We start from the raw sequence: 144,179 nt of genomic DNA on the forward strand, positions 1-144,179 counted from the left end.
TTTCATCCAAAGTTTAAACTAAACAACTGTAACTGCAACAACTACATCGACCATATTACCAATGCATTGAAGTGAGATGACAAACCTGTCTTCATACGGACAAACTGAAACCCTTATATGAAGCACAGAGCGACACAACCTCTCCTTTGAGACATAACAACCTCTCCTCAGCTTAGAAATATTCACAAGATCATTGTCATGACAACAGCTTCCCCAGCCTTTCCATCTCCCTCTGCTGCCTCCAGTTCAGCAGCGTATGTTTCTGCATCCTGATTGACCTGCTAGCCGAGACATGCTGTTCCACACCTGTTCTCAGCTGACTGAAACTCTGCCCTTTGACACAGTAAAGATACATTTAACCACAACAGGTCTTTTGTTTGTCTAAAGTTTCAGGAATCCAAAGAACTTTATCATTAATTATTCTTCCTAAACAACCATTGAAAAATTATTAAATGTTGATTTATGAAGTTTACATGGAAGAGGATTCTGTTGTTAAAGCTTTAACTTTGCCACAACCTCAGAGAGGGAATAGAATTAGGATTGCTGATTACTTCCAGTTTAATTAAGTTGATACAACATATTTGCTTCAAGAGATTTGTGCTATTACTTTTCTTATTTCTACTCCTTATACTTTATGAATTATTGTACTTTATTTTAAAATGTTTACAATGGAAACAGATGAGAGAATTTACGTATCTCAGAAACTAGAAGAGCTACAGTACTCAAGTTTTATGATATGATTTAAGATCACAATTCAACGTGTTATGAAATGGAACCTATGGTGTTAAGTGTTAAAATTTGAATGCTAATAAATCAAATACCGTTACACTTACGAAAGTAACACTCGCACGTAGTGTTACTTGAACATTTGCTGCACTGCAGCTTAAAGTCAATTTAGAACTTTATCACTCTGTTTTTCAAAATATGCTAAATTAATTGACATCTGGAGCTCCAAAAAATCTTTGCTCAAATTACCTGAAAATATCCAAAGATTTTCTGTGGATATTTCTCATTATACAGTATGTTGTGATTTTTGTGAAGATGGGTCAAACCGTGAGGCCGTGCAGACAGTAAATGTTTGACAGTAACCACTAATGTACAGAAAGCATTTTCATGAACAAATGGTGGACCACCATACGGACAGATTTTCTGTATTAATGTGTGCTATACTTCAAATGAAACGCTTAAATTCTCTATCACAAGGCACACTGAGGCCTCACTTTAAAGCTGGCCTGACAAATAGAAGATAAAAAAGTGTCTGCTGTTTGATGTGCTGTCTCTGACTGAATTAATCATGACAATGAATTAGGAGGTAGACTACTTTCCTGATTGATCAGGGGTTTCATAATGGAGTCGTGATGCAGCCTGTCTGTACAGGTCATTCACTCCTCAGGGGGAGAATTAAGAGAGTGACGATCACTTCCTGTAACGGTATACGTCATCAACTACGCTAAAAATAGAGCAATCTGGAACGTGACCATGCCTTGAATGTAATTAAGGAAACAGTGCACATGCGCGTGTGTGTCCTTTTACTTTACATGGTATGGATTGTGATGTTTAACAAAGATGCATTTATCTCAACCTTGTTTCTTTTGCACAGCAGTCTTCAATTGTCTATGCCTTGTATGACATCAAAATGAGTCATAATTTTCCACATATTACTTAATAACGTACACTATCTATCTATCTATCTATCTATCTATCTATCTATCTATCTATCTATCTATCTATCTATCTATCCATCTATCCATCTGTCCATCTGTCCATCTGTCTATCTGTCTATCTGTCTATCTATCTATCTTCATTCATCCATGAATCCTAGGAATGAATGTTGTCTCTTGAATGGATATCTTTCCTCGCAGTTACCCTTCCAATCGTTTTCTCCGGTTATTTATATTCGCCATTGAATCATATATTGTCATGGAAGTGACACATGCGCAGTTGCACGAGTGGAAATCTGAATCATCAACGAGAGAGAGAGAGAGAGAGAGAGAGAGAGAGAGAGAGAGAGAGAGAGAGAGAGAGAGAGAGAGAGAGAGAGAGAGAGAGAGAGAGAGAGAGGTGACCGTAGAGTGATGGGACCCGGCTGAGGGAACAGCAGCGAGTGATCACTCTCCGAGCTGGTAATGACAGGTAAATGACGATTTTAATCATATTTAAGAATATTTCTGGCTTTCTTGAAGCTCAGATGGAGGCAGGGTTGTTTGATTTTTGCAAAACATATCGGGAAAACCATATTTCCTGCTCGTGTTCCTTCTACAGGGTCATCCTTGCACGCGATATCATCTTGCACATCTGGAGCATCGTTCATGTTTAAAATACATCGAAAGAGATGTTTGAAACTTTGAGGCGATAACTTGTACCTTATTCGTGGGTTTAATGTTAATTATGTGCGTTTTGGGGCGTTGTTATTCTACTCAGAGGAGATTAAACTTCTAACTTTAGCTCGTACCTCCAGATGTTATATTTGGAGAGAGCGTTTTTATCTGGGTTAAGACGTCAAACGGCCTGATTCAGTCTAAATGCTTCATCGTACAGTCTGCATCTCTAAGTTGAATAAAGAGCGAGCTATGTATGTCTGTGCGCGTCTCATGGGGGGTTGGGAGGACGGATGGATGAGGTCTGTTATCAGGCTGGCGTCACATATTACGTCTGTGTGTTTTCCTGCTGGGGCTGAGGGCTGCATGTAATGGCGTTCAGCACCACGGACAGCTCCCGGCTCAGAGGACGTATTAAAACCTATTATTAAAACACCTCCATGGTTTTTCATAGCTTAAATTTGATGGTGAGATTTGTGTAGTAATTTAAATAATTAGTTTAATAACAACATAGAGCCCAATCAGTCGACATGTTGTGTTATATCAACCACAGAATAGTGATTTAGGCGAGAAAAGTGTGAAAATACCAGATAATTCATCTGGACAGAAGTATAAATTACCTTACAACAATCCAGCTGTACTTCTTCTAGCTGTTAGCTCATATGACCTTTATATTTGGTCATCTTCCAGTTGATTTTGGCTGAATGTATATACATTTTAAGGTTCAAATATGAATCATATAATGTAGTCTCTGGCCTTTCTTTTGGTTTGTATCTGTTCCTGTATGTTATGATGTGTCTTTGGACCAAAATAAGGTCAAAGACAATGATAGCCTCTAAGTGCACTAAGGTACATTTGATTTGATTTGATGTCATTCTCAATTGAATTATAGTGAAAATAGGAAGACTTGTATTTGTATGAAATAAAACACATTTCCCTCTCAGGTGTATTCAGTTTAAATGCAAACAATATCTTATATTTTGCATCTTAATCACCTTTCAGGATGATGAATATTAAGGCTTACTGGAATAGATGCAGATTTGGGCACAGACTGACTTAACAGCATCTGGGAAGAGGAAGATTTTCAAGAGGCCATTTTTAAAAATGACTAATTTGATCTCCTGGACACATTTTTGAACAACTCCCCAAAACAACGCCTATAAAGACGTTCAGATGACAAACAGTTTCTGCAGCCTGGGATTGAAACACAACAGCTTCCTCCTACCAGCTAAATGTTCCCCAGAAACTTATATCAGTGTTTTGCTGTCTGACATTTTAGCAATCTAATGAGAGCGGTTGCTATATGAGCAGAAATAAACAAGACAATTGAGATATCCATTACTTAATCAAAGGCCTGAATCCTACAGCCATTTCTTCTACAGTTGTGCCAGCTATTAGAAATGCTATTCCATGCGTTGGCCTCTCAGAAACCATGCATTAGGAAATTATACTGATAATTATTGCTGTCATACGGCATTAAAGTGCATTAGTAGTTCCCTGATCGGTTTGCAAAACGAAAAGTGCTTAAACACACAACGACTTAAAAAAACAACCCTTTGCAGAGTCTTTCAAGCTGCTGTTTTTGGTTTCTTTATTGTTACAGATGTCATGACGGCATAGGATGTTGTTATTACTTCTTTTGGATACTAAAAGAAACATTACCATCTGGGGAATCTTTGTTTTTGTGATACATCTGTCCCCAGTCTGTAGTTTTTGTGGTACTACAGATGCAGCTGCTGAGATTTAAAGCTTGCTGACAGAAAGTTAAAACAAAATGATGTGTGTTTTTGTTCAGACACTGAAGCAGTGGAAAGCCTCGGGATCCGAAATGGATACATGGGGAATTGGGAGTGTGTGTAAAATATTATTTCCTGGAGCAAATGTTTTTCTTGTCCTTACACTGTATGTCACTCCTTGTTAGTATTCAGGAGTGACTTTTCATAGCAACAAAGAAAAACACATGAAATAAGTTCCCTGACTCAGTCTTATTTTAAACATTTTGAGATGCATCGCCACATAAGTTTGGGATTTTGGTAATATTACTTTCAATTACATGTCTAATTATCGTAATAAGTACTAATTCCCTTGACAGACATAGCTGCATCAATGTTTGGCAAACCATCGTCTGCTGGTGAGATTATAAGGCATTGGTAAACCCAAAACACTACCCAGCTTAAAGGACATAAAGTTTGTTACAGTGGCTATTGTACACTCTGCTGTGATTATGATTTTCTATGCAACAAAGAGTAAATATACATGTCAGCACTCTGTGAATTCAGCTGATATAATCCTAACTCCATGGAGGAGGACAGATATAATATTTCACGCCTTATTTCATCACCCCAGACAAGGAGAATGCATCATTAATCTCAATGTACCGAGGCAGCGATGCCTTCAGTGCTATGTTACATAACTCTCGGCTGGCTGTGTGTGTGTGTGTGTGTGAGGGTACGTGCTCGTATGTATGAATGTGTAAATGTACAGAAAACTGTGTGGGTGGTTTTCTCACAGCAAGTGTGTAGTCCTGCATTCATGCATTTATATATATATTTTTTATGTATGTGTGTGTGTGTGTGTGTGTGTGTGTGTGTGTGTGTGTGTGTGTGTGTCCTAACCCAGGTAGACAGATGTGAAGGATGACTTCCTGCTCAGAGATCTGTAGGTCGGACTACAATGAGCAGGCTCAAGCCAGTGGGAACTGCCAGCAGTACGGAGTCCGCTCCTACCTACACCAGGTACAACATAAACACACACTCACACACATACACACCCTCATCTTTAAATTCTGATTGCCTCAGTTTCCATATTCAAATGTCTAAAACATTGCTCTGATCTCTCAGTTTTATGAGGAATGCACCGCTTCCATCTGGGAACGTGATGAAGATTTTCAGATTCAGAGATCACCAAGCAGGTGGAGCTCTTTACTCTGGAAGGTGAGTTGATAACCTTCAAACAAAACAGCATCTCACCTGCTGCTACCTGGATAACTGTACTGTAACTCAAGTTGCAATGAGCCAACTTAATAACTCATTTTATTTGTTCTGCATCTTCCTCTCCTCCCACCTGCAGGTCTGTCTCGCGTTCGGCTCTCTGATCTTGCTAGTAGGCCTCATTGTCGTGTTGGTGGGTTACGGCACTCCAGCCAGGATTGAAGCATTTGGCGAGGATGATCTGCTTTTTGTCGACAGGTAGGAACCATCACTACTGAACCAATGTGAGCGTGTAATCAAAGCAGGAGATGGTGCCCAGGGACATTAGAAAAACAGGCAGGGGTGTCTTAATTGAGAGGCTAAAGGCAAACAAAAACACGAGGGAACAGACTGGACTAACCAGCACAGATGGAGAGGAACAGGGAGACAAAAGTACACAAGTGAGCAGAGACTGGCCTTGTATTTTGAACGGGTAGATATGCAGATTAGAATCCTGACAGGGTGAGCAAGACCCTGACACAAAGGGAAAGGGTTTTGCTTCCCCTGAAGGGATTCTAATTCATAAAGTTGAATTTTCGAGTATTACCTTGCTGCCAACCAAAGACATAAACAAGCTGGCACACAATATTGACTTAAAGATGATTTTATTAATTTATTTAATTATTTATCGTAACAGCTTAATACAATACTCCTTCCTATTCCATTAACCTGCTTATTATTTAAAATTCACATTAGACTGAACATTTCCATCAAGGTGAACGGGACTCCTGCAGGAATATTTATGTTGACATTTCTGTCCTCATTCAGCTTTTGTTAGTAGTAGAAGTTTGTACATCTTTCATCTCTAAATCTATAACTTATTGCTAATCTCTCTACTCTCTATGACCTGTGATCAGGTTGTCCTGGGCATCACTTTTTTGTTATCAGACTTTGGCCAGTCAGAGTCAAATATTTAACACATCCTGGCAAAAAGGGAGAAATCCAGAAAGCAAATAAAAATGTCACACATGTGCTCTAATAATGCTCTAAACTACTTGCCTTCTCCTTGCACAGCCATGCAGTCAGTTTCAACCGCGCACTAGATGTTTGTAAGCTGACCGGTGCTGTGCTGTTTTGTGTGGGAGGCACCTCCATGGCTGTGGGTCTCCTCCTGTCTGCCTTTGCCAAAAGCTACTCCAAAGAAGAGCTGTACCTGCAGCAGAAGTTTAAGGAGAGGTTGGCTGGTCTGCAAGCAGCAGTTGGTAAGCTCAAACTCTCTACTGACCTCAAAATCTCTGAACACATCATCAGTATACAATACAGCAAATAGATATGGCCAACTTTTAGTGCTAGCAACCAAGCTAAAGGGGCTCTGGCGAAGACACCCTCATCCATGCCTTGGCCTTTGTTTAAACTTTGATTCCCAGCTAAAAAAGTGAGATGGAGTAAATGTTGAGGAGCGACCGTAAAGTGCAGATTGCAAGCTTAACTCCCATGCGCAAATCTTTTTTAAATTAATAAATTGAAGCTAAATTATTGTTGGATGACTGCTGATGGCTTCCAGGATTGCATCATGGGGGATTGTGTTCCTCCCTTTTGCTCTCCTCAATGATTCTTTTCCTTAATACAGCAAACACCAGCTGAAACACTAATGAAATTAAAGATATTCCCTACAATTTATTATAAATGTATTATTACATTTTATTGATACTGTAGTTTTACAACTGAGTATAAGTATCCATCACAGCAGATGCTTTCATCACAGGTACTCCCATAATGAGGGCGCCGACCCCCGGAGAGGGAAAGGTTCCAGTCACACTTTCCAAAGTGCAGAACATCCAGCCGACGGCCACAAAGTCAGAGACCTGACAGAAGTCCACATGAAGTCATACAGTGTGTGTGCTTGTGTGTGTGTGTAAAAGAGTGAGAGATGATCGATTTGTGAACACACAGTGTGAGTGTGAACATGTTTGTGGATGTCGATGTGTGTGCATTTTCTCCTTTTTTCCAAAGGTCAGCTTACATGAATGATAGTTTTGGTTCTTTATCTTTATTTGCCGTGTTTGACCATATATCTGGATTATTTTAAGGTTCTAAAGGTGCAGAGTGGATATAGCTGAGCAAAGGAGCATTATACTTATTATACTTATACTTATATAAGAAACAAACCACAGAAAATGAGAATGCAACAGCTGAACAACAAAAAATTTAGTTTTGATGTTTTTCTTTTGGAAGGAATCACATTTGTAAAAGTAGACTGTGTATCTGCTGGATGGTGTAGCGCATTAGATGCAGTGTTTGAAGTGCTAATTAGTCCCCATTCACAAAAATGATCAAAAGAAGCCATGGACACAGCAACTATCATCTCTATCCAAAAGAACATCAGAGGAAGTATTTCCATGTACAAAGAACTTTTTGTGTTCCCCGTGTTCATTTTTATGCAGCGCAACTTATCACAACAACCAATGAGAGCTGTCAATCGAAACCGCACAATATCAATACATGTGCTTAGCTTATTAATACTTCTGTAAGTGCTGTTTATACCGCCAGTGAGAGGAAGAGAAGACTTAGCAGATATTAAGCTTGAAGTTTACAGATGATCAGAGCAGATTAGAAGAGACCTTAAAGGGTAGATTTCACACTGACATTTTCTCCTGCCTTATTAGGCCTCTGACCTTCAGTAAGTTTTCAGACAGGATCGATAGAACAGACAACACAGACCGATGAGAGCTACATTGAATCAGACAGAGCATGCAGAACAACATAGTCTGTCCCTGAATCAAGGGACTACCTGCAGGATAATACAAACAATGCATCCATAATGGATCCCATCTTTGATTTTTCCTGTTTTGTTTTACTAAACACTTCATTACCCTTTCTCTCTCTCTGTAACAAACACAAGCCTGTAGACACACAGCTATCCCTCCAGCCATTTTTACAACAGTTTGAATCAAATCATCTTCAGCCAGCTGTCAGAAGTGCAGGTGCTGCGGGGTAAAATTGTGCAAAGGGAGCATCAAGAGAGGCAGCAACGTGACAGAGATGTTACATAAGAGGGTGTGAGGAGAGCATGACCAACTCTCCAGTGCGATCACATCAGATACATCGGGCCTGATTTGCTGTTCTCAGTCGCTCTGGATCCACAGATGTTTTACAATGCATTAAAATATCTGCCTTCCATAAAGCATAATGTATCATAGAAAGATGGAAAACAACAAGGGTTCTATTTACTGGTTTCATTTTCACTTGTGTGCCATAGAATTAAAGAAGGTTTCTATCTACTTCAAACAAACTCTTTCACTGTAACTTAAAGCACAATAGGCTGCTAAGGTCGTTCTGCTGCTTTTAAATCGTACATGTTGTATGACTATATGTAATTTAAATCTGTTTTGATTTTTGTGACCATGACACTTTATATGATGCTTTTAGTGACTTTTTTGTATCTTTTCTTTATCTTTTGAACTCATTGTGCACAAAAACTTTAACTGTAAAACTGCAGATTTTTCTTTAAGTGCTTGGTTACAAAATGTTCTAGTAGTAGTCACTGTCTAAGTGCCATCCTGCAACATACATTGCTGTGCATTAATGCTGCAGGAACCCTTCCAAACGATGTCTCCTCCTCAGATCCATGCAGCTACGATGCATTCACTTACTGTATAAATCAATGAACTGCTATGCTGGCTAAGAACGCTCGTGTAAGTTGACCTTTTCCTTTACTTCCAGCAACCTTCACTTATTTGTCTTTTACTTTGATTTAATTTGCCACATTTGGTCTCAGATATAACTCAGAAATGTAGCTCTAACTTTAAAGAACAGCACATAAGTAATAAAACACGTTTTTAACCACTGTTTAGCTGCAAACCAACAATAAACTATAAGAAGTTAATCTGTAAACCAGCTGGGATGAACCAAACCACCAGTGTGGTAAGAGCATTTTAAAGTGATCGATTAATGTGCTGACTTGTAATTCTTCATGCTGTAATCTGTGAATTTGTTTTTATCCTTACATTGACCAAAGTTTTGCATCACAACTTCACAGAGATTATTTTTAGTTTTCAGCTGGACCGTCAAAGAGAAACGGTCCCCGGTTTAAATGTCTCCTGATGTAACAGTGGATTCAATTTAAAAGTAACTATATACTGCTGTGTTGGAGGTTGGATGGATAAGGAACAAATATATATATATATATCAGTGTCTATATATACAGTATGTCTATTTTTCAAAGAACACAATAAAATTATCTGCAGCTTACAGTTTGTGATGAATGCATTTGCCTTTTTTTAAACAAAAAACATTCACTTATCCACGGATGGATGAAAAAGAAGAGTCTGTATCACCAACCCAGTTTCATACACACACATTTGTATCAGTGAAAAGCAGAGGTGGGTAGAGTAAACCGAAACAGTACTCAAGTAAAAGTACTGTTACTTTCTAATGATGTTACTCAAGTAGAAGTAAGAGTACTCATAGAAATAAGTACTTGAGTAAGAGTAAATAAGTACCTAAAAAAAAATCTACTTAAGTAGTGAGTAACTTGTGAGTAGTATCATATATAAAATTGTACTGTATTGGAAATGCTAATACCAATGTGAAGTGCACACTGCCTTTAATAAAGTGACATAAATAGGAAAATGCCAAAATGAATGCTGTTAGGCATGGTTTACTTTGAAACATTAAAGAAAGAGAAGCTGCAATGTGCACAAACTAATGTACCCGCTTTCATTTTTTAAAACAAGCTGAAACTTCAAACTTTCTGAGATGTCATCAGAACTCCAGAACATTAATACTCCAACATTACAATAAAAAATATATCTATGCCTTCCAAACTTTCTTTTTTAACCTTTAACTTATTTTCAGTACATCTTACTTAAAAACATAACTTGAAAGTACTAAAACAACTTGGAAGCTTTTAAAAAGGCCGTGAACTCAGTCCTGAAGAATCTCTCTGAGGTGACTGTTGAGCTTCAGAAGCAGCTGTTTTAACAGCATGCTACCTTACTGCTCTTATAAGTTACTTTAGATTACTTTCCAACATTTCTAACATGCTTTTAAGATTTTATGTTAACTAGTATGATCATCAGCTTACCTAACTGATAACTCACCATGACATGCTTTTAAGATTTAATATTACCCTGTATGATCCTTAGCTTACCCAACTGATAACTCACCATGACATGCTTTTAAGATTTAATATTAACCAGTTTGACCCTTAGCTTACCTAACTGATAACTCACCATGACATGTTTTTAAGATTTAATTGTTCTATAAGCTCAAGATTTCCACCGTATAGACAAAGTAAGCAGCGCATAATGTGACTGTTTCTCCTCGTCATTTAGAAGTTATGAGAGAGTCTGGATGTTGGGTACAGGGTAAACATGTTCCTCCAAAGGGGACGCAGGTATTACGCAGCCTCTCTCCCCAGCTGTAGGTGGAGGAGGGGGCGGAGCTACTTCTCCGTTCATTCAGTGTTGAGGCTATTTATAGCTCTGGATCAGAAGGAGCTGCGTGAGAGATCGGCTGAGTATAAAACATATAAAATGTAGAAAAAAAGGAACGGTAAAAGTAGCGACTGGACAGCCCAATGTAACGAAGTAAAAGTACATATATTTTAACACAAATGTACTTGAGTAGGAGTAAAAAGTACTCTGCAAAACAAATACTCTCAGAAGTACAATTTTTTGAAAAAACTACTCAAGTACATGTAACGGAGTAAATGTAACTCGTTACTACCCACCTCTGGTGAAAAGTAGTATTGTTTCATTTCTGCACCCCTTTAAACCTTTTTTTTTTTACCGGGGATGCACATTATTCATCAGTCCGATAAATGATTGACTGACAATAGGAATTTTATGTTATTTATTATTCCTTGACAAGACATTTTTATCTGATGAGCGCAGAAGTATTTATTAACAAGCCTACACATTCGCACTGTAGTGAACCTCTAGGCAATATATTATCTGCCTTTACACACAGAGTAGAAGAAGTGCAGCGGCAGAAAGATGACAAGCCAGTAAAAATGGAGTCAACTGTGTGTGTTTTCATAGTTTCAGAGAAGCGTAACATGACTGCAACTCACAAAATATGCACTGGAAGTATTCCAAGAGGAGGGAAAAAAGTCCTTGATAAGCGAAGTCTCGAGGCAGACTCAGCTGAGTCAAAACACAGAGACTCATCACTCTCAAAAAAATGATTATATACTGCCTCAGAGTGCTTTGATTTTCAGTTTAGACCAATTCAAGCAATGACCTGTGTTTGCAAATAACCTGGACAGTCAGTTTAATTTGCTGACTGACCTCTGTCATCTGATTTTACAAAAAAACCCTGTGCATCAGCTCATTCTGTCAACTTTTATCTGTGATTTCAGTATTAAGTATAAGAATATGAATGTGCATCTTTAATCACTAGATATAAGCATTTCTTGTCTTTAGGTGTGCATCAACTACACATTTTAAATACAACAATGTAAAAAAAGTCTTGGTAATCTCATCAGTGTGAGCCATCAGGAGCAGATTAATATCCATAGCACCCAAGTTACATGTTCACACACACACACACACACACACACACACACACACACACACACACACACACACACACACACACACACACACACACACACACACACACACACACACACACACACAAACTATTATTATGTTTACTTCTCTTCTCCCTATACTATTCCTAATACTTTTAAACCTCTATTATTCCTAATCCAAACCCTAACCCTAATCCAAACCATTAACCTAACCCTGATTAAAACCCTAACCCTAATTCAAACCATAATCATAACCCTAACCCTCATCATAACCGTAACCCTAATCATGACCCTATTCATAACCCTATCCCTAACCCTAATCATAACCGTAATCATAACCCTAAACCTAATCCAAACCCTAATCATAACCAAACCCTAAACCTAGTAGTAACCCTAACGCTACTCATAACCCTAACCCAAACCGTAACCCTAATCCAAACCCTAATCATAACCCTAACCCTAATCAAAACCCTAACCCTAATCCAAACCTTAACCCTAATCATGACCCTAATCATAACCCTAACCCTAATCCAAACTCTAACCCTAATCCAAACCCTAATCATAACCCTAACCCTAATCAAAACCCTAATCCAAACTCTAACCCTAACTCGAGTCATAACCCTAAACCAAACCCTGACCCTAGTCAAAACCCTAACCCTAATCCAAACCTTAACCCTAATCATGACCCTAATCATAACCCTAACCCTAATCCAACCCCTAACCCTAATCCAAACATTAACCCCAATCAAAACCCTAACCTTAATCCAAACCCTAACCCTAATTCAAACCCTAATCCAAACCCTCATCATAACCCAGACCTTATCATAACTCTAACCCTTATCATAACCCTAACCGTAGTCCGAACCCTAATAATAATCGTAAACCTAACCCTAACCCTAATCATAACCCTAATTATAATCATAACCCTAATCATAACCCTTATCATAACCATAACCCTCATCATAACCGTAACCCTAATCCAACCCCTAACCCTAATCCAAACGTTAACCCTAATCCAAACGTTAACCTTAATCATGATCCTATTTATAACCCTAACCATAATCATGATCATAACCCTAATCCAACCCCTAACCATAATCCAAACGTTAACCTTAATCATGACCCTATTCATAACCCTAACCCTAATCCAAACCCTTATCATAACCCTTATCACAACCCTAATCCAAACCCTAACTCTAGTCTTAACCCTAATTCAAACCCTAACTCTATTTCAAACCCTAATCCAAACCGTAATCAAAACCCTAAACCTAATCCAAACCCTAATCATAACCAAACCCTAAACCTAGTAGTAACCCTAACCCTAACCCTACTCATAACCCTAACCCAAACCGTAACCCTAATCCAAAGCCTAATCATAACCCTAACCCTAATCAAAACCCTAACCCTAATCCAAACTGTAACCTTACTCGAATCATAACCCTAAACCAAACCCTAACCCTAATCAAAACCCTAACCCTAATCCAAACCTGAACCCTAATCATGACCCTAATCAAAACCCAAACCCTAATCCAAACTCTAACCCTAATCCAAACCCTAATCATAACCCTAACCCTAATCAAAACCCTAATCCAAACTCTAACCCTAACTCGAGTCATAACCCTAAACCAAACCCTGACCCTAGTCAAAACCCTAACCCTAATCCAAACCTTAACCCTAATCATGACCCTAATCATAACCCTAACCCTAATCCAACCCCTAACCCTAATCCAAACTCAACACTAACTCTAGTCATAACCCTAATCCAAACCTTAACCCTAATTCAAACCCTAATCCAAACCCTAACCCTAATTAAAACCTTAATCCAAACCCTTTTAATAACCCTAGTCCTAATCGTAACCTTAACCCTTATCATAACCCTAATCATAACCCTAACACTAATCCAAACCCTAATCCAAACCCTAACCTTAATTAAAACCCTAATCCAAACCCTCATCATAACCCTAACACTAATCCAAACCATAACCCTTATCCAAACCCTAATCAAAACCCTAACCCTAATCCAACCCCTAACCCTTATCCAAAACCTAATCATAACCCTAGTCATAACCCTAACCCTAATCATAACCCTAATTATAATCATAGCCCTAATCCGAACCATAACCCTAATTTAAACCCCAATCATTACCCTAACCCTAATCATAGTCATAACCTTTATCCAAACTCTAACCCTTACTTGAGTCATAACCCTAACCCTAATCCAAACCTTAATCCTAATCATGATCCTATTCATAACCGTAACCCTAATCATAACCCTAATCCAACCCCAAACCCTAATCCAAACCCTAACCCTAATCCAAACCCTAAACATAATCAGGAACCTATTCCAAACCCTAACCCTAATCCAACCCTAACCCTAATCCAAACCTTAACCCCAATCATGACCCTATTCATAACCCTAAACCTAATCATAACCATAACCCTAATTCAAACCCTAACCCTAATCCAAACCCTAACCTTAATCCAAACCCTAACCCTAATTCAAACCCTAATCCAAACCCTCATCATAACCCTAGACCTTATCATAACTCTAACCCTTATCATAACCCTAACCGTAGTCCAAACCCTAATCATAATCGTAAACCTAACCCTAACCCTAATCATAACCCTAATTATAATCATAACCCTAATCATAACCCTTATCATAATCATAACCCTAATCCAAACCGTAACCCTAATCCATACCCTAACCCTAATCATAACCCTAATCATAACCCTAACCCTAATCAAAACCTTAACCCTAATCATGACCCTATTCATAACCCTAACCCTAACCCTAACCATAACCCTAATCATAACCCTAACCCTAATCAAAACCTTAACCCTAATCATGACCCTATTCATAACCCTAACCTTAAGCATAACCCTAATCCAACCCCTAACCCTATTTCTAGTCATAACCCTAATCCAAACCCTTACCCTAGTCATAACCCTAATCCAAATCATAACACTAACCATAATCCAAACTCTAACCTAAAAACTTGGTCTACCAGAATTCTACAACTACTAGAATGACCATAGCAGTAATTTTGACTGCTCAGACATTCTTTGCATATCATTTGTATAATCAATAAAAAGATCTCAGAATAAATTAATGGAATAGGTAAAAAACACATCAGGACACAAAATGAAAATTATAATGAATAAGTATTTTATTTATTTAATTGACACCATCATAACTTCTCTGCAATTACACATACAAACTCAAACTGAGTCAATTTTCTTTTTGAAATAAAAACAAATGTATCCTGCCTTGAAAATATGTTGGTGTTATCATAAGACGTTAACGATGAAAAGTCAACTGTTGGTTGAACAATGTTGCCATGGCAATGCTACACATTGTTTCACCAAAAAACAGAAAATTGATTACCCATCAGCAGAACTCCACTGAATGTGTATGATGAGTGTCTTGTCGTCAGACATGGAGTTATGGATAACAGTCATTCTCCTTCTAGTTGTCATTTTTGCTTCTCTTGGGTTTTGGGTGAAGCTAAAGCTAGATTTTAGCTTCACAGAGCACAAAAAACAGAACAAACAATAGAGCAGGAGAAAGAGCGGGAAAATGTAGCAAATAGTGAAATATGACACCCCTTGTAAAAAGCATGCAGTCCATTTGACTGCTATGGCCATTCGAGGTAGTAATACTCAGATCTCTTTTGTGTTTTGAAATTTTAATGATAAAACAATGTTAGAATAAAATATACACACATTTAGGAAAAGTCAGGGTTCTATTGGTACATAGGTTTTCTTTAAACAAAGTTTAATGCAAATGTTGAAAGCAGTCAAAATGACTGCCTTGGTAGTTTGAGTGTTAACACTGATACTACTGCTACTGCTTGTGCTTTCACTGCTTTCCAATGCAGCTTTCAGCATATCCATGCATTTTCTGCTGAGGAAATGCAACTTCACTCCTTTTCATTGGTGTTGTTTTTCCATTTTTAAAGAGGCTTTAGTAGGCGTATAGTTCAACATCTGGTAAATCTGAATGGTATTTTTGTTTGTTAAAGATAAAGTGCATCCTCTTCACTTCAAGGAGGTAAACAGAGAATTATTTGGTTTTGATCTATAAAGAACTCCAAACCGCCAATAGAGCAGCCATGCAATAAACCTTCATTACTCTGCGTGGAAGCTGTAAATGTAATCAATCAGCAGAGTCATTAAGGTAGGAGAAGTGCAGACAGGTTTCAGGGCTATTCAAAACCGTATTCACACTCATACATACACACACACCCACATACACACACTTAAAGGGGACTACTGGAGGAGATAAGACAGAATTGATGGTAGCTCCAGAAATAGCACCTTAAGGATCATCACCTCAACCAGTCAGACCGTATGACTCACTTGAACAAACCCGCCCCCGCTTCCTTCGCCTGTCTCCTCTCCCTCCACTACCTCACCCTTTTTTCTCTCACCCTTTGGGGATGGTGACTCACACACACACACTGTGACTGCATGAATCCCAATTTGCTCAGCTGCAGGGGGGGCAAGCGAGGAAGTCATCAGAGACGTTGAATTAGATCACGATTTTCACTAAAGCTTCCAGTTTGAAGTGATTTTATAGTGGCTTCATGAATCCTTGTTATATTCGAGGACCATTATAACAGCTGCTTAAGACACACAATGTGTTTCCACTTTTGTGTTAGCATTTTTAGATGTTAAATCACACTGGAGGCCCAATTAATGAGGCTTAATACACATGGTTATATTCTTGGCTGTGGATATAAAACAGTAAGCACTTGTTTTTCTCCCCAAATATTTTCATGCCGCAGCTACAACTTGAGTTACTCATCATGACTTCATGGCAGTGAACCTATCCGTCTTGTCAAAGCTGACAGAGTCTACTTACGTACATGAGTGCTCCTTGAGCTTCAAAAATGAGCTCATCGACAGACAGAGACACGATTACTGTGTCTTGTTTGGAGCTAATTCAACAAACTTGACAAACTTACCTTGATGACCAGTCTATGAGTTGGAACCAAGCGGCAACCTCCGGTCTCAAAATATGGAGCCCATGCGGAAGTGTTATTAACTGCAGCTCATCGAGAATCCACTTGAGGCTGGCTGCAGAAACACTGGACACCACATACACACCCATTCAAAGAAGATGATCTTTACAGCATTAATAAACATGTTTACAGCCTGGTCCAAAAACGGCTTGGCTCTACGTAGCTAATCTCTCCATCGGCACACACTGTACGGGGGTGAATTTTTTTATAACATGACAGTTCAGAAAATATTAAGATTACGAGTTTTTGCCCAAATAAGGACATGACTGTCTTGACTGACAGGTGGAAACACATACAGTAGCTGTTGGCTTTGAGGCTCAAACCCCGCATCTTTACCTCACACTAAGTTTGGTTGAGTTCCACATTACCAATATGGCTGCCGCCGCCGACTGGCTTCAAAACAGCGCTCAGAAACAGAAGGGTGACATCACGGATGCTATGTCTATTAATTTTAGTCTAAGGTTATAGCGCATATAACGTCATGTAATCTGACGTAATGTAACTTAACGTAACGTAGAGAAGCGTAAAAAATTAACAAAACCTAATGCAAGATAACGTAATGAAATGTAACAATAAAATATTACATATCTTAAAATGTTGCAACTTCACGTGACTTTAAACCTAGTGTTACACAGGATAGCAAAGCATCACAAGGCATTGCATAGAATAATATACCATAACATATCCTAACATCCATCCATTATCTTTACCCCTCATCCCCTATGGGGTCGCAAGGGGCTGGAGCCTATCCTGGCTGTCATTGGAAGCAAGGTGGGGTACAACCTGGACAGGTCGCCGGCCTGTTACTGGGCCAACATGTAGAGTTCAGAGTGACCAATCAACCCATGGGACAAAGCATCATAATATCACAAAAATGTATTTTGAAATGGATGGCCAGATTAAATTTTTTGTGCATACCTCATATTTTTTGTCTTAGACTTACCTTAAATGAAAGCAACAGTGCACTGTAAAATATTCAAGATGTTCTGAAACCTTTTGTAAAGTTTTGGACCAAAGAAGAGGGTTTGAAAGTGTCCTCAGCAGAAGGCATTTGAGTTAAAGCTGGGGTTGGTCGTCAGATTTAGATACACTTTTTGTTAAACTGGTTAAAATGATCTTCATGTCCCGATGGCAATCAATACATAATGTGTTCTTGAAAAAGAGCGAAAAAAAGCCGCTTTCTACAGCCGCAGTAAACCTGGGAAAACACCAACCAATCCCTGCCATCAGGGCCCAAATTATGAAACCAATCAAATCCCGTCCTGCCGTTCTGCCCGCCTCCTGCAAAGCGTACATTTCATGTTTGTTTGTGTTTTTAACTCCCACTATGATAATGTTTTGGTGTTTTCCTACCGCTGAGTGAGATATGAGTTGACATAGTGCAAAACACAAACGATGTGCTGAGGACCGGTTTTCAACCAGTCACGATTATATGGTTGTAAATCAGCGGCGCTCGTGCATGTGAGCGGGGACGTCATTTTGGAGGAGCTCTGAGGGGACGGGGAGAGGGGTTAGACTGAGTCCTGAGAAATGCTAAATTCAAATTCATGCTAGTTTTCTGTGACTACCACCCCTAGCTTTAAGATAACTGACAACCCATTTAAAAACATCACTAATTTAACAAATATTCTCCATAGTGAATTATATACTGACAGATCAACTGTACAACAAATTTCCACACTTTAAAAATGATATTTCTTACATTTTTGAATAACTTTATGATGTCACAAGAATAAAGAGAGAGACAGAGCGAGCAATGTTTGTTTTGAAAGGTGTCTCTCTTTAATTTCTCGTCTGGTAAAACATAGAAATAAATAAATCTGCATAATAACAGTGGCTAATTGATAATGGGTTACAGTTTGGAAAAACTTACAGAGAGGGCTTTAAACTCTATATTCATGAACAAATATTCTTATAATTAACATTTAACACATACTGTGTGCTTACATTATAACACATGGCTCATTGTACTCGCTTTGAAAGCTCATTTGTGTCGCTTTCTCTGAGACATAAACAAAAACACCATACATACAAAAACATCTTTAACAAGAAGCAGTGTGAATAACCAAACCTGTGAAATTAATCTTTAAAATGAAAGGATTTGAGTTTATTAGAACAACATTTTATTTTTCCTGCAGACAGACTGTATCTGAAGCAGTAATGCAGGCCAAGTGCTAACAGTATTCATACCAAATATATAACTACAACTTGGACTTGATAAAGCTTGATTAATGTGTTTGAATATAAACCTGAAATGGTGTTTCTGAGCATCGGTAAGCAGTCAGGCGTTGAAAGCTTCTAAACTGTTCATTATTTTAGAACTGTAGATTCTACAAGGCGATTTGGTGAAATATCTCTATCATTCTTGCTCTGCATTCTGGGAATTTGCACTGCTATCATGACTCATCCCTTACCTTGGACATCTTCTTCTCCTTCATTAATCCTTCTCTTTCTTGCTTTTGATCTCATTTTCTTCATTATCTTTCTGCTCTTTCTCTTCATTTTCTGAGCCATCTTTGTGACCAACTGCTTCCAGCTCTGCTTCGCTTTCCACCTCATCATCCTCACCACTAACCTCTCCGTTCACCCTTGTCTCCTCTTCATCTGACTCTTTGGTCGCTCCCTCTTTGGCTGTGCTTGCATCTTCTTCCTGGTTACTGTTACCACTGCTGCTACTCCCTTTATCATCCTCTTTTGTGTCGTTATCTGTCTGGGTCTTCCCTGGGTCACTGGTGTTTTCTGTCTCCTTCTCTTCTTCCCCCGTGTCTACATCATTAACTTGGTCCTTACTGCTCCTATCCCTCTGTTCACTCTCTTTATCTTGCCCCTCTTCTTTTATATTTGTGTCATGTTCATGCTTTTCACCTTCAGAAGATGTATTGCTTCCATCCTCTTTCTCCTTGCTTTCCTGCGTCTTATCGCTGTTGCTACTTCTGGACCCCTGCTCCTCACTCTTAACCTCCTTCTTTCCCTCACCCATGACCTCCTTCTTTACTTCTTCTTCTACCTTCCTCTCCTCTGCTCCTGCAGTTGCTTCTCCTTCCTTTTCACCATCCGTCTCCTCGCTTTCCTCCTGTTCCTCTTTGCTGGTCGAAGCGTCTTCTTCTGTGGTGTCTTTGTTAGCAGCCACCTCCTCCCCTTTCTCCTCTGTGGCTTTTGTTTCATCATCTGCAGGTTTCTATAATGCAATAAAGCCACAGAGACAAATTTATAGCATCAAATATCTTAACAGGCAGAGTTATGAGATTGTTTACAATCATTGTTCACATGACCTGAATTTCCTGAAACAGAGTGAAAGTGTAATTATTTCAAAAGCACATAAAAAGTAATTAATCCAAAGATTAATGTGTTACATTTGTTAATTGATATTTAAGGCAAAAGTAGGAAAACAGCAGCTTCTTCTGCCCAAGGTGTACAAATAGAAATGAATAACCCCCCCAAAAAACAAGGTATATGTGCAAAAACAACAATGACAACAACAACTAAAATACTAGCTGATACAATAACAGCAACATCAATAACTATAATAACAATTCTACAACAGTAATAACAGCAATCACAACCTAAACAACAACAAAGCAACAATAAAAATGATCAATAATGACAACAGCTTCAAAAACAACAACTGTAACAATAACAGTCAATAAAAAAAACAATGAAAACTGTCACAAACACATAAACAGTGACAACAACGTCATTATCATCATCAACAACAACAACAACAACAACAACAACAACAACAACAACAACAACAACAACAATAAGAACATCAGTGAAAAAACAACACAGATAAAGCAGAACAATGGCAACATAAATGACAACAACAACAATACTAGCTGTTACAATAACAGCAACAATAATAACTAAAACTACAACATGACAACAATCACAACGATTGCACTAAACAACAACAAAACAACAAAAAAAATGGTTACTAACAACAACAGCTTCAAAAACAACAACTGTAACAATAACAGTCTAATGAAAATGAAAACAGTCACAAAAAATAAACAGTGACAACAACAGAAAGAACATCAGTGAAAAAACAACAACACAGTGACAGCAGAATGATGACAACATAAATGACAACAACAACTACAACAAAAACAACGATACTAGCTGTTAGAATAACAGCAACAACAATAACTACAACATGACAACAATCACAACTGTAGCACTCACAACCTAAACTACAACAAAACAACAATACAAATGATCAATAACAATAACAGCTACAGCAGTATCAACAACAACAGCTTCAAAAACAACAACTGTAACAATAACAGTTAATAAAAAATCATGAAAACTGTCACAAATACATAAACAGTGACAAAAACAACTACAACAACACAGCACATTGTCGACATGACACTAATAATGTTAACAGTGAAAACAATGACAGTACAATAACAACAACCATGATGACAACAGTAAAAAAAAAAACAATTCTAATTACAATGATGACAACAATGGAAACAGTGGCATAAAACACAATGATAATAACAACAGTGACAATAGAGACAACAACAAGGAAGGCAACAACAACAACAACAGTAAAAACAATCACAACATTAACAAAAATAACAAAAACAATGTTGATAAGAACAACTACAACAATAATGCGGACAACAAAACTGATAACATGTACTACTTTGATGACAACACACTGACAACAACAAGAACAACTACAATACCTTCAACTATCACATCAACCATGACAATAACAGTGGCAAGAGTGAAAACAGTGACAGTTAAAAATACAACAACAATAACCGCGGTTTAAACGGTAAACACAACTCAAACAGCCACTGTGAAAACAAAACAATAACGAAAACAATTGTGAAAAGAGCTATGACCACAATTGTGACGACAACAGAAAAAACTACGACAACGAAGACAATAACAGCTACAGGAACGGTCATAGTATTTTGGACAAGAATGGTAAAAACAACAGACAGCAAAGGCTACAACAACTGTGAAAACAATTACAACAGCATCTACATAAGCGACAATCACATCGGTGGCAACCACTCTGACCACAACTGTAAAAATCTGTGACGTAATGGTGACACAACAACAGAAACAGTAACAGCAAGTGCAACACTAACACAATAACAAGTAAACAACAACAACAACAACAACGGTTTTAACAAAAAGGGCAACAAAGGAGACAACAACAGTGGTTACAATAAAAAAAGTTGCATGATTAACAACTGCACTTATCATTGTAAAAACAATGGTAAAGAAAACAAAAAATGGTTACAACAATAACGGTAACAACATATTATTTGTTGCCTATTGTAGCCTGTATCAAACAAAGTCACAAAATCAGCTTCACTGATAGCTTATAGAAAGGACAAAAATGAAAGATAAATTACTATATAGAAAAAAAACCCCAATGTGTTTTTAAAAGTGGTGACAGATTTAACAAACTGGATTTCACAGGGAATGTGATTCCATAGTGTGTCTTTGAAGGGGTAAATAGTGTTTGATTTAAGTATGGTCCTGGTTGTGTAGCAGAGCAGACTTGTACACACACTCTTAGCTGCAGCATAATGTGGGGAGAGGTGCTTTTATGCTCTGGGCCCCAGTGACAGGTTTTTTTTAAAAAGATGCTATTATTTGTCTCCATTATGTAGACTTAAGCTCACACTTAGGATGTTTACCTCTTCAGCTGACTGGTCTTGGGAGGACTTGTCCTCAGCGCTTCCACCATCAGCCTTCGAGTCCAGCTCATCTGGAAATAAAAGTTTTGACAATAAAACACATTATGTAGGCAAAATAAAAAATCTTCTTCCAGCACATTTCAGTGTGAAATCATGAAAAATGAAAATCCATGGGTGTGTTTTAGTGTGCTTGTTAGGGTAGATGTTAGTGATGCTAAGCTAATAACATCATTCAAGGAAATCATAAAACCTCTTCTTTTTATAAGAGCTGCTCTATTTCCTCCTCTAGTCAGTGACTTGTTAATATTATACATCTTGAATACTGCAGCCTTGGTTTTCAGGGCTTCGACAAACACAGCACAAGAGTGACACCTGGTGGCGAAGTATTAACATCCAAAGTGCAAGTAAACAACCTCCCCAGACAATGGAGGAGAGCCAGAGAGAGCCTGAAAACATTCTATAAGCTGGAGGGAAGAGGGGAGGAGGGGACAGCAGGGGAGTCCAAGGCCAGGAAGAGCTTCAGAATACAAATGTTGAACCAATTCATCAGAGTTATTATTATCTCCACTCCTGGTAAACATCTCTGCAGCTAAGTCAGGGTGGTTGTTGTTGTAAATCCACCATTGATTTTAGCTAAAACTGTACCTTATCTCAAACACACACACAGACAGTAACCCAGTGTTAAAATGTGAACCCAAATCAACTTCAAGGAGGATTGGCCTCATGTTTTGTTTTTAGATTTTTGAATTTTAACTGGTTCAATTTGCAAAAGATCTTATTTCTCTCTTTCCTAATTTAGAATGAAGCTTGCTGTAAGCTTTTAAAATATATTTATTTTATTTATAAAGGTCTTTTATATATTCATAACAACATACATATAAAAGACATACACCCAAACAAAAAACAAACAAACAAAAAACACTGCCAGGAAAAGAGATAAGATGTGCAACCGTGTCAGTCCATATATTGATATATTGTCCACAAATAAATGGATGGCCAGAAGAAGAGTCCACAGAGTCCTTGTAATGTTACGAGGGGTCCATGGCAAGGCAAAAAGAGCAGGAATCAGAGAATATCACAACACAATCTCATTCGGGGGTGCAACCAAATTGCAATGCCATGCACATAAAGTATATTGTCATAGTTAGTTCCTAGACTGACCTCTCTCTTTCTTGATAAACTCCACAAAGGGTCTCCAAATCTTGAGAAACTTAGAATGAGTGTTTGACATTGTATCAGATTTCTTCAAGATACAAAAAGGAAATAACATAATTTAGTCACGTTTTAAAGCAGGGAGGAGAGGCTGATTTCCACTCTCTTAAAATTACTCTTTTCGCTACAACCAAATCTCAGGGCCTGCTGGGGGTTTCAACATAAAAAAGAAGGCATGATAATGGTCTGCAGGACTACAAGAACATATCTCCCACAATGCCACAGAGGAAACACTCACTCTCTGTTGCACACTGAAACTGGGGGTCTTGGGGTTTTAAATGAAGACATCACACTACAACCGAGTAACTACAACCTTCATTTCAATTGAAGCAATCAGCTCCGCAGGACACATTTGCTTGAGTGCAAAATGAATACAATTCTTTTTAAGTTTCCATGTGTCCATCAAAGGCCTTGGAGTAATTAACCCAAAACATCATAAGAGGAATACAACTCCACGCTCTGATAAACAACGTAATTACACACTTGTTTTGAAACACTGGATGAGACTGAAATTTCCAATCAAAATTAAGCGGCAAAAGAGTGTGCTCAGAAAAAAAAGAGAACAGAACAGTGTAATTAATGTCTTTAATATTAGTTTCCCTTTCCACACACACCGGTTAAAGAAGAAAAATGACTGGAGTAGAGATTAGAAGAGTTTATGGAGACATTTAATGCATTTCAAATGCAAAACTGATTGAAGTTTAGCTATGGTGGGAGATGAAACGTTATGGTAATAATAACGGACCTCTTTAAGAATATTTTATGGAAATCGCCGCATTCATTAAGAGCAGCGAAGGCCAAGCGATGGAGTGTAAGCAGTAAGCAGAGGATGAGCTGCAGTGACTCTAAACATCTTAACGTGATTTGAGGATGAGGCACCGGCTCATGAAAATGCTAAATCAAATTAAACACAATATTTAGAATCGCTCCTTCTTGCTCTTCATTAAATCCTCTAGATTCTGAAGCTGGGATTGCAAATGATCACACAGTTTTTGTGTATGTGTGAGCAAGTGTGTGTAAATATGCACCCAGACATAGACGAAACACACTCACATTTCAGGGGTATTACAACATCTCATCCATCAATGTGAGCTAAAACAAGAATGCAATAGTAAGTGTGTATAATTACTCATATAAATGGCTCTTGCTGCCATTTTTATGAAAGGTAGCATTACAAATGACTGTAGTTGCTGAGAAATGTAATAAAACTCAACTAAAGATGAAGTGATATCAGGTAGTGAACTAAAATAACCTCCCACTTCTTAACAAGCAACCTCTATCTCTCCCTTACAAACAAACACATGCATTCTGCTTTACTGCTGCAGGGATTTACTTTTAGGGGACTGCTTTAAACAACAAAGAAAAATGGTCTGTTTGTGATCTCTGCATACATCCAGTTGCACAATGATGCGCTGCATCGCTTTGATCTGTATTTCCATTTGATGTGCTCATCCAACTTCTGTAACTCGAACACGCTGGGGGAATCCAGAGTGCAGTTTACACCAGGTAACATGATGTAAATACTATTCCATGAAATATGAATGGACTGTATTCATCAACCTGATTAATAAAACAATGATGTGAATCACAGAGGAGACAACTATGCTCAGATGAACCCTGAACTGCACTGTCAACAACACAGTCCCAGCACAGTGCAAACAATCAGATGCATCTTCTTCTGCAGGATAAAGAGACTGTTGCAAATCTACTCTTAATTAATACAACCTGCTGACAACAAACTCAGCAGGGAGTTTGTGAATATAGATTATTTTCTTAAAAAGTGTCTTTTTCTTACAGAGTCAGAGTGTGCAACCATCCCTTGCAGGATCTTGGAGGATCTCTTATCACATTTAAATGCAATTCTACTCCTCCAGGAAGCATTTCTGAGTAAAACTCATCCAAGGCAATCATGGCTCCAGAGTGAATCTGTAACAGACCAGGGCAAATGAGGACTTGTGCTGCTGTTAACGACTGTAAAGGAGAGCTTAGTGCATTTTGTTTTGTGCAAATCGTTTTCTGAGGAAGTCTTTATTCATTTTTCAAGGATTAGAAGATTAGAAGATCTCAGTGTTTCAATTATGGAAAGAAAAAACTCTGCAAGAGTGCCAAAAAACTCAAACACAAACCAGCAAATAAAAAAAGAGACATACTTTTAATTACATACTTAATATTTAGCATCTGGTCATAACCATCAACATTATGCTAACCAAAGAATTTTACAGTTTTACTGTAGATGCTTTTGTCCAAAGTGAAGTACATGTGAAAGTGAGTAAAACACAAGAAAAGATCTATACAGTAGAAAGCAACATGAGTGAGGGTCATTAACTACTTCAAGTCTGATCAGAGACGAGTCCTGATATGCAGCGCTGGAGGCAAAGCAATTTTTTTTTTTACATCATCATTTACAAACAGTGACGACATTAATCGTCATACAGATTTCCAATTAACCTCAATATCATCATCATCATCATCATCATCATCATCAATGCCTCTTTCGTTGACATCATCACCAGCATAAATATCTGAAGTGCAGCGGTGAGTCACGAAAGAGCTGGTTCTACAACTTTATCAAATGTAGAATTTGACTCACTTTAGCCACTGCTGAACAAAATCCAGTCTCTAACCTCACGGCTTAATGTCAGCCCCATTCTTATTGCATCATTTTTTCTGTTTGTATACATCAAGAGACATTCTGGCGTTATGAAATCTGACAGGTCAACATTTACCTTGCAAGCGTTCTAGATAAACGTTCCCTGGAAATGCTTTGTGTGTCTCGGTCAGAATGATTGCAGCACTTTGCAGTCCTGGATCTATTTTCTTTCATCGCCAGCTGTTAAAAATCAATCTCTCAATCGGTCTGAGGCTATTGCTCCAAAAAAATATGAATGACAGTTTTTGTATATATAGTATGTATGCATCCAAATCAAAGCATGGAAAAGTCATTGCAATGCTCCTGAGAGCCAATTTTCTTTGGAGTGGATTAGCTGTGCAGTGTTTAACACTGAGATCTTGATGTAGCACTTAATGTACCTAAACACCTCCTGTATATCACTGTGTAGTACTACATTCTGCTTATTTACACCCAGCTGATTTACCCCACTCAGCACATGGCTGAGTTATAGCAGGTTGTAAAACGACCTAGGTAGTAACTGTTAATAGTAATTATGAAATATTGCCACTCAGCATGTGTGCTACAGTCACTGACCGAGGTCCTGTTAAAACATTTAATGACTGCATGACCGGCCAAGGCCTAGCTGGTATTGAGTTTATAGTAATGTGATAGCCAGGAAAACAATCCAGCCGCTTAATGTAAAATCTGATGACCGGACATCATGCTTGTTAGTGTGCTTCTCTTTGTCTCATGCATACACACAGTTTATTTTTATTAGATTCATATGAAACAAAAGGCATAAAAAATTAACTGGAGAAATATGTGATAGTGTGCAGTTCTGTGTTACAGATGAGTACAATGCACTTGTCATACTTGTAATGCGAGTGCTTGATTAGAGCTGAACTAAAGTCTGAACTTAAAGGGACAGGTCACTGAGTTTGCACCAAGCGGCAACCTCTGGTCTAAAAATACGAGTTCAATGTGGAGGTGCTAAAAACTGCAGTTCATCGAGGATCCGCTTTAGGCTGGCTCTGGAAGTACCGGAAACCACATACACGCCAATTCAAAAAAGCCGATCTTTACTGCAGAAATGAAATGTTTACAGCCTGGTACAAAAGACGAGTGTAGTCTGGATAGCTCATTTCTCGATCGGCACACACTGTACCGGGGGGGGGGGGGGGGGGGGGGGGGTGAATTTTTTCATACAACGTTAAATTTTGAAGATATTGAGATTACGAGTTTTCCAATGAGAGGCACAACTGACTTGATTGAGGCGGGAACACTGTAGCTGTTGGCTAGGAGGCTCAAAGCCCACCTATTTACGTCACAATCACTTGACAGCATTAATATGGCTCCCGCCGACGATTGGCCTCAAAACAGCGCTTCAGAGACAGATGGTTGACGTCACAGATATTACGTCCATTATTTATACAGTCTATGGTTTGCACATGACGTTCAGTACAACAGCGAGGTTTGCAAATGTCTTCTATAGCTCTAGAGGACGCTTTCACTCATAAAAAGGGCTAAAAGTCGCTCTTCCTTCATGATCTGTTGTTTTTAAATACCAGAAGTGCAATTCTCAATCCACATAGGCAGTCCCTTTAAAAGCTTTTCACCAATGAGACTAATGGAAACAGTAGCAAAGACATCATCCTCATCATCATCTTCAATGCACTACAACTGAATTTCAGATCCTATATTGTGGTCAGGACTAACACTAGTCATTTCCACTCTGACAGTTATTCCTAATCAATAACATCCTTTGCATTACCTTGTATTTCAAAGATGCATCTGCACAAATGAACCCTGCACCATATCTCTGGATGAAAACAGTCCATGCAGTGTATAAAATGCCTCTTATCTACAGTGCGTGTGACAAAGAAAGCTTTGACGTCGAATCAGAGGAAATCTCTGCTTAACAATGTTGCAGTCAGACAGGCAGAGTAACATTTATAAAGGTCATGACTTCAGTTATATAATTTAATAATATGCAGAGTATGTTCTCTCTCAATTTTCCAACAGCTGGCCTTAAATCTTATTATCCAGTGTCCTTATGAAGTGAAGGTTTTATTCCAAACAGCCTCTGTCTGTGATTGTAATGTGGCTACATATACAAATACATGTTTTTTCAAAGTTATACATCAGGATATCATGGTCAAAGATACATTTTGTACATATGCTGAAGTCTTTGGATATTTTATTTTAATATATAATTTTTTTAATTTTAATGGTAAGAACCCCATAACAACAGTGGTTATGTATCAACCGCAAAAGGGACGCCAGCACATTTCACCTCTGCCTGTTGACACTGTGGCAAAAACATTAACTTGTATTATTATTCTAAATCAGTAGGCTAAACAACATTGAGGATTTCTAAAGTGTAACTTTTAATATATTCTTTTAACGGCTGGGCTTTCAAGGAGATACTTGAGCACAGGTTTACAACTCCTTTCTAAAGCTAGTCTTGAGAGCAGTGAGATTAAAGTATTTACTGGGCACAGACGTGAGAGCAGCCGGAGGAGCCACTGGACCTTAACCATCCCTGATAGAGAAAAGTGGAGTAACATCCTGTCCTGCAATCCAACCAGTGACTGCAGAGCTGGTGAGAGCATCTCTAAGCTGCCGATCTCCACAAAATCACTCAAACCAGAAGAGGTGGTGATAAAAACTACAATTTTTAAAGTTGAGACATTTGCCTCTTTTATGTTCAAAGCTGTGTCAACGGCAAAGCTCTGAGAAGGAGAGATTTATAAGGACAGTGGAAATAATGTAAACATAAATATTCCAGCAGAAGTCCCGTTCAACTTGTCTATTGCTACCTCAAATAGAGATGTTCAATTTACAGTGAGTGATAACAAATAAGCAGGCTAACATTTTAACTTGACCAAGAATTGAAATATATAGTTTAATGTTAATTTGTCCTTCAAGAAAGGCTGAAAAGTGTTTTCTTGTCTTTAAAAAAAATTTCTAAATCAATAAATTCCTTTTTAAATCAATATTTTATATCAATTTGTTTGTCTTTAAATGCACTAATTATTTAAATAAATACAATAAACTTACAGAGACATATATTTGTTCTGAATTACATTTCTGTTAATATCTTTAATCTTTCATTTGTCCTAATCTAAATTATTTGGACTAAGACTGATAATAAATGTATATCTACTTAAACTGACAGTGATGAACACAAAGCACTGTGCCCTGTCAACACAGAACCTTTAGATGCCATCTGAAGTCCAGCTACAATGAGGTAAACTCCTGACCACCACAAATGTGAGACACTCTCATGTTTTAGGTTGAATGTCAGAGCTTTTCCTCTGTGTCAGGTTAACATAAACCCTGCAGATGCTGATGCTACTATCACAGCTGTTCCACATGTGCTTCTAGTAGTTCAAGCTCAAAAAACTACAAAAACACAGAAGACAGGCTGGATCCCGAGTGACAGAAGTGAAGAAAATTTGTGTCATTAAAGTGTCACATGCTCCCCTAACCCTATACTTTCCATGTCACAGCCAGCACTGTTGTATGTCACAGCTGAAACACTTGTTAGCAGATTAACGTGACAGATTAGCACAGCAACCCTGCTCTTTAAGCCAGTAATCCTGCATCAAAGGGTCATGAAGAACCTTTTTCTGATGCAGTGAAAAGGGGGAGATGAAAAGAGGTGAAGAATGAATGAAGGGAGGATTGGGAAAGATGGTCGTGTTTTCTGAAATGTGTCACAAAGATGCTCCTGAAAACAGGCCACACATAACCCACATGTGAATATTTTAACACCGCACCCACACTCTCTAAGAACTCAGCAAGCAAAAAAGAACTTCCTTTAAACGTTGCCGTTTCTCATCCGTCGCCGCTGAGCCTCGTTTTTGACACAGGCACACGATTTAAGACACACAGCCTCTTTGTGCACATGTCTCCTGCCTCGCAGGGCTGTTTTGAACCCTGTTTCACTCTGACAGGAATTAGAGATACATATGCTAACAAGGCTAATTCCCCAAGGCAGCATCACATTTTATGACACCAGAGGCAGAAGGTTGATCTGGCTGGATGGCTTGTGCATGTGCAAAGGCATAAACATGCAGACACACACACAGTGTTCACACACAGGCAGGAATCTGAACTTCTTTGACATTTTATTCACAAAGTATACCACTGTTTTTCTGCCATTTAGACTCTTTGAAATGTTTTTTTTTTTCTGGCCAATTCTTCAACTTAAAACTTTCTAAATTACAAATGTCCTTCACAGGAGAGAATAGGAAGGGACATAATGTGGATCGTCATTTAAAAGGCTTCAGCTGCTTTTAAAGAAAGAGTCTGGTACATGAAGAGGAGGCTGTATGGGCCACTCAGGACACACATTTTTGTCTAAATTGAATGTCCTTGGGCTTCTAATGCAAGTGCTGGAAGTTACAGGCTTAGAGAAATGAAACAAACTGAAGACAAACCTTACTAAGAAACTTAAAACGCAACAGTCTCCCATGAAACCAAAGGTTGTGGACTTTAATGTAAAAAGATAATGATTTTCTACACAAACTTTGGAAGCACCATGAGGTAGGGAGCGTAATTCAACTACCCCCATGGCAAGGTGGACAGAGAATCCATCCAGGACACAAAGTCCAGTTGGATTGTGTAGGCATGGATTACGGGACTAGGTCCGGTCAAACTGATATTACTAGCAGACCAGTCTTTTCCTTAGGTATGTATACATTGCCCAGACAGCAGCTCAATGCAAAATGGAGGGTAGTATCTCACCAGCTGTTCTTTCATGAGGAGCCACGTCTCCTTTTCTGAAAATTGCATGCTTCCAGTAATGAGGTCTGTTGTTCAGTGGCTTTGATCCGCTGCAGATTTGGCTATGTTAGCAACAGTTTTGGAGGAATGTAAGCTTGCCCTGATCGGTACTCTAGTGATCTTTCCGAGACAGCAAATGCATAAGGGTCCTGTCCTGTTGCATTTCATAGCATTCATTGTCCCTGGCTAATGAGCCCTTTGATCTACAGCACTGCATATACTGTATATGATGAAACAGGCTTCAGTCTCAATTCAGTCACAGCAATTTCCCCATTGATTTCCGTGCTATGTGATGAGAATAATATGATTTGGGTTTTTTATTTAAATTAATAAACACCTTTTTTTCCCACCTTCTGACACTGTTTTTGCTCTGACTGAGATAAAAAAGGTTTGGGCTTGTTTGAATACTCATACAAGTCAATCTGAAAATTTAAATCAACAGTCCTAGAGCCAATCAGTGGGCTCAGCCTGAAACAACAAAAACAATTATACAGGTACAACATCATCGGTTGAAGGTCGTTCCTGAAACAGCCTTGGGAATCATAGTTCAGAGTATCTGTGCCAGAGCTCAAATTGTACCTGTGTATCATAAATCAATATGTTTGTTATTGGTCTATTTCTACTACAAACTAAAGAATGGCAACTTTTCTACTTGAGACAAATAATCATTGGACTCAGAGTCGACCTTCTCAGCACTAACATGTAACATTTTGCACATAAAAAGGCCAACAACAGTGAGTCCACTCCCATTCAGAGAGGTACACGGCATGAGGGAGTCTAAAAATCATCGGTTGATCAGAAAACACCCCCCTCCTCCTTCAAATAGACCCCATCATAATTGCCCCTCTGTTGTGCTCCCCTCTCAATTTTCCTCCCCAGGTCCATCTTTTTTCTGTCCGTCCGTCCTCCTTGAAGTACAAGGCCTCTTTTGTTGTTGTCTTTTCTAGAGTTGTAATTTGGCCCCAGCACGGGGGCAGAGGGAAGTCAAATTCTGCTTTGATGACTCTAAATGGAGAGATTATCCAAATGAAAGGCAATTATGAAAACCCCATCCATCCCCCCCACCCTTCAATATCTCTGAGTCTTTTTGTCCCATCATGCTCCACCATCTAAAGCTAATTGTCATGTTCACTATTTGAATCCACCTGTACCCTTTTCGACTTTCTTGTAATGTTCCTCCCTTCATTTTTTAAATATTTAATTACCTTTTCTTTAACCCTCCATATTCTCTTTTCTTTCTCCTTATCCCTTCTCTTTCCTTTATTCTCTTCCCTTTTTTCCTGCTGCCTTGTTCTCCTCTCAAGGGAGCCTTGAATGAACAGAAGTAATCACAGAAGTCCTTTAAGAGAGAGAGAGAGAGAGAGAGAGAGAGAGAGAGAGAGAGAGAGAGAGAGAGAGAGAGAGAGAGAGAGAGAGAGAGAGAGAGAGAGAGAGAGAGAGAGAGAGAGAGAAGCCAAGAAAATCAAAACTGAAGAAGAACATTTATCAATTTCCAATATTGTAGATGAAATTTCTTAAATATTCTAAAAAATTAAAGTTACCTTGGAGCTTTATTAAATGTTGCAGCCATGCTTCTAGAGGAAGTAACTGCCAATTAACACGAAAGAGGAGTTAGAGATGAATTCAGCAGTTATTATTTTTAACTCAGGCAGAAATAAATAAAATGTGACGAGGTGATGCAATAATGAAAAAGACAAAGAAAAACAAATAAACAACACAATAATAATATAAGTATACAGCTTTATTTGGTTTGTGATCAACGGGAGGTGTTTGTGTATTAGAATCAAATTGAAACCAAAAAAGAGGAAGAAGTGTGTAATAAATAGGAGCAGAAAATGTATATGTGAATAAATATGCATGCCAAACTGGGGAAGAGATTGGAATAAAGGGGTTGCTTGTGAAGGATGGGCATAGTGTGTTTCCTTTGAGATGTGACAGCTGCCTTTTCTTTACATATATTCAAAGGATAAAATATGATTTCTGGTCACGTGTTCTAACATGCTTGAGGTGAAGAGAGATTAAATAATCTTCTGGAAGAATTGAACAGGTCATTAAATGAATAAACTTCTCTTATTGCCCAATCATGGCTTCTTTTGCTTAGATAAGACAGGGGTGTGTTTGTTTTCAGACTCAGGCATCTGAGGTGTGTGGACATTTTTGATTCAAGAGCTACGTATTTGCAACACACTGAATTGTGATGTGTAGTGCAACTCATTTGTCAATAGAGGGCAGTGTACTCCAAGAAAAAGGCAAACTTGGACACTCACATTTGAGAGAGACGTTTAGTGGTAGTCAGTGGTGGACAGTAACAAAGTAAATTTACTTGAGTGTACTTAAGTGCATTTTTTGAGTATCTGTACTTTACTTGAGTATTATTTTGGGGGGATACTTATTACTTTTACTCCACTACATTCAGAAGACAATTATTGTACTTTTTACTCCACTACATTTCTATCAGTGCTCTAGTTACTCACTACTTTTGCTTTGAAGTCAGCTCATGGATTTCCGTCTCTTTTCTGAAATCTGATCAGTAAGAAAGCACACACAGATAAACCATTTCTATTTTGGGGTTAGCAACAGTTGCTTGTTGGTAACCTGCAACCTGATTTTTAAAGCTAAAGCTGACACAGGCAAAAGTTAACTATTAATTTACCCAATTAAAATAACTTCCATAGAGTATGTAGGGGAAGCTAGGACAGGAAATGTTGTTGGATAAGTCTTTAGGCCAAATGTCTTTGTTATATTGAGTTCAAATTCATTCTGTGACCTTTGCTGCATGACTTGTCGCACTGCCTCTCCCTTGTCTCTGCTGTCACTCACCGCTGTGTTCACTCTAATGAAGCAGAAAAGTCAGAAGCTTTACAATAAACCAGACAGAAACTGCTGGAGTTACCCTCAGTCTGCTTCCCAGCAGCTGATAGACAGTGAATAATGGGGGCTAGCGTAGCAACACACACACATGGACACACACAAAAACTAGCCCTGCTGCCACAACAGGGTCCGCACAGAGCAGGGATAAAGAATCTCGAATTACGGGGTCACTCTGTCTCATTTGTGTCTTCTCTTCTCTCACTCTCTCCATCATCTGCTTGTTTGTCTCAATGCCTGTCTCAGTGTATTTGTAATAAGACGACACCTTTATAATAATCTTTTGTTCCAGCACACCAAAGATCTTCAGTGTGGGTTTCATGCCGTGTTCTTTCCACAGCCGCTGCCAGTCTGACAACTTTTTCTGGCAGCGTTCCCTATGGCACCAGTGTGAGATGCGTTTACCTCTCTGACCAGCTGGGGCTGAAGTTCCCAAAAGGCAAAATAACACCAAAAACACCTCTGCCCTGTAACTACACCACTATAACAAAGGTGATAAAAACACTGTGTTCCCACTGAGAAGCTTAAGTGGACAACATGACATCAAGGCTAAATTTGGCAGCTAACAGGTACAATGAATGTGTTTTTGTGCAGACATTGTGCCGCTCCAAATTCATTATGTTTGTGGAGCTTAATAAAAAATATTTTAGCCATAAACTGTAAATAAGAAGAGCTCAAATGCTATGCTAATCAGAACTTCCTTGAATCTGTATTCTTTCTACTGACCAGCAGGGGGCTAAACTAAGTGTCTAGAGAGCAAATATGGTCTTCATGCTTGTTTAAAACGTCTTTAAGCATGATTCACAATCTGTAAGTTACCTTAATATCGTGGCTACTTATCAGTACAAGTTGCCATCATTGGAAGCCAGTAAACCTGGATAGAGACAAAACACTTCCATAGCCACCTGTTTAATATAAAATATCTTCACTTCTGGTTACGAAAAAGACTATTATTTAAATTTTTTAAAAGATCAAATCTGTTTTTAGCAAGCAAATAGATTGCTCTGATCAAAGCTCATATTTGCGTTTTAGCATCTGAAAATGCGGAGTCAATGCAGAGATGTCTTTTTAATGGCAAGCCAGAGGAGAAGCCTTGCATTGGCTGTTTAAAACAAGGATATAGTGTCAGGAATATTAGTCATTGGTCTCTTAAATGGATGTCCCAAAATAGGATATGCTGACTCCTGCTAACTTCTGGCTAATCTAGAAACTAGCAAAGCAGTGGAGTTGAGCTTCAGCTAGCAGCTACCAGAGTATGCAGAACTTTTAGCCTTAATATAATCAAAATGACTTAGTCATAAATAATTACACCATGTTTTATACTGATGTGAAGACGGGCCTTATAATACGGCTTCTGACTTGGTTTCACTGTTGTTTTGGAGCCAGCCCCAAGTGGACACTTGAGTAAGTGCAGTTTTTTGCACTTCATCACTGGCTTCAATTTTCAACACTTAAAAGAGTTTTTTTTCCAACAAAGCATGGTGTTCATTTTATAATTAATGGTCCCTTTCAGAACAAAAATGGACAACAAAGCAAGGTATTTGTTTAGAGTGTTGCTACTTGTGATTGAGTGGTCCTTACCACAGCATCCTTAACTAAACAAAGAAGTGCTTGGTCACTCTGTAGTGAGAATATCATTACTCCTGGTTCCAAAACAATTATATGATAACCACCAGATACCAAGCTTCAAAAGAATGGTTCACAAATAGGAAGGTGATGTCACTGTTCATTTCTTTCTATCTGGGACTTTAGTTTTTTTTGCTTTTGGAGGGAAAATGAACGTAACTAGCATCATACTTGAAGCAAAAATCTACCTAACGTTCCTCCTAAAAGCCTGTTCAGCACCATGGACAGAGACAGACTCATAGTGACAGCATTAAAAAGACTAAAACAAGCATCTCAGCCAAACAAATAAGCAAAATATCTTCATGTAAACATGACAGCACTTGAAAAAGACTTATAGGTCAAACAGTGAAGGGTGCATGAGAATTTGATGTGCTCTCTAAGCCATTCAAATCATCCTGTCTGATGCCTGATCTTGTTTTCCAAGCTGTCTGTCTGTTAATTTAATCTTTGGTCAATGTCACCCAAGGGGACCAATAATGCAACATGTTTTCTTTTTTTTTCTCTGCCTGTAATGTGACATGCCACACAATCTGATGTACAGACAAGGATTCAGAGGGTGAAATTACAGATTTCAAATGTACACAGACAAAGACATCACGTGTACACAATTCCTCGTCCCTCTCTTTTGATGCAAAATGCCAGCTCCCCTGATCCAAAGACGCAATTCTCCACGCTCCTCTGGGCTTCTGCTGTCAACTCTGCTGCCAGACAAGGAAACAGGCAACATCTATCATGAGCCACAGAGTGACGTAACGTGGTAAGTACTGCAGTAGTCCTTACAAAAAGGTCAGAAGTAGTCTGAGGAAAAATCAACCTCCCCTTTACGAGAGAACTTAGAGATTAGACTGAGAAAAAAAATGCTTTCACTTATAATGTTACAACATACAGGTTCTGTTCTCCATGAATGTTTTAAAAAAATCTACATAATCCGATTGTGTTACAAGGCAATTAAAAACCTTTCTGTTCAGAGGATTGCAGGCTGCCAATGAGCACAAAAGTAGCACAAATTCAGAGTTTTTCAGGACATTATAACGTACTGATCATGAACCCAGAGGATGATGTAATGTGTTTCTTGTTATAGTAGAAAATGTCATCATACTAGACCTACTTTCAATGCTTCTCCCTCCATTTTATTGTAGAGCAACAGTGCCACTTTGTGGGCATTTATGAAAGCAGCAGGTTACATAAGATTTCAGGCGCCATGCATTACATCATATATCTTTATGCTTATAACCTTACCTTGCTTATGTCCTGTCTATGTAACATGTTATTGTAATCATTGAGGAGGTGAGACAGACATTAAAGGACCATGTAGCAGTTAAAGTAAGACAATGTGACATGAGGATGAGAGAAGGAATCTTTTTCTGCCACAGACTCTTTCCTATCATTACACAAGCTTGTGCAACCACACAAGATAACTGATCCACTTTTCAGAACGAGACTCCCAAGGTGAAAGTCTGACATTTTGTAGGTGTTCTTCAAAAGGGTAAATACAAGAATCTGAAGGATATAAATATAACTGATTTTGTTGATATCAACTGTTTTCATTTTAAGTTTACTTTAGGTATTATTTTTCTGCACTACATGATTCAAAACCCTTAAAACAATGAAAGAGGTTCAAAGCCAAACCAATCATTTCACAACTGTACTGGATTACCACGATATTCTTGTGTGTGTGTTTCTGTTTTACCGTTGTCAGTGATGCCCAGGGTCATGCTTTGTCCACTCCTCTTCTTCCTGAAAGACATGAGTCTTGCCTGAGAGATCTCTCTGACAATAGAGGACAGATGCTCCTTGTTGTTACTAGCGTTGGCTGGAGGAGAGGCCTTCGAGTCTCCTTCTCCACTATCACTGCATCGCACCGTAGACTTAGCCTGGAGGAGATGAAAGTCTAGTTCATTTGATGAAGAAGCTGTGAGACCAAGTACTTGCAATTAACTCAAACTCTCTGCTCCTGTTTACTAAAGTTGGTCCAAGCCTTTTTTTTTAAAATTCCAGATCTATTACTGTAAGGACATTGCAATAATTAACTCAACGTACTTATTGATATAGCACCTTTCATATATAAAAGCATGCAGCCCAATGTGCTTCTCAATAGAACAGAGAGGGATGGAAAACAACATAAATGGGTAAAATAATAAAATAAATAATCATACAAAATACTTTTTTTTTTTTTAAATTATTAAATTAAACAAAATCAATACAGTCAATTTATAAAACAAGTAAGGATAGAAGGCAACATTTCTAATTAGTTAAAGTTCAAAAAATATATAGATAAATATAAGACATAAATAGATAACTGAATAACTTCTACACCACATTGTTCACCACTCTACTGTCCCCTCAACTCAAAACATCTTAGTGATGGTCATAAAACTCTATTTATCCTATTGATTATTCCTCATATAGGAATGCAAAGCCATGAGAGAAGCATAGTTGGTCAACTCCATGCAGAGATTGTTGCTTTAGCAGCTTGTAAACACAAACACTGACCAGTTTTAAATGATTGTGATTTATCTGATTTTAGGAAAAAATCCCAATGAAAGACTTCAGTCACCTACAGTTAGGCATGTGGCACATCTTAATAAGAGACACTTATTCAAGTGCTCGAAAAGCAGAAACTATGCTGGTCTCAGGGAATCTCAGATTTAGAGCGTGCGGTCTAAGCTCTCCTTCCATTGTGTCCTTGAACATGCAGAACACACACTTTAATTTCTCTGTGAGCGTAACAAACCCTCGATGATCTGTTGTCATATCTGTGGGCACGATGTAAGCAGCACTCATAGTAATGTTTAAGGACTGTAATAACCACCAAGGTCTTTGTTGCATGAAATCATGTGATTGTTTTTGTTTCTGGTTGTGTTATAGTGTGCATCAGAGTGAGATAAGTATCTTGTAGTTGCACCTTACTTTCCTGTACCCATGCATTACTATTATTTGTTCAATCAAATGTCAGCAGGCCAGCTCTGAACTTCAGTAACAAGAAACTCTTACATTTCCATTTTGCTTGGAGAATCTGTAGATGGGTGGCAGAGAGTAAGCTTTCATTCTGCAAACAAAACAGACAAAGAATATTTTATTCAAATAATTACACAACATAAGGTGATTCCTCAGAACATGGACACACACACCTGGAATAAGATGATGCATCAGTAATGTTCAAACCACTAAATATCTCATACATACTTAAATAAAAGAGTTAAAAAGTGTTCCTGTAAGAGTTTAAAATCTGAAAAACACGAGAATTTCAAAGGACAAGAGTAAATAAACGTCTTCATCATTCATTATAAAACACAAAGAGGGAGAGCCAAGTGTATATTCACGTTCAGCAAATCATTCATCTTTATAATAATCTTTGGAGCTCAGGGACGAAGGCTCAGGAGATTTGGAAGAACATTTTTGTCCTGGAGGAGTTCTTACTTTCCTCTCTTGAACATAAAAACAAACTGAATCATTTCTAAGAACAACCCCTGGTAGCCATAGAGATTGATTGTGAAGTTTCCACAACTGTTGACTGAGGCTACATACTGGATCATACTAACAGCTGTTTTTCTTTCAAACAAAGACATTTAAAGCTCTTGTAAGGACCGCTGAGGACTGGTGTCTCTTTATGAACAAGAAAGTAAACCATCAGAGAAAAATGTTCACGTTTAATAGGTCACTTTTAATGCCTCAACCATCGCCTTTGTTCATATTTTTTAGGGCAAATATTCATATTGACTTGATAGTTACATTTTCAAAATAAAGCCAAATTACATATTTAGTCAGATAACTTAAATATGTACGGGACAAGATCAGCAGAGTGTACAGATGTACAGCGTCGTCCACAGGGTGTGACAAAAACAACACCGAACACAGTTCCTCACAGTAGCTTTAAGTTACGACATGGCATAACATGTACATTACCTCTGATGGTTGCATGAATGATCTACTTACTGCAGAAATTTTGGATTGATCCATCAGTTGCCAATTTCTTGGTTTTTGCGTTTATAATAAGGTAGTGATGAGTGCAAACAAGAATAGAAACCTAACTCTCGATAAAATAAAGGCAAACCCTTTAAATCCAACAGTCTCCTCATAAATCTGTTGTTTCTGAACATGTTCAAAGATGAAAATGAGTGCAAGATTTTCAGATTCTCTAAGCTAAAATGTTTGCATCTTCTTGCAAGTCATGAGTCTTAACAAATCAGTACAGTCTGCTGTCCAGTGCTTACCCGTTGATCCTCCTTGTTCCTCTGGGTTTAGTGAACAGCAAATCACTGTACGGCAGCCTCTTAAACTTTTCTCTCCCCACGGCCACATAAAGCTGCCCGCTCTCCAGCTGGATCCCCTCAGTCACCTGCTGGCCCTCATAGGTGTACAGACTACAAATAGAGTCAGAGACACAGCAGTTAAATATCCTCATCCAGTCATTATAAAGATAAGACACACTGTTTCCAATACAAATTTATGCAGCAAGTGTGATGAGATCATTTGATATAACGAAGGAACATATGGTGGAAAACTTCTGTCATGTTGTGCTCATGAGTTGTTTGGATGACTTGTCAGGACAGGAATGTAAATGTACGTTAAGTTTGAGCGTTTTCTACCTTCGAACGCCTCCAAGGACTCTCAAACCCATCTTCTCTGTGATCATCTCCAGGATTTTGTCAAACTGGCTGAGCATCCTCTGGTGGATTAACAGCCTCAAAGCAGGGTTCAAGACATCCCCGTTTGCTACCACGCTGAGTACAGAAGACACACATGATTAAAAAAAAACTCTGGGTGGACATTTCTGTTCAGACTTAAAGCTCCAGTTTAGCTCTGACTTTAGGAGTCCATGACATCATCTGCTATTTCAATATTTCAGAAAACACTTACAATATTGTGCATGGCTCTCTGATGGGTTTCAGGAAACGAGCTGACACAATGATTCGATTCGGTGGCAGTGGTTTTGCCTGAGAGAAAGGGACAAAGAAAAAAAGGAGAAGTAGACAAAAAGATACAGTGATTCATATTTAAAAGAAATAAACAAACTCTTTAAAGGAGAGTAATTGGTTATTAGGAACTGCCACTATTCCTAATCCCATTCATAAGGAGTAGTTGTAGTTTCCCAGAATAAGACTTAAAACAACAGACCGTCTTTCAGGAATGATGCTAAAACTGGAGTCCAGTTGTTAAGGACAACATTTAAGCAAGCTCCAGCTGCTAAATATACATGTCCCATGGAAGGGCAGGGAAGGTAACAGGGTTAATACTGTGGATCCTGCAGAGAAAGACTGTTCAGAGAGTCACAGCCAACACCAGAGACGACAGTGTGATATGGCTGATGGTACGTATTTGTTCGCTCACACACAGTCTACTACTTTTCCTTTTACATTCATTATTTTTAACAAAAACATGAATGTATGACGTTAAAATCTTGAACCCTGAGAGGAAAAAGAAAAAGAGCTATTGTCCACACTAGAATAATCTGTCCTTTATCGCCATGACCACCAAAGAATGACTCTTTGGTAATCCTTTGAGGTTGGGAGGTTGCATAGAGTGAGCACGACAGGCCCTGTCTTAACCCCCTGTGACTCCCAGACTAATATTTGAATCCTGTGAGGATGAGAAAGAGAGACATTGAGGAGGTATATTAGAAGTCCTCCGGGGTCTGTGACTGGTGCCTGGCAACAGATATGTGAAGGCTGGAAGACGGATTCAGAAAGTTATTTCATAAAACAGGATGCAGGACTTATTTGGAGGTTTAACCTGGGAAAAGGTCAAAGCACACAGACTGGCTGGCTTTGACGTAGACCTTTACATATTAGAATGCACTATCACTCACATATAGAAGCTAGACAAATCCTTCTAATGATGCTTGATAAAAACATGTTATTCAGACATTAACTTCTGGGTGTATCAACACAGAAAACCATGACTAAAGCTTATTTTATATAGATCTACATAACCAGGAACAAACTAAACTATCAAGGTGATGCATGGATCTCTCTCTTGTAAGCTTTGAGAGGGAAAAATCTCTCTTCTTCAACCAATGTTTTCATCAGCACGTGACATTTGACAGGAAAAAGTTCCATCAGTTTATCATCTGGTCCATGTAAACTTTGCAGCACCTTGAATTCAAATCAATCTCTCTTGGCAATGGTCTTGTTTGCATGAAGAGGAATCACTATTGCTACATCTACTACTATCTGTCTCTTCACTATCATCAATCTCTCTTCATCTCCCTCTATCCCTCTCTCCAACGCAGTCTCAGCAGATGTGTGTCTAACATGAGTCTGGTCCTGCTCCAGGTTTCTGCCTGTTAAATGTCTTTTGTTTGTCTAAAGTTTTGGGAATCTGACGTAATTCATCATTAATTATTCTGTATATTGAAAAATTATTAAAAGTTTGAACGCTAATAAATCATATACCGTTACTCTTACGAAAGTAACATTTGCACATAATGTTCCTTAGAAGATGATGCTGAACATTTGCTACACTGTGACCAATGATCAGTTCAGAAGTTCATCACTCTATAATTCTCAAAACATGCAAAGTCAATTAGCTTTTGGAGCTCAAAAAATCTTTGTACATATGTTCTTTTGATTTATTTATTTTTATTTATTGTTATTATGTTGAGATGCTGATTCAGTAGTCTCAGCAGATGTGTGTCTAACATGAGTCTGGTCCTGCTGGAGGTTTCTGCCTGTTAAAGGAAGTTTGTCCTTGCCAATGTAACTTGCTAAATGCTGCAAAGTGCTCTGCTCATGGTGGATTTGGTTTGATTTTTGATTTGATTTCTTTATTTCGAACATGTAAAAGTAAAATAGAAAAAAAAAAACATACAAGTAAAAAAGAATAAATAGTTATACAAAAAAACCCAAATCAATTAGTTCCATTAGCAAGCACTGAAACATTTTACTTTATATGTAAGATGAGATCAGACTGAGTCCTGTCTGTAAGATGGGACTGGATCTTATCCTGTCTCGGTGTTGAGTCTTTGTTAATAATAGAACATGGAGTACGGTCTAGACCGGCTCTATTTGTAAAGAGTCTTAAGGTAACATCTGTTGTTATTTGGCGCTGTATAAATAGAGACTGATTAATTGAATATTGTTCATTTCAGTCTATTTTAATAAAAATCCCCAAATAAGAAATATGACAGCACCTATGCTAAGGAAGGTTGTCTAAATACAAAACTAGCACCAAGGAAAGTACTTCTGATGGCAATTAAGTTCAAAGATTTTATTAACATGGTAATATCTGGTTCAGATTTTAGATGAAGATTTATATAAGTCGATGATTCATTGTTGTAAGTATGACATAATCACATCATCATCACTAATATGACTAGCTTTCTTCTCACCAAAACACAACAATGTTTTCACACCTACTGAAACCAGAACTTTTGTTTGAGGGAAAGAGAGCTACCAAAATAAAATAAGTGAAAGGAATATAATAAATATTTCAGATCCAGTTCAAGCTGAAAAAATATGCATGTTTCTATCAGCTGTCCTCGACACAAGCTCTAGAGATGTCCGACAGCAGCCTTCCTTAAAACCCATCCTATAATGCTTCAAAATCAATAAGAACAAGAAATAAACTCCCCACCCATTCAGCCAGCCAAGAGTTCTCATCATTAATTGACACAATCAGGCAGGTTAAGTGGGGGTACTGAGGGGAAGGCAGGGTCCTTGTAAAGTAAATTGGCTCTTTTTATGCTCACCACATAATCCCAGCAGTGAAAACAAGCCCTTAGGGTTATCAGTGATGAAAACTCCTCTCACTAGTGGGTGATAAGACTAAATCAAGAGCACAGAGAATAGTGCCTGATTCTCTTTGTGTGATTAACGTGCTGCAAAGGACAGAAGCACGGCACACACAGACAATGCTACTTATTGCTGGAGACAGAAATCAAAGGCAGGGTAATGAGCTGAACTCCACGCTGCCTTAACCAAGACCTTGTTTGACTAAATCCTGCATTTCAGGTTAATTGAACATACTCGTCTTTTGGTCCTTAACCAACATTAGTTCATACAACACTGCTTGTTGCTGTGTGCGTATACAAGAAGCCGTTCCTTACTTTGACTGTATTTTGTTACATAACATGTAAGCAACTCTTATTTTGAAAGGGGATCTGCAGGTGACTTTCAAGATTCATGAGCCTGCAGACTCCCTGACTTTAAGCTGCTCCTTTTTTGGCCATGACTTCACAGCTGGTGATTAAAGATGCATTCAAAGGCTGGGATGATTATGATCTAAAAATCAATAATGCATGGCCATAGAGACGACAACAAAGTGATTCTTCATGGAGAACAATAAAGAGCGATGCTCAACATAACACCTTGCTTAAATGATCTCTCGAAAACCTTGCCACTGTGTGTCTTCATGTATGTGTATCTGTTTCATAAATCTCTATTAGTAAATCTAGTATAAGTATAAATAACATCAATATGCTATGTTTAGATAGTCGGGCTCTGCTGCCTCTAAAACCACAACTAAGCAGAAATATCTATAAATCCAGACAAACAAAGAAACAAATATGTTCAATGTGTTTTGCCTTTGCAATGGCTAAAATGTTGTCCACAGTAAGCAACAGTTTAACAGAGTGATGGTGCATTATCAGTGCAATCAACTGAGGCAACATGCTTCTTCCTGCAAAACCAAAAGACCAGGAGGTGAAGTGGAACCTGATGATCTTTGGCAAGGTCACATGAGGTCCAGCTACACCCAAAGACTGTCTGGATGATGGACAAGACTATGTTAATTATGTAAACAAGTTTCATCTCTGCAGATTGTGTTATTATGATGTCAACAGGTGTGCAGAGTGTCCAGGGTTGGCTATTCCTCTTCTCCTTTCCTCTCTGTTATTACTACTATTATAACTACACATATAACCAGGTGACGAAGCTCATATTTGACCTGGGGTCAAATCCTAAAGCCAACACAGAGTGATCAAGCTTATATTCACCCTGCTGCATTATACTGCTACTGCTACTAGACTACTCACTTTTTTACTGCATGCAACATGCAATGACACACCTCAACAGACTTCAAACAAGAATACATTTTGAAAAACTGATATTGCTTCTCACTTAAACAGCACTTTCCACTCACCTGCAGTGGAAGAGTCTGCATCATTCTCTTCTTTCTTGAGCCAATCTGTACGTAACTGAGACAAAACATAAAATGAGAATGTAATCGTGGACTTTATTTTCATTTTAACAGAGATATTTTGTGATTTTTAAACAAAACAAAACTAATTTTTCATCATTTATAGATGTGAAGCTGCTGGAAATTTAATTTATAGATGTAGAAATCTTTGATTTTCTTGCTGTTCAGCTGTCACAGTTCTATGAAAATAAAGCTCTGATTTGAGAAGCTATGGATTATGAATGATCATCAAAAGTATACATCTAGGGTCATTGCTGTGTGTTGTTTGTCATGCCTTAAAGTAGTTTTCCACACAGTCTGTGTGGATAGTAAAGGTTCACGTTGGTATGCCATGACAAGGATGGATGGTGACAACGGATGTCTTCATAGTTCTGCAGTGGATTCTTGAAACTTAAAAAACCTACAGAAGCACTTTCCTCTTCCTAACTCAAAGTCTTTAATACCTTTCCACTGCTTCCATTCACCTGCAACTGCTCCACCACTGCTTTCTATGAATAACCAGTTGCACAAAGCTCATTATCTGCACTATAAGTCTACTTATTTTTAGGCCAGGGTAACACTTCTCCACAGAGCTGATCTTATCTGCCTCATGCTGTGACTCAGAGCGGTTTGTTTGCTGACACTGTTGGCTCTCAATAAACTGTAACATCATGACACAGCAAACAGGTATGATGTCTAGGGTCTCAAGTATATTCATATATGACTGATTGATAACGTTGACTGTAGCACCAACTCACAGTATACATATTTAAAATTACTATGGTCAGTGATTCCACCTGACTTGCTCTGCAGAATACACCTTCTCACTCAGTTCTAACATGTGTTTGTTTAACACATAAATAACTTTGTGTTCTCTGTGCAAATACATTGAAGTGGTTATCAAAATGTAATCTGAATCTTACTCCAGCCTCTTGAATCTCTCCCTCCCGGCAGCCACGTACTGCTCCCCGTTCTGCAAGCTGTCCATGCAGTCCACCTTGTGCCCTCCTCTGGGTGTGTAGATGTTCCTCACTGCTCCAAATGGGGCTTGTATCCCTCCGGTCACCTCTCGGAGCAAAGTCTCAAAGTTTGACACCCTCTTATGGTTGATGACAATACGGCGTGCCTCGAAGTAAGGATCCCCGTTGCGGTACATGAAAACGTTTTTCACGACCGGCTGTGATAAAAAGTTTGGCTTCTCCGAGCTCATAGTTGTGCGTAAAAATCAGGCTGCGCGCGACAAATAAAGATCTGTGTTACAGTAATCTTAAAACAGTTTGATTCCAATCGTGAGACAAAGGCTTATAGGCCATCATAATGACATTAAGAGCTGGTCCATCCAGGAGCAATGTTTAGGGAGGAGTGGAGCTGGACGTGGCACGCAGGTATTTGAGGAGGTCAGCAGGTTGGACACGAAAGCATCCGGAGACCAAAACCAAAACGTACAGGGGGAGGTGACTAAGTAAAACTAAAACCACATGCATGCAACTGACTTATCCCGGCGTTGAAAGTGAAAATGTGTATCTATCTGCCTACCCATTCAGAATACAATCCAAATCCGCTAGAGAAGAAACAATGCAGAGTTGTCCGCTTAGTGTTCACCGTTACGCAGCAGCAGGTGATGTTAATAGCCAAACGGGTCCCAGTAATTCCCCACGATGTCAGCCGAGTATCGTGGGAGCTCATCTGTTGGGATGTATCTATGGGAACACGCCGCTGTTCTCTCACAGATGAGCAGGGACCTCACACCGTCATCACTAACAGGTAGTCATTCATTAACTGGTTGGGGAAAATAGACTTATTTGATAAAATGCACATAGAGAGTCAGGAGCATTAAAAGTGTTCACGACGAGCTATGGGGCGTTAATATTAGTGGATTTGTAAAACCCAGAGAGTACAAAACCCTCTCCAACAGCCACGTGAGAAAGTTAATTGGGCATCAAGAGACCAATTTAAAGCTAGCGCTGCTGGTGACATCGCGAAAGTGGGACTAAAAACATGTTTGTTTTGTGTACTAACAGTGTGTTGCGCGACAACAGAGAGATCTGTACAATTTGTCCCTTTTCACATTATTGTCAAGTGGCACATGTGCTGCAGAAATTAAAAACCACAGGAGTCCATCTCATGAATGTCTGGATTCATTTGTTTTTATGGAAATGAGAGTTGATATTTTTTGAAGGCATTAAATATGAGTTATTTACTCTGCTATTTATGTGGTCGATTTCATTTTATCTGTATTTATAACACACACACACACACACACACACACACACACACACACACACACACACACACAGAGAGAGAGAGAGAGAGAGAGAGAGAGAGAGAGAGAGAGAGAGAGAGAGAGAGAGAGAGAGAGAGAGAGAGAGAGAGAGAGTCTATGTCTATACTTTCCACAGCTTGTTGTTTATGGTGCCTGTGGGCTTAATGAAAACCTCTTGTACGTGCTTTCATCCTCTTCACCTCTTCATCATCATCACCATCATCATCACAGCCTCTTTCATCAGCAGCAATCAGAGACAGGATTACAGGTCCATTGTGACGTGTTGGGTGAGGGCAGCAAACAAAAAGGTCATGAAGGGCCAAGAGCCTTGAAAGAACTTCAATCTGCAATAACATAAAACTACATACAGAGCATTTATGATGTTTTGCAAGAATAATAATTACCCCCCCGCTGACTTTTTGTAACCCACAGATTACCTGTAGGCAGCAGTACGGTGAAGCTTTAGGAATAGCACAGCTGCAAACCTACGACTGGTTCTTCCTGAGATGTGATTCTTACTTTAGCCCACTTGAGGGTGATAGAGTGTATAATGTGTGTGTGTGTGTGAGAGAGAGAGAGAGAGAGAGAGAGGGGGGAGAGAACGAGAGAGAGAGAGAGAGAGGGGAGAGAGAGAGAGAGAGATAGAGCGCGCGAGAGATAGAGAGAGAGAGAGAGAGGGGGGGAGAGATAGAGAGAGAGAGAGAGAGAGAGAGAAGCCAAGAAAATCAAAACTGAAGAAGAACATTTATCAATTTCCAATATTGTAGATGAAATTTCTTAAATATTCTAAAAAATTAAAGTTACCTTGGAGCTTTATTAAATGTTGCAGCCATGCTTCTAGAGGAAGTAACTGCCAATTAACACGAAAGAGGAGTTAGAGATGAATTCAGCAGTTATTATTTTTAACTCAGGCAGAAATAAATAAAATGTGACGAGGTGATGCAATAATGAAAAAGACAAAGAAAAACAAATAAACAACACAATAATAATATAAGTATACAGCTTTATTTGGTTTGTGATCAACGGGAGGTGTTTGTGTATTAGAATCAAATTGAAACCAAAAAAGAGGAAGAAGTGTGTAATAAATAGGAGCAGAAAATGTATATGTGAATAAATATGCATGCCAAACTGGGGAAGAGATTGGAATAAAGGGGTTGCTTGTGAAGGATGGGCATAGTGTGTTTCCTTTGAGATGTGACAGCTGCCTTTTCTTTACATATATTCAAAGGATAAAATATGATTTCTGGTCACGTGTTCTAACATGCTTGAGGTGAAGAGAGATTAAATAATCTTCTGGAAGAATTGAACAGGTCATTAAATGAATAAACTTCTCTTATTGCCCAATCATGGCTTCTTTTGCTTAGATAAGACAGGGGTGTGTTTGTTTTCAGACTCAGGCATCTGAGGTGTGTGGACATTTTTGATTCAAGAGCTACGTATTTGCAACACACTGAATTGTGATGTGTAGTGCAACTCATTTGTCAATAGAGGGCAGTGTACTCCAAGAAAAAGGCAAACTTGGACACTCACATTTGAGAGAGACGTTTAGTGGTAGTCAGTGGTGGACAGTAACAAAGTAAATTTACTTGAGTGTACTTAAGTGCATTTTTTGAGTATCTGTACTTTACTTGAGTATTATTTTGGGGGGATACTTATTACTTTTACTCCACTACATTCAGAAGACAATTATTGTACTTTTTACTCCACTACATTTCTATCAGTGCTCTAGTTACTCACTACTTTTGCTTTGAAGTCAGCTCATGGATTTCCGTCTCTTTTCTGAAATCTGATCAGTAAACTGTGTTTGTGTAGTTCTGTTCGTCTCAGTGGTTTAGCCATACCTGTATATTGTGCATCTCCATGGTTGAACGTGGAGCAAAAACAGAGCAAATTTCACTCAGATCAGGCACTTCGTTTAGAGGTGGTAATGATGAAGTGTGTTGAGCTACGTAACATTTGTTTCATTCCAGATGAACATTTCAAACTAAGTTGTCTGTGCTTGGAGTAACTTAGTTTCTGTTTTTATTCCATGGTATAGTTTTTAGAGATTTCAAGTAATGATTTCTAAATAAACATAATATAAGCGAATGTAAGTGAAAATACAAAGTTTTGAGATTTTTTTGAATCAGAATCAGAATCAGAATCAGAATCAGCTTTATTCGCCAAGTATGCTTGAACACACAAGGAATTTGACTTTAGTAAACTGTGCTCTCTTTGTACAAGGCATAAGAATAGGAATAAGAATAAGAACTACAATAAAAAACAAAATAAAAATATAATAACAATAACCTTAGCTATAAATACAAAGAAACAACAAATAGGCATGACTAATATGTACAGGCTAAAATAATATGATAAAGTGCAGTGGTGAGTTGCAGAGGTAGTTAAGAGAGCGCAGTACCAGGGCGACCGTCTGTGGCGCCATCTTGGATCACAGAAGTACTTTGAATACTTAAGTATTTTTAAAAGCAAGTACTTCAGTACTTTAACACAAGTAATAATCTGACAGAGCAACTTTCACTTGTATTGGAGTAATATTTGACCTGGAGTATCTATACAGTTGAGGTCAAAATTATTAGCCCCCCTTGTGAAATCAGATAAAACCCTTCATTTCTCCATGCAAATGACCATTAAAAACAAGTGTTTATAGTTTATGTGTTTCCAAAATAACAAAGACAAATGTTCACTATGTTTGACTTGGATATTTTATTGATGCAATGAATTAAAACAAGAAAAGGTAAAAAAAAGGCATGTCCAAAATGATTAGCCCCCTGGCCATAAGTAGTCAATAGTGCGCCCGTTCTGAGCCATACCTGACAACAACCTCTTCAAATAGTTATTTACAAGGTTGGCACATGTCTCTGGAGGGATTTTGGCCCATTTTTCCAATGGAAATTGTTCCAGCTGGTCCAAAATACATGGTTTCTGAGCATGGACATTCACTTTGAGCACCCGCCACAGATTCTCAACAGGATTGGGATCTGGGCTCTGTACGGGCCACTCCAGGACCTTGGTTTTGGTGTCCTTTAAGAACTGTTTGACCAATTTTGACGTAAGCTTTGGATCATTGTCTTGCTGGAAGACACAGCGCCGACCAAAGCCTAGACTAAGAGCAGAGTTCTTCACATTATCCCTCAAAATGTCAACATAACTTTCTTTTTTCATGATGATATGCACCAGAACAAGATTTCCGGTGCCTGAGGCTGCAAAACAGCCCCACAGTAAGCTGCTCCCTCCACCATGTTTAATTCTGAGGACCGTGTTCTAAGGGTTGAAGGACTCTCCCTTTCTTGGCCAAACATGAACAACATCCATATGCCCAAAAAGTTCCATCAGATCAAAGGATGGACTTCCAAAACTCATCTTTACCTTTCAAATGTTCTCTGGCAAACCTCAGTCTGACTCTGATGTGCCACTCTTTGAGTAAAGGGGTTCTTCTGGGACGATGGTCCTGAAGCCCACTATAACGAAGATCCCTCACAACTGTGCTCCTTCAAACATCAAGGTCAGGTCAGCATCAATCACCTTGGAAGATGTCCGGGGCTTCTTGCAGACATCTTTGACTACTTTCCTCTCCAAAGTTCATGAAATCTTGCGTTTTCTACCACGCCCAGGTTTGTTTCTAACAGAGTTTGTCTCCTTGTACTTTGCAATGATGCAACATACAGCTATTCTAGACACTGTAAAACGCCTGGAAATTACAGTAAAGCCTTCCCCCTTATTATGAGCCTCAATTATCTTCTTTCTGAGCTCAAGACTGATTTCCATTGTCTTTGGCATGGTTAGTAAGAGTAGTCTCTCTCAATAACGTGTTCAAGTGCTCTGTTTGGAGTCCCTTAAGTAAATCTCAATGCTGTTTGAATGCTCAGGTGTTGTTAGGAAGCAAATTGACCAGCAGGTGTTGTTAGGAAACAAACTGACTGCTCAGGTGTGTTTTAAAAGTAAAAATTCACAGGGGGGCTAATAATTTTGACCACCCCATTTTTCACCATTTGATATAAAGTTATCCTAAAAAAGTATTTTACATTCCAAAATGTACCAAAGCTACTAAAGAACACTGGCGAATGTTTGCTTATATCAAGTTTTATCAATGATTCAAACATTGGGCAGAATTTAAGGAAAATGTTCCAGAATTCCTGGGGGGCTAATAATTTTTTACCTCAAGTGTACTTTGACTTAAGTAATGAAGCTGTGTACTTTGTTCACCACTGGTGGTAGTGAAGTCATCAAGTGCAATCCACTGCCATGGGATTGTTGTAGAAGTACAGTATAATGCAAACACAGTGCTTCATTATAAAAACAAGACATTTATAAAAGCAACAGACAAACAGAAGTGCAAATGTTTCAAATTTCTTTCTCAAGTAATCTAGAGAAACTTATGTAAAGTAGCCAACAATGACCCTCAAATTATGCTTGATTACACTACTGAGTTCATCCAGACACTGATTTTAAAATGAATCAAGTACACAATCTTTTTCTTCATCTCAGTTTACTCGTTTCAGTTTAAAAATTATCCCAAAGAGTGAGCGCCTTTGCTAAGTAACTGGCAAACAAAGTTCTGTTTAATCAAAGATTTAAAGATAGAGTGCTCACACTGATAAAACTCTTTGTTCAAAAGTTAACACAACTCAGAAGAAACCCCTGATACCAATTGATCCTCAAGCATGCAGGATTAATAGTCTGATTAAATTTTCAATTCTAGTAATGTTAAGACCATCCCTCGGATTTTAGGAGTTTATGGTATGACTTTGAGTAACATTACAGACTTTCTGTGAAAATGACAAAGACAATAAAGTAAGTGTGCCACTCACATCAAGGTGACAGGGATTTCAGCAAGTGCTGCCATCTTGCCTCATCCACATAGGATTCACCTGTTGTTACTGCTGGGGGCCAATTGGATAACAACGTGGGTGTCGGGGATGAAGCAAGTGAGCTGGTATGTTTAAATGAACTATAATGAAACGGCACATGGTGGCTAACTCAGTCCACTGCTATTTAAGTTGACGCAAACACAAAAGTTGAAACTGTTTGCCTTCCTTTACTGTGTTCTAAACTTTTATGTAAGACCATTTCAAAAACTGGATAGATTAATGTTTGTTTACATCCACAGGTGTAGGGTTGTTGCTGGTCAAGCGTCAGAATGCCGTCAGTTCACAAGCTTGTCTCAAGTGTTCTTAAGACAATACAGAGACACCTCGACCAGGTTTGAACATTAAACTCTACCATCTGTTTCTCTTACTTTGTTTGGGTAACTCTTGGGAAATTGTTTAACAGTGAGTCTCTAACCACAAGTAGTGGATACGATTGATGAAAGAAAATTGACACATCTTTAAGAAGTCAACTGACTTGAACCTGAGTGAAAGTTGAGTCCTGTCCTTCACCTGTAGCCCCTCTGAGCCTCATGGATCCATGTAAAAATAAAAAAAAGCACGGGAAAAGGTATTTACATTTCAGTTGAGTTGACTGGGTGGCTGCTGATTGTGCAGAGCACCTTTCAACAAGAGAGGTTCCTGTCCTCTTACCTCTCCTTGTGTATATCCTTTCAGTTCAAACGTCCTTGGCAAGGCATGAAATTGTACATAATTGCTAGTGTTTATTGGATGTCTGAGTGGCCCCTTTTAAACCTTATCCTCACATGGCCAAAACTGCTTTGCAATTGTCTTATCTTGACAAGATGTGGAAACCTCACAGCCAACATCTGTCCGAGTCTTTTAACTGTCGACAAACTGAGAGAAAGGAAGCTTTGACAACACATAGAATAAAAGGCCTTCTTTCATGACATACAGCAGAGAAAAACTGATGTAAAATAGCTGTTGATATGACACCCACACATGCTTTACTGGAGTTGGAATAAGCTGTATTCTATAAGGATTCTACTGCTACAACAAAATGTATTCTCTATAAATACAGCTTGATGCTAAAATTCTATATTTGGAACCCTTTTTTAGGAGTAACACAGAAATAAACTGATAAATCATGTTGCTGCAGAAATATCTCCCCATTCCTATTACAGGTTTTTTTTTTTATGGTACTGTAAGAGTCTAAAAATACTAAGCCAAACCGGGGCAAATGGTCCAGGGATTTTACGCTCAGTCAAGGATGAAATAGGGTGACATGGTAAAGATGACACATTTTGTACACAAAGTATTATTTCTGGCTTTTCCTCTATCAAGGTTAAAATAAATACCTCCCCATTGAGTAAGATCAGAAAAAGAATACGATTATTGGATACTACACCTACATACACGCACAACAGGAGCTTAGTCTGCTCGGCCCTGGATAAAGATGACTTTGACCTGAAAATACATATCAAATTTAGAAATCACCAAACAAAAGTCAATTTATTAGAAAACCTCTTAACCAGTAATCATTCTCAAATACCATCAGCTGTGGATCAGGTCATCTATCCTGCGTCAGTGTGTTTTGACGCTCTGGTTACTGTAATGAACAATGTTGGTTCAGGGTCATGCATACCAATCTTGAAAAGCCAGCGTCAATCAAAGTTACTCTTCATGACTTAAGTGTTGTCCTTTCACTCCGTTTTGAGCTCCTTTTCTTATGGATCAATGATGCACATCACTGTCTTAGACACTGGGTGATCAATGTCTCATTTTGGAATATTGATCACAACATTACAATGGATCGTTAAAAGGTGAAAGAGGAACACTTGTTCCTTTTGCTACTGATGATGATTATACAATTTTAGGACAAACAGTATATATAAAGTCCAAAGGAAATCTAAATAAAAAAGTACACTTTGAAGTAAAAATTTGGCAATCTGAAGACATCAGTCATGCAAGTGTATGGACATAATGGGTGTTATAATGAGAAATATAAGCAAAATATATTTCTAATATAGGAGATTTATGATAATAAACATGGAAAAACATTATGATTGCTGTAAAGTTTAGTCTAAGGGGGAAAAGTAGTAATTTTAATATATATACTGTGTATATGTATGTATAAATATATAAATATATAAATAGAAATATTTCAGTTATATTTTTGGGCTTATTTTGCCTTTAATGACAGGACAGCTGAAGAGAGACAGAAAATGTGGGTAATGGAAAGTGGGGGAAGACATGCAGTAGGTGGTCGATCGGCTGGGGGTCGAGCCGGCAACCTCTAAGACTGTAGCCTCTATACGTGGGGCGCTTAGACCGCTAGGCCACCATAGCCCCAATGTTGATATATTCTAACAAGGATGCATGTCTGACCGCCACTGTCCGAGAGTTTGAGGGAGAAAATGGTAACACATTTTGTAAAATCAATCTTAAGTAGACAGATTTAAAGAGTCATAACACAGAGGGATATTTAATATGTTGTAATTTAATTAACCATACATTATTTGACGGTACAAAACAAAGTCATACAATTGGAAACACCACAAGGCACATTACAGCAGCACAGGCATACAATTTGTGACGTAATGAACCCTTTAGTTTGTTACATGTACCACAAGGTGAAAACAAGTCTTACCAGTTTGAAATGATGGATCTGATAAAACAGAAAGACTTCATGAGAACAAGGTTTATATGAAGTTTCCATTTAATTCTCATCAAGATTTTTAAGGCTAATATATGTCTACCACACATTAACAAAACAATAACCCATATATTCTCTTGTAGTTCTTGTTATTAAATATCATACAGTACAATACGATACGAGCCCCTCTACATTACATTAATTTTACAGATGAATAATTTGAATTACTTCATATATGACATTACACACAGTTCATTTGCAGTTCAATAAAAAGCAGCTTTTTAAACAGTCGTGAAACTCGGAATGGATTCTGTAAACAGTAAAATTAAAGCTTTATGCTTTCTGAAAATGTGACAGTCATAGCTTCAAAACCAACAACTGAATCTTTGTGCAGAATAAAAAACACAAATCTTTAATTAGGTATAAATATGTGCTTGCACTGACATGTTACAACTGGGAAGATACAATGACTGACCTGGCTATGGAGGACACAAGCTGCAGAAGAAAAATAACAATACTAGTAAAAACAAAAACTCTATGAATAAAGGAACACTTATTACTTGTACCGATAATAGCAGTGTTAAAAGGCATAAATCAGTTTTTTAGTTTTTACGCTGAAGGATATTTCAGTTAAATTTGCTTCTGAAATTCTTGCTTCTTTTGTATTTATTCCACTATCTATCAGTTGCTCAGACAACATAACTATTAGTGAACTTTCAACCAAAAACTGAGTAATAATTTCAATTAGTTATTTTTTTAATATGTAATTATTTTAAACTTATTTTAAATGTATGTTTATCTATTTTTTAAGCTAAAAATAATACCCTGAATTGCTTGTAATGCGTAAAAAACACCTGCCAATGTACTAAATAAATGTACTTGTTAAGTCTTACGAAATAATCAGACATTATTCTGATGACAGGAAACTTGAGCACATTTTTCCCCCTACATTGGCAGAAAGTTTCGCTTATTACAAGCAACGAAGTGTTTTTTTAAACTTGTTCTATCTTGAAATTAAATGTTTATCTGGACTCCTCATGAGAATGTGGCTTATATTTGATTTATTAACATATTTTTAACTAGAAGTATGACAAATGAACTCGCTAAGATTTGAGTTTTAGCATTACATTTCTTCCTTACTATGTGAAAGAGTGAGCTTTTATTGAAAATAATTCAGGGGTATGACTTTTAACTATTAGCTGATCAACAACAGAGTGTAAGGAACGACTATACATGCTGACATGCAGAGTTGACCCTGCATTTAGATGGCATCTAAAAAAGGAGAAAACAGCAATGTGCATTTTGCCTCTCTGGGCTGCCCTGAACCTGCCATGTGTATGTTGTTTCCAGAGTCAAAGTCCTACCTGGAACATTTGCTCAGAGGATGTTTTTGTTGCCAGCTCCTGAGCCCAGTATTTGGCTGACCACCCAATTCAAGCCCCCATTAGTGTCCCTGTGTTGTTTTCCCTGGTGTCCCAGTGTTCCAAAGCAAATATGTCAATAATGAAATCAGGGCTCGGAGCTCATGAACTTGGTAGAGTGCTTGGGACTACAAGGTCCATGTTCAGCTGAGTCAAGCTAGCGGAGGCTACAGGTAGCAACACTTAGCTAGTGGTTACTCAATCAAAGCAATCTGTCCATAATCAGGGAACTCAATTTAACACTGAAGAATGAGGCAGAGCAAGCACAAGATGAAAACCATATATTACTTCCCCCGTAAGATACGATCTAGTTTATATTGATCAGTGAATTAACGTATCTGTGTCAAAATGTATCAACCAATTAATCTCCACTCTTGTTTGGACACTTTTGTTAATACTGTTCCTCTTTTTGTTTGGCAGCTTCTGTCCTCCATACCTGGCAGGGTAAATTTAACAATCAAGTGGTCTATTGAAAGAAATTCCCTTGGCAAAGTATTTTCATATCATGAGAAAGCAATCGATGGATATCTGAGTTCATTGAAGTCTTTGGTTGAGTGGATCAGTAGTGTAGTTCATTTTGTCTCTGTGTCACTGATTACATGTTTCAGTGTTTACTCGCTTAGGCTACTTAGGAGCTGTTTCAATGTTTTTTAAATTAAGTTTGAGGATCTTTAGTTTAGAATATGGTCAACTATGTGATGGACTTATAATCTACAACAAATCAACTTTTGAAAACTCACACCAATCAATTCTCTTGACTTGTAATGGATGTACTTGTAATGGATGTGACCTCTGTGTTTATGGAAAAAAGGATCATGTTTGGTGAGGAAGCTTGGGTACTTATACAGTTTTGTGATGATGTAATAAATGATAATTCCAGTAAAGTGTTTTGATAAACTGTATTGTGTCTGTTACCCAAAGTTAGCAGGAACTGGTGCATTATAACAGTCTTTAAGAAAAGCAAGTAACTCCATAAATACTACAAACAAGACAAGGACATGGACTGGGATCCAATCGAATAACTGGCTGAGATAATATAAATAAATATAAATAAAAAAACCTGCATTTTACAAATAAACTCTTCTGTGTGACTGGATATACTCAAACCATGTATATTAACAAAATACTAAATCTCTATATTGTACACTGTGCCTCGTTAATACCATGCAGCTTTGAGTTTTACTGTTTCATTTTGAGTCACCTTGCACTTGTCACAATGTGAATATGAAAGAAATGGATCCATTCACTTGCTTTATGCTCGCTCCAAATGAAAAGTAGTATTGTAACAAATACAGGTGCAAAACCTTAAAACTTGCACAATATTCCTCAAACCAGAGTTTTATAGTAATGGAAGAAGTACTCCGAACAACACATGTGCTGCGTCACTGAATCTCACTCACCAGTGTGAACACGGCAGTGAAGAGGGTCAGTGCGCAGCGTTACACATCCACTGTTGAAATTTAAAAACACTACAATTTATGGGTTTTTGTCGGCACTTTTAAAACGGCTATCACCACCTCCGCCATCGCTGGGCTTTATTTAAATAGCTATCTCTTTTTAGCTCTTCAGACCTTTGCTTTGCACTCATCCATCCACCCAAGACCCATACTCTCATCCTCTCTCTCTTCTTACTCTCTTTTTGTGTTTCAGACTACCAACCAGTGATGCAGCTGTGGGGAAATGGATACAGCCATGAAATAAAACATACTGTAAGGGATACACAATTCAAAGGATATATCAAAACTGTTCAAGATAATTCACTACTTACTGTAAACTGCCGGACCTCACCATTGTCAACCAAGTGATGCTCTGATTCTGGAGTGATGGCATAAGCCAGTCTCTGTTTCAGGACAAAGTGAGAGGACTCGTACTTTAGAAAGTTAGAAATCGAATATCATTTACACGTTTTAAAATGTAGATTAGATCAGGTTTATTGGGAATTGCACTTACATCACAGAACTTCCCAGGCAATGTGCAGAGTTTGTAGATGGCGTAGAGAGGCACCATTGCCATCGAGGACATGGCCAGACACCATCCCACCATGTTAGCCCAAGGAGGAAACATATAGGAGCCATAGTGTGGAGGGTTAAACGTGGCAAAGCTCACCACCACCATGAACTGAAAGAAAATGACTTGGTGTTCAAAAGACTTCAAATTCAATCAGCTGGTATCAGTTACTTTGCAGCACTTTAAAAGTTAAGATACTCAACAGTTGAATGCATAGTTCTGAATCAATAATGTGAAGCGTGGTTGGTGAGAGTTTATAAAGGGGAAATACTTCCATTGAAACTAAATGCAACATTTCACCTCAGGTATTTAAAAAGATGTGAGTGTGCTGAGCCATATATAGCCTAGATCACATTTTAGCCTCCCAGGAGAATACACCAAAAAGCAAAAGAAAGCAATTCTAGCATTGAGTAACAATGGCGAGTGTCTCCAGGAACACTTGAAGACCAGCTAGGAATCAACAAGAAACTTCTGGGCTGATCAGTTTGACTTAGGATTCTTGGCAGCAGTGTTTTGTTGTACGAGTACATCATTGTGTTTATTCTAAATGATCGTTGTCAGGATTCCTATGAACATTACGTCAGCTTATGAACTCACTAGAAGGAAGCAGGGGCTGACAAACTTCCAGCAAAGCCTCCAGTAGATTCCTGGTCTCTGGCCAATCATCTCCTCGATATCATCGCTGAATCGGTCCACTCCTACATCACATGGAGAAAACATAATTACAGCCCGTGCTGACACTTTTAGATAAACTTACTGCCCTGAGTTTTAGATCAGTGTCAGGCTTAGTGTGCAGTCCTTCTCTTTGTTGCATGTCCATCTTTTCTTTCTTAAAGGTTTGCAGAAAAATATGACTCAGGAAGTGATAATCAAAATAAAGTTCACCCTCTAATGTTTTGTGTTAACTAAAGTCAACCTGGAGCACAATTTTTACCTTATCATGGTTGGCTCCGTCTCATAAATCTTGCCTTCGTGCCTGGAAGGCTTCTCTCTCTGCAGACAAATATATCCAGGCTGACGAGCAGGTATTCAGCAAGAGGAGATGCACTTTGTTGTGGACAGCAGAACGAAAGACCACTGTGGCCAGGGGTTAAGAGTTTCTGTCAGCAGTTATGAGGATGGGAAAAAAAGGCCTGCTAAAGCCTCAGGCTTGATTTATCTGTCTTGCCAGGGTTGGGACCTGCCAAAGTGGGGCAATATCCTGACCCCACCGCCTGAGGCTTGGTTAGTATTTAGCCCTGTATGGATCCCTCAGCAGTCAGGTTAAGTAGATATGAGACACGAAACTCAATACAGAAGTTCAGGTCAACCATTTACCCTGACCTTAGGAATGTTTATATAATACTCTCCTCTGCTCCGTGTTTTCAGAATCACACTATGAAAAATCACTTTTTCATGCTTTCTGCTGGACCAGTGAGTGAACATACATGAAAAGCACTTGTGAAACAGTTTGTCTTCAGGCGACTAAACATAAATAAAAAGGAAAGGAAGAAGGGGGGTGTAGGTTACTTATCAACTCAGCGGAAGTTTGTTTTTTTAAAGCTGAAAAACTACTAACTAGGAGGGCAATTCCCTCCCATATGACTTAAATTTTTTGTCCATGTTGAGCTGAGAGTAAAAGATAAGAAGAATAAGAGAGATCACACTTCTCCCATGCAAAAATAAGCCATAACTCATGGATATTTGGTGCGTCTGAAAAATTAAACCCAAATGAAAATAAACACTGACAACAACAGCACAAGTGGTATCGTAGAGATAATCTCAAAGCCGTGTTTAATTGAGTGCTGATAGAGTTTGGACATCTGGAGAGACATTGACTTTGCTGTCGCCTCCACTTGCCACCCACAACAATCTTCCACCTAGCTATTAGACAGCTGAATCCTGTCAATGACAAATGGGAAGAGCTTGTTCCCCAGCGGCAATTTGCTTTATGTGGTGGCTCACCACTGCTGAGTGAACACAGAGGTAATGCTGGCAGCGGTCATAACTCCACCACCAAACCGTTCATCCCTGTGCATTCACTAAACATGCACATAGGTTGAAGAGGCCAAAACCATTATTGGGGATAGACCCTCTTACTGTAGTACCCTCACATCTAATAGAACTATGTGTCATGGAGTCACAGCTCTCCTAAACCAACAGATTTCTCATCAAACCCTTAATATAGCATCAGCTTTGCTGACCATGAAAACATGAATCATCTGTTTCCTCTTTTGTCCTGTCAATCAGTCTCACCGTAAAACCAAGCAATGCCGATGGCTTCAATAAGCACTCCAAAGAGGATCGATGTCCCTGCAGCAAAGTAGTCCAGAAGAGTGAACACGTACATCCCACCCTGGAGAGAATGAATAGTTATGTGTTATCGTATTACAATAATCAGTTAGATGAATATAAATGCACTGATCTAACTCCATGATCAACATGCAGCAACAGCCTGTGTGTTGTGCTACTTACATTCGTAACACAGAAGAGTGATATTAGGAAGGTGGCTGCCACGATGAAGAGGGTGAACACCTCCCTGTGCTTGTGGAGGAATTTAAACTCATCAATCAGCCCGGTGATCACCGATTCCATCCCACCCATCTGCAACACAAGACAAGAGTTAGAATGACATACAGTGACATTTTACCCAATGATACCTGAAAGTGCTTCAGCTTATGAAGTCACCATTCAGGTCTAGGCTGAAATAACAGGTGTGTATGGGAGTGGGAGGTTCAGTGCAAACTTACAGCACTGTCAATGCCAAGTGTCAAAAGCATGATGAAGAAGATAACTGCCCATATTGATGAACCAGGTAGTGTTGCAATGGCTTCAGGGTAAATGACAAACACCAAACCAGCACCTAAAGAACAAGAGAAGCACAGAAGAAGACAGCACAGCACAAATTAATGTCTTAAATGAGCCTCGTAAAATTGTGTAAAAGTAATTATTGCCAATGTGCTGAAAAAGTAATGTAGATAACGAATTGTGTGTTACTGTTGGTTCGAGAAGGGATGTTCCTGAGCGACTTATTTCCTAGTTGTTTTAATGGAAATTTAAATTTCGGACTAACTGACAGGACTTATCTAAACTGATTAGAAAACTATCAAAATTGAGCAAAGGGTTTGATAAACTTTGGGACAAGGGAAACACGAGATCACAGAGTCTGAGGGTAAACAATGTCAAATTGGTTTACAGAGTGTGGATAGAGTTAGCTAGCACCACCAGACTTTGGTTCTCCTTGCAGGTTAAAGCCAACATGCTTGTGCTGTTACCCATTCCTTCAGTCAAGTGGTTATATGTCAGTTTAACAAGACACAGTCAACACACAACTTTATCTCCATTTTCGAGATCAAAGTACTACAAAACCATTAATAATTAGTTTAACTGAGGAGTAATTCTGGTGCTGATCAGTAAGGGTGACGAAAGCTGTAATAAAATGTTTGAGTTTATGAACATCAATTTAAGGAGCCTTAATTTGATGGTATGATCCGCCGCTATTCGCTTTTTATAATCACAACACTCCAGACAGATTTCAAACCCTTACCGTCTCTGGCAACCTTGTCCAGTGGCACGTTGTGCTTGTGAGACATGTATCCCAGGAAGGAGAAGACCACAAACCCGGAGAAGAAACTAGTCAGAGAGTTGATGGAGCTGGTAATGATGGCGTCTCTGGATCAATGAGACCAAATATGAAAACAACAGTCAAGAGTGACAATCCCAAAGAAAATCCACAGTTCATTATTTGTTTATCAGCCATCCCACAATCAATATTAACATTATTGATCAGCCAATTGACCAAACAGTCAACTCAGGAGTGTGTCAGGGGTGGGAGAATGCCTACTTTTCTTGGCTTGGACATGAAAAAAATACTAAATATGCAGAATGATGTCAGTCGCAAAATAGTTTAGAGAGCCTTGATAGATTTTATGGATCAGACAGGTAGTAGTCAATGTTTGTCTGTTTTGAGACAAACCAAATGCAGAAATGTAACAAATAAATGAGTCAGTTAGTGCTTTTAGAACATCGCTGTTTGGACACTTTTTGGCATTATGCTTAGTTATTGAATGTCAGCCTTTAGTTCAGGGGAGAGCACTAAAGGTGAACAGTGTTGTGTGTCGGACATTAGAAATGTTGAAAAGGCTGAAAAAGGATATAAAAGCCTCCTGCAGAGTGTTGGTGATTTCAAAGACTGCACCAGTTTTGATTGGTGTTACGGCTGTCTGTTGCACAGCATGGTGTCAAAGACATGGCGGGTTTCAAGGAGCTTCAAAGGTTCTTGTAATTCACCTGCTTGTGTCACCGGCATGTGTTTGTATCTGTGTGTGTGTCAGTGTGTGGAAGCTATTCCCAGACCCATCTCCATCTTGTAAATCCCCTCCTGTCTCTCCCCGCCTGTGTCTTTACCTGTAGCAGTTGTTGCTGAATTTGTTGTAGCTGGAAAAGGCAATTAGCACACCAAACCCCACTCCCAGAGAGAAACAGATCTGTGTTGCAGCCTCAAACCAGACCTGGGGAGCGACAGAACAAGCACACTTGTGTGAAGCGGCAAACAAAAGGCACAGGAGAGGAAAAAAGCCATTATTAGGGATAATTGCAGGAAACTCATTCAACGGCAGTAGATGAAAGACGCTAGTGAATACGGGGGGTAATTTTGCAAATTACCGCTCCATGCATCTACCTAATCTAATTCTCTGATTGCTGCCATGCATCTCTCTCTCTCTCTCTCTCTCTCTCTCTCTCTCTCTCTCTCTCTCTCTCTCTCTCTCTCCTCTCTCTCTCTCTCTCTCTCTCTCTCTCTCTCTCTCTCTCTCTCTCTCTCTCTCTCTCTCTCTCTCTCTCTCTTCTCTCTCTCTCTCTCTCTCTCTCTCTCTCTCTCTCTCCCTTTTTCACTCTTATTCTCCATAACTGCATCCTTTAATCCTGAATGTTCACTTACTGAGCTCCTCAGTCCCTAATAAGATATCGTTTGATGAAATAGTTGGTTTAAGAGAGAGGAAATATTAGAAACAGTTTACATAAAACAATTTTCTCACGTTTATTTCAACGCCTGAAGGATCTGATAAGTTAACAGCACTTAACAGGGAAAAACAATGACAATTGTAGACTGTATACAGAACAGGCTTTTGCTGGTTGTCTCTGTTACGTAATTTTCAAGGGCCAAATTATGTAGGACCAAAATAACGCTTATGTCCAGGTCGACATCGAAGTCTAGCCAAGTCTATTTCAGCAGCCCTACTTTGATAATAACAAAGCCTAATCTGAAAATGTCAAAGCATTCCTTCAGAGTCGCTTTTATTTCCTTCTTCTCTTGCACCCCAAGCATGCTCAGTTTAATCATGTCCCCCCTCTCTCCTTCCACACACTCACCTTGGCATCACAGAGTCTCAGGAAGTCTACGGAGAGGTATGCCTTAATGCCATCGATGGCTCCAGGCAGAGTGACTCCCCGGAGCAGCAGCACAGTCAGGACCACATAGGGCATCGTAGCTGTGATCCACACAACCTGGAAGGGTTGCACAAGGTAGGCGCACACAGATTGAACACGCACATAGACACAGAGAAAAGTTCACAAACATACCTGCACACACACACACACACACACACACACAAACACACACACACACACACACACACACACACACACACACACACACACACACACACTCATATATACACAAATGGTCAGCTTTAACAGTTTTCTTTGGACTAGAAGTTACATTTCTGTACAGCAAGCTTCTCTAAGCTTATTCTTCACTTGAGAGGATTCATGATTCACAACACAGATAGCCACAGTGTCATTTCCTACCTTTCCAGAAGTCTTGACCCCCTTCCAAAGACTAAAGTAGAGCAGGACAATCACTACAGCCAGACAGGAAGTCAACTGCCACCGTGGGCGCCCCAGATCGTGGATCCCATTACTGTCCTGGATGTGGAGGACCGCTCGACTAAAGGAAGACAATATCCTGGTTAGAACCATGACCATCACAAAGAAAGGGACTTTCATATTACCAGGATGTCTTGCATTTGCCACTTCACCAATGAAGGTTTTATTTTAGTAGAAGATTAAAGTGAAGGAAAAGTAAAAAGAAAAATACAGATAACTTCATCCATTCCCAAAGATTTAACCTCAGACTGGGACTAGGACTGTGCATATTATTAAGATTAGAAAAACACTTTAGATTTTTTTCTAAGTAGGCGCAAATACAAGCAAGTACTCAAACTAAGACACGTTCTAAGATGTATCCAGCTCGGAAAGGGGGAAGGCTCTTGTTCTAGGGTCCAAGCCAGGGACAAAATAACCTTTAGTAACATGGCCACGACCCGTCAAAATAAAGGAATAACCCTGAATGAACTCATCCAAGATGCACGGCTGTCTTCAAGATCCATATGGCAAAGTTCTGAGAATGACACTCCCATTACTGAGAGTGCTACAGCTTTCCTGAACAGCATTATTATTCACAACAACAGTTGAGCTCCTTGCTTTTGGTCTTGTTCTTTATTGGCCTGAAAATCAACACCTGGATTTGTTGGAAGCAGATAATCTAGATGTCAGCATTGACAGGGGACATTTAAGAAGCCCCAAGGAAATCTGGCTTCATGTGGCATTCTTACATCTGTTGAAAATGCTGCAGTATGTTTCCTTACCAAATGTCATGGAAACCGGCAGACACAGCCTTTACTAAGGAAGTTACACAGATTAGAGGGTATCCTTTTAAATCAGCATGGCTGAATGTCAAAGTGTCAAATGAAAGGTTCATATTTGTCTGAACATACTTTGATTAAGATAATCTCAAGTGTGAAAAACAGATGAGACTGATTATTATTAGCCAATATTCAGCTGATGTGGTCAAATTGTCTGCAGGTGGTTCTATGTAAATAGCACACTGCCTATTCAGCTTTACGGATGACATGCCTCAGCTGTCACAACACATCTTCCCCTTGCTCGGTGGAAAAAGAGACACCTGCTCGTCTTCACAGGGATGCAGGCTGCATGAGCTAAATGCAGACAGACTCTACAGCTTATACCTGATGTTCATTTAAAATGTGTTATTATCATTTGATTTAGATGTTTGAACTTAATCTGACGACCAAAAGCATCAAATCTACTAGAATGCACTGTTACACAAAATGAGCATATCATTGTACAATTTTCCTCCTGCAATTCCTGTTGTGGAAATTTGTGGAGGTTGGTAAGCCTAAGCTCAGCAAGTGTGAGATACAGTTAATCAAGTATGTGATTCTTCAGTTGCAGATACTTTGCTGCAGGTTCAGAGACTTCAAGACAGAGAAAATCATGATGGGACTCCAACCTGACTTTAAATCTATGGATTGTAATGTTTTCTCAGCAGGACAAACCATTTTTTCAAACATTCAGTACATTAACAAAGACATGGAGGAGCTATAGTTCAGGCCAACTTACTCAAAGTACTCCTGTGCTGGGGTGGCCTTGTAAATGTCACTGACTGAGCTGTTGTCAGCCCAGTCGGAGCAGTTTGGACTGTTCCACGTGTTGTTGCAATGGACCCATGGTAGATCACCAGTGAATGATGAGAAAAGGTAGAACAGTGCCCAGGAGATGATGACGTTATAGTAGAAACCAACGTATAGGGATATGAGGATCACGGTGAAGCCCACACCTGTTGAAGGGACACACATTTGAAGGCAGCGATAGAAAAGAGACAACCTCAGTGGAATCCAAAACCCAATGACTTCATCAATAGCTAAGGGTGGTGCAAAAAACTGCTCTTGGGTTCAGTTTGAGTTTTTCTATAATCGGTGACCAGTTTCGACTCAATGAAGAGGACATCCAGAATCATTGGGGGGTCATAGCTTTGGACCTTGTCATATACAGCTGCAATTAAATTTAGAATCAATATGGTCATGAACAGGAAGCCAGAATCTTAAACCGGTGGTTCTCTTATAAGCAGCATTTTGCAAAAGTTAATGCTGTTGGGGGGAAGCCTGAGTAATACCCATACAAGAGGGTATTACAGAAGACCAGACGGCGACGCAAGATCAAAAAGACATGAACAATCCTGGGTGAATCACAAAAGGATAAGAAGGCGTATTCTTTTTTTTAATAAGCCTAAACAAACATGACTTGACAGCTACCTTTACCCAGTCATCGAAATGAAAACCACAAACCGATACATCATCAGAACTTCTTGAAGATTACTTAATGTTTTGTAATCCGTGTCCAAGATGTTCTCCCTTGAAGAACTGGATGTGGCACACAAGTTCATTTTTGTTACATCAGTTTATCAGAGTCCAGCAGTTAATACCAAAAGAAAAGGGTGGCGGTCAGCTGCTATAGGTGGTTTGGAAGGGGACATATAACTGGGTGTCGTCAGCATAGTGGTAGAATTGTACGCCTTGTGAATTCTGCACCGCATTTCCCATAATCTCTCTGCAGAGAGCAATAATTTCCTTCTATCACTCTATGTCTGTCAGCACTAATGTTTGTTAATAAGGCATTTTTTGCAAGGTAAGAGACAGATTTTTCCTGAATGTGTGCATTATGGCTGATTTAAAGGCAAACATCTGGTAATCTTTTGCCTGTGCAATGAGAATTAGACAGTGTCTTATCTCTTGTTTACACAAGTTTAGCAGTTTGAAAGAACATGCAAGTCTTTCGTGAGTTACGCCCTGTTTACTCAAGACTTAACCCAGAGGAGTTATAGGCCGTAAAATGACCCATTAAGAGCGCCACAGATAAAACAGGATAAAGAAGTTAGAGAATTCTCTCACGATTGAGAAATTCTCTTTGACGGATAGAGAGCAATAAGTCAAGAGGAGACGTTTTAGTCCCACTCAGTATTTAAGACTCTGAGATAGAATGATCTACAATGTCAAAACATACACTCCTGTTGAGCAAGAATAAAACTCAGCTTTTACCTTTATCAGCTGCAAGGAGTAAGTTATTTGCCACCTAATTAAAGCTGTCTCAGCGCTGCTTACTGCTCTAAGGTGTTTGGCCATTCAGAACCATTGTGAATCAATAAAAAGGTCATACACTTTTTACTCCTGGGCATCAAACTTAGGTACTGCTGCACTGTGTGGTGACATTCTACAACCCGAAAGCGAAATCTCTCACTCAGTGCAAGCAGTCACCTTTGATAGATCTCTATGTCCTCAAAGAAAAAAGCATTTCAGCTTCTAAAGATCTCCTCCTCATGCCTCTTTACTATCAACCCATCTGCCCTTTCTGTAAATCTGAAACCCTGACCACTCTTCTAAGGCTAAATTTAATCGTTAACCTTTGCTAAGAGGAATGACCACAACTGTGCCTTATTGATTCCTTTGTAATGTGGATGTGATATTTGTCAGAGCGGCGATGCCTCTTATTAGCACCACATGCAGTCATGTTATCTCTCCAGCTTGGCCATCTCTGCCTCTCTCTGTCATTTTCTTCAAATGCATTGATCCTGAGAGGAAACCAGCTTGTTGATCAGAATAATTACTGTCAATATGGGCATGTGTATGTGTGTGTTTGAATAATTACAGTTATCCCCCTGCTGAGAGACAGGGAGAGAGTGAAGCATGTGATTAGAACGTCAACCTACCCAGTGTGGTCCCTAACAGACGGAGGCTCACACTCGCACAGAAACACATGAAGGAGCACACACACACTGTGGGCCACCTCCAGACCAGCAAAGACATGATGCAATAGAAGACAGCGGTAATGCTTCAAATCCTGAAGCAACAGATGGTCTGGTGGAATAATGGTGTTTGAGGTTGCAGCGTTTGATTACAGCAGGGGGTGAAATATGGATTTAAGTAAAACTACAATTTAAGAAAATGAAAAAAATAACTAAATTCAGTGTTATATATAGTTTAAAATACAGAGACAGGCATCAACAAACTAACTTTGCAGTGTTATTTAAGCACAAAAAGTTGAACTATACAATTCGTTTTATTGTATTTCTGAAACTACGCAGCTCTTCATGTTTGTTTCTCCACCAGTTCGGATGGCATCTTCCTAAACTGTGCTTTGCTTATTGATGTGTTGAAAAGTACCCCTAGAGAGTGTCAGCCGATGCTCCACGCTACTATTTGACAGAAGAATTTGGACAATCAGGACAAGAGTCTAAAAGCCCAATTTCCATTTGCTTTCCATCTGAGTGCCAGCACAACCTGATGTTGTGCAGAGGATAAACAATGCCTGTCGCTGCTCAGCGCAGAGATGAGCAGACAAAAGAGACTGGCATGAGGACAGACAGGCATGTGGGCAGACAAGCAGACAGAGAGACATGTACATATTAAAGAAAGTTTACCATCAGACAGATAGATCGGCACGTAGGCAGACAGACAAAGGGACAGAGTGCCTTCATGCCATGTCATGACAGATTTCACATGCATGTGCAAACAGACAGGTGTCAAAATAAGGCACTTTGCATGTGTACATCCTCCAGTGTGGGTAGCTGTCTGTATGTCAAAAATGCGTGTCACATAGTGTGCCTCCTACCTTTAAATAACGGGCAGATCTTCCAGACCCCTGCTGCCCCCTCTCTGTTATACTGTCCCAGAGCCAGCTCCATGTAGAAGAGAGGCATGCCTGCTATCACCATGAAGAACAGGTAAGGCACCAGGAACGCACCTGCACACACACACACACACACACACACACACACACACACACACACACACACACACACACACACACACACACACACACACACACTTCATATTGATTCTCAAAAAACAAACACACACACACACACACACACACACACACACACACACACACACACACACATTTCAAATTAATGAAGGCAAACATTTCAAAAGGATTAAAACATTTCTTGAAATCATGTCAGTTATAAAGTCATACATTTGTTACTTCACTGAAACTTTGATTACTTCTTGAGCCTAATTATTCAAACCTCACTTCTAACAGATGGGTGACTGTGTGAAGACCAGCATTCACTGTCAGTCACCCAACCCCTCACCCTTGATTTTGTTATCTTCCTTGACACGTGAAGCAAATTATTACATGACTGGTTGATGGACAGAGCCCATGGAGGCGAAATGCCAAGCATAAGGGTGTCAGCTGTTACTGTACCAGTTCAGTATGAACTTGGTGACACTTTAAAGGTACTTTTTTAGAATAGGAAATATATAATTATTAACACCCTTGAAAATACTTTGAGTAAATGGGATTAAGATCTGTTTAACTAACTACAGAGATTTGGTTTGCAGCAGACGAGGAAACCTTACTGCAAGCCATTTATTTCCTCTTTCCCCAGATGTTCTTTCATCTCTTTTTGGTCAGGGATCAAATAAAACATAAATCTCTGAATATAATAATAAAATAATAATAATAATTTGGGCTAAGTGTCATAAAAAATTATTTTTTTTATTTTGTTGTACACAGGTATGACAGCATACTGGATTGAGAAACACATGGTCACCCTTGACTATGGCTACAATATCAGTGACAGCTCTTGAACATAATGAAAGCTCTATGTTAAACAGCCATAATTAGTGGCTGTGATCGTTGGTGCTAATCTATTCAAAGCAGCTGTGGTGGTTTTTCCCCTATTTTGATCTCTGTGAGGAGCTAAAAACTCCAACAACAACCAGTGAGGAAAAGGAGCTGAAATGTATGCTCAATATCAAACACATAAACATACATTAGCATACAAGTGCAGTGCACCATGCATGGAAGGAGGTAAAAACATAGGAGTGTGCTCATCGTGTTTGAATGATTCCATCTTTATTCCACTCCCTCTCCTTTTTTCTTCATACTCCTCTTATATCCTCTCCGTCTTTTTAAACACAAACTCCAAATCAAAACCTTTAAGCCTACGTCACTACTCATTTCTGTGACCCCTTTCCCTCTCCTTTACACCCTTCTCCTGATCTCCATCCACTCTCTGTTGGGGGACCTCTTAGACATGATCCGACCACAGCTTCCTCACCTCCTCCATTCTTGTAGCAGAGGTACGGGAATCTCCACACATTGGCCAGGTCTACAGCGAACCCGATTACAGACAGGAGGAAGTCGATCTTCTTCCCCCAGGTCTCCCGCTCCTCCTCCCCACTGGGGTTGGTCTGATTTGGAGCAGGAGCCACAAGGGTGGTCGAGGTGAACTGGACCCCATTCTGCTCCTTCACCAGGATCAGCTCCACCTTATAACAAGTCACAGAGTTAAACTCTAGATGATGCAAGAGGTGCATAAAACACAATCAAGTACATTATAATCTGTTATTTTTTACTTTAATATTTTCTAACACATTAAAAAGATGAAGGAAAAAGACTCAGTGCATCAAATGAAGAAACACTAATTGAGCACCTAGACCAAATTCACATGACCAAGCACATACAGTATATTTGGTTTAATGACTGAGTATGAGGTCTCCCAGTTATTTCTGCAACCTCACGTCTTGATTTTCTCACTTTCTGCCCATTTAAACCAGAGATAGTCACCTCCAGTCCTTAAATGCTCGATGAAACAATCTTTGTGTTTCTTCAATCTTTTGTTCATTCTAAATAAAAACAAATCAAGGACATTTTGGCTTCCAGTAAATGTTTCCCTTGTTGTCATTATGAGTCACACAAACTCTTGGGGTCCTCATAAATTAAACAAGACAGACCATTTTAGAGAGAAATGCACTTAATTAAGAAGCTTGCACCATGCAGTGATGCGATTAGGTTTCTTTAATTAGAATGAATGGCATATCATTAACCCAACAACAATTGTGTCAGAACTGCACTGACCTCTTTGGGGCCCATTGTGTTGGAGGTGGGTTTTTCGGGGGCTACAACTGAGGACATCAGGCCGGCAGGGACTCTCTCTGTAAGCATGAAGGGGGGGGGGGGGCGAGCCTCGTGGAGTGAAATGCCAGCGGTTGTGGAAGAGAAAGGGAAGAAGGCGCAGCTGTATAGTCTGTAGAGAAAACACAACATGAAACTTTTTGTTTTGCCTTTTATTGGGTAATTGGTGATAGTTGCAAACATGAATAGACTTAGAAAGGTCCAAAACAAGAGCTGGAGAAAAACTCTGCCAAACAAGTCCATAAAATAACAACTGAGAGCTTAAAAAAATGTATAAACAAACAATTAGACAATTAAACTGAAAATGATTGGATCACAAGAATGCTGATTATTTTTCACATCTCATTAGGCTTCATGGAAGAGAAATACAGCTCTGATTGTTACTATTGTTTATTAATTTCAAGCTTCAGAGTTGTACCATAAAGTCAGTCAATATCAGAGTTGAAAGATAGATACTATGCAAAGCAAAGAGGTGTGGAGAAAAGTCAGAGAGTGATGGGATTCATAGCTGAGGGTAACAAGAGGGCGTGGGGCAGCATCTCTACATGGCCATGACAGCGTGCTCATTTTATTTCACACTTGTTGATCGCCATTTTGCTCACAGATTTGGCCCAGCGTCAACCATCCCTTTCTGACCACAAAAAGCTGTCCACATCATTTAGATCAGATTTGTGTGTTTCAAACACTTCTCTGAATTTGTGTTTCATAAAAGTCTAGAAATAAGGCCCAGTTTTTTTCTTCAAAATTATAGTGATTCAAAAATCAATTAGAGCTAAATATTTTTTTTCACACATAAAGATGTTGATTTCAGTTTTTTGAAAATACAAAATTTGTTGTGATCCAAATATCTTTGGATCACATTTGGATTTGGATTTGATTTGGATCAACCAAATGTCTCACGATTTCATATCCGCTTTCAAACTTCACTAAAGTGTTAAAATTCTTCAAAATACAACCACTTATTCTGAACAGTTCTTGCAACATTAAGACAAAAAGTAACATCATATGTTAAAAACAAAATGCAGTTTTATTACAAATCATACAAATAGTAATAATGTCTCTAAAAATGCTCAAATTACAGAATAATCAATAGAAACATCACTTACTTTTTTAGGATGAAAGCCTCTCCTGATATCACTTTGGACAATTTAATTCCAGTTGTGCTGATGATCCTCAGAGCTCTGCAAATGGATGCTGACCATATTTACGCAACCGTCCTTGAGAAGTTAAGAGTTGAACCCAGGTTAAAGCAAAAACGTGTAAAGAAACAGAAAGGACAAAAAGATTAGTGAGGACAATAAAAAATGAAAGGATCTTGTAAAGTGTGGTGAGTTATAGCGGGCTCTTTGGCTCCAGTGACAGACACACTGAGCCCAGAGTCCCCTGTGGTCTGGTATGGAGATCTGTCTGCGATACCACTCTTGTATGAGAAACAATCACCAGCACCCCTCATCCCCGTCACTCTCCTCCCTCTCCCTCCCAATCCAAGCTTCATCTGTTACTCCTCCTCTCTCCCCTCATTGCATTTTTTCTTACCTGTTTCCCTCAGGACTTTTCACTCTGTGGATGTAAATCTGTGAATGCAGCACAAAGTAAAATCATTCCTCCAACATGAAAGCAAGATATGATGAGATTTCTTGCCAATGGGATGTATTTGAATGTTCTTTCATCACCTTCAGGAGCACTACATGCAGTAAGTGGTATAACATCACAGATCATTCTTTATAGCAGATTGAAGTTAGGCATGTAAATACCCATGTGATGTGACTGATGTATATTCATACTTGATATAAAGAATTACCCGACAGTGCCTTTGTAATGCTTTCCTTCAGAGTTAGTCTCTTGCTTGATGCAGTTTAATACAACACTTGATAAAGGGCTAAAACAGCTATCTTCCCTAAAGTTGAGATAAACCAGGTCTCTTAATGTTCAGCTAATTCTTTTGAAAATCTAAACAAATAAGAAATATTATGAATTTTATCAATGATTTGACAGTTTCTAGATTTTGGCACAAATATACTATATCAAAAAATGTATTAAAAGCTATTAATTCACACGCTTGTGTTCTTGTTTTCAATACATATGTTGTCATAATTATAGATTTAAAGCTGGGGTTGGTAGTCTCGGAAAACTAGCATGAATTTGAATGTAGCAGTTCCTCAGGACTCCGTCTAACCCCTCCCCTCCTCCCTCGGAGCTCCTCCAAAAGACCCCCCCCCCCCCCCCCCCGCTCACATGCACGAGCGCAGCTGACTTGCGACCATATGATGGTGACTGATTCAAAACCGGTCCTCACCAAAACATTCTCATAGTGAAAGTTAAAAACACAAACAAACATGGCTGCTGTTAGTACTCACAACTGTCATGCTAGCATTATCCAGTTGTACCGGTGACACGATATCAGGAGAAAAGTTATAACACATATAACACTGTAACAGCTCTACTGTTTGTTAAACGTGTTCAGTGTAGATGTTCTTAATTCCTACAGTGTTGACAGTTCTTGAAGGCATCAGGAGAGGTGTAGAGTGTGTGAGCGGGAGAGAGGAGAGACAAGAGGAGAAGTTCTTCATTCATTCAAACATTGATTGTTGCTTTGTTGGTTGGCGTGATCACGGCTGACAGTGACCGATTATTAAAACTCAACGTGTTCACGAATCGGCTCGTCATCCCTACAGCGTCCGGATGGACGCTACAGTACATCTATATTTTCTGTAGGACTTAGTAAATGTCATTCATTCTTCTGCTTGTCAGAGCCCCGGTGGTGAGAGCTTTTTAGACTCTGATCCGGACTACAGTCCTGAGCAAAGCACCTCATCTGGTCAGAGGGGACAGGCCCGAGGTCGAGCGAGAGGGGCAGTAAATAGAGACAGGGGAAGCAGAGGCAGGGGACGGGGACTCGGGAAATGTACGCCCAGGAGGCAGGCAGAACGACAGGATGGGATTTCAATGGTTCAAAATTTTGGCACCCAAAAAACTGTGATTGGTTGGTGTTTTCCCAGGTTTACTCCGGCTGTAGGTAGTGTCTTTTTTTACTCTTTTTTAAGAACACATTATGTATTGATTGCCATCAGGACATAAAGATCATTTTAACCAGTATAACACAAAGTGTATCTAAATCTGATTACCAACCCCAGCTTTAAGTAGAGGTCTTTATTCTGCACACTCTCAGTCTGCAGTTAATCATTCGGGCAGGACAAATGTGTAATAGAGGAATCATCTGTGACTGAGCTACAATGTTAATGGTTGCCACTGAATTGGTGCAAACTTCTTAACTTAGAGTCAAACAGACGAGCTTTTTTTTTTTCCAACAGTAATATTATCACTTGTAAGTGAAAAGTGGCAAATAGTAGATCAATCTCTTCCCCAGAATTGCCAATTAAACAAGGTAGATCGAAGATACCTTTTGATCCTAGGAGCTGAGTTCCTAGTGGCACTAATACCCTGTAGGATCTTCACTAAAAGTAATAAGGTAACTCAGCCTGGACTTGGCTGAATAATAAAGAAACCAACCACTGGCAATGTGGCAATGCACAGGTGGATGACAGCAATCCTTTGGTTGGGCTTTGACTTATAGGGTCCTGGCTGGTTAAAGGCAGGTAACTCGGTGTGCTGATCCCTGGCATCCACAGTGGTTCCTAGAACAAGGATGTCCCCTCTCTATTGGAAAGGAAACACTAAGTTGATTAAGTTTAGCTTACATCCACACACAGCACTGGCTCTGAAACAAAACTCCTGAAGAAGGGCTGGATGTTGTCCTTTCTGGAGATGCCAGAGGGGCAAAAGGCGCTGGTAGGGCGTTGGGATCCTCAGGATCCCCCAGTTGAGTGCAGATGTATTACAGTTCTTCCCTGAGGATTGCCTTTAATTCTTGGAATCTCGATCTGATGGCGAGGCTACCACAAAGGTAACATAGATGGTAACGTATGGCTGTGGTACCTGTCTGCAAGATCTTGTGCACCCTGGGAAAAGTTAGATTCATGGAACCGTACAGCCAAGTCCAGAGCCTCTGTTGTTGTAGGAGTTAATGCCTGAAGGAAATAGTTGTCATAGGTGTCTCTCTTGGCAGAAACCGATGAATCGTTGGTGAACAGTGGCAGCAAAGAAAGCTTGTGGGCAAGGCACCCTTTTGGTGATATTGGCCTGGTGGTCTTGAAAGGCGGCAGACATGATGTGGATGGGCAGGGCGGCTGTGGCTCATGTGGTCACGGAAGAAAATATCTAGATGTGGAGGGGTTTGGGGAGGGTATGGAAAGGTTGTTCTGGCAAACCGTTTCACAACATAGGAGGAGGAAGCAGGACCAGGCCAGAGTAATCTTCAGCAGGGGAGGAAGAAGATTTGGAAGCACAGCAGACAAAGCTTTCCATTTACCAGTCGATTAACCTCCAAGCCCACATCTATTTTCATGAGCTGTAAGTGAGGAGAGACTGAGATCATTAAAACAAGCTGCCAAAATTAGATTTTGCTTAACGATAGAGTAAAGAGCTTCGCATTAAGAGGAGCCAGTGGAGGTGATTTGAACATCTTATAAGAATACCTTGGAAGCCTCTTTTTGGAGGTTTTCTGGGTATATCAGAGTGGAAACAGCCCTGAGGGTGGACCTAAGCCTTGCTGGAGGGACTATAAATCTTATCTGACCTGGGAATGTTTTTTCACGATTTACAAATGACGAAATAAGCTCAAAAGAAAATTCTAACACCCTAAAAACTTGCTTTATCTGGGCTTTTTTTGGTACCTTTTGGTTTGATTTGTTTGATGGACAAAATACATTATAAAACCCCTAAAATATTCATTTGATTGGTCCACAGGAGTACATGGAGTCCATGTTTCCCATCCAAGTCCCTCCCACCATAAACATAAAAATAGTTCAGACAATAACACATAGAAATGCCTTGATCAAAATGTTAAAAACTTATTTTGTAGATAAAATGCTATCATGGAACACCATCAGTCACTAAAGGAGAGGAACTTTGATTCCAGAGTTGAAACTTTGTCGTACTTTCTTAAATATTAAGTCTCACCCTGACAATCTCAATTAAAACAGATACCCCTTTTTCTTTTCTGTCTCTTTGCTCCACCCTTCAATAGACCCTAAAAGGCCCACCCAGCCCGTCAATAGGCAAAAATCTCATTACCCATAATGTTGGACAAGTCTGAATACAATCAGCTCCTGCACCAAGACCTCTCCCATTTCCAACGCAACCAAAACAGAACTAGGGCATCAAATAACACAATCAGCCCGCTCCCCACGGACAGATTTATGACCCTTATATTTGGAATGACAGCCTGTTGTTTGCCAGCCCATTGCAGTGATCAATTGGCTGCTAATCCCTAACACCAACATCAACCTTACTGCGGCACACACACTTTTAAAGTGCAATCATCAATCAAGCCTCCGGCCTTATATCAGAAATTGTTGGGTCGATTTAAGCCGTGCTGGATGTATGAGGTTTCCGATGGAGCTCTGTGAACATAATCGAGTGTCTTGTTGTTTTCATAAAGGCAACAGCTGAGACCCGCAGAGAAGAAGGGTGAAGAAGAGGAGGAGGAGGGGAAAGAGCAGAGGACGGGTGAGGTAAAGGAGGAAGCAGAAACGAGAGGGCCGAGGAATGAAATCAGCAAAATGGAAGGAAAAGGCCAGAGGTTGATGAAAATAAGAGTGCTTTAGTGTTAAAAAAAACAATGCCATTTTGGGCTTTTAAGAATCCTTAGTGCTCCTAAAATGGCTAGCTTACTAGAACTAAACTGTCTTCCTTCTGCTGGAGAAGTCTGGCACATTTCACCTCTGGCAGAGATAACTGTCATAACTTCCTGGGGAGCTCCTGGGCCCTCACCACCTCAACAGGGACCTGGCTGCAGGCACAGTGAGGTTCTGTAAGTACATGTGCTGTTGGAAGTTGGACCTCTGTGAGAAGGATCTCAGCTTGCTGAATGAGGCATGAACTGGTTCTAAAACTCAGTTTTTACATCATATATAGAGTCACATGATACACTACACATCCCAGGGTCAGTGGCTTTAACAAGCAGGTACGGCTGAGTATCATCAGCGTAAAATGGAATAAAACACCATGGGTTTGCATTATGTGCCCCAGGGGAAGCATGTAGAAAGAAATAAAATCGGTCCCATAACTGACCCCTGTGGCACACCATATTTAACAGAATAATATAAAGGCAAGTCGTTGTTCATAGCCACACAAAACCTTGTATTAGGTAAAATAAAAAACAATCCAAAGCTGTGCCCGGAAGGATCTTAGTTCTTTATCATCTTCATCTTTCCTAATTTGATTTAAATCATTTATTTTGCTTATTTGTGGTTATTACTTTCTAATATGCTGCTTTGGGGGTGGCTCAGGACATTTGGGCCACATCTGGAATACACAACCCTTGCCGTAACCTAAGCCAGGTCCTGCTTATGGCATTGGGCTCACACCTGGCCCACACAAGACTTGGCTTCAGAAGAGCAAGGCTACATTACTTGCTGTAACCCAAGACAGTCTTACTCAGGACATCTGGACCAAGTGCCAAAATTGAGTCAGATTTCCCCAAATGTGACTCGATCTGGGGAACCATTTCTTCACTTTATACATTATGTATTACATAACAGCTTTTAAGCTTATCACCCTTAGCCTCACGTCAGAGAAAACTGGCAGCTGTGATGATAAGGGGGATTGATTTCTTATAAATTCTGTTATATTCTGTTTACTGTTTAGCTGTATGATTTGAAACTTGTATTTATGAAAACATACTTTGAGAATCCGATTACAGCCACAAGCTTTCCTTTCACCGTCTTGCTTTGTCTGGGTGCTGTCTGCTAACTCCTGCAAGAAGAGAAAAAACACAAAAGAAGAATGAGGACAAATTCTTTGTCTATTGAGTCGTGACCATAACCACTGATTCCAGACAATTAAAACTTTTCCCCCCAGACAGAGACTACCATTTCACCTGCTGAGCAACACAGTGGGCACTCTCATTTAGTAATAAATGATGCATAATAAGTTCTAAAAGAGAGAATGGTTGAAAACATTTCATTAGCAAGGACTCATTTTAAACATTCACTATATTGTCTGTAAAGTTAATACGGAAACTTCTCAAGTATTTTAATCAAGTGACACGAAGAATGAGATGAGTTAAGCCTCAATGCTTGTTAGGTTTTAATTTGAGTTGAATGACTGAAGTTCTCCTCAGGAGATCGCCTGTCATGCTTACAACTAGAGTCTTTACACAGCAGAGCTTTGAAGTGCTAGTGCTAGCATAGCAGCATTTTCACAATAACATGATGTTTAGCAGGTGTAAAGCTAAGGTAATGACAAAGTATTGATTGAGCATTAAAGATTAGCATATTATCAACCTAGCAGAAGCTTACAGAAGGTTAACACTTCAAAATTGAGGCTAACTGCGATGTCTTTTAGTTCAGGTTTAAAGCTTAGTCGCAGTGTTATGAGTACTTTAAGACTTCACAATAATGTCAGGATAAATGAACAAAAGGAGCTAATATTGAAATCCCGTCTTTGTATTAGCTCAAAAAGTATAGCCTACAGTGTAGGTTCCTGGATACCAAGGTTTCATTTTCACATAAAACCTTGAAAATGGAAAATGTAATGAGTTTTCTGCCTTTCTTTTTTCCAGATAACTCCAAAGTTTAGAGTTACTGAACAGTTAATTATCAAAAGCATCAGTAGCAGTAGGTTAATTCATAACAGCACTGGAAACACAGCCACATGCTTATATAGGTAGGGTCATTTTCTGCAGACCAGCTAAATGAAACCATATTAAATCACTCTGAGGGACAGTGGGGGTCGTGAGTCTTTGGCACCTATATTTTGGGGTCACGGGCTGAGAAGTTTGGGAACCCCTGCTGTAATGTATCACTTTGACCATCGACACAGACATCACCCTTTTCTGTATTATTTGATTTGAAGGTATGATGCAAAATGTATAACGAGGTTATGACGGAAAGTAAAGTCAGTTTATACCAATTGAATGGCAGCCCTTTAAATGTGTCCAGATACTCCTTGTGACGCTGGAAGGACACGCACATGATGAAAATTTAACGTGTGTTGAGATAATATTTAACATAACTTTGACATGCTGGTGTAAGTACATATGGTCTCCTTTTTGGTACAAACTAATGAAAATCATCCTTTTTGAGATTTTCCAGTCTTGACAAGTCTGATACAATACTGTGTCTCAACTTCTGACTACTAAAATAAACAGCTTACTCCTTATTGTGCAAAATTTGACAGTTGGGGAAAAAAATACAACCATATCCCATGTGCAAGGAGCTCATAATAATCACCAGTGGATCCTTCAGTCATGTCTTAAAGAAGATAAAAAGCTAAACTTACCACACAGGTGAGACATGATCTATAGACAATGACACGCAATCATTTGAGCAAATGCAGACCCTGTTAAAAACAATCACAGCAAACTCAACTTGCCAATTAAAATGCATGACTAGACTTCTTATTACAAAAGGTATTGATGTTTCTGTCCACTTTAACATTGATGACATGGATTCCTGCTGCCATGGTCTTGTCAATACTAGTTACACTATTAAATCCTTCAGGATAATAATACATATAATGCAATAACACACAATACTTAAAACTGCTCCTGCACTGTGTTGCCTCAAGAGGGAGACATTTATACAAAGTATGTAGGTAAGGGAGAGAATGTGATCTCTGTGAACATGCAGTCATACTTTACCTTTATCCCCATTCCACACACATCCACAATCACCCATGTGACACAGACACAATTGTGTGTTACTTTCTTTTTAATTCAATCCAAGAGTCACATTAACAAGTTATATCATAGCAGTCCTGAACAGACAAATTCAAAGTAGCTTGCAGTAATGACTCTTATCATCAAATGCATTAATAAAATAAACCTGTTGAGTATAGAAAAGACAGGAAGTGAAGCTACAGAGAAAACAGAGTTTAGTTTCCTGGTCCATGTGCAGTAAGCCATCAGAAAGACACTATCGCTCGTCAGAGTACACAAGTCTTTCGTCTTAGGCTCACTGCTAGACAAACTGGTAAGCAGGCAGCAGTAGCATAAATATACAAGTTTATCCCTTGCAGGTTTACATTTTCCCCCAGTGATAGGAAGTAGAAAAATGAGATTCACCTCTATGGAGGTATTTTGGATAAAGGGAAGTGAAACAAGTGTAAAAAGCAAAAAGTTCCAGATTGTTCATACAGGCCCCAATGTGAGATTGTTCTGAATGTAACAATTGAATACATAAAACATACAGATTTAGCTTACTGATGAAAAATAATATCTGACTTTCAAATGAAATTTCTGTTTTAAACAAACAGCATGACTGTTGGCTCGTTAAGTTTCATTCTGGGCCAGGCGTTCATCAAATCTTTGCCTTTGTTTTATTCAAATCAGATACCCCACAAATGTACAAAAAAGGAGTATAGTTTCCCTCATACATAGTGAGTTATATCACCACCTACTATAAGATCACATCACTTAGGAGTACATTTAACACTTGTCCATTCCAGGGTGCAAACACATCATTCAATCTGTATGCTGTTGGCAAGTCTTACAAGTTTATAGTCATTCCAAGGTACAAAATGTTCACAATCCTGAGACAGAGGAGAAAATAGGTCTTCAAAGTTGGTTTGACTTAACCAAACTCTGTCTTCATCTAGAAAAAAGACATTTGGGGCGAGAGATAGCTTTCCTTAAATGTGTGTTCCCTAATTTCCTCTGTACTGCTCTTTTGTAGCAAATATATCATTGGAAAACCTATTCATATGAATAAAAATGAGCTACAACACTGTAGTCTAAAAATTTAAAATGCTTAACAGCAATGTGATATCTCTTTGAAAAATAAAGAAAATAATCTAAAGTGCAAGCACAAATATAATTTAAAAAAGTATTTGGGGAAATACTAAAAGATTGTAGATCAACATTATGTTAGTTTGTGTGTGCGTACAGTCTGGTGTGTTTTTGTGATGCGGCCCGTCATGTGGTGGCAGACTTCACCTCAAGGCCTACATACATAAGCACTTGCACTCTGCATGTGTCAACCTGCATGACTTCAACATAAAACATAAAAAAGTCAATAAAGAGAGGGTCTTAACAGGATAAAAGTGTACATTTGAAAACCAGGATTTCTTCAGAAAATGTCCACTAGAGATCAGCGCTTCGAGTAGCCTCTGATTGTGACAAGATTGTCTATACATTCTCTTTTTTAGCATAAAAATTCTATAGATTCAAGGCTATCGGTTTCCATAAGAAATCTGCATTTTGTTTCTAAGCAGTCAACTCAGCGATAACAGTAATAATATAACAATAAAACTTTACACTTTGTAGGAGGAATACAGCACAAAACAATCGCAGTATTATACAAAGGAAAACAAATGTGGCTCATTTTTCACCATCAATACAATCTGCTGAGGAGAGAAGATCACAGATCTTTGTCATGGCAGTGAAAATAAAAATCATTCATATACGTATATCAAAATTCACTAAATGTCCTGCATTTGGAATATTCAAAATACATATCAGAATTCTTCAAAAGCGTACGTCTTGAGAAGGCTTAAGAGATGTGAAATATTGCTTCACTGAAAGCCAGAACGCAGACACACATACAGTATGAATGGTCATGAATGTGGTGGGAATGTGAGACTCACCAACTCATTGAACTTAGAAATATAAAAAAAATTATATATATATATAAAACTGACAGAGGTGGAGTGTGTGAGAGGGGAAAAAAAACAGCCATGAAAGCACAGATCCCAAGAGCGAACTGGTTACTAACAGAATTGAATGCGTTTCATTTCATCCATTCAGGAGAGGTATTCCCTTTTATAATCAATTATTACATAAAATGACACATATCTGTCATTTGGAAACTTAATCTCAAGTTTATTATTTTGTCTGCTTTTTGAGGCAGAAAGAGGAAAACCAGATCTGCATTGGCAAATGTCTGATAAAATCATCTTGTATGTGACATGATTGGTCAACTCATTGAAACGTTGATTGGAATTTCAGATTAAATTCCTTTGAGCAAAAATGTTACGTTTCTTCCTAGTTTCAACTGAGGTCACTTTGTATTGTCATCAATAATTTAAAGATTACTAAAACTAATGTACAGCTGAGCTTTTTGTCTGTTGGAGATACAATTTCAATTTTTTTTTAAAGGTAATTTCATCACATTATTGGACAACCTTGGCTGTGCCAGTTAAACCACTGTTAGGAAAACTCATGGTGATTTCCAAATGCAGACAAGCCCAAATACTGACACTGGATTTAAAGGTTCACTGTTAATGAATTAAAGCAGCACACAGTTTATTCTGTGTACATCTAAATGGGCTAATGTCTGATGTTTGAAACCTTAAACGCATCCTGGAACGGAAGACGTATAAATAATGCGCTGCAGAAAAGGTAGGAATGATTAAAACTGTATCAGTGTAAGGCAGAAAGGGAAGCAGTGTGACCGTGCCTTTCGATCAAACCAATAAAAGCCTTCCGACCGAGTGTGCTTTCAATGGTCACACATTGTGAACTTCCCCTTGAAGTCATTACACTGATTGGAAACACTAACATGATAGGTGACATTAAATCACCAAATGCATTTTTGGTCCACATTGTGAGATTTCAACAATTAAAAAAGACACTTGATTTCGCTAACCTGAAAGGAATGACAGTGATGCAGTGATGTGGAGGAGGGATGATTGGGGAGAGGAAGTACTGAGGAACAGAGACATGCGCGATACCCAGTGAGCATCAAAAATGATGACATCATACGAGTTTAATTATTCATTTTTGTTACTGAACCCTGAGCTAAATCAAATATATGACTGTTTATATTTATATTTATGTATATATGTATGTATGTAACAGGCTCATTGCAATTATGACCATCACATCACAGAGACCCGGGTTCACCTCAAATGTGGCGTGTAAAAAGTAGCCACAATTGTCACTGGTACCCTTAGGTCTTCCTTCCAACAGGAATAATCCCCAACACTGCTCAAAATAACATGAGCCCATGCATTCTGCACTTTTAGCTAAAAGGCAGCTACCATTAAAGAGAGGAAATAGATAAAAGTTACAAATAAAATAATTAAACACTGAGTTTTACTAAAACGTCACCATCTAGGGCTGTTTTTTCTAGCGTCCCTCATGTTAAAAACATGCACAGTCAGCACTATGTTGGGGGGGAAATATAGTAGAAATGTTTGCCCCAGGAAATGTTGTAAGTGCTTGCCCTTCAAGTATTCAAGCTTTGTATCTGAAACAGCCACTGTTTGGCATTTTGATGATCTTTGCTATTTAAAGAAAAAAAACAGATCTTTTACTAAAATAAGCTGTGACCAGGCTGAAAATAACTTCAGTAATTTCATGGAAACAATATGAATAAAAAAGGGTCAGGTAAACGTCTTCATGTTTGTAGTTACAGAAATGTAGTCCCTTACTGTTTCAACCATTTACTTAATGACAAGTAACTACCTACCCACTCAGCACCCTCTCACCAGGAGAGGTGTTAGTTTCTGCCTCTACACTTTTTACTCCCTCTCAGTTGTGTTTCTTGTGAAGTCCATCTTTTGTGCGGTGATCGTTGGGACTGAAATCGGGGCAGATACCGTTCGCTATTTTGGTGCTGGCAGTGCCTTGCAGGTTCACGGGAGACAGGCTTGGCTTTGTGTGATGGTCGCGGCAGGGTCCACTGTGGAGGCCTGCATTTTCTGTATACAGGTAGTCCTCAGAGAAGTCTGGGTGCTGCTCCACAAAACTCCTGAACTTATCTGTAGAGAGACCACAAGAGGGCACCAGAGACAAAGGCAACATGAGTTAAGGCTTTGAAAGACAAGGGCTGCACTGGAAACTGAAGTTGCCTTGTTTTTCCATCTAATGTTTCACACGTGAGAATGAAAAGAAACAAAACTATTTCTTCAAATGTTCAACTAGTAAGGGTTTATTTTATCCAGCATCTTACCAAAGGTGATCTTCCCTGTGTCTTCTGCATCGATGGCAGTAAACAGACGTGACACACTGAGGCGTGTAACACCTAAAGCTGTCTTCAGGATAACTGCCAACTCTAACTCTGTGATGGCACCATCCTCCTCTGCCTCAAACATCTGGAGAAGGAACAAGAGGAAGAAATGCAGATGGTCATCTCTTTGAGTTTGCCTTTAGGGATGCTGCTCTGACTGGGCCGTCAGATGAGGAGCCAGTTAACCTGAACTTCACATTGGTGTTTTTCCAAATGAACTGACAATGATATAAACAATAATATACACTCACTGGAGTCTAAAAGTCAGTTTTAGGAATTATGATTTAACTAATTAAATCTGATGATATGAAGAGAGGATCTGAGCATGGCCATGTGGAATCATCTTTAAATGATACTAATATTTGCAGCTGCATAACATGAGTCAACCTGTATTAAGTGGTATTACGACATAGCAAACATTTCTATTCTGCATGGTGATAAGCATCAAGCCTGACAGGACGCACCTTGAAGGCCAGTTTCATGGTTTCCAGAGTTTTGGCAGGTCTGCATACGACAGATAAGGCTATTACATATTCTCTGATATCCATGCAGTTATCTTCATGCTGGAAAAGAACACAGAAAACAACATGTTAGGAGAGCTACAGACAAAAGATGTGTCACTGCTTATTTAGATATCTTAAAGGAGAAGTTGTGGGTGATTTTTGTCAAGGGCATGGATACTGATGTATTAAAACCTTAATTGCCCCCTTTGGTGCCACACTGAAATAGTTATCCTGAAGTAGAAACATGGTTCTATGATAAGTTTCATAAAAGCATCCAGTATTTAACTCTGCTTTTATAAAAACAACTTGAACACTGGAATCACTGTTAACTACTGGCATTTCATTTCTTGAAAACTGCCCTCAGTCTTTACCTCGTCAAAAAGAGCAAACAAGTCTCGCAGCATGTCTGAAACTGGCAGGTCGAGGAACTGGGCAAAGTCATCCAAGCCCAGCTTCTGTCCTTCTAACTTCCTGGCTCTGTTCCCGTACTCCTGCAGGACTTTTTCAGTGTTCTTGGGTTTCAGCCTGGGATAGCAGAGCAAAAGACTTTGTTAGTAAATAACTTGGCCAAAGTGTCAAGCAGGAAATGTAGAAAAAGCCACAGACAAAGAGAAAAATGAATACAAGAGAACAAAGAATTATGCTCACTCAGGCAGAGACAGTTTTTTTTGTGTTAAAGGTCCCATATACTTAAAAACATGTTCCTTTCCTATACAGTTTATAAACATCATCCTACAGCTTTGAGAATGGGGAAGCAAAAACAGCCTCTGCTTTGCTTCTGTAGCCAACTTTACTGAAGACACATCACTTCTACGAGGTGAGTGATGAGCAGAGGGATACACTGTTGTGGTTTTGCTTCATGTTGCAAAGTCAAGGTTAGAGCAACACAGACTGACTGCTCTGTTGTTGGTTGCAAAAATCAACACAAGTGTATATTCTCTCCGAGCACGAGAGGATCAAAGAAAACAGTGGCTTCGTTTTCTTCTAAATCCACATGCCCGCTACACTTGGTGCTAATTTGTCTGTGTATGCTAACCACTTCCCCTCAATCAAGCACAAATAAAGGTCAGTGGGCAGAGTTTTCAACAAACTTTTCTGCTCTGCATAGGTCCCTGCAACAGTCTGCATCCTTCCCTCTAGACAGCGAATCAGAGCAAAGCCTCATGATCATAGCACCCCGCCCACATAGATCAGTGCATGGATAATGAGGTTAGAAACTGAGAAGCTGTAGATCCTCCACAGAGGCTGAATTCATGGTTCTTGCAACAGAGTTAAAAACCTTGCTTTAAAGACAACTGTGACATTTTGTGAACTGCTAAAAATACCAGAACACGGACATTTGACTTTTTAATAGGGATTCACCAAATATTTGGCCGAAACAGAATGTTGTGATGATGCAAGCAAAAACCGCGGCCAGTACGTACTTGTCTGGATCATAAGGGCCAACATGTCTGCTTGTTATTCCTTTAATTGCAGCACTAAAGCGTCTTCTAAGCAAAGAGGTTGAGACGGACCACATAGTGAAAACATGAAAAGTACACTCTTAGAGTCTGTCAGCACACGTTTCACTGAGATCTATTCGGATCCTCTGCACTTCATCGCGACAGTACTTGATCTGCGTTATAAAGATCATTACTGGGGACAGTTGTAACATTTTTGAAATTTCTGTCTATAACTTTGAGCTCTTTTAACCCAGTGTGTTCAAACTGCTATCAAGTGTCTGCTAATAAATGGCCTAGAAAATGCCTGTGCAACACAAACAGAAAAAGCATAGCTTAATCTCAAATCCAAGGAGTAAAATGTTACAACTGTCCCTAGTCTCCCTACTAATAATTGGCATAATAATTTATTTCGGTGTTTCGGTTTTCGGCCTTAATTTCCAAATTTTTCGGTTTTGGCCAAGAATTTATATTTCGGTGCATCCCTACTTTTTAAGAATTAGGATGGAGTCCAACAGTATCAACTCATCTGACAACTCAAAGCTGTTGTTCACAGGCAACATGATACAGAACTATAATTAGCATTTTCTTATCCATTTCACATTTTCCCCTTTCCCACCCACTGGCTGTTGTCCCTAACATCCCCAACCATTGGATTATGGAGGGAGCAGCTAGTCCTGCATCTCTTCCAATACACACGGTGCTGCCAGACTCTCCTTTTCACCTGCCAGAGAGGGGTTTCACCGAAAAACTGTACCATGTGTGTAGATCACACTATCCTCCCCCACAGATTCCCTCCTCTGCAGGCACCTGACCAACCAGTGGGAGTCACTGACACAGTGACAAGGACACAAGCTCCAACTGCCTCCCCACCTGTGCACACGACCAGTTGCGTTTGCTGGAATGCACACTGAGGGTCCCACAGCCAGACATTGAATCCGGGTCCCTGCGGTGCTTTCTAAGCATTTTGCCGCCTGTCTTGCCCTTCAAGGCCCCTCTTTTTCCTCGCTTCTCTTCAATGGTAGCAGTGCACTGGAAGGTTTAAGTGACTCACCCCAGTCTCCTGACGAGCTTGGCATACTCCAGTAGACAGGTGTCGACTGGCAGTCTGAGCTGGCCTTCTGCCATAGCCAGCTGGCAGTCTTCAAATGAATAGTCTGTGATGGGTATCCCCAGGGCTCTGAACATAGAACAGAGGAGACAATGACGAGAGATCAGTATGTGCAAATCGATACCTGCCTACGGCTTATAAAGGACAGTGCAGTTGTGGATATGGCTACTTGGATAAAGACGTGTTTTCTTGTTTGTCTGCAGAGGTTTTCCAACTACACCTCCAGTGGTGAAGTGCAGAGTGTGGGAGTGTCTGGGCAAACAGATGGTAAGTATGGTCTGTTTAACCTGAGCACTTATTACAAGACTTCAAAAGGGGAACAAAGTTGGAAGAGACAGACTTTGAGTAACGGTTCAGGTGTCTATTCAAAGCAGGGTGACACTAGTGATCTTGCACAGGATGATTACTCATTGAAAGGACACCGAAAGAGAAGCATCGATACAAGTTTAATCTGAAAACTGGTGCCACTAAAAGGCAATGAGTATAAAAGAAGTATTGAATTACTACTGTCTGGTATGAAATGTTTTACAGCAGACTGACAAAACTATAGTGTGTAGCTTTTGTTTTATATCCATGAATAAAAACATAAATAATGTATCATGCAACACAGGAACAATATATTTGAACGTACTTTGCCATGACACGCCTCACATTGATGGCAAAGAGAGCTGGGTTCTTTTTCTCCTCCTCTGAGGGTGTGTAGATTGGGAGGAACTGCAGAGAGCCAAAGATGATTTGTTAGCCGAATCTCAGACATCACATTTCTTTCTTTTTTTTTGTACGACCACTTATTATACAGAAAAACTAATATACTTGGGACAACTTTCCTTTCTCTTGCATACAATCAGCTTAGGTTTAATTTTTAAAAACACAAAACGGAGAACATTATAAGTCTGTATAATTCAAATACACTCTGCCTGAGGGGCAAACTTCTTCAAAAAATACAACTAACAAGAGCATCTTTTCAAATAGCATATATTTAATCAGTTTTACTTCATGACAGTGATCCTAATGATCAAAGAGGGCATGATCCAGAGTCTTGTGAAAACATGCAGAATGGAGAGATCAGGGGGAGGACCAGAGTCTTGTGAAAACATGCAGAATGGAGAGATCAGGGGGAGGATCATAGGGTAACTAACGACACCTGATACACTGCCCACAGTCATATCACAATAAAGGGATTCTGTTATGTACAAGAAGAATACAAAATGCCTCTAAAAGGGGAAGGATTAATGTTAATGGCACTACCATGAGACCACCACGAGGAGTCATGAAGTAGAGTCAAATAGAAAGGGAACAGTATTTGGAGCACTCTTACTCTTAAATTAAATCTTATTATTTGGTGTCGGTGATATAATTTAAGTATCCCCTAAGTCATATGAATGTTATACTGCTGTGTTGATGTTTTGTCCCCCCCTTGGATGGATGATGTTTTCCTTACCTCGATCACAAACTCATTGTGCAACTGGCAGAGTGTCAGCCACAAGATTTCAAACCTGGAAAAAACAAACAATATTAAAAAAAAAGTTTGATTGGGTTCTGTCTCAACAGGTTAAGTCCTTTGACACTAATTCAGAGAATCACGATCATCAGCAAGTACAGCTTTAGACTCCGGGTATATGTTTAAGATTCAGCCAAATAACATGTAGTTCTGTTAAGTTGTAGTTGGATGACAGAGAGAAATCCTGATGATGAAGCTGAATCTAAACAGGACAGAGTATTCTGAGGACACCACAGAGACAGATAACAAGGGCAGCCTTTCTCCTGGAGCCATTACTAATCTGCTTCCAGTCTATTTGAGATCTCATTGTTGAGATTCTGGTACAGGCTAAAACGTTCATTTCCAAAACATGAGCCTCAGTTTTAAGCTGTAAAATGTAATCAATGACATGTTTTCAGAATTCCAGATATACAGAGTGATTCAGGAATCATCACGTCATTTAGTAAGTAATGCAAGTCAATGAAGGGAACCTCAATGTTTAAGGATTGGACAGTTTATCACAATTACTTATACTAATTACATTGTTCACAAACATTTTGACATAGTTGTTATATTATTTCTCCTGACAAACTGAAAAAAACAACAAACAAAAACAGATGTGCACTTACGCTCCAGGCCCTTGCCATGTCCACGTTATTGAGTCCTGTAAAAGTACATGAAGCAAAAGTGTTAGACAGACAGTTGGGTCATCTTATTTCTGTTTCACCATTTCATTTTCAGTAGCAAGGTTGCTCTCTCGACTTTAACATTCAGTAGCTCTAAACAGCATTGGCTCAGATACTAACAGGGTTCCCATTCTTTTCCAGAGATCATTTTCCAGGACATTTTCATTGATGATCAAGCTGGTATGACAGTCTGAATTTAGATCCTAATTTAGTTCCTAAATAGTCTAATATGTTCCTCTCAGTGGAAGTCTACATTGAAAGACATGTAGTCTATGGCTATCAATGAAATCATCTCTTACATACTTAAAAAATTATTGCAAATTGATAATAGAATTATGTAACCACAGATGTACAGCCCTTCCCTTTATTAGTGCAACCAAGTAACAATGATGGGCAACATCTCAGCTTTCTCTTTTCTCAAAAAATATAAAATGAGCTAAGAAAAAAACAAAAGAGCCTGCAAAGGAATCAATAATGATCAGAAGATCAGTGCATTAATGACCTAAACAGAACTGAATGACAAAAATGGCTCTACAACGTGGAGTTTCTGTGCAGCTGTGTCGCTCTTTTTGTTCCGTTTGTTTTCACTATCGGGAGTTTGCACTCCTACTAGCTAGAGCAGGGGTTCTGAAACTTTTTGGAGCCAGGGACCCCTTACAGGTGAGAAAATTGTCCATGGCCCCCTCATAATTGTAACACAGATTAAGCACATTAGTGATGTGTCATGATCAAAAGCTGCGGCTCTGAGAGCCGACGCTTTATAGTGAATCAGAAGAGCCGGCTCGCATCAAGAGAGAGCCAGCTCCCAGTTTTTTCCTTTCGCTGCTTAGCTCTCACAGTGCTCAGCCCCAGCCTGCTCACAGCAGAACTTTGTTTTGATTGGTCAGCATGGCGGCCATGCGGCCAATCACATGTGAGGATATAGGATACAGGTGATGGAGGGGAGGCTGTGTATCCTGGCTCCATCTGTTCCTTCAGAGAGAGTCTTCTTGAAGACCGGGCAAATACTCACTGAGAGGAGAAATCGGATCAGCCAATCCAAGCTGAGGCATCTGATTTTTCTCAATGCCAACCTGAGGACATTAATAATGTTTGCATGAGTTTGGTTCTGGTTCTGTTTGCTCGAGTTTGGTTCTGTTTCTGTTTACCTGAGTTGGTCCTGGTTCTGTTTGCTTGAGTTTGGTTCTGGTTCTGTTTGCTTGAGTTTGGTTCTGGTTCTGGTTGCTTGAGTTCAGTTCTGGTTCGTTTCGGTTCTGTTCTGGTTCTGTTACAATTCTGGTTCGGTTCTGGTACGGTTCAGGTATGAATCTGGTTCGGTTCCGGTTTGGTTCTGTTTCTGGTTTGGTTCTGGTAAAGTTCTGGTAAAGTTCTGGTTGGGTTCTGCTTCGGGTCTGGTTCGGGTCTGGAACGGGTCTGGTACGTTTCTGGTTTGGTTCTGGTTCTGTTCAGGTATGGTTCTGGTTCGGTTCGGTTCCATTTCTGGTTTTGGTACAGTCCTGGTTTGGTTCTGTTTTGGTTCTGGTTCGGTTCTGGTTTCGGTTTGCTTGGTTTTTTTCTGCTTCTGTTTGCTTGAGTTTGGTTCTGTTTCTGTTTACTTGAGTTGGTCCTGGTTCTGTTTGCTTGAGTTTGGTTCTGGTTCTGGTTGCTTGAGTTCAGTTCTGGTTCTGTTTGCTTGAGTTCGGTTCTGGTTCTGGTTCGTTTCGGTTCTGGTTCTGTTACAATTCTGGTTCGGTTCTGGTAGGGTTCAGGTATGAATCTGGTTCGGTTCCGGTTCGGTTCCGGTTCTGTTCTGGTTCGGTTCTGTTTCTGTTCTGTTTCTGGTTTGGTTCTGGTTTGGTTCTGGTTTGGTTCTGGTAAAGTTCTGGTTTGGTTCTGCTTCGGGTCTAGTTCGGGTCTAGTTCGGGTCTGGAACGGGTCTGGTACGTTTCTGTTCTGGTTTTGTTCTGGTTCTGTTCAGGTATGGTTCTGGTTCGGTTCGGTTCCGGTTCTGGTTGCTTGAGTTCAGTTCTGGTTCTGTTTGCTTGAGTTCAGTTCTGGTTCTGGTTCGTTTCGGTTCTGGTTCTGTTACAATTCTGGTTCGGTTCTGGTAGGGTTCAGGTATGAATCTGGTTCGGTTCCGGTTCGGTTCTGTTCTGGTTCGGTTCTGTTTCTGTTCTGTTTCTGTTCTGTTTCTGGTTTGGTTCTGGTTTGGTTCTGGTAAAGTTCTGGTTTGGTTCTGCTTCGGGTCTGGTTCGGGTCTGGAACGGGTCTGGTACGTTTCTGTTCTGGTTTTGTTCTGGTTCTGTTCAGGTATGGTTCTGGTTCGGTTCGGTTCCGGTTCTGGTTGCTTGAGTTCAGTTCTGGTTCTGTTTGCTTGAGTTCGGTTCTGGTTCTGGTTCGTTTCGGTTCTGGTTCTGTTACAATTCTGGTTCGGTTCTGGTAGGGTTCAGGTATGAATCTGGTTTGGTTCCGGTTCGGTTCCGGTTCTGTTCTGTTTCTGGTTTGGTTCTGGTTAAGTTCTGGTTTGGTTCTGGTTCGGGTCTGGAATGGGTCTGGAACGGGTCTGGTTATTTTCTGTTCTGGTTTTGTTCAGGTATGGTTCGGTTCGGTTCGGTTCCGTTTCTGGTTCGGTTCTGGTTCTGGTTCTGGTTTGGTTCTGGTTCGGTTCTGGTTTTGGTTTGCTTAGTTTTTTTCTGCTTCTGTTTGCTTGAGTTTGGTTCTGGTTCGGTTTGCATGAGTTTGGTTCTGGTTCTGTTTACTTGAGTTGTTCCTGGTTCTGTTTGCTTGAGTTTGGTTCTGGTTCTGTTTGCTTGAGTTTTGGTTCTAACCCTAACCCTAATCATAACCGTAACCCTAATCACATCCTAACCCTGACCCTAACCCTAATCACAACCCTAACCCTAATCACAACCCTAACCCTTATCACAACCCTAACCCTAACCCCAACCCTAATCACAATCCTAACCCTAACCCTAATCATATCCCTTACCCTAACCCTAATCATAACCCTAACCCTAATCACAACCCTAACCACAACCCTAACCCTAATCACAACCCTAACCCTAATCATAACCCTAACCCTAATCACAACCCTAACCCTAATCACAACCCAAACCCTAATCACAACCCTAACCCTAATCACAACCCTAACCCTAATCATATCCCTTACCCTAACCCTATCACAACCCTAACCCTAATCATAACCCTAACCCTAATCACAACCCTAACCCTAATCACAACCCTAACCCTAATCCCAACCCTAACCCTAATCATAACCCTAACCCTATCACAACCCTAACCCTAATCACAACCCTAACCCTAATCACAACCCTAACCCTAATCACAACCCTAACCCTAATCATATCCCTTACCCTAACCCTATCACAACCCTAACCCTAATCATATCCCTTACCCTAACCCTATCACAACCCTAACCCTAATCATATCCCTTACCCTAACCCTATCACAACCCTAACCCTAATCATAACCCTAACCCTAATCCCAACCCTAACCCTAATCACAACCCTAACCCTAATCCCAACCCTAACCCTAATCATAACCCTAACCCTAATCACAACCCTAACCCTAGTCACAACCCTAATCCCAACCCTAATCACAACCCTAACCCTAACCCCAACCCCAAACACAATCCTAACCCTAACCACAACCCCAACCCTAATCACAATCCTAACCCTAACCATAACCCTGACCCTATCACAACCCTTACCCTAATCATAACCCTAACCCTAATCGCAACCCTAACTCTAATCACAACCCTAACCCTAATCCCAACCCTAATCACAACCCTAACCCTAACCCCAACCCTAATCACAATCCTAACCCTAATCACAACCCTAACCCTTACCCTAATCACAACCCTAACCCTAATCACAACCCTAACCCTTACCCTAACCCTAATCACAACCCTAACCCTAATCACAACCCTAACCCTAATCACAACCCTAACCCTAATCATAACCCTAACCCTAATCACAACCCTAACCCTAATCACAACCCTTACCCTAACCCTAATCCAAACCCTAACCCCAACCCTAATCACAATCCTAACCCTAAACCTAATCATATCCCTTAGCCTAACCCTAATCATAACCCTAACCCTATCACAACCCTAACCCTAATCATAACCCTAACCCTATCACAACCCTAACCCTAATCATAACCCTAACCCTAATCACAACCCTAACCCTAATCACAACCCTAACCCTAATCACAACCCTAATCACAACCCTAACCCTAACCCCAACCCTAATCACAATCCTAACCCTAATCATATCCCTTACCCTAACCTTTACCCTAATCACAGCCCTAACCCTAAATCACAACCCTTACCCTAATCATATCCCTTACCCTAACCCTAATCACAACCCTAACCCTATCACAACCCTAACCCTAACCCTAATCACAACTCTAACCCTAATCACAATCCTATCCCTAACCCTAACCCTAATCCCAACCCTAATCACAACCCTGACCCTAACCCTAATCACAACCCTAATCCCAACCCTAATCACAACCCTGACCCTAACCCTAATCACAACCCTAACCCTAATCATAATCCTAACCCTAGGATCAGGGTGAGAATGGTTTTGTAAAAGAATAAATACGCAAAATTGGTCAATTATAAATCTTCTCATAAAAACACTGTACGTAAAAGGGGTTTTCAACACAAACCATTAGTTTTTGCAAAGTTAAGGAAAAATATACGGCTACAAAAGATCCAAAATTAAGAGCCGTTCGGGAGTCGAAAGAGCCGGCTCTTCTTTGGGAGCCGAGTCAAAAGAGCCGGCTCTCTGAAGAGAGACGAACTTCCCATCACTAAAGCACACGCTTACTACCATTTGCACTCTTAGTTGCCCTTGGAACTATTTGTATAGTTAAACTTATCAATGTAAATACTTCAGACCTGTACCATAGTGATAAACAGATAACACTTCAATTTGAATCAAGTAAATACCACTTGTATACTTTAAAACAGAGGGTCATTTCATTCCTTGTGGACTCAACATGACAGCATTTATACTTTTCAAGGAATTGATCTTAAACAGCAGCAAGACTCACATATCCCATCGAGCCACCAAATGGTATCATAACAATGGTGTATATGCTGTTTTGTAATGACACAGCACAATTTTATAATTTATTAGAAATTTGTTCAAATTATTTCACGGACCCCCACGCTATGGTTCGCGGACCCCACTGTGAGAACAACTAAGCTAGAGTACGGTAATTGAGCTCTCAGCCTGCAGAGAAAGTTGTGAGGCACAGACCCCCAAACTCTCTGCCCGACTCCACTGGTCACACTATAACTTAAATATAAGACTCTTTGAATCCAAAGGCACTCTACAAAGTTAATGTACCATAAAACTAGACAATATACCCCTGTTTTCTTTGAATGCATGATTATGAAGTGAAGGAGAAAAGATGTGAAAAAAGTTGCACAGTGTCGCTGTCTTTTCCAGCACAGCATGCACTCAACTTTCAATGAATGGGGATGTGTTTTGTTAATCGGGTCAGGTCAAACGCAGCCATGTTGGAATAATTTTCTAGGACTATATGTGATTTTCCAGGACATTTTACTTTTTCTCCCATTTTCCAGGTGTTTTCCAGTACTGGAAAACTGGTCAACTGTTTTCCAGGTTTTCCAGGATGCGTGGGAACCCTGACTAATCTTCGATAACTGATCATTCCTAGTTTTGCACCGTACTCAAGATTAGGCATTAAGGCTTGCAGCTCAGACCTGGTTCAGTTGTGAGATTTCATATGAGGACTTGTATTTAACAGGTTAAAATCAACCTTTTCAATTTTAATAGAAAACTGTTAAAGGAACATTTCCTGGATCAGATACCAGCAATGAAAGTGAACACTGTCAATAATAAAGCAAATCTTAACACAAGAGTCATTCACTTAGGTAAAACACTGTATGTTATTAACAAACCTCAAATATTGCAACACCTTAACGATAGAAACCAGCACAGGTTTACTAAAAAAACTCAAATGATCTGGGTTTTTTTTGTTTGTTTTTTACAGTGTCCTCGGTTAACATTGGTTTGCCACAGAACAACAAGCCTGAGCAGAGCCTTGGACTTGCCTTCTGAATCATACCACCATTACCCAGATTCCCAGTCAGGCCATCACAAAGTTTCTCTGCACACTTCACTGGATTCTTCTCATAGCTGCTCTAAAACTACTTCAGTGGTCAGCACAAACTGTCTGAATCTTTCAACAGGTCATACTGTCTCAATTAAAGCTTGACGTTTAAATAATTATGGCAATGGGTTGTTATGAGGCACAATAGGAGGCAAATGTGATTCATAAATTACATAACAAATGCAAATTATAGATTCATAAATAATGCACTCACTCATGCATTTGTTTCTACAGGAGTCCCTTGTGCTCACAGCAATATTACTGTTCTCATGTGGTTACCAAAGCTTTTAAGCAGACTACAGGCACAAATAATATCTGTGGAGTGCTGAAGATCCATACAGCAATTTATAGAGGGATTTACATAATGCACTATTTTCAATTTAAACCTCATATCCATCATATTTATACCTCACATCTCAGACAGCATTCAAGGTTTTCCTGTTTGTTGCACAAGAACTTAAGTCATTGTCATGTGAGGCGCAATAATATGACTCCCTTCAGGCGAGAGACTAAATATGTGTGACGTTATCCCAATATTTAAACAGTATCTTGTCCCCTAAAACTATCAGGGTAGTCAACTATTCACTCGCCTATTCAGCTATTGTTGCAGTAGCTTACAACACTGAATAAACAAGTCCTGGATGGAGCATTACCTTCTTCCCCATACCTTAAAAAATGACACAATGTGACCACGAGTACAGACTGAAGGCAGATTACACAGTACCGTCTGGGATTCTGCTGAGCATGTCAAATGTTTCTGTATAACCCGGAACATTTTCTTCTTCACGGGCACCATATATATCTGCAATATCTCATCCCGTCAGGCGGTCTGCTATATGTTTACCTACCTACAGAGTGAGACTCTGGCAGGTTGCCAAGCAGGCTACAGGGCATGCATAGGATAACAGACACAAACAAATGCCCCCAGAACTTAAACAGAATGATGCAAATTAAAAACAGAAGGTAATTAAGTTTCCTACATGTGCCACATTTTGATTTCTGGGTTTATACTCTGCATAACCTGCAGATTTAGTTTGCAGTCAAGTTCTATGTAACATATACTCAATCTCAGCTTTTAAGTTTGATGTTAAGGCTGCCATGTTGCTGAATGGAGGTGACAGACTACAGAAGGTAAGAAGAATGATCTTGTCCTGAGAATAAAAGGTTAAGTGTGGAGTCACTGCCATGCTCCTTTTAGTTTTATACACGAAGGCACTGTGTTACTGCTTTATCCATGAACAAACTTACCAGTTTATTTGGGTAACGTATCACCACAGGTTGCACTGGTACAGCAGGGATGAAGGCCCCTGCAGGAGATAAACAGACAGGTTTTATTTCCAAAAGATCTGCATAAACATAATCAGTTATGAATATGTGCACAAAGCCCTGTTTTATACTTATTAGAGATGTTTGTCTTACAGGAAACAAGCTTCAATACAACAACTAAAGCTCACCAAAATTCAAACCGTAGGAATGACTTTACTTTTTGTTCTACTTCCTCTTAATTCAAGCTAAATGAGAGATTAATTCTATGTGTTCTTTCTTTTAAATACAAAAGTAAGAACGTCCACTAAGTTTAGTACAAAACATTAGAGCATGCTTTAAGTGAGCAGCTTGCGGCATGAGTTCAAAGGAACAGAAAGAAAGGAAAGTAGAATAAAAACGATGGGGGAAGAGGCTTTACCTGGCTTAAAGGTGATTAGGCAGGATCTATTGGTGCACGTTCCCTCTGGAAAAATCATGATCTGCAGGAAACAGAATGTTTCACATAAAAACACATACCCCAACAGTAAGGTCAGCATGCGGTAATTATATAACAAAGAAACCCCAAATATATATTTAGCTTGAAAGTATCTTTCCATTGGTTACAATTAAAAAGGGGCACATGACAAATGTTCGATACAAATTTGATATAAATAAACCTGTAATTACACCCCCCAACAACTGGAAAGGGGGGGGGGGGGGGGGGGTAATGAGCCCTAAACACTTGTTACTACCCAACATTAGACAGAAGAAGAAGACTGCATTGAACAGCCAATCATGTGGCAGGGTGAGAGGTAGGCGGGGCTTAAAGATGTTCGGAGCGGAATGTAAACACAACTGAAACGAGCAGCAGCGACACTGAAGAAAACTCAAAACCTACCATCTCAAAGGAGTCGTTAGTCTAACCCTTTGTCGACTCTGCGTTAACTATTAACTTAATACATTAAATATACTTTCAGGATGTGGGTAAAGGAAGAGCACAGAGACAACTTCTGCTGTGCATTTCAGACACGTTTAATGTCCACCGCGACCGTAGGACAACTGAACACTGAATAACCGTGATGCATTCACTGCACTGTGGGAAACATCAACTTAGTAATCTTAAAGGGGATGGCACAAATCAAAACAATACTCAACTAAACTGATACACAGTATACAATTGTATGTGTATTTGTTTTAAATTTAAATCAAGTTGCAAATAAGCTTAACCTGAGAAAAATAAGAATCTACAAACTTAAACTTCTCAAAAATCTCATTTTACATTAAAGACCTGCTTCCTGTTAGCACCGTCAGATATGATGGATTCAAGAAGTTCATCAGAAAACTAAATCCAGATACAAACTAACAAACTGTCTGGTTTCTTCAACTTTCACTCAGGAGAAAAAAATCTGACTTTACATTTAAATGAAATAATGATTTGGTATTTATCGTGATAATTATCGATCGACTGATATGAAATATTTTATTGTGATAACATAATTTTCAATATCGCCCTGCACTTTGTGTAACACATAACTTTCCAACTCTTTACACAAACAGACTTGCACATCATTTTTATCGCTGACTCATGTATGCGTGATAAAACGTGACACATACTTCTAACAGTTAAAGTGAAAGAGAGCGGTCATGGGGATGAAGATCGGATGAATATGGACTGAAGTGACGACAGTGTAACATAAAGATTCCTTTCATGATGACATAATACCTCCCCCTGTGTATGAACTACAATGCACACTGTAGTCTCTGTTAATGGTGACAAACAGACGGATGGATCCACATTATATACGCTCCTCTGTTCTCTCAATTGTCCTGGTGCTGCATTAAAATAATCTATGATGAATTGGTCAGGGTCACATGTCTCGCCCACTGCCCTTTACCATGTATGGGATCATCCAGTATTGAAAAATAAAATGCTTTGCCTTAGAAAATCAATATCAGTGCGACATGTTCACAATTCCATGCACTGTACATATACACGAGGTAGGACAGAATGGATGAAACAAAAGCTATTTTTTCAAGAAGGGTGTTAAATTAAGCAAAATTACAATCAAATTGTCCTTCTCATAATGCATATAGTCAAAATGACCCAGAGTATGGTGATTAGTTCGTTATCCATCGTAGCACAGGACGCATTGGTGTACTGAAATAAAGTGGGAATCTCAGAACAGCGCTGGATTGAGTCTAAGTAATCAAATCTAACTGGATTTTGGATGCATTTCCACCTGTGTTTAAAGCTTTACACTCATGATCTGACCACCCAGGATCCATTCAACTTTAACGTAAACAGGGTCTGTCATTTTCAGGAGCGTTGAGTTAGTTTTCACCTTGACTTGTTTTCATGAAAACGTCAGTAAACACTTGACTGTAAAAATGTGACTTGGTGCCGTTTGTACTTTAGCCCACAGCTGTTTTCTCGATCGGTTTTCCATGAAGGATCTGTGAATGTGTGTCCACAACTGAATACACAAGTGTGCAAACAAATATTAATTCCTTTTACCTGAGGCCATTCCCCTCCAGAGTGTGCTCTGCGTTTGATCTCCTCCACCGTCTTCTTCCTTGAGTCCTGGTCTGACCGTGATACAAACACGGGCCTGATGTACTTTATCAAAGCTAGAGGCAGAAGAAGAAGAGGAAACAGAAAATGGGTTGAGAAGATGCAAATGAACGCAGGAAGGAAAAAAAATATTTGACAGCTAGGTGGCTAAAGCTTCACTGCATGATCTATATCTGCTGCATTTAGTGGTTCAGGGGGGACTATTACCCAGACCTTTACACTTAACTTGTAAATTAAGCAAAGACCTTCTGCCTCAAACAATAAATAATCCTGCAATAAAGATAATGATAAAACTTAAACACTGTCTGAAAAGCACAAATACTGCTCTGTTTCAGCTCAGAACATCCAGCCAAAGCTCCTCTTCACATCAACTACCACTCTAATGGTGTCCTCAAATCAAAGCACCTCATTTGAACTTTCACTCGGCTGCAGATTTGCACGGCTCTGATGAGTGGATTAATGGTTGTATTGAAACATTTCTGTTAATTTAACATTCATATAACTGTAAGCACTGTTGAATAAAAAGCCTGTTATCTAGACACATACTTAAAAAAAATATTGAGAGGAAACCACTCGCCAAATACATTTCAGTTTCAATACAATGTTTTACAAATCGGGGTATGGAAAGGCAGGAATCAACAGAAATACAGGAAAATGCTGTATTATGTAAAATGTTTAGGGTAGCTCAAAATTAAACAATTGAAAAATACATCATCAGGGCTTACAGCTATCTAATATGTCCTAACCAGAACTAAATGTTCCTCAGATAAAGTCTGAAAGCAGTATAAGCACAGCACAGTCTTCTCCTCCTCTCTTCGCACAGCATCACGTAGAGAACGCCACAAAGCACTCTGTACACGACCGTTTGTGTCTTTTTCTATCTATAGAGGTGGTGTGATGAACTTATTACACATCCTTTCATTGTTTGGTCCAAAATTAGTTGAGAGACGATCAAAAATGATTTACATCAGTTTAGGGCTAACATTTTTAGGCTAAATCGTGAAACACTATATGTACACTGTTAGTCAAAAGTTTGGAAACACCTTATCATTCAACGGTTTGTATTTATTTTAATTATTTGAAACACTGTAGATTAATACTGAAGACATCAAAACTATGAAAGAACATATATGGAATTATTTAAAGTGTTAAACAAAGCAGGATATTTCATATTTTAGATTCTGTAAAGTAGCCCCCTTTTTCCTTCATGACAGCTTTGCACACTCTTGGTATTTTCACAGTCTGCTTTATGAAGTGGTCTCCTGGAATGGTTTCTAATTAACATGAGCCTTGTCAAGAGTTCATTTGTAGAATGTCTTTCCTTCTTAATGTGTTTGAGACCATCAGTTGTGTTGTTCAGAGGTAGGGTTAGTACACAATTGATAGTCCTATTTGACTACTGTTGTAATCCAGATTATGGCAAAACCAGATTACTTCATATTTTTGATGTCTTCAGTATTAATCTGCAATGTATAAAATAATTCAAATAAATACAAACCAATGAATGAGAAGGTGTGTCCAAACTTTTTACTGGTAGTGTGTATATAATAACATTTATTTCAATGTTCTGAAATAAATGTTAAATCCAACCACTTAATGTATGTTACCAGTATGATGATGTTTTTTCTAATTTGCATGCAAAGGGGGAAAATCACACTCAAGTGTAACTGTCAGTTACACTAACTGAGCGTATTTTTGCAGCTTCACTCATAAGCTTTTGACCAAAACATAAATATCCCATAAATATGTAACGAAAAACTCCATTCAACAAGAATCCTTGAGATATTTTAAAACTATATAAATTAAAGCACACTTCTTCTAATAGATCATGTTTGTAATAACATTTCAATGACTTATTTAATATTTTGCTGTTGTGTCTTGAAAAACATTTTTAAAGATTATTTCTTAAGTCATTGTTAAAAAGGGGACGATCCCACGCTGAGGAGGAAAGAGTATAAGAAGATGAAAGCAACAGATGTGAACAATGAGTTTGTTTAAGTGTTTCATGTTAATGAGAAGTGGCGAGCAGATATAACTCAGATCTGACCGTTTTTCATGCTTCATCTCTGACATGATGTGCTCTGTATTTTAGTGCACACCCTGATATAACACTAGGGATGGGCAATGATTTTCGAATATTCGTTCACTTTGTAAAAATCTAAGAATTACTTTGAATATTTTCTCATTTCAAAAGTACAATTTTTCATCGTTTTCCTCGGTGCTTGGTTGTAATACGGTATTCCCACCAGACGGTGCCTATAGAGCATCTTAAAGCTGTTTGCTAACCACATTAGCAAACAGAAGAAGAAGAATGCTAACTGCATTAAATAGCAAAAGAAGAAGAAAACCTTCATGACAGTCGCAGCATTTTCTTCGTTTCTGAATCTCACACTACTACACACATATTTCCAGAGACTGAGCATGGCTGTCAAATGTAAACACACACGCCACGCTGCTGCTTCACAGAAACACAGACATAAAGATCGAGACAGACGCTGTCAGTGCCCGCTACTAAGCACCTCGTCCTGCTGCTGGTTAACGCGACTGCCATACATACGGGCTGTTAATGGGACGTGTGTGTGTGCGTGTGCGTGTGCGTGTGTGTGTGTGTGTGTGTGTGTGTGGGAGGGTGATTGTTCGAATAATCGTTGAATAGATGACAATGATTATGGAATAGTATTTTGGCTTGAAATGCTCATCCCTATATAATACATGATCATTGTCTACATGGGAGGAGAGTTAAACAACAAGCAGGTATTAGAGTTTCTTAATGCAGCAGAGTTCTATCATATTATATCATAACGCACTCAACTCTGCAGCGTGTGTTTGAGTGCAGCCTTTACCCTGAGTCAGACAAACAGTTTATCATCATGTAATGTTTTGTTGAGTTTCATGAAGGTGAATCTGAATTTGGATGGTGAGATCTGATCCAGAGCGGAGACTCATGGTGGATGTAAGGTGTGAACGCTTGAACTTAAACCTGCTCTCTTCTGTTCGGATTACAAACAAAAGCCAACATGTTGCTGCAGGTCATGGCCAGCCCTTCTAAGCCCTCATAAACTTGCCTGGGCTCTCTCGTTGCCCTCTTTCTTCCTCTTCTGATACAATAACATGCATACAGGCAGGAGTGTTTACTGAATAGTCGGTGGAGTGTGTCGTCTGCAGTGAGAGGGGCATTAGAAGAGAGGGTGAGAAGTGAAACTCCAAAGAGAATTTCATACTGACGGCTTAAATTTTTGTTACAGCTTGTAATTGATGGACATGATATACTTATTTAACACATCTCACACGGACTAAGCCTTAATATATTGAGTATATTATATATATCTGGCACTGTAAAGTAGTTCAGTGACACCCTTTTCAGTGTTTTTATCTTTGCCTCAAAAAACCCATGACCAGACATTTCAAAACAAAACACGAAAGCAACACCCTGATTTGTATATCTGAGTGCGACCACAAACACTCAATAGTTCACTAACCGGTCGACAACTTCTTCAATGTTTTTTTCCAAGACCAGCAATACAAGGTCTGTTAATTCTACCTGTGACAGCTAAGAGAAAACCCTGTCGACATCAGCCGGGGACTAACAAGAGCAACACTGAATTTGTTTACTGTGACAGGAGGACTAAGTTAAATGTTATATGCATTTTTTTCTACCACTGTGTTAAGTGCTTGATTTTGATTGGTTACAGGCTTCGGAGGACAAACTGCAATCATATCAATTTGCAGAAAAGTCTGGTTAATTTGACATTGCAGAGGGAAGTCATGAGAGGTTAAAGACATAAAAACTGATGCATGAAGTGAACTCTTATCAAAACAAAACATGGGCTACAGCGGTGTCAGGGTACAACAACCCATTTACGATACATTATCTCTTCAGCCCGGTAGATACTTCTGCATCAACTCTACGGCCTAGCCTACGCAGAAGTCTCTACTTCTGCATTGACTCTTTGCCGTAGTGGCTGACGACGTCATGAGCACTACATACAGGGATGGGCATTTCAAGACAAAATACTATCATTGGCATCTATTTGATGATTATTCGAATATAATTTCTGCTTGTTTGTGCACAGGGGACTATGGCAGCTCCAAGGGTATTACTGTATGTTAAGTTGGAGCTGATAAATTTTGCCGTTGCGCATACAGCAATTACTACAAAGAAGAAAAGAGAGGAGATGTCGGAGGTCATATGCTGCAATTACTGAAATGTTATAAAATGAGGAAATATGATGCCGTCCAGCGAACCAATCACAGGGCTTGTGTTATACACATATTTTTGAGGAGATGCAAGTGAGGCTTTTTCATAGGACCAGGGCTGCGATTGCCTACAGTGTAGTTTGGCGTAGAGTCAATGCAGAAGCATAAACCAGACTTTATGTGCTCAATATGTTGGGAAGAGTCTGAGTGAGGTTGAGCAAAGTCTACCACAATGCTAGGATGATGTCTATACATGATAACTGAGCCATGCAGCTACAGTCTGTCTTCTTCTTTTAGACTCTGTCCTACAGTGATATCTGACAGGGAAGTCGACCAAACCTCTTTGGAACCAAGCAGTGGTATCTTAATTTTACAACCAACTCTGCTTCTGTCCCCTCAGTGGTGAGCAGCGCTGTCAGCAGCTCAGCAGGAGACACCTTGTGTGGTACGCTGGGCTTTTAGAACTGAATATGAGCAGGAGGCTCAACTTTTACTTATACTGTGTGGAACTCGGATGTTTCTACAACACAAATGACGAAGAAAAGCCCTGAAAGCTGAGTCACAGTTGAACATATGACTCATGCTGATAATAGAAGTTAAATGTGGCCTGGCCTGAAAAAAGGACAATGGTCAGGCGTGGGTGGCTGCAACTTTTCCATCACAATGCTACAACGATAGAGGGCCTAATTATGAATAGCCATCAGCAATGTATGATGCAACCATCACACCCCAAACACTAGTTAGTGGGTGTCTCTAGATCAAGTATTTCTAACCAATCTTAAATGCTGCAGAGGTCTGAAGAGAAAGGAATTGAAGGGGAACTGTCTTTTTTCTGTGTCCCATCTTGATCAATCCACAAAAAATAAAGCAAAAGAAAAGTTTCTGGTCGCCATGCTGTAAACCATCAGAGCAAATAGCTGCAACAAGTTAAGGAGAGAGAGAGTGAAGCGCATGGTGAAGAACGAAAAGAACAAGGCCGCTCTCCTTCACAGGAGAAATTGATTCCTACTGTGAGCTGTCTGCCGACAGGAAGGGATTAGTGCTGTAGCTAGTACTCTGTGAGACACTCTACACACGTCACTGTGGCTGATCAGGTCTTAATGCTTATTCTGGATACCACTTGCCTGGTAAGGCATTGATGCCCGCTTCCTACTGTGAGGACTACAACACCAGACAAGTTATAGTTGGACACATATGAGGATGACTGTATGACATTTTCAGTGCAGGGGACCAGATACACCCAATTAAACTGAGGAGAAACTGTAAGGTGTGACATTGTTTATGCTCCTTCTGACACTTTAAAATGTCATCATCTCTCTCATTTCTTGCTGTTGACAAAGATGGAAAATTTATCAATTAACAAATGTACCAAAATATTGTGTCTAAACCTTTCAAATAGGAGCAAGTAAGCTGCAGTGACTTGGCAATGGACACTCATCCACTAGGTAACAAAGTTGCTAGTTAATGACTTAATAGGCGGAGCCGAGGGAGGAGAAAGGGAGTCAAAAATAACAAAACACCTCTGCCTTTTAAAGTACATCCCTCAGCTGGGGCCAAACGGACAAATCCCTAAACTGGCAACTAGACAGGTAACTAAAGTCGAAAGCTAGTTAATAGGATCTGCTGTTACACTACTGTGTGTACTGGCTGCAACAGAGCATGGCATGACCTCTGTGTGAGGACTTGCATGGTGCATCGAAATAGCTTCAGTTAGCTGCCGTCATCCTTTGACAGTTTTGCAGAAACAATGGCAGCTACATAATAACATTTGGGATTTTAGCAATGAACTGATGACAGAAAATTAAGTCACAATACCTGTTGTTACAAAAAAAGCAGTGACTTTAAGGTTTAAGTTGATTTTCAGTCATTTTTCTTTCCATCTTCCTGAAATACTGGAACATTTTACCCGGGCAGTTTTGGTTCAGGTACAAAACGGGCTACAGGACAAGCTAACAATTATCAGAAATAAGGGATTTAAATTTCAAGTATTTTCTGTGATTGATCTTTGGAAATTTTATCGATCAATTATTGATTAATCACAAAAAAAAAAACCCGTAAACGTTTTCCATGTCAAAAACAAAGCCAATCCCCTGAATCAAATTTTCCTTCACGGTTAAATGTATATAACTGACAGTATTAAATAGCTACGGATCGTATTGAGGTGTTCAAAATGTTGAACACGCTGAATATCAACGTGTGGAGCAGGCTGAAAATCTCTGCGGACATACAGTCATAAAAGTGAAGGCTCAGACTTCAACAAGGGAACAGAACAGAAACATATTTTAGACTCACAGTGTCCAGTTTTCTGTCTACTCGTTCATATTGAGAAAAATAATCATGTGAACCATAGACTATAAATAAAAATGGACAGCGTTGCTCCGCCTCTTCCCGTTGTACAGTTCTGAAGCCAAAAAAATCCCTCTCCTGGGCGCCACCATTGTGCAGCCAGAGCCTGTGAAGCCACTGTAATAAGCTCCGCCCTACAGCGTGACGTCACAAGACGCTGTGTGTCCTTTGAAGTTTCACTCGATGGCGGTTGTGAATCAAAGGAAACCCGGAAGTAAAACCCCGTTTTTTAAACTCTAATAACTAACGAAAAAGAAACTTTTCAGGAAAAAGAGGCCTTGGACACAAAACAGTGAAATACTAACTACATATCACCACAGCATACGGATGTGAGAAACATTTGTACGAAGTGTATTTATTTTTTAAAGTTTGACTGCATGGGGGAGACGGATCTTTTTTTACCTATACTGCAGCCAGCCACCAGGGGGCAGACACACTGCTGAAAGCTTCCCCACCAGGGCCGTATTCGGCTCGCTTGATGTGAACGCGTTCAGGTGTCAGCCGGGAGAGCAACCGGGTCATAAGCAGTCTGGCAGCAGAGAAAAAAAAGCTCTCGTGGAGACCTGTCACTCAGCCGCAGCCCCCAACTGAGCGTCGAAACATGCTTTAAACTTAAAACACCCCCCTGATAGCTGAACCAAATATGAGACCACATAATGTTTGTTCCAAGTGATAGAAAACTGAAACAAAAAAAATTGTTCGAGGACGTTCTTAACAATCAATTAATCAATAGTAAATTAATTGTTGACATCCCTAAGAGAAATGTCTAATTATTATGAGCATTCAAGTTTCTCTTTGAACCAACAGCAGAGTTATTCACATTGTTCACCTTTCTTTGAGCGACTAAATGATTATCACAAGCTTGTAGCAACACTGCAGAGCTCAAGGTTGGAAGTAATTATTACCATTTATAAACTAACATGCACAGTCAAGGCTGGCATATATTGTGGAAATAACTTCAGCTTACACATGTAAGGCATGAGTATTTCTCTGTTTTCACATATTGTGATTTACACTGCTGTGAAAATGACCCAATGTGCACTTTGCTTCTACTCATGCAAAAAAATAACTGTACAGTAGATTGGGCAATCCCCTCTCTCATCTAATACAACATATCAGAGACAGTGTTGTGACCGGCCTTTTAAGAGTGGCTTTGTTTCATGAAAACACAAAGTGAACACTGACGATGATATAAACAACACGCCTCTTGCACACGATATATCCTGCATGTGTTTGATACTTACTCCCCCAGAGAGGTATATCCTTGCTCTCCGCCTTCATTACTATTGAGGCCATCGACATTGTGACTGGGATGGCATCAAAGTACGACGAATGAGGTGCCAGGGTGAGGATGGGTGCTTCTGCAGGCAACGCTTTCCGTCCTTTCACGGTCATCCAATGGAAACCTCCCGCAAACCACATGACCCGCATGATGATCTTCAGAATGATGTCCACCAGTCTGCAAAACAGATCATGCATGTGTGAGGGGCGCTTTTCATTGGAAACAGAGAATAATACAGTGTGTAATGGCAAAGACTGCTCAGACGACTTGGTAGTGTAAGGCTCTCTTTTGAAATTAATAGAATCTGTGTGCTGTGCGGTGACAAAAGCTAAAAACATCATCCAAGAATGAGATCAGTTTTAACATCCTGCGAGGCACCATTTCTGTATTAATTACCCGTCTCTACTTCAAAGGACAACCCTCTTTCAGAGCCAACTTAGGTCAAACGCTAAACTGTCACTTAGATTAATCAAATCAGACCAAAGAATTGTGTAAAAGCTATTAGATAGCAGGCATCAGCACAAAATCTCATCGCTCCCAAGACCATTTTTAAAAAGGCAGAGTGAGATTCACTCATTTTAAAAACAGGCAAGGCTGCCTGATAGATCTCTCTGAGCTCTGTTGATGAGAGCTTTGCATCCTCAGGCCTAAAGGGGCGTATTAAAAACTGGCATCCTGAACTATTCGCTGCTAGCCACTTGTGGGCATTCACCTACACGCATTTTTCTCCCCTATTTAACCTTCCCTCAGGTTGAAGAAAAATCTATCACTTCTCTGGAGACCTCTCTTACAAACCTCCCCACACATTAAATTACAAGCTTCTCCTATGAAAATACAACATTATTCACCTGCATGTTCATTAACCTTTCAGGTAGTATTTTTAGTGTCTGGCTTGAGAGGAGGAGACCTGCGGGTGCTGTGGGAGCTTCTTGGAAATACTATTACACAATAGCACGGAGGAGACGGCAGAGACAACGTAACTATCACAGCTCAAAGTGACTCAGAGGAAAATGAGACGGCCTTCAGATTGTGTTCTTTTTATCTTAAACATTGACATTTTGAACACATCAGCTCCATTGTCATACTTTTACTCTTACAGCTGTGGGAGGAAAGGACAGCTGAAAATACAAGTTTACAATGAATGTATCAATGAATCTTTAAATAAGTAGCCTATTGCAAAATAAAGAGAAGAGCATGAGTAGTGTGATCTACCATAGTTGATTCATTTGCAACATTACAACTGGATATGGACCCTGTTAACTCAACATTTCCTGCGAACCAGGAGAGTGTGTCTTTTGATCATAGACTGTATATATAAATGGGACGTCACCCAACCCTGAAGCGCTGTTTTGAAGCCGATCGTCAGCGGGTACCATATTGGAAATGTTGAACTCAACCTAACTTTGTCTGAACTACTGTGAGGTAAAGAGGCGGGCCTTTAGCCTTTTCGCTAATAGCAGTGTTCCTGCCTGTCAATCAAATCAAGCATGCACTTATTTGGGCAAAACCTGCAAGTTTAATATCTTCAAAAATAACGAGTTATAAAAAAATCCCCCCGTACAGTGTGTGCCGATAGAAAAATGAGCTATTCAGACCTAAACTGTTTTTTGAACCAGGCTGTAAACATGTTTATTACTGATGTAAAGATTGTCTTCTTTGAATGGGTGTGTATGTGGTTTCTGGTGTTTCTGCAGCCAGCCTCAAGTGGATGCTCGATGAACTGCAGTTCTTAGGACTTCAGCATTGGCCTTTTATTTTGAGACTGGGTGTTGCTGCTTGCTTAAGATGCAAAACAGAAGCATGAAAAATAAAGAGTCACTGAACATACCTTATTATTTCACAAACAACTTCAGTGTGCTCATCTTTTCTCTCCCTCTCTGTCTGTTCGGTTGAGTTTCTTTATCAGCAGTAACTTTTTGTGCAACAGTCTCCCACAAAACACAAACTTTTCAATTTATCCAAGTTTGATCTTGTTCTCACAACAACAGGTGAGCTGTGTCCAAGAGGATCAAGACCGACATGGTACTAAACAATATTGACACAAATTATCTTTTGAAATATATGCACGAGAAGGCCCACATTCCAACATTTCCAGTGAGTTCATACTAGCTGACCTTATTTTCTCTCCGTCTCTCTCTGACTCTGCCTTTCTGTGACAAGTATGCATGGAGTCCCTCCTCATAACAGATACAGTAGAGTTGGAGATGGAGAGAAGTAGAAAAAAATGAAAATGCTAAAACTAGATAGGAAATAGACCAGAGCCTACTAAAGCAGGGGTTCCCAAAGTGGGGGTTGACGGACACTAATTGGGGGTGGTGAGATTATCTTTTTTCAGTAATCTAAAATTTCATATATTGCTATTTCTGTAAATATGTTTTTAATAAAGTAATTCATTTAGAAATTAAACCTTGAAAATACCTTTTTTTCATTCGTTTTCTGCCTTTCATTAGATGATGTAGGGTTAAGGTAAGGGTTCGTTAGCAGGTAATTAAATTAAAGCATCAGTAGCAGCGGTTAATTCATAACAGCCCAGGAAACACAAACACGTGCATGTAGGTGGCTACTTTTCTGCAGACTAGCTAAATTAAGTATGAAGCTACATTTAATCACTTCAAAGGGGAAGTTGGGGTCGCAAGTCTTTGGCCGCTATATTTTGGGGGTCGTGGGCTGAAAGGTTTGGTGCTAGGGTTTAGTTCCTGTGTGTCATCCTTATATTTTTTTTTACTGTTAAACTGATAATAAACCAAAATACAGGTCCAACAGTTAGAAGTTAACAACCCTGGTAGAAATGTCACTTGTGTATAGTTCCTTTTGAAATAATAATTAAAAAAAAACATCTTAAAAATATACAACAAAGCACCCACCTCCTCCAGAGGCACTGGGGTTCAACGGTGGTCTCTGAGCGCCCTACTGAGGCCAGGAAGGCAAAAGGCCAAGCCAGCAGCATCATGAATGCAGCTATGAGTAGACGGATGGGGAACAGTGTGACTGTCATTAATGCAATCTGCAAGAGTAAGAGGAAAAGAGAGAAAGAGGAAAAGAGTTAAAGAAACACATACAACAAAACACATTTCACTTCAGACCTTCAGTCTATGCACTCATTATCTGCTTGAGAATAAGAAGACTCTGGATACTTGAGAAACATGCAACACAGACAGATTGGAATACATACACCAGCACAAACAGGACCCTGCAGACATGAATTAATGGAGAGATGTCAGAGTGAGGGGGCTGAACGAGCACCAGGAGCAGTTGCTCAAGGGTACCTCAGCGGTTCCTGTGGGAAGTGAATTGGCATCTCTCCAGCTACCAGTGTTCAATTTCTCAACTTGGTCTGTGGAAGGCCTTAAACCATGACCCTGTGGTTCCCCTGCCTGGTAGACTGAATTACTTCATTTTTTACAGTGTAGTTTTAATTTACCAAGAAGACGTATCCTACAAATGGCTTGCTTTGTCTGTACTTGTTGTTGGGGGGCAAGAAAACAGCTGATCTTATTCAATTTTTAACATTACACAAAAGCAAGGTGCAGGGATAAAAAGCAGCACTTAAAGTCCATTCGTATTGTGCAGTAAAGCAGAGAGAGACTTTGTAATATTGTGAGCATTCATCTAAATACAAAAGACAAGAATCTGACGTTACGCTGGCTGTTTCTGTTCTCAGGTTACATTAAAGCTCGGGTTGGTAGTCACGGAAAACTAGCATGAATTTGAAAATGTCTAACCCCTCCCCCTCCCCTCGCAGCCGCTCAGAGCTCCTCCAAAACGACGCTCCCGCTCAGATGCACGAGTGCAGCTGATTCACCACCATATGATCATGAATGATTCAAATCCGGTCCTCAGCACATCGTTTGTGTTTTGCACTACGTCAACTCATGTCTCACTCAGCGGTAAACAGCGGTGAAAGTTAAAAACAAAAACAAACATGGCTATTGTTAGTACTCACAACTCACAGCGAGCGGGAGAGAGGAGAGACACGCAGGAGAAGTTCTTCATTCATTCAAACATTGATTGTTGCTTTGTTTGTTGGCGTGATCACGGCCGACAGTGACCGGTTAGTAAAGCTCAACGTGTTCACGAATCGGCTCACCATCCCTACAGCGTCCGGACGGACGCTAGAATACATATATATTTTCTGTTGGACTTACTAAATGTCATTAATTTCTTTTGCTTGTTAGAGCCCCCGTGGTGAGAGCTTTTTAGACTCTGATCCGGACTACAGTCCTGAGCAAAGCACCTCATCGGGTCAGAGGGGACAGGCCCGAGGTCGAGCGAGAGGGGCAGTAAATAGAGTCAGGGGAAGAAGAGGCAGGAGACAGGGGCTGTTTCCGAAACGGCCTGCTACATACTACTTACTAATGTAGTAGGCAGTAGGTGTTGCCTACTACATACTGCATTTGAATTTAGTATGTAGTATGACTGTTCTGTCCGATCTGTCATGCAGCATGCTGAGCCAGACTTCGCTGGATTTCCGGTTTCGGAAAGCGGAAGTAAACAACGGCGAAGCCGATAAATAAAAAGCTTATCCATTTATGATTTAAAAAGTTAGGAAGTGGTTTATATGTAATTTGATAACTTTCACAGCACCCAAAAACGGATTTCCTCCCGTCAAAAAATGAGCGCTGTGCATTATGGGAAACAGTACGCGAGGAAGACTGGTCCGATGCACACTGAGATATTTTCCCGAATCAGTAGACATCCGGGGAGTTTTGGCATACAGCAGATTTTGCTCTTGTTCACATACTACTTACTACATACTGAATCTTGGAAACAGCCGGGGAGTGCACGCCGGAGAAATGTACGCCCAGGAGGCGGGCAGAACGGCAGGAAAGGATTTGATTGGTTTCATAAATTGGACCCATATGACGGTGATTGGTTGGTGTTTTCCCAGGTTTACTCCGGCTGTAGATATCAGCTTTTTTTCACTCTTTTTTAAGAACACATTATGTATTGATTATCATCAGGATAAAGATCATTTTAACCAGTATAACAAAAAGTGTATCTACATCTGACTACCAACCCCAGCTTCAATGCCTTTATATATACTCTTCCTGTAAGAAGCTGCTGTAACACTAACTAGTAAATGTTACAAATACGTAATGTTCTTCATTGACACCAACAAAACCTTAAACTGCAATGCTGACTGTTTACTTTACAGTCGCTACTGGGGAGCATGAAGTTGTCGCACTCTTATCTTATCTGAGAAAGTTCTGCTGTGACAGTTTAGTCCTCTCACATCAGTGAAAATAAAGCTTGACGGCTAGACTACTGACAAACAATACGCAGATATTAGAAACTACAGAGCTGAGAGAAAATAGTCTCACTGTAATATTCGTAGTTTGTACATTTTTTTCACCCAAACATATCCTGAGAAATAATCCTGTTTACATCATAACAGCATCATCCATTATAAATGTTTTACTGGGTCTCGGATGAAGGAGAAACATACGAATACTACCCTCTAATCCTACCACACCAACATCTCTGTGTTTATCTTCATTCTTCCTCCTGTTTACATTCCCATGATCCTCTTAACATACATTAATGAGTGACATACGCACAGTTTTTTTCCTACACAGATATGGAGTTTCTCCCCCCAAGAAAGACCAAACGGCTGACTGAGTAATGAAGCCCCTTTCCTATAGTAAAAGGTTTCTTACAGGGAATGCTTTAGAGCTACTGTATAATGCATTTGTTAAAAGATTTATTCAGACCCAAAGCATGAGAATGCATGAATGTCAACTTGGAGTTAGAATAAAAGCAATGCTACAAGAGTGGAGAGGTTATTTAGGAGTTACTGTGAAATGAGGCATTGCAATAAAAAACTGATTTAAATGAGTGCATTAAGACTCAAATGGAAACAAATAAAATCTCATCTGGACTGATGTTACTTGGAGAATGTATGTATGGAGGCTACATCGTAAGTGAAGCTGGAAATCTAAGGAAAGTGTGGTCTCCTTTTTTGAGGTGCAGCTATTTGTAGCCGTTCCTGTTATTACAAATCAGACATTAGCACAATTTTCTTTTTATCATTCCAGTAATAAAGAGGACAAGCAGTCTGAATTTGCTGCCCATAATCTACTAAAGACAACACATAGTAGAGCTGGGTGATAATTCGATAACGATAATTATCGCAATATACTTTTTCTCAATATAAATATGAAAAAGTTTCGCTAAAAACTGTATACAAATAAACATGTAATTACACGCCCCAACCACAGGAAAGGGGGGGCGCTAATAATGAGCCATAAACGCTAGTTGCAAACCAACATTAGACAGAAGAAAAAAACTGCATTGAACAGCCAATCAAATCATGTCGCAGGGTGAGAGGGACGCGGGGCTTAAAGATGTTCGGAGCAGAATGTAAACACAGCTGAAACGAGAGACAGCGACACTGAAGAAACTCAAAACCTTACAGCTCAAAGGAGTCGTTAGTCTGACACTGTGTCGACTCTGCGTTAACTATTCACTTAATACATTAAATATACTTTCAGGATGTGGGTAAAGGAAGAGCACAGAGACAATTTCTGCTGTGCATTTCAGACACCTATAATGTCCACTGCGACCGTAGGACAACTGAACACTGAATAATCGTGATGCATTCACTGCACTGTGGGAAACAACATCACTCTGCCCGTAACCCTTAGTAATCTTTGAGTTATTGAAAAGCGCTATATAAAACGTAGGTATTATTATTATTATTATTATTATTATTAATCTTAAAGGGTAGAGCACAACTCAAAACAATACTCAACTAAACTGATACACAGTACATAATTAGATATATCTTTGAGTTGAATTTAAATCAAGTTATACATATTATCTCAACCTGAGAAAAATAAGAATCTACAAATTAAAACCACAAAAATATAATTTTACTCAAAAGACCTGCTTCCTGTTAGTACTGTCAGAAATGATTGATTCAAGAAGCTCATCAGAAAACTAAATCCAGATACAAACTAACAAAATGTCTGGTTTCTTCAGCTTTCACTCAGGAGCAAAAATCTGCTTTTAAATTTAAATTTAACATTTTTATCATGATAATTATCTATATCAACTGATGTGAAATATTTTAACGTGATAACATTATTTTCAATATCGCCCAGCACTAAGACAGAGACAGAGATCAGGCCATTTGTGAACAAGCATATGTCTTTTTTTCACAGTTCAAGTCAATGGGTCTTGTGCTCTTCTTGTGACAAAAACAAAACCATGGTCACAAGTCATGCTTTCTGTCTGACTTCTTGAATCAACACTTTGTGAAACAGGAAGTTGTGCTAAACACAGAAAACACAGTCAACCTGATCACAGTGTTTGAACTGAGACCTTTTAGGGACAGCTTGAGTAGGTGTGTGAGCTTCCTGTTTTCAGAATGCAGGATCAAATGTTCACTCCTACATGTCTCGACACTTTCCTTTTTGAACTCTGCTTAAGGTGACAGAGAGGAGCTGAAGACAAAATTTCAGCTTCACAACACGTGAGAGGTCGCTGTGAGGTTTGAGTCCGGCATTTTAAGTACAATGTGTGCTTGAGTGATTATTTGTGCTTTCTTTGACACCCATGTCTTATGACATGTAAGGCTACACCTTCAGGTCTCAGTTACGTAATATAAAATCAACTGATCCATTGCACAATACTGGGAGTTATTAAACCTTTTTTAACCTCGGGCCTTGAACTGCACGTGTGTTGAATATGCATGACTATGCTTGTTGTGAAGAAGAGATCAACTGCCCTCTTCTGATGCCAATCCTCAGAAACACTGACTGTCTCTAGGAGAGTGAATCTGGCCTACACTATGCAACACAAAAAAAGATGTAGGTCAAATTAATCACACAAGGAATGAAAACTAGGCTCACCAAAGTCAAACAATTAAATTAGCTTATCAACATTTGGTGGTTTAAGGTTAGTCCAGGACCAGGAGCGTTTGCTGGTACACGTGACATGATTACAAAAAGACAAATATGTGTTTCCACTTTAGGTGTACTGGTTCAGCTCAGTAGTAATCTCATCATGGACTAAATCAGGGGTTCCCAAACTTTTCATCCCGCAACCCCTTCAAGATATAGGATCCAAAGACTTGTGACTCCTACTGTCCCTCAAAGTGGTTAAATGTTGCTTCATACTTCATTTATCTTAGTTTGTTAGTTTGGCTGTTTCCTCTGCTGCTGTGAATGTACCTGCTGCTACTGATCCTTTTTTTCATTAACTGTTAGCTAACCCTACATTTAGGAGTCAACTGGCAACAAAGAAAGGCAGAAAACTAATGAAATGTACTTATTTGCAGGGTTTGATTTCAAATCAAACTACTTTTTGTGTCTATATTTTTTACAATAATGGGTAAAATAGGCAAATTTAGATTCCTAGAAAAAAATTTAATCTGGAAGACATCTCCCGACCCCCCCAGGGGGTCCCAACCATGGACTGTAGAAAATATGGACATAGTATCCATGATGTTACACATCTGATTCTGAAGCGCTGTTTTGAGAACAATCGCTCAACGGGAGCCATATTGCTGCTGTCGAGTGACTGTGACGTAAAGAGGCGGGCTTTGAGCCTCCTAGCCAACAGCTACAGTGTTCCTGCCCGTCAATCAAGTCAGCTGTGCCTCTCATTGGAGGACTCGTAATCTAAATATCCTTGAAATTGCCGCGTAAGAACAAAAGTCTCCCCCCGTACAGTGTGTGCCGATCAAGATTGAGCTATCCAGACTACACTTGTCTTTTGTCCCAGACTGTAAACATGTTTATTTCTGCTGTAAACATCGGCTTTCTTGAATTGGTGTGTATGTGGTTTCCCGTATTCCCGGAGCCAGCCTCGAGCGGATCCTTGATGAACTGCAGTTTTTAGCACTTCCACATTGGACTCATATTTTTAGACTGAAGGTTGCCACTTAGTCCCAACCCACACTTTGGGAACCCCTAGACTAAAGGGTCAGGCTGAACGATAAAAGGCCAGCTGATGAGCATCCACAAGAGTTCACAGCTGTTTCCAAATTTGAGAGTTGAGACATCCTACAGAAGAAGCTATCAGTCAGAAACGTCTGTGGTGTTCCCTGCACAATAATGACTAAATAGTCAAAAGTCAGAGAAGTGAAACGTCTCCTGTTCCTCACGTTTATGGTCGCTGGCAAGAGCACTCGCACCAGGAGGGAAAATACCAATTTGGCATGTTAACTCTGAAAGTTTGAACTGAGCTACAGCCTATTATTTGTCAGGCCTTTAGTCAACACTCACAGACAGTAATATAGTTTTCTTTCACTAAGACACTCTCATGGCTTAGCACATTCAAAAAACTCATTCTATTAAAGCCGTACAAGTCTGAAAACATCTTACACACATTACTGAAAACCTGTATTGGTTTTTAATACGGTAAATCTATCACCAAGGAAACCACTGTGACTCATTTCAAGCCATTCAGCAGCACGCCGTCACGTAACACCTGCCCCTTTGAACCCACAGATGAACCTACAGCTCCTGTGGGTTCATCTGTCAGTCAATGAGACAACCAGTAGATGGATCTATCACCTTTTCTCTAATCTTCAGAGTTTCACTTCACATTAAGTCGTCCTCGTGCTGCTCGAAATGTGAAGGCAAGATCAGTGCAACATGCTGAAAGCACTTTTCCTCAGTTACATCAGAACAACTAGGAAACTCAATTCCATCACTTCATGATCCACTTTTGGTTCAGCACTTAGTGTTTACAAGAAACTGTTTTTTAAGTGCTAAGCCTCCCTGACTTCTATTATGTAAAGTTATGTATGTGTACAGAGATGGAGTGGCTGCTGGGGGGGGAAATGCTGCAGAGAACTTCACAATTAAATGTCACTGTTGGTGAAAATGAGAGTGTAATGCTAGTCCAATACTCGGACATTGTTTGGGGACAACTTTTCTGTAAAATGTTAAAGTGCACATGTAATCACATTGTGCAGAGAACAAACCAGTGGACTGTTCTTGGTCTGAATGAATAGGCTATGTTTAGCTCTCATTGATAACTTCAGAACTTCAGTGTTGGCATTGTAGGAGTAACCAGAAATCCTGTCTTTCCCTTAGCTTTGATCCACCTGGTATTCTTGGTCTCTTTTTAAAGAGACAGAAGGTCAAAAATATGTGTGCACCTCCCTAGGTCACCTTTCTTTCCTTCTTGTAATAAGATACACCGTGTATGCCGGAGAGGTGCCATTCATGATTCTGAGGCTCACCCATTGGACTGAACTGTTCCTGAGAATGCCTCACAGCTGTGTCCCAGTTTAACACTGTTTACAGATCTTTTACAATGTAACCTATGAGCTCATCTAACAGTTTTGACAGTTTGCACACATATATAATTATGACCTTTACTCATTTACGGTTACAGGATGCAACACAAGATACACAGCTCTGCATTGATAAAAGTGATGTGTTGGTTTGTAGCTTCTCTTTTCACATTTGAAAGAAAATGCAGAGTTTGTTTTCCAGATATGAAACCGTATGCAAGGATAAGATGAGTCTACCAGCCATGCATAAAGTTGGCTGTGAAAAGTAATTTGTATGTTACTGTACAAATACATGTTATACCTGAACCAGGATCTACATGGTTAGTAAGGGTGGATACACGCAGAGACATACAAACGTGCCCACTTACCTAACTGACTAAGCTATTCACAGGGGCCATATGAGGTGAACTACAAAGAGCCAACATGCGCCTCCAAATTTATCAGCAGCCCCATTTTGAAAGAACAAGATCAAGGCTAGGCCGTGTACATGATGAGTGGAGGTTTCCTTCATCTGTGCATAATCAGGGTTCCCACTCTTTTCCAGAGATCATTTTCCAGGACATTTTCAGTGAAGTTTTGAACTCTCTCAGAGATTTTAAAAAGTTTAAACTGTCTTCCTGCGTGGCGATGTCTATTGTGATCAGCAATGTCTACAACGTGCAGTTTCTGTGCAGCTGTGTCGCTCTTTTTGTTCAGTTTGTTTTCACTATCTGGAGTTTGCATCCCTACTAGCTACAGTACGGTAATTGAGCTCTCAGCCTGCACACAGACCACCAAACTCTCTGCCCGACTCCGCTGGTCACTCTTTAACTTCAATATAGGACTCTTTGAATCAAAAGAGCACTCCACCATGTTAATTTACCATAAAACATAAACAATACACCCCTAGTTTTTGTGTATGCATGATTATGACCAAGTGAGGGAGAAAAGACATGAAAAAAGTCACGCAGCCAGACCGGTCTGTGTCGCTGTCTTTTCCAGAAGACAGCTTTCAATGAATGGGGATGTGTTTTTTAAATCATGTCAGGTCGCACGCAGTCATGTTGGAATAATTTTCCAGGACAATACGTGATTTTCTAGGACATCTAACTTTTTCTCCCATTCTCCAGGTGTTTTCCAGTACTGGAAACTTCCAGAACAAGTAACCCTGATAATGCCACATGTTGCAATATTTGCAATTGTACCATCAATCAGACAGAGGGACCCTTTACATAACTGTGTTGTAATGTCTATGCAAGAAGTAATAAACTTGCACCTTTTTTAATAATATTAGGAGCTTTGAAGGTCACAAATATGAATGTCTGGAAGCTTCAAGTAACACCTTTTGCAGAGAAGTCTGAAACCTTTAATCTGATTATGAGCAGCAATTACTGATAGCTGGGCAGCATCAATCTGCTGTATGCTGCAAAACCATAAAATGTAGACATGCAGTTGATGTGTCTTCAAAGAGATGGAGTGGAAAACACGACTATGAAGGAGGGGGGATGAAGATGACTGACAGTTTTCCCATGCAGTTTGCAAACCTTCACAATCACACGTGTTGGATGCTGGGACGCGCTGTGATGACCAACAAAGCTTGGCAAGAATGCAAGGGTAGCTAGGAAGCAGTGCCATATGCAAAACAAATGGGATGTTACATTGTTTCAGGATACCTAGACATGTTTCTAAACGCTACCAAGCAAGCAGCATGCGACAGTGTGGAAGATGTGACAACAGTTTAAGAGCAACAAGCTAGGCCCATCGTGCACACTGGACAGGCTGCGGCCATGCTCACAGAGCTGTGTGTCATTTAGGGAACTGGAAGGGAGAGACACACTGATGCTCACTTAGTAACAACTCATATGTGGAATAAATACTGCTGCTGGAGCTTAACGAATGCATTTTAAACGACTGCCTTTGTGCAATGCATTACAGCAGGACAGTAAGTCAACAACACAGAGGAGGAGAGCAACATGTATGGAGCCACGGTTAGCAGACTAGCTAACACTAGCTCAGCTGATTACATGGATAAATACAATAACTGCAAAGTTAAATGATGCTGACAGCCTCTCCACTGTGTCGCACTGTTGTGTTAATGTCCAACTACTCACCTAGCAGCCTGTTAATGTATATGCATGAGAGGGAAGCATTAGGATTTACCTTTGCCTTCTCCAGAGGGGTGAATTTCAAGACGTGCACAAAAGGGTTTCTGAACGGAGGAGCTTGGTCCATCTTCTTCCCCTCTCCTTCCACCGCGCACTGTCTGTGACTCGGCAACCTCATTCTTCAAAGCAGGAACGTGGGTCGAGGTTGAAGCTATATTCTGGAGATTCAAAATGTACTCTTCCCTGAGAGGAAGACTCTTCCCGCAAAACGCAGTTTTCCTGCTCTTCCTCGCACGGTGGCTAATTAAGGTGGCAGTGCGGGGTTATTATCACCGTTATCTTTCTTTCCTGGACTGCATGGAGGGATAATGGTTAGCTCAAGGATTAGCTGGGGGTATTTGAAGTCGCTGATATCTCTCTGCCTTCAGTGCGCAGGTCGCTTTCCTCCACACCGAGCTCCCCGACCAGTCCGCTAGCTCGGGATGCTAACGGAGCCACGATTCCTCATCTCTGTCAGAGCGCATGCGCAGGACACATCATTTAAGATGTGATGCTGCCTTCACAACTCTCCAAGATATCGGATTTTCAAACTTTACAATCCTAATTAGATGGTCAAAGGGATTCAATTTTAAACATCTCTAGACTCGCAGAGTCAGTGACAACTTTTAATTATCTTCTTAAGACCCATTTTTACAGACTGGCTTTTATGTGACTTCATCCTTTCAACAGCTTTTTATTTTGATTTATTCTTATTTTTTAGTTTGTATCCAACTAATTCATAGTTTGAATTGTATTTGATAATTGTATTTGATTGGTAATTGTTTTATAATGAATTTAATTATTATTATTTATAATTATTATTTTAGTGTTCCTAATTTATCCTTTTCCGTTTTCTTTTTTCCCCCGATGTGATGTCTTCTTATTTTAAAAAACGTTTTAATGTCCTTTGATGCTTTTATTTACGTATCTATTCTTATTTATTTATTTGTTATTTATTTAGGCTACTTGTCTATTTATATTCATTTACTTATCTATTTTATTTATTTATTTATTTATTTATATGTATTTACTTATCTTAATTTATTTAATTATTTATGTATTTAGTTATATTTTTATTTATTTACTTATCTATTTTTATTTATTTATTTATTTGTTTGTTTTTTTAAATGTCCCTCCGTTATACAATGGCAGGAAATTAAAACATCATGAACATGGGTATTCTATTCATCTATCTATCTATCTATCTATCTATCTATCTATCTATCTATCTATCTATCTATCTATCTATCTATCTATCTATCTATCTATCTTTAGAGTACTGTGGTCACCAAGGCTGCTAATGAGGAGGCGTTACCTCCTGCTTTGCCGAGAACAAATGAAAGGTTAAAACTATTATTAGCGGATCAGAATGACTGTCCAGCTCTCGCAGCAGAAGCGTGGGTGTCATCATAAAAGTTTGTGTTTATTATTGGACAATCAGGTGAAATGCACTGTGGGCTGTATGGTCCTCAAGAGGGTTATCTGTACCTCTGCATGTATGTGTAAACATGGGTGAATGAGTGGGTGTAATGCTTAAAGTGCAGTCAATGGGAGGGGGAATCACTCACAACAGCCGCATATAACATTATATCATATGCCTTGTTAAAATGCTCATGTTGCATAATGGTTGTAGAAAAATAAATAATGTGTCCACATTGGTGCTTCTTAGTTCAGGGTAAACAGCTCATGATTTTACAGTTTTTCTCAGTTTCTTTGGTACATTTCTCAGATCAGAGTTGAAATTCTCAAACTACTTGTTCAAGCTCCACATCATTGCGTCACTTGTGCGCATCAACAAAGCAGTTTCTCATTTCTTTGAACAAGTTGCAAATGCTTTGGTACATCCATGCAAATGATTCTGTACAATTCTCTGCTGTTTCCCACATTATCACTTGCTTACCTCATGTTGATCAAAATGTATTATAATGGGTCTCTGTTGAATAGTCGCACCCTCCACAACATTTAGGCATTAGTTCATCGCATCAGTCTTAACGTGCAAAATGGTTGAACATGTTGTCAGAATGACAGGTGAATCTTGAATTTCTCTAACAAAAGGGAAATGTGTAAAGCATTAGATTAACCAATGATCAACCAGTTTTCTGAAATAGCTTAAAGGTGTAACCATCAACTGGCAAGTATTTACAGTATAAAGCCGGAGCATAACACAATGTTACGATGTTTGACAATGGAAGGACAAGGAATTGGACTGGGTCAACAGCCAGAGAGAAGAAGAAGAGGAAGAGGAGTGAGGCTGCGTGGGAGAGGAGTTGGGAGGCAGAACAGAGGAAGAGGCAGAGGACATATGCGCGTTCCTAATGAGATAAGAGCCACAACACACTATGGTGTAACTTACAATTTACAATAACTGCCATCAAAACTTTAGCCATAGTTTACATCAGAACGTCCCTCCAGAGTACACTGTTGTATTGACACCATGGCTAAGCAATTTTACTGTCTTATCCATACACAATGACACAAGGACTTGTCATTTTGATGGCACTGACAAGTTCATTGACACAGATATTTACTTTTGATAGATGAACTAAGGATTTTGAGCAAGATACTGGCTTTTTCAGGTAATCCATGGTGTTTTGCTATTTGCATGAATTGTTTTGAGAAATGCACTTACTGTTTTTAAAATGTCGAGGATGATTCAAGAAGTGTACAAAAGTGACTCAGAAAAACTGTAGCAAAAATTAGGTACATATAGTATATCTGGAGGATAACACCATGAGTACATACATGTCATTTAATTATGAAACTTAAGCTAAGATTAATTTATCATATATAGTAAGTTCTTTATTTTTTGTTGGTTGCATATTCTGTTTCAAAGTAAAATACAAATCTGTTCTGATGGATCATCTCTTAAACATGTATCTATCAAAGAAGTCAGTGTTTTAGTTTCCAGATTAATTGATCAGTCTATCTTACCACACAGCACAGTTTTACGCTCCTAGGAGAAGATACTCTTTGGGATGTCACCAGCATGAATTATTGGTCATAAAATTTAGATAGCTCTCATAATTGGTTAAATGCTTCCCTCTAGTGGTGGAAACCTCCCAGTACATTCAGGGCAACAGTGATACATAAAATGACATGCTGTAACATTAATCCCACTCCATCATATGAGTACATACTTACTTTGCATGAACATTGTAACCCACACACTGATGTACAGATTCAGCACTTGTGAACCATATAAACCACTTCACAGTGCATTTTCACCCACACTTCCATAGATAAAGAGCTTCTCCTTACTGTAATGTAAGAGATGTAACATTTACTACCAGTTTTTCAGGAAAAGATTAAATGGAAATATAGACAGATGGAGGTTCAAGTGTATAAAAGAGATGATTTGCATGTGCATTGCTTATAAAACAATTGCAGTTATCTTATGTTTAATGTAAGCTAAAAGGATATTGAGCTAAAATCATGAATCGGTTCATCATTGTTTGACTGGACTCTGTCATAAATGTCTAATTTCCATTGCTATCTGTTCATTATCAAACAATAAACAGAGCTATAATATCTTTCCTTCTCCACTTGCTTTCACACCATATCAAGTTCAATTCTTATTCACAGCATCTCAGTGTAAAGATGTGTGTTCAATGTGACAGTGGGGATGCAAGTCTAAATGTGTGAACAGGGAAAACATAAAAACTGAATTTATAATGATACAGATTCAGTTTCAACTGGATGCAGCTTTAAAAAAAATGGGTGATTTGTTTATTTTGAACAGATCACTGAAGCCTTGTTTTCAGTGTCTCTTAATTTTTTGCTCATTATGTTAAATCTGCAGATCCAAAGCTTGATCCGTAAGGCAACTGGACTTGTAGAAATTCTTGAAAGTTGCCTTACGGATCAAGCTTTGGATTACCATGACCTGGATGACTGAGAACCTTCACAGACATAAATCTGCAGATCAGCTGGGAAATCAAAACCTGACTTTTTGCAAGCACATTATAAAGCTGACTAAGTTGATATGAAGGTATAACACAGAAAAACAAAAAGCCGTATTCATCTTCATGGCAGTGCTTTATTTCTTTGGTCATCCAGCTGACTTGTGCGTGCACAGCATTTTGTAAAGTCTCTTTTGAGATCGAGTTCCTCATTTCCAAACCTATTGATTGGACTACATGTTCACACAGGTACTGAAGCATGCAGTGTGAACAAAGGGGTTGTATTTGAGAACCTGTACTTTATTTATCACACTTGATTTCTCCTTGTCCTCTCAGCACTCCTGCTTTTGCTTATGGTTTTTGTAATTGCAAGTATGTCAACATCAGCCAGTCAAACACACATACGTGTACATGCACATTTTACAGGCTCAGGCACACAAACACACACATACTAACGCCTCAACTTCACATTTTAATTTGGATGTAGAACATGTAGTCAAAGTGCCCTGTGGGCTGACCATATCAGGTCGTGACATTTGCATTTGACAGGAATCACATCAGACAGGGTTAATACTGGATAGGATGGAGGGATAGAAAAAAGAAAAACTAGCAGAAAAGGTTTCCCTCATTCCTCCTATGTCCCCTTTCCTCTCTCTTTCCCCCACCAATCCCATAGCTGAGGTGCTTAAATTAAAAAGGAAGAAATGCAATTTAAAGACATGGGGTAAACAATCACAAAACACTTGTTTCTGGAGGAGACACAATTTCCTGGTGCCTTGTCCAATTTCTTATGGCCTGGAGGGCTGCCGCATGCGTTTTAACACCTGGTTCTACACCGCTGATTAAAATTGTAATGCCAGCGTTGAATCAATCCATATGACATTTTGGAAATACACAAGTATCGGGACATTTTATATATACAGCGTTTTTTCTGTTGTTTTCATTTGGAAACTGAAAGTTGCAAGGTGGCACTGGGTGTCACTGCTATGCCTTCCAACTGTTTAAATGAAAAAAAGGAAGTTTCAATATCCCACACAAGTATAAATATGTCACTATCATTGCTTTATGTGGGATTTACTCGAAAGGTCCATATACGGTGTAGTGCAAAACTGAAAATGCACCAATTATGACTGTATTCATGTAGTTTAAACAGCCCCATTGTAAAACTGGGCTAAGATTCAATGGTTTGGTACCATTCAGAAGAGAATCTGATGAATTTTGGCTAATATCTGAGGTGTTTGTTTTCACTGCCAATGTCTCTTTGTAATGGACCCAGAACTGAACAGCTTTATGCGTATGGCCAGAGCAGCTCATTGAATTTGAATGCTTCTTGCGGGAATCAAAAAAGCAGAGTGAGAATAAAAGAGAAACACATCAAGCAGATCATTGCAGACACTCAGATGATCAGGTCAAGAGTTGAAATTTGAACTAAAGGCAAAGGAAAATCTAGACAGGTTTTAAAGCAGCAAGAAAAGAACAAAAGTAAAGACACAGACAGAGAACAATGTCCAGATTTGTGCACCTCTGTTATATCAGGACACCGCCCTCAGGCCAAACATCTGAGGCAGAGTGACAGACGGACCAATGTTTTCTTCACTCCACCGTAATGTTTTACCAGCCCTTGCGCTCATGTCAATCAATGGCCGGCATGTTCCAAAACATATTCAACACACAAAGAGAACACTTTGGCTTGAGGAAATGGATTGTGCGCAAGATTGGCAGGGGACTTTCTGGATGTGTCAATCACCAAAGGCCCTTTGTTTTACCTCTGTCTCAAGCTTCAAGAACAAAGACGTTCCCTTTGTTTTATACAACATATGTCTTTGTATGGGAAAGAAACACATGATTTTTGTTTTACATTGGGCTGCAGGGGAAAACACTTTCATTTAAGATAAAAAACATCAAAGTATAACACTGCAGCTTTATCCCAGAGAGGGGAGTTTATGTTTCCCTTACAGTTAATCTACACATTTTATGATGTGCTGACGATGAGCGAAGGATGAGGGGGGTAGAAGTGGGTTTAAGCAGTCAGATTGTTAGCATTTGAAACCACGATTTCACACGACAGACATTTGAAATCTGAGAGAGCTTCTCTGGCATGGAATCTAAGCGGCTTCTCTCTGTGTTTTTTCTTCATCTCTTTCCTCTGGTCTCTTGTTGTCCTTTCTTCCTGTCTGGCCTCTCCAGGTGCCGCGCTATCTCACTGCTAACACAGGAATCCGTGAGCCATGTACATCCTCGGCCCTTTGAAAGGGGAAGCCACTTTGCCGCTCATCTCAGAAAGCACCTTCCGTCGTCCTCTGTGTCCCTCGGGGAGATGAAGGCTGCTGCCGCTGTAGAAGAGCGGGGTTTTTGTAACCAAAGCCACATGCTGGGCAGGACAGCCAGTTGTAAGACAAGAAAGATCTTTGTGGCGAACACAAGTGCTTGGCTGTCCTCTTGCATGCCTGTCTGTCGGCAGAGCTTGCCGTCCGGACACCTGTACAACTGTAATTTTACACAGGCAGAAACAAAGACGTGCCACACAGGGGGGCGTGTAAAGAGGGATTATACAGGCGTGTGTTTTATGTGTGTGTGTTTTCATTGCGAAGTATTTGGTAAGAGGTTCAGAGTGCCCTCTTCTGAAGGGTACTGTTTGAAGGGGAAAATCATCACCCTCCATCTCTGGAGGGGCAGCCTTTCAGGAGGTGAGAGTGAGGCTGAACAAATGAATGTGACATGTGACGCTTTCGGAAAATGTTGCTGGAATATTCAAGAGATGCCCTTTGACCTTTAGAGAAAGCTGGGCCGTGACCTGTGCGAACACTGAGTGACTAGATGTTTAAGAACCTTAGATAAATAAGAAAGATAGGTAAAAAGAAAGGCAAACTGAAGTGTTGAACACACAGAAAATGAGCAATGAAAATGCTTCTGCCTAATCTTAACTCAGAAAAAAAGAAAAAGGATCACTTGACCCCACTTCTTCAAACACTACCCTAGCTACTTGTGTCTTTGAAAATCAATTTTAAAGTTATTTTACTTGTTTTCAAAAACGAGAAACGATCTTGGTGCTCCATAAATCAGAGATCTGAAGCCAGATCACCAATGTCCCCCAGTGCTTCTGATGTATTTTTTTTAATGTCCCACACAATAACTGGAGAGGGAGCCCTATGAATTTATGCCCCAAAACTTTGGAGCTCTTTCAGCATTTTTTTTCAAAATTAAAATCAAACAGCTATCTTTTAAATCTGGATTTTAATCTAGAATATCTTTATTTCCTAAATCAAAGGTTTTATTTAAACATATATTTTTTTACTATAGATTTATCTCTGATATGTAATTATTAACTGATTTTGAAGTAGTCTCACTCCTTCACTGTTGACTCGTCATGACTTCCATAGCGAAATTATCAGCAACAAGATTATTTCTCATTACTGAACTGTATTGTCTGTGTTCAGGTCAGCTCATTGGCCCTGTAAAGAGTAAAATGGCCATGAACATGAATTAATGTTCATGCTGGAGTGTGTCCCGGCCGTTATGCTTGTTGAGGGCTAAAGAGTTTAACTGTGTGCAAAATTAACATCACCAGATATTTAATGAGCTGCCTTAAAAAAAGGAGAGTCTGTATTAAATTTATCCGTGCACACTTTGAGAGCCACATCTTTACAATGGTGGGTGATGGTGCTCATGGGAAATGTTACCCTCATCCTGGAAAGAACTACAGATTTCTTCCACAGGGGTCACCAGAACCAACATAACATGAAAACTCGTCACAGTGTCTTTAACTTTTCACTGAAATGTATTCATTCACTTCTGTCACATTCATTTTCCATTCTGTTCTTTCTTCATCCTTGAATGAAGATGAAGGATGTATGCATGTTTGTATAAAAGGTGCTGCATGAATGAAAATAGTTGCACTGAAACAAGTCTGTATAAAGAATAAAAAGAGAGGTCATGGCTTTGGAATGTGACTAGATGATAAACAGCAGGAAGAGGAAACAGATAAACCTTTGCATGCTTCACATGCACACACACATGAACACACACAATTACCCAATGGCCTGTTGTGCTATCTTCAAGTGTTAGTTGACAGAAACCACTGATCTGCCTCAGTGCTTAACATGTGATAAGGAACCAAAGCATCTGTGACGTACGTCTGTGCGTGAAGAAATGCACATAGAGCCAAAGTTTCATACAGGGGTCATCATTTCCACTCACTTAAACATTTTCGTGTGTGGTTGAAGTCTTTTCTACAATAACTGGACAGCTTATGAGATCTCACACCACCGTCATGATCTGCTGCTTAAGACGCAGATCTCTAAACAAGCATCACTCTGGTTTCTGTTGTAAGACACAACACTGACAACATCACAGTGTGGCAGGTGTTATACTTCATTATTTAGTGGGAATAATCTATTATGTATATGATTTGGCTTAAATTATACTCACTAAAAGGCACTGCAGTGTCCCAGATCCAGTGTCATATGTGAGGCTTACATTAATGATAGACAAAGAGCAGGTTGAAATGTCTCTTTCTCATATGTCCTGTATGGAGTCTGGGTCAGCCAAATCTTTATTTCTGTTTTTTTAATGGTGGTTTCTGTGTTTTGTAGCAGATATATGGCTGCAACAAACAGTGGTGATTCTAAAGGGTTGAAATGCAGGTGTTTGATGTGTCCACAGAGTCCCTTTTATTTCCTTTTTAGGACTAGCTTCAAACATCAGATTTAAAGGATTTATTGGACATTTTTATAAAGAGGCTTAGTCGTTTTCTTACAGAGTTTGATCAAGCATTTGCATGCTAACAAATAGCCTATTCGCTCATCATAATTACTGAAAAAATCAAGAAACATAGATCCTTTTTGCTCTTTAAAGGGAAGAAATGTGCACAAGTAAGGGATAATGTACAGTAAGGTTGTTAAGCAGACTGGAAACCCAACATCGGGAGCAGGACCCCAACACAACATGCGACAAAATTCTGCTATTACATCAAATAACATCACAACATCTCATGACATTCTGTGAAGTCGCTTTGAGGAAACATCCCAACAACTTTTCCCTTTTTTCCTCTCTGTCTCCGACTTTTCTGCCGTGTCATGTTCTGCAAGGCAGATTATGTTTAGTCTAATTATCCGTTTACAGCGATGACAAAGATATTAGAGCAGCAGGGTTTTGATTTCACACTCTCTCTTCCTGATGGATTTTTCTGTCCCTTTCCCCTTCGGTCATTTCATCATCTTCTACAGGGCATCTAGAGTTCACATCTCTACAGCGGTAGTGAAAACACAGAAGAAAGGGATTACGATGACACTGGGGCCAGTTTCAGTTTCTAAACTTTAGAAACTATGAGTATGAAAATGTCAAAGGACAATACCCTCTTCATTATGATTAATTGGCATATTGTTTAGAAAAATAAACCAAGAGAAAAACAAAATAGTGTTCAAGATTTTATGTTGTTGATGCACTCATGTTGCTATAAATCTGACCATAAATAAAAATTCAATAGTTAGCAAAAACACCACCAAATAAATGTTTTAATGGCAACGTTTCGGTCGCCATTTTGACCTTCATCAGTCAATGGTGATTTCATGGTATATATCTTCCTTTGCTTGCATGCACACTCCAGGTATATACAATATAATTTGTCTTTAACAATGTGGATAATATATTATACAATTTGAAGTGTGTTACCAAACTCTCATGGGAGTCAATGATAAATAAATAAACAAAATGTTGTATTAAATCAGCACATCAATACATGAAAGCTAATTTTGTATCATGCACAATTTTATTAGGATTTCTATAGTATAAATATTTCAACTAGTTTTTATGATTATTTCATCTTTGCACATAACTGCGCCTGACATAATGTTGATCCAGTTTCAGTAGTTACCTTTGTTTTAGCCTGAAATCATTGCCCAATGCTTGACACTACTTGAGGTCTGAGAGCGTATCCTTGCACAGTATGACAGCTATTATTTCTGTCACAATAAAAAAAAAACACCTGCCATATCTAATGATATGTCTTAATATTGTCAATGCTGATATTTGTCTAAATATGCATGCTTGTTTTGTCAGTAGCTTCAGGTGGGAAACATATTATAGTCCTATGTTATGGTTGTTGTTGCAGTACTCACCGTGAGCATATGGAGGAGCTCTAGTGATTCTTTTTGACCACTTGGGAAGACCACTGGGAGGACCACAAGACAAACAATGTGTCTGTGTGTGTGTGTGTGTGTGTGTGTGTGTGTGTGTGTGTGTGTGTGTGTGTGTGTGTGTTTCCATCTACAACTGCATGAATAAGTGTGTATAAGCCTACTTATTGTTTGTGTACAGTACATGTGTTTACTCCTGCACAAATATGCACATGCATGTGAGCACATGTGAGTTTTTTTAATTTCATGTTTTTTGATGGCAGCTCCATATCTTTGCCAAGTTTGTATTTTGGCTCCACTTCAGGGATTTTAATTGGCTGCTGTATTTTAAAGAGTCTGTTACAGCAATATTGATGTATTTTAAAATGCAGTAAGAACTACAATATTTACCATTTAGTGAACTGTGTTATGCTTACTTTGTTCGGAATAATACACACCAAATGTTAAGATGAATTAATATGTTGTAGTACTTTTGATCAAATAGGGAAGGAATGAAGACTTATTGTATGAACAACAGGTTTAAGGTTTCTATGATAACATGATCTTGACTTTCATGGAACTTTTATTGTTAAATAAGCTAGCAGGATTTCTGGATTTAGGATCTGAATGAAGATGATTAAAAAATGGAAGCCCCAAAGCTTAGAGTGAATAAAAAATGATAATATTGGACTTTCATTTTGCAAGAATTTAACTGGTATCTTGTTTAATGAAGTGTGAGTGATCAACTAATAAATGGAACTCAGTAACAAAACAAAGCAACTCAATGGTGGAACAGAATTTTCTGCTTTAGACGAAAGCATATAGTAATTGAGGGATGGTGTTATCATAGAAGAAGAAATATGTGCTATATGTAGCCGACAAAAAGAGAAACTCACCCATCAACAGTAATACGATTTAAATGGACCAAAGAAAAGTCAAAACAGACATGAGAGTAACAGAGACATACTTATATTCAGGTCAGTGTGCATTAAACTCTGCAAATGGGGTCACAAGTTCAACATCTTTGTAATAATGGAAAAGAAAAGATAGTGTATGCAAGTGTTTCATAAAGAGGAAATGAAACGTTTGTGAGTATTTCATGTATTTATGAACAGTAAATGTAATATTCCAGTGTGACTGCATACAATCAAAACCCAACAGCAGACAGATTATCAAGCAGAAACATCCTTTCACTCCATCTTAAAGCCAGCTGTCTCACAGCCCTTACATGGTGTTAAAACTGTCCTGGCACAATGCTTGACATTGGTCTTGCAGCAAAGAAAACAATGGCCCTACATGCTCCTATCAAACTGTTACTTAAATCCCCCTTTTACCCCGCTTTCATTCTGTGTCATTCTGCCTTGTATCTGGCCAGGACTTACAAGTCTCCGGCTGTGACATAAGGGATTCTATGTGGTCCACTCCTAACAGATTACACAAGGACACAAGACAAAAGAACAGCAACATGGCCTGTGCATTTATTTGCCTTGGTAAAGAGGAAGGAGGGGGTAATGGGTGATGGGAGAGGAAGCAATGGAAAGGGGAAGAAGGGGAAGAAGTATTTACTCTTTTGGAAATGGATATTTATGGACTCAAGAACAGCAAGAGAAAAAATACCAGAAGAAAAGCGTGGAGAAAAAAGGGAAGCATTCCTTTTTAGTCGGTTATCGCTGGTCCAGGCCGGCATCTTTATTCTACCAGGAGAAAATGCTAATCATCAATCTCAGGCTGCATGCTACGTCTCTGTTTAATAGCTGATAGGGAGTCTCCACAGGCTGCTTTGCTGCTTTGTTTAAAATGACATATAATGGGACTGAGCCTTATCAGTGTCTCAATGCATTCTCTCCCTCTTTCCCAGTCTCTCTCTTTCTCTCTCTCTCTCTCTCTCTCTGGTATTGTGGTCCAGTGTAAAGGAATAAGGGGAAGCAAGCCACGATTGATTTTGAGCCAGGGATAACTTAATCCATCAATTTAACATGAAATGAATATGCAAAAGTGAGGGAGGAGGGAGGAGAGAGGACGAAGGGGTAATCAGCCAACCTCTTCAACAATGACGAAACAGGAGGACAAATGAAAGAGAAGAAGAGAGAGAGAGAGAGAGAGAGAGAGAGAGAGAGAGAGAGAGAGAGAGAGAGAGAGAGAGAGAGAGAGAGAGAGAGAGATAACGTATGGGGATGGGTTTGATATTAGTAGTTACTACCTCCTTAATAAAACATATTCTGTCTTCTTAAAGGGGCATTCTGTGTTGTAAAATTACATTTAAGATGTACTGGACCTTGTATAAGACATTTTGTTTTGTACTTTGAATAAGAAGTAGATATAGCCGTCATAACATCACCAGTTAGTAGACTGCCTTTCTGAAACCACAAGTTTGCCTTTCTGGCCATTATCATCTTGAGTTCGGTCAACAGAAGTGAAAATACCAGGATGTAAAAAGTGAAGCTGGGGGTGAGCCGACCAGAGCTGCTCAGATTAAAGACAGCAAAGCTGTTTCTAGTTTGGATACATTTTTGGGCCTGTAAAAAACAAGTAGGCATGGAAAAACACATCTTTGCAGTGCTGAAGCACCTTATGTGATAAACTTTACCCTGAGTGTTTCAGCTCGCTCTGTTTGTGTTAATAGCCTTCTAACAGCACAGGAGGACACTTGATATTTGACTCATGAACGTCATAGCAAATACCCAACAAGTGTTGTCCTAATGTCTGAGGTGCGATATTGAGTTCATCTCAATGTACTTCTTCTTCTCCCCCCTACATTTTTGCTCATGTCAGGGTGTGTGTTTTGTGATGTTGGCTTAATTTGCAGCTTCAAAGGTTACTACAGGGCAAACTTGTAACGCCTTAAATTAATATAAGACTACTTCAGAGCTACTAGGGGGTATGTTAGTGTCAATATTACGACAGTGATAGTGGATTGTGAAAAAGACAATGATTACTTGACACAACCTCAACTACCCTCAGACTTTTAGCTAGCATCAGATTATCTGTTAAACTGTAAACATGTAGAACAGGATTTTCTGATTGTCTAGATTTTTTATGATCTGTCAAGATAACGATTGCTAAGCATGTCCTATTTAGGTAACTGTCCTGAAAAGTCAGTGATTATTGGAGTCAGTTGGTGTTGCCTTTGTGTTTTATTGAATTAACTGTTTCCATTTGTTTACTGGGACCTGAGAGTGACCTCTTTCATTGAGTCCTCTGAGCACACATATGTCCATATTGACTTTTTTCACACTCTGGAAACAAAACTTTCTCTTTTGGGAAAGAGAAACTATGCTCCAAAGCTAAACTAAACTAAACTTACTCTAAACTATGAATCGCTTTTAAATAAGTAATAATACAAATACCTTTTTCAAAAGGATAATCTCCAGGACATTTTCATGATAAACTTTACATTGTGCTGGGGTTCAATGAAGTTCACCAGCATGATGGTGGACCCTCCCTGAGTAATGACTCTAAATCAAAATGTAATAATGTAGATGGATATTTCCATTTCCTCAGCGTCATGCACTTACAGGTTGCTTCTGTTTATGGTGGTTTCGGGTCAGCTGCTTGTCTGTCACATGATCAGGGAGGAAGAAAAACATTAACATTGAACATGGGCTGGAGCAGATGAAAGCTCTTGGCCTGACTGTCAGTGCTCTGAGGTGATGAGAGACGTCATTACTTATTCATGAGTCCTAAATGCAGAGCAGAGGAGATGGGCATGGCTGACCCTGAACCATGGTGTGTGTGTGTGTGTGTGTGTGTGTGTGTGTGTGTGTGTGTGTGTGTGTGTGTGTGTGTGTGTGTGTGTGTGTGGAGGATATTAGATTAAAGCAGTATGATTGAATCAAACTCAGTGAGCCAGCTGTGATGTTGATTTTATCTACAGGGCCATCTAAAACAAACAAAGAGCATATATTCAATTTTGTTTTGTGGTCACGCCTAAACTTACAAGTTTTAGACTATGGCAGAGGAGGTCGAGCTCAGGGGCAGGAGTGTGGTCTCCAAAGTTCTTTAAGGATACATCAAACTTTGTTTAACTGGGTACTTTATATTTGTGGATTAACCCTCGAGCTAGACGTTCAAATTAAAGGACTTAATATGTTTTCGCCTCTTATTAAAAACCACTGATTTTGTACACATTTCCATACGTTTTTTGTTTTTTTAAATCAGTTAATTTCTTTCAATGAAACATATCATGTTACCACAACAAAGATGTCTGAACAAATATTGCAAAACTTTTTTTTATATTCACAGAATTTAAGGATTCAGAAAAATTTCGAAATACTAGAAGTTATGATATGTTCGACACTAATACAACAAAAGTTTTCACGTTGTGTAAAATGTTAATAACAATTTGATGTTTTGCAAACATTAAACCTTTTATTTTATTGAGAATAGTGTTGTTTCTTGCTTCCTCAAACTGTAACTTCCTGAGCAATTTATTGTGGAGTGTGCAGCAAGTGAGCTGAGAGTGAGCATCTCATGGTTTCTTAGTGACTCAAGCCAAGCTAGTGGCACCAAATTTTACAAGTTTTCTTCTTCATTATCACAAACACATCTATTCAAATAAAATGGTAATTTACTGTTAAAACCTCAGAGACAGATTTATTGCAAAAACTCCTGAATACAAGACAAGAAATGGAGCAGCAGGAAGGCAGTTTGCCTCTTGGCTTGTCAGAGGGCATGCACCGCCAGGCCGCAGTTCTTTGTAAGAAAAAATTGGTTGCCCTGTTGGGGTTGGAGGTGATCTACTGTCTCAAAGGATGGAGTTTAAGAATCCCAGAGTCCTCATCTCAATTGGGGGTAAACTGGACTATGAGACTGACTGTGAAAGAAGTTATCTTTGCAAAGTTTCTAAGATCAGCGTTAAGGAGCTCTGAACCTGGGGAGAGCATGAAGAAGTGCTACTGCTTCTTTGCATACAAAGGTGCCATCTACCTTAGATCAGTTTGCGACCTAGGTCTCTACCAAGCGGCAGCTACCGGTCTAAAAATATGAGTCCAATACGGAAGTGCTAAAAACTGCAGTTCATCAAGGATCCACTTTAGGCTGACTCCGGAAGTACCGGAAACCACATACACACCAATTCAAAAAAGACGATCTTTACAGCAGAAATAAACATGTTTACAGCCTGGTACAAAAGACCAGTGTAGTCTGGATAGCTAATTTTTGATCGGCACACATTGCATGTAAGTACACATTTTTTTCTAACCCTGCAAGTTCAAAGATATTGAGATTACAAGTCCTCCAATGAGAGGCACAGCTGACTCGATTGACAGGCAGGAACACTGTAGCTGTTGGCTAGGAGGCTCAAAGCCCGCCTCTTTACATCCCAATCACTCAACAGCAGCAATATGGCTCCCGCCAACGATTGTCCTCAAAACAGCGTTTCAGAAACAGATGGGTGATGTCACGGATTCTATGTCCATATTTTATACAATCTATGGTCTACCTTTAGAGGTTTTTAGTGCAAGTCGAATTTAGAGAAAAACCTAAGAATATCCTTGAATATTATTTATCTTTTATTCCAATGGAACACCCGGGTTTTAAGCAAGAGGAACAGAAACATGACATAGCAACGAGGATGTTTGACCTACCTTGCTTAGCTGTCTATGACCTGGCCCAGAGTAAGTGCAAGAAAAGCGATGGAATTTCTCTGTGCTTCCTTAAATATATTTTTGCAGAGTACGTTTTTTTTTGCTGATCAAACTCATATTACTTCTGTTTAATCAATTAATTACTTAGAATACATGTAGTTGTGTGGATGGTTAAAGTAACAAAGATGATAAATTTCAACATAAATAAAAAAATGTCAAAGAATACTCTTGTGATGAAGAGAACATGGTGGCTAATGTCATTTTGGTTAAAAAAAATTGGTTTAAAGATGACTTTTAAGTCATTTCACACGCTTAAAGCCCAGTTATAAAGAGCGACTTCAGATGAGACTCAGCATAAAGATAATGTAGCTTTTCATTTGCCCTGAGCATGAGAAGACACCTGTTCATGTTGTCTCCTGACACTGTGTTTGAACCTTTGACTTCCCCTCCCTCCTCTGCTGAGTTGAGTTACATTGGAATGCTTGACAGGGGATATTTTGAGCAAGCATCATCTTTTATAATCCATATCCAGTCATCCACTCACTCCACTTCCTGCTGAATGCAGCTCTTGTGTGATCAGAGAGGTGTACACAGCTGAGGGTGCTACTGTTTCAAAGCAGCTGGAAACAACCTGTCATCAAAGGGGGTCCAAGATAATGGATGTGTGTTATGTGTCTGTAAGCTTGGAATCATCATACACACTTGACACATGTGCGCACACATTTTGAAAATTAAATTGTGATACCTGAAGAACAGAATTTGGAAACTAAAGCCAGACAGCTGAACTTGTATGATCTTATTTTCTTTGCACATACTGAAAGACAAAATATCAAAGTGAGGTCAACGTAATATCACTCTGAAGATTACAACTACTGCACCTGCACCCGAGCCCAGTGAGCAACGTGCCATAAATGATAAAACAGGTGGTGGATAAAAAATGTAGACTTAGTGCCAGGCTTGTAGCAAGACAGATAATAACAGGTAAAAAACAGTGTCGCCACATGTTCCCAACCTGATTTACAAACTATCGTTCTGTTTTCTATCTTCCAGACTCCCAAGCAAACAGGCCAAAGAGGTTACACCACAGGAAATGAACCCAATATCAGGTAACTATTTCTATTTGATAGAGGTGGGTGTACAATATGCACAGCCGGACTCTTTGGGACAACCCCGCCATGCTATTATTGACTATTCATTTTTCTCTGCTTGTCATTGATGTATGTGGGCAAAGGAATAAGTAATGCATATGTAACCCATAGCGTATATACTCCTTTTTAAATATACATTGGCCAAGAAGCAAAAAGCTGCCCCAGTGATTTTTCCACAGTCCTTATCTGCATTTGCAGGTTGCCCAGATCCATCAATGTTTATGAAGCCAAGGCCAGTGTAATTCTAGCACATTTATCCAGCTGGAACACACAGACACACACACAGACACACACACAGACACACTGTGCGTGCGTGTAGACATGCACATGGAAACATGTAGACACAAGCACACACACTTAGAGAGAGTTTTCCATTAAGCCATGAATATCTCTGGAATGGCTTGAATGTTTTTTCCTTTCTTAATATCTTACCCAGACAAAAATCTTGAATTATTTTCACTAGAAAAATTCCCAAATATTTCATAGCAGATAAGGCAAAGATATGGCTGAGGGAGGCTCCTGGCTGGGCATCACTGGAAGATAACTAGGTTTTATTAATGACCTGACAGTCCAACAGGCTAAAGTAATTAGGCTCTTCCTTCTCTCCTTCTCTTCTGCCCCACCCCCCTTCCCTTTTTCCACCTCGATAGATGTGCGAGCAAATTTTGGTGATAGTTTGATAACCAAAGGGACACCAGCATCTTGCCAACAACCCACACACACACACCTCTACATGCACACTCACACACACACACACCGCAAGCAGAATGAATGAGTGCAGGAAAAAAGAGGGATGCCAGTGATGTTATCAAAGTACATTCGATTTGCGGCAGAGAAAGCAAGTGCCTATCGGTTACATTCACCTGTGAATGGTTAATTGTCCAGCCCATGCATATGGGCGAGTCATTAATAACATTTGACTAATGGTTTAATTCTCTCTCTCTCTCTCTCTCTCTCTCTCTCTCTCTCTCTCTCTCTCTCTCTCTTTCCCCTCTCTCATACCTCCTCACCATTTCTTCTCTGTAAAACAGATGAAACTACAGTACTGATGTTTTCATTTTGTCTGTTACTCCTGAGTGTGTGAGCACACTAAGCTGTTATGCTGTTACTTTCCTCCCTGTGAGCACTAACCAGGATATCAGCTTTGAAATGTGTTTTAAAAGAGTGAAGTCAGGTCTGTATTTCCAAGAACTAATTTCAACTTGATTTTAACCTGCTAAAATAAAGTTAGGACTATAAGTGATTACTGAAGGTCATTTCCAGCAGAACCTGAAATCTGTCTAAAAAGTTGTAACTTCAGTGCAGTACAAAGTTATAAATAGGTTGCATTGTGGGCTGTGTGATGTTAACAAGAGAGCAGAGACATTGGAAAAGGAGCAGATTTAAACATTCCTTTTTCAATGTCTGTTCAACAGAATAATGCCTTCTGGACTTTGTCATTTCTTTGTATGAAGAAAAAACTCAAGAACAATGGTGTAACAGCATTTTCTGTTCTTTTAGGGGATTAAATCAATAATAGTTCGTATTTATGTGTTTATTTATGTATTTATGAATACGTTGACACCCAAGAGATTTCAAACAGTACAAGGCAATGAAAATAAGTAAATGCTGGCTTTAAATAGGTCAGTATATCATTCATACTTACGGGAACGAGAGATGAACTGCTGCTTGCTGCTTAATTTCTGTATGAAATCAAAACTTTAACGAAAAGTAGTGAAGGGTGTTTTTAAAAAAGGCCTTTCAAGTATAGAAAAGTTCCTTTATAAAGCAAGGCCTGGAATCAAATTGAAAATAAAACCCTGTTACTGTAAGAAAAAAAGATTCAGTAGTTACAATGTCACAATGAATCCATCTCCCCTGTGCTGTTTATGATGATAGCCCCAGATGACAAAATCCCCCCGCTCAGGAAATCATAAAACATGTGCTACTCAGTGTGATTCATTACGTTGCCGCAGTCGCAGAATACATTCTTAACCGAGTTAATAAAAATAGCATATGATATAATCAGCAGACAGAGAATATATGTCATATAATTATCTCCTCAAGACAGACCACCCCTGTGGGGCAGCTCTCCCTTTTAAAGGCCCATTTGTCTTTTGATCCATTAGCAGAAACACCTGCAGTATCTGTCTATCTCTCACAGCAGCTGTAGCACAGAGAGCAAAAGACTGAGATACATTAAGACAGCCAGTTGGTCTGGTAAGTGTTTTAATGTGATGCAAACCATCCCCTGGGTGTTTAACTAGACCCTCAGATCCCCCTTGCTAGTATGTGTGTGAGTGAGTGAGAGGGTTACAGCTACAGTGTGGCAACGCTAAAAACGATGACCCTGACTACATGTCTAAATATGTACATGTGTCTGCGCATGTGCTTTTGAGTGTGTGAGTGGGTGTGTGTGGGTATGGGTGTGTGTCAGACAAGGCAATCAGGCAGACAGAGCAGCAGTGAGTCATTCCAGATAGATCCAATGTCCACTTATCACAAAGGAGAGGATAAGGAGATTATCTCTAAATCAAAGGTTTCCAACGCTATCTGAACTGGTTCTTCTCTGAGCCGGATGGACAGGATTGTCTCCACTTCTAAAGTCTCTTGCTCCCTTCCTCTCTATCTACTCCTCAATCCCCAGTTTTCTCATTCTTTCTTGCTAATGTTTGTTCCACTTTTTTTTTGGCTTAACCTCTTCCAGTCATATATATATATTTTTGTCTCGCCTTCTCCTTGCTCTGAATCTTTTCAGAGCTAATCTTTCAGTTCAGTTAGTTTAAGACATTTAAATAAGCTCTGACTGGACACTTGATGTGTTGCCAAAGCACAGTAACAGGTGCCAGTAGGGAGGACTGACATGATCTCACTTAGTGAAGAATAATATCAGCTAATAGAAAAAAAGTTGATACAATGGATTGGTGTAGGAGAGTTGAGGGGTGATGCATTGATGAAGACACACTATTAATCATTTTTGAATATGTCTTGGAATAACAGCTGCAGAGAAACACACAACACTGGCCTGAGAGAGCTGTAGATGATGCAAAGGGGCGAGGGGTATGGTGACAAATATCATGCCAAAAGTTGCACGATCAAATGAGATTCAAGTGCCAGCCTTCAAGATTTGCACACGAGGATGTAGAAGAGCATTGCATGCAAATCAAAGTGATATGCACACATAATGTCTTTGCAAGCACTGTCACAGCACTTGTGCACAACACTCCTCTGCCTGTGGGTGAAATACTGCAGTCTGTGAGGGGAAACCCATGTTTCAGGAATGTGCACAAATGGACTGAGTGTTGGATTATCTCTGTTAAGTGTTAAACTTACAGTAGTAGCGCTCTTTACATTAAAACAACAGGACATGATTATTGGTGGAAACTAACCTGAAACACATAGTGTTAGTGATATTATATTTTGATTACAAGCATATATTTGTGGTTGAATGTTTGTTTTTAATGGGAAAAAGCAAGACCTTGCACAGTTTTATTTTGAGTTTACTCACACCCTGTTTGCAGACAAGGACCCAGAATGTGTGTGTATTTATTTAGAAAGACCACCGTTATTTTTGTCACTTTGGTCAATCAAGTTTGTCAGTGTGGTCGCCAGAAAACAGCCAGTGAGCTTTGGAGGCAGACAATAATGCATGTTTTTATTTGTGCCATTTGTGCCAGTGTAATTAAGCCACTGTGTAATGAAGTGTGTAGATGCATTATGTTCATGCAATCAAGTCAATATAACATTTCTTTGTGTGAGTGTGTTTATGTGTGAAATCAATGAAGCCATAATTGCCTGCTTTTGCTGTCCTCGGTTTGTAACAAGACAGACTAGATGTTCTTCACAGAGTACAATGATGGATCCTTGATTCGAGATGTTGTACAGCAGTTTAACTCGGGTGTGTTTTCAAGACAGACAAGATGTTCTACAGCTTTTACAATGACAGATCTGCAGTCGGAGACACACACTACTGTGAGTGTGTGTGTATGTGAGTGTGTGTTCCTGGGTGTGATGGATCAGCCCTGGGTTGACATGATGTCCAACAGGAGTGTAGTACAAGCTCAGAGAAACCATGTTGCTTCTGGTCAACATGCTCTGTGCATTTACTCAGCTTAACTAGGTTTCCTCTGGTGGTGAGCGACGAGCACTTTCCACCTCGGGGCAGCCTTCTTTCCTCTGTGGCATCTTTCCTTCCCTCCCCCCTTTAGTCTTTTCATTCACCCATTTTCTTCTATATTCTTCTTTTGCTGTGTTGAAATGCTTAACCTTTAAGTTCCTCTTACATAAACTAATATGCATAAACAAACATATTGATCTAAACTTGAATTTCAATTTTGTGGCGCAGTATATATTTTAGCATATTCTATTTGCTTACTGACATTACAAATGGAAAATAAACTTTAAGCTCCAATGTTGAGTTTCAATATTTACTTTAGACTCCTCTTTTTTTCACAATATGCACTCTTAACAATCACCTGTGTCCATCTTTGTGAATAAATCTATAAAATAAATTTTGTTTTTCATGTAAATTAGATTTTTTGTAGTAATTCCCATGTTTTCATATTTTTTGTGTGTGGTGGGATATATTAATGTCTGTAAGCATAGGTTTTCTTATAATTTCTTGTTTCTTTAAAACTGTGTGTTTGGTTTTATTTGATAATCTAAGTGTTTGTGAATGCCTTTGTTTGAGTATGCTCAAGTTTGTGTGTATGTATGTGTGTGTGTGTGCGTGGGGGTGAGTGTTATGTGGAGGTAATTAGGGCAGAAAAGTTGCTGGATGAAAATGATTTTCCCTGTACTGGTCTGCACATCGCAGCTCAAATCCCCACAGAAAAGCTTCGGTCTCTCATCCTCCTCAATTTACTTTGTCTACGCGGGCTGCAGAGTCCCTGCAGAGCATCACTACAATGCCACACACACACACACACACACACACACACACACACACACACACACACACACACACACACACACACACACACACACAAAGGGCCATTATAAAATGCCAATTTATATTTCATATGTTCCTGTTTGAATCTGTTTGGGCCGCACAGTTACAAATGGAGGTGACGTGGTTAAAGTATTTATGCTATGCAACCCAACAGTCTATCTATTAGTAATACGGGAGAGTGAGGGGAAACATATTCTTTGTCTTATATCCCATTTGTTGTCAGGATGGATCCACTCATTCAGCAAGATGCCATACGGGGATAACAAGGGGATCATAAGGGGCACAAAAGAGTATGGGTGTGTGTGTGTGTGTGTGTGTGTGTGCGTGTGTGTGTGTGTGTGTGTGTGTGTGTGTGTGTGTGTGTGTGTGTGTGTGTGTACTCAACGGTGAACTTTACTTCTCTGTGTGGGCTTATGGATGTTGGTTGAGTTGAGGCCAGGCTAAGAAAAGATCCAAGTGTTTTTTTATTTATTGTTTTCTGGGTATATTTCACTGTTTGGTATTTTTTTTTTTACTTATTATCTGTGTCAACCTTTCCAGTATCAAGACATTTCAGGAGCATGAACTTTAAGCTAAAAAGGTTACACCAAATCCTACATTATTAATGTATGTTTGTATATGTTCACCATTATTTATACATGGTTTAATATTTATTGTTCTGGTACAAATAGGGTTAATACATAAATAAAATGTTTGCAGTTGAAGTTACTGCTGTGAAGAGGAGCTAAACCTGGAGCCTGTAACACACACTGCAAAGTACTGCAAAGTGCAACCTGAAGTGCAGTACATACAGCAGAATACATGCGTTTGTAAAGACACTGCTGTACTTATGTCTTGTTATCATATCATTCTGCATTGAAGACTAACACCCACAACACTCTCCTTTTTCAAAATTAACTTTTGGAAAAAATACTTTAGTAAGACCAAATACTCCATAGACAGAAACCATTTGTTTAAAACAACAGCAATAGAAACATTTAATAAAACAAGGTATTGTGTTTTCAATATATATTAGAGTGTAATGTAATGATTAATAATAATAAAAATAACAATTCTATTTATAGAGAACTTTTCAAAAGCCAGTGCTTTACATGGGCATCAAAATAAAACAAGCTGGTCATAAAATTACACAATGCAAGATACATAATAAATATCTGTAGAGGAATAACATTATATCAATATATATATGTAAAATGGTTAAAATCAAGAAAAATAAAATAAAGTTTAGGTAACATCCGGAAAGCCTTTGCAATACAAGTGTGTTTTAAGAAGAGATTTAAAAGAGATCACTGACTCAGCAGACCTGATCTACTCATTGTAGCATTTAATTAATTTTAATGCATGTATGTGGTATAGTTTTTACCTTTAATACCATACAAATGAACATAACTCACCTGTACTTGAATAGTTATCTGGGCATTCATCTAATCTAAAAATAACAACAACCATATGTATCCTCTGTGGCAATGTCCAAGGCTTTCAGCTGAACAATGACTCTGGTAATTAGTTTTCAGTAACATACTCACACTTTCCCGCCAGTCTTTTGGAAGTGTCCACTTTGAGAACCACAGTAACATTTTTTGTGACTGTTATCATTTTTCAGATGGTCTTTTTGGCCGTGCCATCTTGGGAAAATCAGCATTAAAACTCAGTTGATGACTTACTTGATCAACCTTTGCTCTATTTGTTCTGGACTATCACCGTGTCGCTCCATCTTGCATCCCCTCGGCACTGTAGCTGTGAGTGACGGCTGGCCTCAGTCATGAGGGGATTTACATGCTTAACAGACAAGTGGCACCATCCACTGCCGTGAAGCCTCAACCTGGTTAAAAGATGACGTCAAACAAAAAGTCATATATTTGGCCCAATATGGTAATTTCAGGAAAAAATAATGAATGCATGTAAAGTAATTAAACTGTGACAGTAAATCCCATCCAGTTCTAGTGTTTTACTAAGTAGTTAATTAAAAGTGTAGTCCAACACCCAAGTAATGACCTCATTAAACTTAGGTCAACCTTTAAAACTCTGTTTGATGAATGTAAGATCTCTTTTCTTATCCTCAAGGTGTTGACTCACACTTGTACTGTAGGTATTGGGATAACATTGGATCTATTTGTTGAATCACTTTAGGAATCTGACAAAGTAATGTAAGCACAGTGGTAGTAGTCAGGCAAACATCATGTAAACAAGGAGAACTGGATGCTGCATTAGGCTAAATGACAGTTAAATCTAAGGCACGCCGTGTTGCCAAGTAGCAGACAGCGAAACAAAAGAAAAGATGTTTACCATAGTGTGACAATGAGCCATGCCAGGGAGAAAGGTACAAATTAATAGTTACAAAATGAAATCTTGCTCAGGATCCATGTTTACCTCTGGTTAAATGCATATTAGATGACTGCGTGGAACTTCAAAATAAAAACAAGTAGAATTGCAAAACCAGGCCGAGGTGCACGGGGGCATATTGTAATCACAACACGCTGGAACATAAGTTAAAAGTCTTTCAGAATTTATATAACATGGAAGCAACATTATTTTGCATGTAAGTGTGGAGGAGAATTTGCATGAGATATAAATTACTCATAAGGGCACAACACAAGTTTTTGAGTTCTGTGGGCACCAATCAAAATTAATTATTTCTATTGTTAATTTTTTATTGTCTCAACACACGACTGAGAAAATGCATTAGTCACTTAGCATCCATTTAATTTTTCATGGCAAGCTGCTTGGGAGGAAAAAACAGAGTCGCTAAAGAGAAAACAACAAAATGGAACCACGTGATGAAGCTACATACAGATGTCACAGAGGGGGACAACTGTAGCCGGATTAGTATATGGAGGCTTTTGACTTCAAGCAGATAGTATTCACAATCACTTTAAATCATACTGAGGTTATATATTTTCATTTTGCACAAGGAAATGTTCAACAACTGCTCAGCTGTGTTTAATGCAATATGAAATATATAAATATAAAATATACAAAATAAAATGAATTTAAAAAGCAACATTTTATTTATTTTATTTTATTAAATGTGCCTTTGTGTGTGTGTGTGTGTGTGTGTTGAAAAAAGAATATGTCGTATTAAGGTTCTGTGTGAGAATGCCATGTGTTTGCAAGATTTAATGAAGAAGTTGGTGTTGTGTGTGTATGTGTGTGAGCATCTTAATATGTTGTTTTTATGAAGTGTTTCTGTATTCTAAATGTGTGTATTTGTGTGTTATCTCTGGTAAAAACGCAAATCCATCATAGAAAACTGTACCTTTAAAGGTGTTGCACATTGCAGATGAATTATATTTTTGGACGAATAACCTTAAAAACCGTTAAGTCATTAAAAAGATAAGCATATTAAAATATTGTAAAACATTTTCTTTGACCTAGTGGAAAGTTTTGCTTCGTTTAAAAAGGAGACACCTTGGCCTCTGAGAGCCTGGTTCAAATCCCATCTTCCTTGTCTACCTCTCTTAATCTTGCCTATTATATTACCATGCTAACTGTG

The 144,179-nt window shown here is 39.3% G+C and overlaps 4 protein-coding genes across 5 annotated transcripts; 1 reads left to right on the top strand and 3 right to left on the bottom strand.

The window, feature by feature from the left end:
* The first annotated feature begins 2,069 nt into the window (after positions 1-2,069).
* nrsn1 (neurensin 1) lies at positions 2,070-9,477 on the top strand. The gene is made up of 6 exons (XM_034698311.1): positions 2,070-2,133; positions 4,938-5,053; positions 5,159-5,251; positions 5,388-5,506; positions 6,302-6,489; positions 6,993-9,477. The coding sequence occupies exons 2-6, from the start codon at positions 4,955-4,957 to the stop codon at positions 7,094-7,096; spliced, it is 603 nt and encodes a 200-aa protein (XP_034554202.1). The 5' UTR covers positions 2,070-2,133; positions 4,938-4,954; the 3' UTR covers positions 7,097-9,477.
* A 9,074-nt stretch (positions 9,478-18,551) lies between these two features.
* On the bottom strand, positions 18,552-46,457 carry LOC117823122 (doublecortin domain-containing protein 2-like). Its single transcript, XM_034698192.1, has 9 exons — positions 45,607-46,457; positions 44,648-44,702; positions 40,427-40,503; positions 40,156-40,290; positions 39,781-39,930; positions 38,561-38,615; positions 37,257-37,440; positions 22,459-22,529; positions 18,552-19,970 (listed from the first exon to the last, which is right to left on the bottom strand). The coding sequence occupies exons 1-9, from the start codon at positions 45,891-45,893 to the stop codon at positions 19,230-19,232; spliced, it is 1,755 nt and encodes a 584-aa protein (XP_034554083.1). The 5' UTR covers positions 45,894-46,457; the 3' UTR covers positions 18,552-19,229.
* A 7,798-nt stretch (positions 46,458-54,255) lies between these two features.
* Positions 54,256-70,618, bottom strand: slc6a3 (solute carrier family 6 member 3). Its single transcript, XM_034697675.1, has 15 exons — positions 70,562-70,618; positions 69,762-69,972; positions 68,306-68,437; positions 65,261-65,477; positions 63,647-63,785; positions 63,209-63,343; positions 62,246-62,349; positions 61,386-61,510; positions 60,589-60,701; positions 60,314-60,442; positions 60,095-60,194; positions 58,457-58,557; positions 57,803-57,970; positions 57,621-57,692; positions 54,256-57,522 (listed from the first exon to the last, which is right to left on the bottom strand). Exons 1-15 carry the CDS (start codon positions 70,616-70,618, stop codon positions 57,499-57,501), a joined length of 1,827 nt encoding a protein of 608 aa, XP_034553566.1. The 3' UTR covers positions 54,256-57,498.
* Positions 70,619-79,374: 8,756 nt separating this feature from the next.
* LOC117822598 (lysophosphatidylcholine acyltransferase 1) lies at positions 79,375-119,502 on the bottom strand. Of its 2 annotated transcripts, XM_034697421.1 has the most exons (14): positions 119,028-119,502; positions 109,504-109,643; positions 106,602-106,816; positions 98,758-98,870; positions 96,682-96,742; positions 96,246-96,304; positions 88,794-88,828; positions 88,126-88,180; positions 87,316-87,398; positions 86,628-86,753; positions 84,506-84,659; positions 84,096-84,194; positions 83,575-83,716; positions 79,375-83,383 (listed from the first exon to the last, which is right to left on the bottom strand). In XM_034697421.1, exons 1-14 carry the CDS (start codon positions 119,148-119,150, stop codon positions 83,154-83,156), a joined length of 1,635 nt encoding a protein of 544 aa, XP_034553312.1. In that variant the 5' UTR covers positions 119,151-119,502; the 3' UTR covers positions 79,375-83,153. The 2 variants fall into 2 exon arrangements, with proteins under 2 accessions (XP_034553312.1, XP_034553313.1); XM_034697422.1 differs by lacking the exon at positions 109,504-109,643 and having other exon boundaries at positions 119,028-119,138.
* Positions 119,503-144,179: the final 24,677 nt, after the last annotated feature.

Source organism: Notolabrus celidotus, chromosome 12, assembly GCF_009762535.1.
Source record: "Notolabrus celidotus isolate fNotCel1 chromosome 12, fNotCel1.pri, whole genome shotgun sequence".
Classification (NCBI taxonomy): Eukaryota; Metazoa; Chordata; class Actinopteri; order Labriformes; family Labridae; genus Notolabrus; species Notolabrus celidotus.

Excerpts from the sequence above, each read along its gene's own strand:
- slc6a3 (XM_034697675.1), bottom strand. The coding sequence starts at position 70,618 with ATGTCCTCAGTTGTAGCCCCCGAAAAACCCACCTCCAACACAATGGGC. Across the intron at positions 65,478-68,305 it reads GATCTGCCCGTTATTTAAAG|GTGTGGGCTTCACCGTGATC; the intron begins GTAGGAGGCACA and ends TCCCTTCAACAG. Across the intron at positions 60,443-60,588 it reads CACTTGGCATTGACAGTGCT|ATGGGTGGGATGGAATCGGT; the intron begins GTAAGTTTGCAC and ends CTTGTGTTGCAG.
- nrsn1 (XM_034698311.1), top strand. The coding sequence starts at position 4,955 with ATGACTTCCTGCTCAGAGATCTGTAGGTCGGACTACAATGAGCAGGCT. Across the intron at positions 5,054-5,158 it reads TCCGCTCCTACCTACACCAG|TTTTATGAGGAATGCACCGC; the intron begins GTACAACATAAA and ends CTGATCTCTCAG. Across the intron at positions 5,507-6,301 it reads GATCTGCTTTTTGTCGACAG|CCATGCAGTCAGTTTCAACC; the intron begins GTAGGAACCATC and ends CTCCTTGCACAG.
- LOC117822598 (XM_034697421.1), bottom strand. The coding sequence starts at position 119,150 with ATGAGGTTGCCGAGTCACAGACAGTGCGCGGTGGAAGGAGAGGGGAAG. Across the intron at positions 96,743-98,757 it reads CTGGAGGGGAATGGCCTCAG|ATCATGATTTTTCCAGAGGG; the intron begins GTAAAAGGAATT and ends TGTTTCCTGCAG. Across the intron at positions 83,717-84,095 it reads CCATGAAACTGGCCTTCAAG|ATGTTTGAGGCAGAGGAGGA; the intron begins GTGCGTCCTGTC and ends TTCCTTCTCCAG.
- LOC117823122 (XM_034698192.1), bottom strand. The coding sequence starts at position 45,893 with ATGAGCTCGGAGAAGCCAAACTTTTTATCACAGCCGGTCGTGAAAAAC. Across the intron at positions 40,291-40,426 it reads AGAGAGCCATGCACAATATT|CGTGGTAGCAAACGGGGATG; the intron begins GTAAGTGTTTTC and ends TTCTGTACTCAG. Across the intron at positions 22,530-37,256 it reads CCTGGGCATCACTGACAACG|ATGAGCTGGACTCGAAGGCT; the intron begins GTAAAACAGAAA and ends TTTTATTTCCAG.